The 144,179-nt window shown below is 42.8% G+C and overlaps 1 protein-coding gene, 1 long non-coding RNA gene and 1 pseudogene across 11 annotated transcripts; 2 read left to right on the top strand and 1 right to left on the bottom strand.

The window, feature by feature from the left end:
• Positions 1-2,255: 2,255 nt before the first annotated feature.
• On the top strand, positions 2,256-43,020 carry LOC128781061 (uncharacterized). Its single transcript, XR_008426946.1, has 3 exons — positions 2,256-2,394; positions 27,653-27,734; positions 42,789-43,020. It is a non-coding gene; the product is annotated as an uncharacterized lncRNA (long non-coding RNA).
• LOC128781060 (large ribosomal subunit protein uL23 pseudogene) lies at positions 13,146-13,636 on the top strand (annotated as a pseudogene).
• A 21,398-nt stretch (positions 43,021-64,418) lies between the features above and the next one.
• On the bottom strand, positions 64,419-131,382 carry SOCS5 (suppressor of cytokine signaling 5). Of its 10 annotated transcripts, none has more exons than XR_008426853.2 (5): positions 130,892-131,073; positions 114,845-115,044; positions 106,962-107,066; positions 71,359-75,172; positions 64,419-65,164 (listed from the first exon to the last, which is right to left on the bottom strand). XR_008426853.2 is itself a non-coding variant. In XM_053924238.1 (5 exons), exon 5 carries the CDS (start codon positions 75,158-75,160, stop codon positions 73,550-73,552), a length of 1,611 nt encoding a protein of 536 aa, XP_053780213.1. In that variant the 5' UTR covers positions 75,161-75,172; positions 106,962-107,066; positions 114,845-115,044; positions 117,069-117,174; positions 131,207-131,273; the 3' UTR covers positions 71,062-73,549. The 10 variants fall into 10 exon arrangements, 9 of the variants coding, with proteins under 9 accessions (XP_053780213.1, XP_053780212.1, XP_053780214.1 ...); XM_053924238.1 differs by lacking the exons at positions 64,419-65,164; positions 130,892-131,073 and adding exons at positions 117,069-117,174; positions 131,207-131,273 and having other exon boundaries at positions 71,062-75,172; XM_053924237.1 differs by lacking the exon at positions 64,419-65,164 and adding an exon at positions 117,069-117,174 and having other exon boundaries at positions 71,062-75,172.
• Between the last annotated feature and the right edge of the window lie 12,797 nt (positions 131,383-144,179).

The following is a 144,179-nucleotide window of genomic DNA, read 5'->3' as shown; positions in this document are numbered from 1 at the left end:
TTTCGTTTCCCAGATCTTAGGGACGCAGAAGTAGCCTCTGTACAGTGTTTTCGGTCACCTGTCTCTGCAGAAAGTGTTGACTCCCTGGAGTTACTCTGAGCAGATGGATGTGGGTGGTGCTTGTCCAGGCCCAAGGTGCTCGGGAGCATCATGGAGAGGGGCTCACAGAGACCAGAAAAGCTCTCTGTCAACCTTGGAGCTCTTCGGTGAGCGAACAGTTGCCCGGCCTGTCACACGCAAAGCCTACATTAAAGGAATTATGACAGGAACAGCTCTGCCACCGAGCATTCTAATAGCTGCCACTCACTTCACAGGGGTTTCAATCTGAATTCCTACAGCCTGTGTAACAAGGCCGATGAGGACAGTTACTCTTGATGTCGAACCTAATGGGGAAGACTTTCCCGAAGTTGGGGCCATGGAACACCAGTCACAGGGCGTCCCCCCGAACAGAGTGCCAAGTAGTCAAGAACGTTTGGAAAATACTCTCCCCACCTCCAGTGCATGTAGGAAAGTGTCAGCATCAGGCCATAAAGAAAGATTACTTTTTAAACTCTAATATTTCCCAAACTGTCTAGACCATTTAAAAAAAAAAAACAACATAATACCAATTAACGTCTCAGAAAACTTGAGGTTCACGGATTAGACTTTAGGGAACATTGCCAAAAGGCCCCAGAGGCTTTTCTGAGTAAAAATAAAAGGGAGAGCGATCCCGGACGGTCACTGCTCTATAACCCTCCGGTAATTGCTGACACAAACTTGAGGGTGAACTAGAGCGCTGGGTTCCCGAGGCCACCCCCATCCTTTGACCAGGCTGACCCTCTACAGAGCAGCAGAGGAGAAAACACAAATCAGGTTAAAGAAGTTTGAGGGAAGGTCTTGAGTGACAGGTTGCATTTTCACAACTACAGCCACAAAGAAGTTAGGGATATTTGGGACTGTTATGAATCTTTTGAGGAAAAATTAACATGGAAAAGATTCCTAGTCTTCTCCTAGGCTGTTCCTTACTACTTTTCTTGTAGGTGGGATCCTGAGCTGGCAGATGAGTCTATGTCTCCAGTTTCCTACTTAACCAGCAGCCTGGCCCTGTCACGGTCAGGCGGTGCAGGGACAGCAGGGGTACAGATATCTGGGCTCAGGCCCATCTTTCCAGTTCTTTTTAGAACAGACATATGAAGTGGGTGGTCCTAATTCTGTGCCATTTTACTGCCTGTGTTGCCTGGGATGGTATTCCCTGGTGCCAAACAGGACACTGCAGGGTGGTGATCATCAACTGTGACTTCCCTCTCTCCCTGTCCCCTAGCCCAGTCCCAGCCTTCCCCCAAGGGCAGGGCAGATCCCAGGGAGAGAGACTGGTGGGAGGAATCAAGCTGTATGTCGCTGCCCAGGAGTTCTCACCAAAACCCGGCTGGAGCAGCAGCAAGGAAGGTGTAACTGCCCCCAGAGAGGTGGGGGAAAGGGGCAGGGAGTGGGTGAGACCTGAGGTGGGAAAATAAAGGGTCAAAAAGATCATTGTGTCTGATCTGGGCACCCACTTCTGCATTTCCAGTGAGGCCAGCTGAATAAGACACAAAGCTGGGCTTTCTCAGCCACCGCTTCCCACTACACTGACGATCAGCTGTTGGATGAAAAAGCTGCCTGGCAGTGGGGGCTTGGGGACAGGTTTTTGAGTCGCCCAGTGGGACTCCTCACCCATGAGACTGACTAGTGCATGTGAGGTTCCTTGTGAAGCTGTCCACTTGGGTGCGGGAAGTCGCCAGGATGTGCAGCTGTCCCTGGCTCATGCTTCCCAGTGAGAGACAGGACAGCAGCGGCCCCAAAGAGGAGCATTGCAGAGAAGTAAGAGGAGGGGAGAAGATGCTCACAGCCACCTCGGACCATGTAGAGGGCCAGGGCCACGTGGCTAATGGAGAGGGGACAGGGACAGGGGACAATACCCTCGATCTGGTAGTATTATTAAAAGAACCTAATAATAATAATAATAATAATAATAATACCACCAACAACAACAATAAACACCAACAACAATGATAATGAGAACAGCAACAACAAAAATTAATAGCTCATGCCTTATTCATTCAACTAATACTCACTGAATCATTCCTAAGGTGCCAGGCACGTGCTAGGCGCCCAGCAAATGAGTAAACAAGATCTTTGCCCTCGTGGCCTTTACAGTCCAAGGTAGAATCAAATGAGTTTGCAAATACACAACCACATACCGTGATCACGGCGACAGTTCTGGGAGAGCTCACCAGGCACAGCATGGTGTCCTGTGCAGGTACTGCCTCCTTCGATCCTCACAACAGATCTGCACGGCTCATGCTTTTACTGCCCCGTTTCACAGAAGGAGAAATGGAGGCTCAGAAGGATGAAATCCCACGCCCTCAGACAAAGATGGTATGTAATTGACCGTGGAGAGGGAGGGGCCCAGACTTATCTACCAGCAGTGCCACGTGTCAAGCAGCCACATGCAGAATGCCAGCCCCAGGCTCTGGGAATCTGTAGATGAGGCTTGTGGGATAGATTGTATTCAGGTGCTTTCTTCCTTGTTGCCCCAGCTTAGAGCCAAGGACTTGTTCTCTATACTTGCAAGAGTGTATGTAGGTCAGCGGGTCCCCACTGGGCTGTGGGCTGTGGGCTGACAAAGGAATTTCCTGCCAGGGACATTTGCTTACCATGGGAGATGCACGAAGACCTTGTACATCTGCCAGGCCAAAGGACTTCTGGATATAAGAGTGGCCAAGGCATCTGGGGGAGGAAGGGACAGCTGGTGGGGAAAGGTGCATATGCATCAGGGAGAGGAACATTGTGGGTAGGTTGGGCTTGCCTTTAAGTGCCAGCATGCAGCCTGTGAGTTTATCCCATGTTCAAGGGAGCCATTGGTGGTTTAGGCAGGGTTGACTTGGCAGAGGAGAGGTGGTGTAGGCGGCCTGCAGGCCTGGGACCCCAGGCCTGCAATGAGACGTCTGGGCCTACCCAGAGCCTGTCTGTAGGAGAGTCGATGGCCCTGGCCTCTGAGATGCCTGCTGGCTCCTAAAGGCTGGCCCACCTGCCCCCAGCTGCCCGCTTGTCAGCTCTTTGGCGCTACCAATCTTCCCTGTGGGGGAAGTGCTTTCTTTTGTTTTTTTTGCAACATGACTGAGAAGGGGGGAGCTCTCAAGTGCTTGTATTTGGTTGTATTTGGAATTCAAGGGAATGGCTAATGACCCCCTGAGAGTCAGGGAGGTATCAACAACTGGAATTAACTACCTGGTGTAAAATGGCCCCAGACCCCGCAGCCAGCAGCATCTCCTTGTGAGCTGCACATTGCAATCACGGGGAAACCTAAACAATTCTGATGCCTGGGCCTGGTCTCCAGAGGTTGTGATTTAGTCCGTCTGGGGTGTGATGTAAGCACCAATATTTGAAAAAGCTCCTCCGAGGATTCTAGCACTCGGTCAGAGCTGAGTCCAATGCCTGGCGGCACTCTGCAGCTTTTTAGTGAGCACGCACGATGGAGCTGCTCAAACCTCCCCAGATCAAAGCTCATCCCAGAAACTCCAGAGGGGGATTCTAGAGGTGATTGTCACCCTGAGTTTCCTGAAGTGCCCTGAAGTCCTGAGACGAGAGTTCTCTTCTCTGCCTGATTCTCTGACGGCTGAAAGAGGCTTGTCCTTGATAGCCCCCTCCTGTCCATCACAACTATTCCTTCTTGCCCTGGCAGGATGCTAGCTCCAATCTGCTTCTCGAGCCAATTATTTTTTTTTCTTTTTGACAACCATTAAAGATAAAAATTTAAAAATCATCTAAGAAGACATGTGTAACCCATTGGAAATTTCAAAGCAATGAGTCATCGCACTTCTGGGCCCCCTCAGATTCTTATGTAAGGTTGAGTCACTTTTTGTGAGGTCCATGCATAGCGCAAGAAATTGGAAGGCTCTCAAGCTGTGTGCGTGTGTGTGCGTGAAAGAGAGAGGTGTCATCTGCAGCTTTAAGAGACTGATGGTAACTCTGAATTAATTTCAGAGATTCCTCATTCACTATACTTGTTCTCCATTTCTCCACACTTTGTTTTCCATCCACAGTGACTTACTGCTCCTGAATGCAGGCATGTGGGTTCCGTCACCCCGCTGCTCGGCCTCAAGCGCTACTGTCCCCTGGTCCCAAGGGCAGGCAGGGTGCTCCCCACCTGCACATTCTGGGCAGGGGCTGTGCACCTATTACCAGCAGGCCTGAGAGCCCAAGGGGTGGTGGATAAGAGATGTCTGGGCCTGGCTTCCAGGTCTGGATCCTGTTTATTTCTGGTCTTCTCAAAAAAAAAAAACCCAGAGGCCAAGAAGCAGTGTCTGGGAGAATAAAGAATTGCAGGCATTTTGAGGGAGCAAAACGAGGAAATCTGTTTGCCGGGGAATGAGGTTTCTCTGAGAGTTTGACCGTAAAACAGACACTAAGTCATCTAAGCACACAGAGCAAAGTCATCCTAAAAAGAAAAAATGGGCCCCGGGCTGGCAAGACAAATGTTGGTGCAGAGGAAAAGGAGACTGTGGGTGGGAACGGGCCGGGTCTGCCAGGGAGGTGCAGAAAAGAGCCAGGTCCCTGCACGTGGCCACACCCAGGTCACACCGCCCATGAGAGGAAGAGGAAGTCTGGCTGTGTCCACCTGCTTATAGGTGGGTCTGCTGGGAGGTAGATGCCTCATGCTGCAGCTCCCTGAGGTTTTCAGTCACCCACACTGAGGAAGGACTGTCCTGGTTCTGCATCCAGGCTTCCTAGGACTAGCTCCCTAAGAACTGAGCCTCAGGGAAGGGTGGGATGCATGGACAGGTGGGAAAACAACCAAGTGTTGATCATTTGCTTGGGAGTGAACAACTCTACATTCTGGTTTGATATAGCAGTGCTATGAGCTGGCCTCATGCGACTCCCTTCCCCCACCATGGAGAGGCACAGCTGAAAGACAGTCAGGAAAGACGGTGGAGGTGGTGAAGCCATCAGTAAATTCCATACCCTGCAACCCAACGACATCCCTAAGGGACTCCCCAGTGTTGCCACAGGCCTCAGCCCTCTTCCTTCTTGAGCTGTGCTGTGGATAAGGCAACCGCTGGCCACACGTGGCTGTGGAGCCTTGAAAGGCAGCCAGCTTGCAGACAGGTGCTGCCGGGGTCAAATGCACGTGGGATATGGGAGACTTAGTCTGAGAAAAAGAATGTAAAATAACTTACTGACACTTTTCTATCTTGATTACATGTTGAAATGACATATTTTAGATATAGTAGGTTAAATCAAATGAACTAAAACTAACCTTACATGTTTCTTTTTTATCTTGGGTTCAGCCCCAAGCACCCCTACAATGAAAGTAAAGGGACAGTTAACAGAACAGACAGAAGCGACAGAAATTTGAGCACCAACAATGAGATGGGCCTTACAGATCAGATAAAGTTGAGTCTGACATTGTACTGGGTTGAATGGTGTACCCCTAAAATTCATGCCAACCTGGAACCTCAGAATGTGGCCTTGTTTGGAAATAGCGTCTTTGCAGATATAACTGGTTGAGTTAAAATGAGATTTATACTGGAGAAAGGTAAGTCCTAAGCCCAGACAAGTATTCATATATGAAGGCCTTGTGAAGCCACAGAGTCACAGAAGGAAGAGGGCTGTGTGGTGAGGGCGACAGAGACCAGAGTGAGGTGGCCATGGGCCACAGAAGGCCAAGGGTTGCTGGCAACCAGTGGAGCTGGAAGAGGCACAGAGAGATTGTTCCCCGGAGCCTCGAAAGGCCATGTGGCCCTGCCGACACCTTGGTTTTGGACTTCTAAGCTCCAGAACTGTAAGCAGATACATTTCTATCATTTTAAGCCACAGGTTTGTTATGGCAGCCCTAGGAAATGAATGCATTTAGCATGAAAAAAAATAATAAAATATCTCATCAATAATTTTTTATGTTAACTAAAGTTTGCAATGGTAATATTCATTTGGGTTAATATAAATATGTTGGGTTAAATAAAACACATCATTGGAATGAATTTCACATGTTCCTTTTGTAAAAATGTGGCTACTAGAAAATATTAAATTACATAGACACCTCTCATTTATGGTTTGCATTTTATTTCTACTGGACAACACTGTTGTACAGTGAACAAAACACTTTGTGAGACCCTGGGCTTCTTCCTGTGGAGCAGAGAAAGCGGCGAAACTTTTGACCCAGAAGCCACAAAAGGCAGGAAAGGTTTTTTTTCACAAAGCCAGGACATGACAACATGTCAGCAAGAGGTTAGGCCTGAAGGAGAATGGAAGATGTCAAGAGAGGTCAGGAAATACCTTCCTTTAAAACCTGTAGAATAGGAAGCCTGTGCTGCTTCCAGCAGGGGTCAGGTGCCAGGGGTCAGGGGTCAAGGGCCAGGGGGTGGGCTCCTCCTCTGAGGATAATCACTCTTCCCCAAAGGGATCCCTGTCCAGGGAAAGCGGGACGGTCAAGGTGGGCTGGCCTGCAGCAGCCGGAGCCCCACATCTCTCACACTTTCAGAGGCCAGTGACCAATAGCCAGGCCAAGGTTCTGGAATCCTGCTGGAATGCACAGGCTGGCTGTAGGCAGTGTGGGAGTGGGGTCCTGGGGTTACCCAAACAGCTCACTGGCTCCAGAGGGTGGGGATGGGGGGAAAGGAAGGTAGGGAGAAAGAAGCCACCTGGCTTAGACAGACCGAACTCATGTTTTCCTTGGCCGGAGCTGGGATTCCTCTCAAGGTTTCTGCCCAGAGACAGCAGCTGAGCTGAGTGCGGCCGGACGCTGTATTTCACTCTGTTCGTCCAGGCTGAGAGGGGAACCGAGATCATCCGCAGAATGTATGCAAGCGATCCCAGCAGAGGCTGTTTCATTGCCTGGATGTGGGGGTTCAGGGGGGTAAGGATTCAATAAGAGTCCACGTAGAATCCCAAACAGCCCCAGTTTTCAGGGGTTCCTGGGCTGCAGGGAAGCAGGGTGGACTGCTCTGGTTATTCTTCAGGGTCCAAGAAGGCCCAGGGGTGATCTTGAAATGACTCTGTCAGAAGAGCCTCCCCCTAGCCTCTGCACACTGTGGCACCCACTATTATCACTGTTGTTATTGTTGGGTGACTTCCTTAAAAATACCCCAGACAGGTCAAGGGCACAGGTCATCCCAATTCCCACACGCAGCCCATCTGCACCTAACCAAGTGCCTCTGTATTGGTTTCTAAGGACACTAGGTTGTCTTTTCTGCCTCTGAAATTCACCCCTGGGGAAACTGTCCCAGCTGAAATACCAGCTCACTCCAGGAGGAGTAATCCAGCAAGTCACTCTCTCCTCAAATATTTACTGAGCTCCACGAGGCCGGATGCCAGACCTCATCCAGCACTGGGGCCCAGAGCATCCCTAAACCCAGCTCTTCCATCCCCTTCTCCGAAGGCCCGGGCATGGCCAGGGGAGCGCGGGGTCTGACCAGTGCTCAGGCTCCAGTCGTTGTGTTGGGAGCGCTTGGCACAGTCTGCGAGCACAGGCGAAAGCCCGCCTCCGACTCCTAGGCCTCTCCTCCCATCTGCTTCTTATCTCTGTCTCCAGCGTTTAGAAGATGTCATCTTGTGTGGCTAGCACTGTGAGTTGCTGTGGAAAGAGGAAGAGGTTGGCTGTGGGCAATGGGGGTCCCCCAGGGCCTGGATCCAGAGCTCAGAGCTTGTCAGAGTTGGAGAGGCCACCAGAGACCAGACACTGTGGCCAGACCCCCGCTTCCTGGCCCCACCATCCCACCTCTACCTGCGGGAAATCGAGATTTGTAGTTTTGATAGAGGAGGACAGAATGAGATGCTTTTCCTGCCCCACAACTTTCCCCACCAGCACATTTTAAAACAGGACATTGAGGGACACCCACTCTGATTTTCTTGATCGGAACAAGACCAGAAGACTGATTCCCTCCACTTAGGAAGGTGGCCTCCTGCCAGCTCTCTCAGGAGAGCAGAGCAGTCTGCAGGTCAGAGGATACTCCTGCAGGACAAAGGGACAGGAAGGCCTGGGGGCAACCCTGGCTCAATGCTTGTTCTCTTTTGGGACAGTACAGGTTTTAAGGACTGAGTGCCCTGGGGTGACAGGGACCCCAACTGCTTTCCTTCAGATTCTAGAAGGACCCAAACCACTGTCTCTTCTAGTTTCTTAGCCATCTCCCAGTTCCCACGAGGACAGAAGGGAGGAAATGGACTTTAACTCCAGCAGTGGGGATGGGAATAGATGAGGTGGGGGTTATCTTGAGATTGGGGGCCTCCAGGCCGCTGATGGAGCCCCTCAGTAGGTTGTTCATAGACCAGCCCCTCCCCACGGGCTTCGGTGTGTACCTTGTGGAGGTGGAGGCTTTCTCCGTATCCTTCCAGCCTTACAGTTTTTATAATTAGACCTGGAAAAACATCTTTCCTTTCTTCATTTCTTTGGAAAAAGCAAGACTGGCTTAAACACAAAGTGATCACTTGGGTCTTTTGAAAGTAAAAAAAAGAAAAGAGAGGACCTTTTGAAATAACATCTCCACCCCAACCCCCTGTCTCAGTCGGGAAAGTGCCCCTGCTGAGGCTGTGACTCCTGCAGCGACCATTCTCCCCAAGGGCCCAACTGCTCACAAAGCCTCTGAGAAAAACTTGGCCAACCTCCTGGCCCAGCTGCTGGCCTCAAAACCAGGCTGCCTGGCCTGGCCAGGACGCCCATAAATCCCGGAGTCGGCAAGGAGCTGCGCTCTGGCCTTGCCCCTTTGCTCTGACGCCTGGCTGCAGGCCCTGGGCAGCCCTCAGCTGGTCTAGAAGCCCTGTAAATAAGCACATTTATCTGCGGCAGATCTCATTTTCTGAGGAATTGTATCCCCTCAGGGGCATCAGAAGTCAGCCCATTGTTCCCTTGCCCTTCCCCACCTGACAGGGATATTTAACGTCCTCCGAAGGTTTTAGCAAATCACCAGTAAATGTTAGTAGAGTTCTGGCAACATGTTAACTCTTTTGCCCTCAAGGCAGAGAGTGGTGGTTCTCCTAATATCTATTTAAACCTGTTATAAGCCCCCCAAAGGTTAGATGCACATATATCAGGTCAAAAATTCAAGCGTGCTGCCCTCTCTGAGGCCAGAACCAAGCACTGCTTGCAGATGGGATTACCCGGGAGTTGAGGCAAGCTGAGAGGGGTGGGTTACTCAGTACTGCTTCAACTCTGAGAGAAAAGAAGGAACCTCTGTTTCTGGGGTGGAAAAACTGGGGACAAATTTGTCTAGATGCCTCAAGGATGTGAGATGTCGATGTCAGAGGGGCACAGTTAGCAGCCAGGGCGGGATTTAGGACCCAGCAGGGCGGTGCAGCAGGCGTGGGGCAGAGGAAGTCAGACAGCTCATGAGGTGCATCTTCAGACTCTGGCACAGCGGTGGCAGGAGGAGCCAGGAGGGTCCTAGACATGGTCTGGGCTGCCCGTGCAGCTCAGTAGTGCCCGGAGGGGGCTGTTGGCCTGTCCGGCTGCCCGGAGCCTGTGTGCTAGCCCTCCCTGGCTCCTCGGTGCCCACCCAGCTTCGGGCCAGTCCCTTCATCTCCGTGCCTCAGTTTCCTTGTCGGTAGCAGGGGATGGTGATACTGAAGGAGACGATAAAAACACAAAGGGTGTGAAGAATGCTTGGACAAGGAAGGAGCCAGCTGAGGAGGGGGACTGCTTTGGGGTCCACTGGCCAAGTCTTGCCAGCTGAATTCCATCTTGGGCCCGGGAGCCAGCAGGGTTTATAACCACAAATGATCCTGAGGTGGCCGTTGAACCACAGTGCCTAACAGTCGGGCAGCCCTGGTCCCCTGTCGGGCACAGAGTTTGCTCTCTGTTGTGGGGGGGTGGGGAGGGCGTGGGGAGCATCTGTCTCTGGGGTGGGGGATCTCTCAGTGGACCGACATTACCCTGGGAGATCCTGGCGGGCCCTCTCCCTCTCACCCTGCTCCTTCCTGCCTGTGTGTTTGGGATTAACATGTATCCCTTGAATCTTTTCATTTTTCTACCGAGATGGAAACTTGGCCAGTGACCAGGTCTGGACGTGCTCGCGGTGTGGCTGGGCTCCAGCCAAGTGCACGGTAATTGTAATCACATGTGCGGTGCTCACTGGCTCAATGGGCACTTGGGCGGGGCAGGGAGGCGGGGGAGACACAGGGCTGCCAGAGGGAAGGGCACCAGGCTGGGCGTCTGGAATCTGGGTGAGTGTGCAGACAGCGTGGCCGTGGGCTCCTGCCCTCACATCTCGGACCCTCAGTTTCCTCATTGATAAAATGAAGGCTTATTTTAAAATGATGTGCTTATAGGACCTCCAAGGGCCCTGCCTTTGCTCTGGGAATCTGGGATATCATGAGATAGGGACTCTCGGGTGTCCCTTTGGTTTTCCCATGCCTGGCCTGGCCTTCCATGTTCACAGGGAGGGACCACGGCCTGGTGGTGGCAGGAGGGCTCCAGGAAGGCCTGCCTCTGCCCTGCCTCATCTACCCAGATGCTCTCTCCCAGGACACAGAGCACAGAGGGACTCCCTGAGCAAGGTGGGGCTGAGACTGTCACTACCCCATGAAAGTAAGCCCAAGGGCAGCTGGGAGTGTAAGACATCGGGGTGGGATTGAGGGTGCCTAGAGAAGGGTCTGAAAGGACAGGCAGAAGATTGATTATTCAAGACGATTTTCACCAGCTACCTGGTGCAAAGGCAAGCCTGATTCCCAACCTGCATTAGCCCAGGGGCTGGGGCTACCCCTTTGCTTGATTTAATCCACTCTCTGGTGTAACATTATTCGGAGCACTGATGGGACCACCCAAAAAGGTCCTCGCTCAGTGGATTGTTGTGGTTTTTTCCCATTCACATTGGCGTCTCAGAAAGCCTGATGTGGGAGAAAAGGGGCCACATACTAAAACCGACAGGCTCAGGGGAGGCCTCACAAACTCAGAGACTGAAAGTAACCACAAAGGGTGGTCTGAAAGTAACCCGCACTAAGCAGTTCTCGGCGGGTAGTCACATCCTAGACCAGTATCTTTCCCTGACAAAGGTCAGTCTGTACCTCAACCAGGCTGTCTGTTGTCTTTTTGCATGTCAAGATAATTCCCTTTTTCCATACCCCGCAGGCACAGTCTCCCCCTAGGGCAGAGACCAGGAGCCCCTCACTGTTGCTTTCCTGCACACCATCTCTCTGTGCTGAAAATGTTCATTGTTTCTGTGGTGTACCCTGCAATGTAAAAGAAGTATGTTGTCTCTGGTTGACTTTTTATCCAATCCCAGACATTTCCCTGCTTTGCTCTCTCCCCCCTCCCTAATGTACCAACAATGGATTTCATGTAACCTCCTTATGTCTGCTCCTTTGTAATATATAAAATAAGGTGTTACACTGCCATTCTCTGGAGCATTTCTCAATCCATTGAGACGTTGCTTCCCAGCAGTTGTCTTCAGTTTTGCTCAAATAGACTCACAAAAAATTCTCCATAGGTTTGAATGCTTCATATGTTGACCCAGAATAAGCAGCAGTGAAGAGCTGTGAACAGTGGCTCATTGGAATGGCCGAGAGCAGAGCTAACGTTCCACAGCACACCATCTGAGTAGGGAGGGCTGCTGGCGAGTCTCTCCAGCTTTGCAGAGCCCCTGGGGTTTCTGTCCCCTCTCCCCTTTCTACTTGCACATGTCTCTCCACACGTCTTCTTTTGTCAGTCTCTCTCATTTCTGCCACCTGCTGCTTTTCTCTTTCCCTCTTGTTCTTCTGTCCTCCTTTCTAGGAAGAGAGCAGAATGACGTAGTAGAAAATGGCTTGGGAGCAGGCAGCTTTGACCTCTGTGAGCCTTGGGCTTCTAATCTATGGAAATGAGGGCATAATATCCTAACCTTGGCATCAATGGCAAGATTAAATAGGATGATATATAAAAAGCTTCAGGCAGTACATAGAAATGTATCAGTAAAAAGCAGCAAATGCTATTATTTACCCAAAATATCAACTGAAATTTGTCTTAAAAGATTAGTTGGACTTAATTAACATTTGTTCCCATTCTCTACAAAAACAAGGGTAATTTAAACCTTTTCCTTCCTTGTCCCCATAAAGTCAGAATGCCCACACTCAGACAGGCTGCTCTGTATTTCCTCGTGGCTTCCGGTTCTTGCCCTGTGTGCCCACAGCCCGCCAGGGAGGGGGGCTCCCACCTCTGTGGCCCTGTTGCCCATGGCTTTCTGGGATCTCTGTTGTGATGATGGGTAAGGGTGTGGCAGAGGGGCTTTCCTTTCTGGAACACTCACTCAGAGCGAGGCAGGAGGGAGGAAACTCTGGAGGCACCCTCCGGCTAAGACAAAGGACGTCAGTATAGGACAGTGACCCTGTTCTAAGACCGATTGTCCCTGCTTTCTGGAAAAGCACTGAATCACGGTGAATCATGACTGCACCTGCGCAGAAGATGATACTTGACCCCTGCTTCATTATAACAGCATTATAATGAATTAGCATTGTGGGAACCCCTCCCCCCCAGTCGCCGATCAAGGACAATCATGGGGGAACACATGCACAGTAGCTTAAAAGTAATGTAACTACTTGTACATGCCCTATAAAAGCCCACCAAAACCAGCCAGGCAATATCTGCCTATAAGAATGGAATCCCTCCAGCCACTGAGGGTCAATCTCTTCTCAGAGTTGGCCCACTCCCATGTTCTGGGGAGTGTGCTATTGCTTAATAAATTTGCTCTCTTCTGCTCTCTCTCTTTCTACTATAAACTCTCTGTGTGTTCGGTTCAATTCATTGTTCATGATCATCGAGACCCTGGTTACCTGTGCCCACCTGTGACAAGAGGACAGCTTCGATGTTCACCTCATGGTTCTGAGGCCACACACCACAGATGGCTCCTAGCAAACAATGGTTGGAGGGCCAGGTTGTCACTTTGTATAAAAACTTTCACTTTCTAGGAGGAAACTTTTACATTTCAGAAGGGTTTCTCCCCCACAACATTTTACATTGCTTCTTCATCGGTGTCCATTAGGGTCTGGTCATAGAAAAACAGGCGATACTCTAGGTATCCCAAATATGCAGGATTTTAACACAGGATTTAGAGGCTCATTTAACCGACAGGAGGGCTGGATGAAAGCAGGTCAGGAAAGCCACCATCAAACCCCACAGACTCAGGAAGTGCCAGAGTCTTGGAGAAGATGCTGATGTCAGCCTTTTCATGAAGATGGTGCCAAAAGTCAAGAAAGAAGTCCCAGCCTTTCTCAAAGCCAAAGCCAAAGCCAAAGCAAAGGCTTTGAAGGCAAAGGAAGCAGTGCTGAAAGGGGTCCACAGCCAGGAAAAAAAAAGAAGAAGAAGAAGATTGGCATGTTTCCCAACTTCCAATGGGGCGAAGATGCTGCGGCTCTGAAGGCAGCCCCAATATCCTAGGAAGAGCCCCAGGGGAAACAAGCTTGACCACTATTCCATCAGCAAGTTCCCCCAAGTACTGAGTCAGCCGGGAAGAAGATAGAAGACAACAGCACACTAATGTGCATTGTGGATGTCAAGGCCAACAAGCACCAGATCAAACAGGCTGTGAAGAAGCTCTGTGACATTGACATGGCCAAGGTCAACCTCCTGATCAGGCCTGATGGAGAGAAGAAGGCCTGTGTTCAACTGGCTCCCAACTAGGATGCTCTGGATGTTGCCAACAAAATTGGAATCATCTAAACTGGCTAATTCTAAATATTAAAGTGTTTCACTGTAAAAACAAAATAAAAAAGATGTTCAGATCATCTCAGTCTCTAGTGGCACCAAAGTGGGCAACTCGAAAGCGCTCTCCTGGAGGATGTGGTAAAGCTCACGCCCGTCATGCCAATTCAGAAAAGAAGGGCTTCTCTTGTCTTTGGCCTCCCAAGTCTTGTGCAAGTGACTCTATTTCCAGAATCTGACTTAAAACCATGCTGACATGGAATGCAGGGACCTGAAGAAAGACTCCAGGGTTCTCTGCTGGAGGCCAAAGAGCGTGCAGGGTTCAGCAAGGTGCTGCGGTCCTGGCCAGCACCGCTTCTAGGGCGTTTTCTCCCGTCTGCCCAGCTGAGCGGCCTCCCCCATTCCCTCAGCTGCACTTGTCAGGAATAAGGGTTCATAAGCCACTGTATCCAGGAAACAGGGAGAGGGCACAGGAATAGAGGAAAAGGAGAAGAGATATTTTACATGCATAGAGACATGAATGAGGCAGTTTTAAAAAACAGTTGTCTTTGCCAAAGGCACACTGACATCCTGGACACAGGGGAAGAAGAGGGGTTTGGATGCTGGGAGCAAACTGCTGTAGGTAAGTCACTCCTCTCTTTTCTTGCTCTGCTTCTTCACCCATAAAGTGATGGGCAAAACACCAAGGTCCCTTTCAGTGCTAACCTCCATGACTCTGGTGTGCGTGAGCAGAAGTTACGGTGCGCTGGGCTTCAAGGGCGTGACTCTGCGTGTCTCTTCTCGTTCTTCCTTTGCTCTTCCCTCAGCCTGTAAAACGATACTCAGGACTCTGCATCCTTCAGAGAGACAAGCAGCCAAACCAAACACTCCCTGTGAGCTGATAATCCTCTTTTAAACTACTTACCCATCTTGGTCCTTCCTTTTACCCTTGAGACTTCTTGAAAGCTTCCTGCGTATTAATGCTGAGGAGTAAGACACCGGGATTCAAGTCTTCTTACATTGCAGGTCTCAGGAAATAGCAGAAGGGCCCACCCACTGGTGGGGGAATAAGGTCTGTGCCTATGTGGCCAATGGGCTGCATAGCCTTCTCGGGGAAATCGCCTTACCGGTGGGTCCTGCTGCCCAGGAGGCTGTATTTTGAGCAATGTGCTTATATTAGTTTCCTAGGGCTGCTATAACAAATCACCACAAACTTGAGGGCTTGAAATAACATAAATTTATTCTCTCACTGTTCTGGAGGCAAGAGGTCTGAAATTAAGGGCTTGTCAGGGCCCCACTCCCTCCAGAGGCTCTGGGAAGGATCCTTCCTTGAGTCTTCTAGCTTCTGGGGGTTCCAGGTGTTCCTTGGCTTCTGTCTGCATCACTCCAGTCTCTGCCTCTACCCTCACACGGCCTTCTCCCCTGTGTCTGTCTTCTCCTCTGCCTGACTCTTACAAGGGCACTAATTACTGGATTCAGGGTCCACCTGAATATAAACCAAGATGATTTCATCTGAAGATCCTTAGTCACATCTGCAAGGACCCTTTTTCCTAAGAAGGTCACATTGACAGGTTCTGAGGATTAGGACATGGGCATATCTTTTGGGGGGTTACCATTAACCCACAACAGTGCTTCACCTCCGCAGGTGACTGGATGAGATGTGAAAGTCCCAGCCTCAACATTGCCAACTGCTGGACATGTGAGTGCAGACACCTCAGACAGCCATCCCTAATCAAACTACCAGATGATGACAGCTGCATGGCTGACCCCAGCAGCAGAGCCATCAACAGAACCCAGCCAAACCGCTGACCTACAGAATCATGAGCCAAGAAGAGCTGCTGCTTTAAGCCACTAAGTTTTGGGGGGTAGCTATAGATGGCAGATACCTGATATAGTCCCCATGTAGCCAAGGCTCTGGCACCCCCAATATAGAGTCAGGGTCAGGAGGCAGCTCCTGGTGGCTCCCAGCAGTGTATGGAAGACTCTATGAAGTCCCATGAACCATCCTGTCCTGACATCCACCCAACTAGTGGCTCTGTTTTCCGGTCTTCATGGCAACCAAATGTGAACAACGTTTTTTACCAGTGGAATGGAATGAAAGGACGTGTGCAACTTCTCTGCTACTTCTTTGGAAAGAACTTGCTGGGCCTACACTTCCTCTTTTTCCCCTTCCTGCAGGCTGGAATGCAAAACTGCAGCCCACAAGGGTTGACAATACCCCCTAGGGCAGGGCTGCTCCAAATGTGGGGGCAGGAAGATGTGAGGCTGGAGACCACAACCTGCCGCAGATTGGCCAGTGGGGAGTCCCCAGCTGGCTGTAATTTAAAGAGGAGAATCTGGCTGCTGTGTGGAGGATGGAAACGGGACAAGGTGGAGGCATGGAGGCCAGTGAGGAGGCTGTTGGAGCCTTCAAGCAACACTGACGTTGGCCTGCAAAGTAAGGTGGTGCAGAGGACAAGTACGTTCCAGAAACATTTAGGAAGAAAAATGGACCGGAGTTTTGGATGAGTTTGTGGTGGGAGGTATGGGAAAGGGAGGAATCCAAGATGTCTCGTGGGGTGGCCAATGCCATTCCCTAGGACGGGGACAAAGGTAGAGAAGTGGCGCGAGGAAGGCAAAGCTGGCGGGCCAGTGCGTGTGTGATAGGAGGGCTGCAAAAAGAGCCCCCCCCGTCACTTTGGAAAGAATTTATGGAAACAAGAATATGGTAACATGAGGATTCTGGGAAAATGGAAGTGACATCAGTGACAGTAGCATGTACTGTCATTTTGGGTTTTTTTACAACTTTATTGAGAAATAATTCATATACCATATCATGCACCCGTGTAAGGTTTACAATTCAATGGTTTTTGGTATGTTCACAGAGTTCTGCAATCATCACCACAAGTTTAAAACATTTTTGTCACCCCCCACCCCTGTCCCACCCTGTAACTGCTATGCTAGTTTCTATCCCTATATATTTGCCTAATCAATATTGGGTCCTTTGTGACTGGCTACTTGCACGTAGCATAATGTTTTCAAAGTTCATCCACATTGTAACATGTATCAGTACCTCATTCCCTTTTATTGATGAATGATACTCCATTTTACAGGTGTACCGCTTTTTATTAATCCATTCACCAGACGATGGACATTTGGAATGTTTCCACGTCTGGGCTGTTATGAATATTGCAGTTACAAACTTCATATACAAATTCTTGTGGGGACATGTGTTTCATTTTTCTTTCTTTCTTTTTTTTAAAAAAAAAGTTCTTTTTTTAAAGATTTTATTTATTCATTTTTAGGAAGAGGGGAAGAGAGGGAGAAAGAAAGGGAGAGAAACATCAATGTGTCATTGCCTCTCGATTGCCCCATACTGGGGACCTGGCCTGCAACCCAGGCATGTGCCCTGACTGGGAATTGAACTGATGACCCTTTGGTTCGCAGTCTGCACTCAGTCCACTGAGCCGCACCAGCCAGGGCTCATTTTTCTTGAGTACACACTGAAGTGGTACTTGCTGGTTTGTATGGGAACTGTATGTTTAACTTCGAGGCTCTGCCAAACTGTCCTCTAAAGTGAAGACACCATTTTACATTCCCTCCAGCTCTACATGAGGGTCGAGGGGTCCACATCCTTGCTAGCACTTATTTATCCTTTTTTTTATTGTACTCGTCCTAGTGAGTATGAGGCGGCATCTCATGTGGTTTTATGGCTTAGATTTGCACTTTCCTAGTGCTTCGTAACCGAACGTCTGTGTACGTACGCATCATTCATCTGCATATCTTCTTGGAAGAAATGTCTGTTTTGATCCTTTGTCCATTTTTACATTGAGTTATTTATTTTTGAATTGTAAGAGTTCTTTTATATATTCTGGATACAACTTCCTTATCAGATACATAATTTGCAAACATTTTATCCCATTCTGTATATTTGCAGTACAATTTTTAAAATTTAGCATATTTAAAAAAACAGCTTTATTGAGATATAATTTATTTATATTTCACCCATTTAAAATATGCATTTTAATCAATGGTTTTTAAGTAAGTTTACAGAGTTGTGCATCACCATTACCATCATCACAGTCTAGTTTTAGAACATTTCTATCACCCTCTCCAAAAGCTCTTGTGGCCATTTGCAGTCAATTCCTGTCACACTGCCAGCCCCAGCCAGCCACTACGGAGTTGTCTTAAAAATGGAATTGTGTCATATGTGGTCTTTTGTATCTGGCTTTTCTCCCTTAGCATAATGGTTTTGAGGTTTATTCATATTACAACATGTATCAGTAGTTAATTCCTTTTTTTAAATCCTCAATTGAAGATACGGTTTTTACTGATTTTAGAGAGAGGAAGGGAGACAGAGAGAGAGAAACATCGATGTGAGAAACATTGATTGGTTGCCTCCCATACGTACCCCAGCCGGGGAGTAACAAGGGATTGATTGAACATGCAACTTGGGTATGTGCCCTGCCTGGTGATCGAACCCACAACCTTTTTGATGTATGGGTCGACACTCCAACTGAGCCACCTGGCCAAGACTGTAGTTCATTCCTTTTTAACTATTGACTAGTATTCCATTGCTTATCCATTCATGAGCCGATGGACATCTGAGTTATCTAGTTTGGAGCTTTTACAAATAATGCTGCTGTGATTCAATGCAATTGTCTTAGATAGCTCAGGATGCTACAGCAAAAGACTGTAGACTAGGTGGCTTGAACAGATTGGTATTTTTCACAGTTCTGGTGGCTGGGAAGTTCCAGATCCAGATGCTGGCAGATTCCTGGTAAGAACTCTCCTCCTGGCTTGTAGATGGCTGCCTTCCCCGAGTCCTCACGTGGCAGAGAAAGCGACTTGGTCTTCCTCTTCTTATAAGGGCACGAATCCCATAGTAGGGGCCCCACCCTCATTTCCTCATCTACACCTCCTTTCTCCCAAAGGCCACATCTCCAAATACTGTCACCTTGGGGGTTAGGGCTTCAACATGTGAATATGGGAGGGACACAAATGTTCAGCCCATCATAGCGATTATTGATATGATTGGATTACCATTTTGTTATTTGTTTTTGACATATCTCATGACTGTTTCCCCCTCTGGTTCTCCTTTACTGCCTTCTTTTGTGTTAAGTAGATATGCTTCCAGCACATCGTTTTAATTCCTCAGTTCATTTTTAACTGTACTTGTTATCTTCTTCATGGTCACTCTAGGGATTACAATACACAGCTTAACTTATCACAAGGTAGGAGGACCTTTGACATTTTATTTTACAATGTTTGCTTGAATTAATTAACAATTTAATATGTAATAAATAATTTCAAGTATTGAATGTCATTATATTTAGTTTATGTTAATTTGAATGATGATTTTTAAATCAATTTAATACCTATTCAATAAATAATACTTTTAAAGTATTTAATATTTAGGCATTTGGTGTGTGGTCTCTATCTGTAGCCCTGGCCCAGGCCCTGCACAGGTTGGGGGCACACTGTTGTGCGGGTGCATTGTTTACAAGGCTGGATTCATACCATATACATTATATAACACTAATTATATGTCCTGCTTCCTAAACTTAACGTTTTGTTCTTGCCATTTTGCATTTGTATTTGCCATAGGTCTTTGTGAACTTCTTAGCTGCAATGTATTTTGTTGAGTGGCTAGGGCAAACTTGAGTTTACCATTTCTTTGTTTTTGGACACTTAGGCCATTTTCAGTTTTCAGCTATTTGTTTGGTTTTTTTTTAATGCTGCAATGAGCATCTTTGTGCACCTAACTCTTTTCACCTTTTAGAATCTTTGGCATAAATCCCCAGTGGTAAGATTACTCTGTCGAAGGGAACCAATATTTTCCTTGCTCTTGGTACCTTCTTGCCATGTTATCTTCCCTAAGAATTGCAAGGTGTAATTGCTATGATACCTACATGAGCACTGCGTGTCATTCGAAACATTGTTTTTTCCTGTTTAACTTTGCATTTCTTTGGTGATTAGTTGGGTTGGACATTTTTCTGAAAATCCATTTACCAGTTATAATTTGTTTTATGTCAGTCATTTCTTTCTTACATAGAATGCCCGCTGGCTATTTATATAGAAGCCTTTTTGCTTTTAAACTATCAGTGTGTATGAGCTTTTATGTAATATTCCCTCCTCAAAACTTTTAAGAAAGGAGGCAGAGTATAAATAAATAAAAACAGACCATCTTTCCGCTCCCTTCTGCGCTGTTGGTATTTCTCCCCACTTGTCCTCTCCAGACATTTTTCAATGCAGAAAATCTATGTTTTTCTGTAGTCATACCTGCTAATCCTTCCTTTGTGATTTCATTGGTGATTTCCATGTTTAATAAAAGACATTCTCCCTCCAGAGATTTGATGAATGTTTACATCTCTCTTCTTCTAGTTTCCCTAGGTTTTTAAAAAGTGTGTAACTCTTTAATCTCTGTAATATTTCTCTGTAAAAACTCCTTTTGGTCTGAGGAAAGGGATTTCAAATAAGTTTCTCAGACTCAGAGATGCCCTGCCCTGGCTTTCTTGGTTGCATCAGCACCTGGGGTCCCAGCCTGCCCAACCCCCGCAGGACAGCTGTCTGGATGAAGGGGATTACAGAGACAGAACTTGAGCCAAACCCATATCCGAGGGGGCAGTACAAGGTGGTGGAACCTAAGTTTGGCTTCTGGCTGTGTGTAGACTCTCAGCCTTCCGTTCTCCCTCTCCAAAATGAGCCAAAGATCCTTGACTGACAGGGCTGCTATAAAGATGATAGAAGATGAAGTACAGAAAATTCTAGAATACCACCTGGTCCATCATGGATCTCTTAGGGCTGGCTACGCCTTTGCATTAACTTGGGCCCTGGGTCCCATCTCGTGCCCAAAGGTGTCCCTGAGCCTCTCTCACCATGGAGCATGGGCAGACTACCAGAGCCATTAAGAGTTTACTTTTGTAAGCGAAGAGTTTGAGTCTTAGGTTAAGTGGCAGAGTAGCAGACGCTCTCGACTGCTCTGATAGACTGTCCTCCGGTATCACCACCTCACAGCACCTCAGCTCCTCTGCTTCCTCAAATGCGAAGTGGAGTCAATTGTCCTCATGGCCTCTCCTGCCCGGGATTATTTGGTGATCCAATGAAGGGCTCTGAAAAAGGCCATGGAAAAATCCAGAGGCAAGGTAGAGTCCCCAGGGGCCACTCTGTCCACGCCTCCCTCAGCCTGAACACAGACGATGCCTTGTGTTAGCTCTGCGAGGCTCCCCACCCCTGCTCCCCAGGAAAACCACGCAAAGACTCTGTGAAGGCCCCTTGTGCCTGGGTCTCACCAGGCAGGAAGCCCAGGGCTTGGCTGAGTCCCCAGGAAGCAGAGCCTGGAGGTGAGCTGCACCTAGGCCCAGCTGGGCTCAGCTTGGAGCAGCTTCTGAAGACTCAGAGGGTCCAGGGTGAGGAGGAACTTTGAGGTTACCCAGGTCACCCCCATTTCACAGTTGTGGAAGTTCAGGCCCAGGGTGGGGAGCCAGTTAGTGGCAGTGTCAGAAAGAACCTGGGCCGGGGATCCTGGCTCCCAACTCCAGCACACTTTCATGGCCTCTGCTGCCACAGTGATCTCCATGGGAAGGGTGTCTCTGACCCTTCTGAAACATTGTTTGCCATGTGAGCAAAACTGCACAATGTTAGAGTACCACAGCGCTTTGACATGGAAGCACTGAGAGCCTGATGCCCCACAGTCTGGAGGGAATTACCTGGGAATAGACTTTTCCGGGAAGGCAAAGAAACACTGAGCAGGAGCTTGGCTTTACTGGCGTGGCTGGAAGAATGTGGGGGCAGTGGCTGTAGGCAGGCAAAGCTGGGGCAGAAATCTGGTCTCACCACCCCGTCCTGGCAGGTAGCTAGGGAAGGGAAGGGGCTGTAATTTTTAATTAAGTTCATGGGCTATTGTGTGGGACTGGATATTCTAAGTACCTTAATTAAAACAGTGTTTTACCAGTCTGATTGATCTAAAAGTGAACAGAAAAAATACTGAATAAAGGCAAAAATAAAGGTGCCTTATCATTTCACTGGTGAGTTGTGTATGCTCAGTGTAACTGTGCCTTCTGAAGCAAGAGTGGCGGGAGGGGCCTGCTACCAGCAAAGATGTGGTTCCCAGGGGTCACACACAGGCACACTGATGCTCATAGGATTCAAGACTATGACTGGGAGAATGGGGGAAGGTAGCCCTGCACTGTCCCTAGTGCCAGTTTCCCCTCCTCTTTCACCCAAGAAGCACAGTGGGTCAGTGTCCTAGGCCTTCCAGGGACCAGTCCTGGGACCTCTGAGCCAAGTGAAGTCCAGCCAGTGAGGTTCCCAGCCCTGGGGCCAGAGGCCTCCTTCACATTCTCGTGGGAGGTCCTATGGCAGAAACCAGCGGCTGCAGAAGCTCTGGGTGAGGGCATAGAGCACAGAGTGAGGTCAGCCTTCTGCAGGTCAGGCTCTCTTCCTGACCTGCTGGACAGCTGCCTCCTTGCTGTGTCGTCACTTGGCAGAAGGAAAAAGCTCAGGTCTCTTGGTGTAAGGACACTAATCCCACCGCAGGGCCCCACCCTCATGACATCATCTAGATCGAATTACCTCCCAAAGGCCCCACCTCCAAATACTGTTGCACTAGGAGTTGGGGTATTAATATATGAATTTGCGGGGAACACAAACATTCAGTCCATAATAAACACCTAATTCCACTTGGAAGCATGCCCTGGCCCCTGTGGGGTCCTGCTCTGTCCCCATGCTTGGTGTGTTTCTGGAAGCAGGCAGGACCTGGCTGGGGGCCAAGCCTGGAGGCTGCAGTGAGGAGGTGGGCAGGCCCTGCAGCCTCATTGCAAGGCCACCAGGGTTTCATTACCCTAATGAAAACCAAATGGTTCCTTTTCTTTCCCTCTTTTATTTTTTCGTGAGATGCCTGCAAAGTGGGGTACACAGCCCATGGTGGCGAGTGCAGAGAGGAGGGCCATGGAGAGAAAGGGGAGTCAGAGAAATGGTCAGAGAGAGGCAGGATGGGACAGAGAGATGCGCCAACAGGGTCAGAGACACAGAATGGGAGAGAAAGCAGAGATGGGGACAGTCAAAGACACAGGGGAAGTGGGATCCAGAGACAGAAATCAGAGGACAAGGTGTCAAAGATCTAGAGAGATGGGGTCCCTTAAAAGATACAGAGTACCTTCTAAGTAAGGCCTGTGTGCTGGGATAGGGAGGAAGGCCTGAGAGAGGGGGACGCAAAGGACATGGAGGCCTCAGTTCTTTTCAGGGGATCACTTCCCCACCCCAAAACCAACCCCAGGAAGCAAGGTAACCACACCCTCCAGCGCTGTGCAGCTCACTGGGCATCAGGGTCACCCCCTCAGTCTGAGCTGGCTGCCCTCTCTCCTCTAGTCCAACCCCTCACCTGCAGGTGAGGAGGACAGGGCCTAGAGAGAAGGGTGGCAGGGCCCGAGGCCCTAGCTGACAGGGTGGCTGTTCTGATGGGTGCAGTGTGGCCAGGCCTAGAGCCACGGGTGGGGAGGATGCGCTCAGAGGCCTCTCTCAGCCACATAGGCGACTGGACAGCAGTGGGGGGTCATCTGACACTGTATGCTGCTCCTTTCACAGTAACTGTGTTGGTGTCGGCAGGGAGAAGAAATCAAAACCAGAGACCGGAGGGAGAGAGAGGAAGAAAACCACACACTCAGAACATCAGTTTCGAGTTGCCAGATGGTTGTGAATCATGGCCAGACCCTTGCCTCAGAGAAAATGCCATCTGACCCTGGCAGTGGGCAAGGAGGCAGCTTTCCAAGAAAGCATTGTCTTCTCCTGGCACCCACTGGGGAGCCTCAGAGCATAGGAGTTTGGTTCAGGACCCAAGTTCAGCCCAGCCAGAGGGACCAGCTAGGACAGCTTATGTGTCCCTAGGGTGGGGGAGAGATGGCTGTCAGGGACCAGAGAGTCTAGAGCAGGAAAATCCACTAGAGAGCCAGAGAGCGTCCAAAGCAACAGCCCACTCTCAGGACCCACCTCCCTCCTCCTGCCCTGGGCTCCCCGCACCCACCAGGTTCTCAGAAAGGCCAAGCAGGTTCTCAAGCAGGGCCCTTGGCAGCGGCTCCGAGCCGTCATGAGGAACAATGCAGAAACTGTTGGCAGCATCTCCTCAGAAAGGATGCCTTAAGGAGACAAAAGATAACAGCCTCGTTCTTCTTAAATGAAGATGGCGATGAGAGAGGCCCAGCTGCATTTGCAATTGGCTGATCAGCCCTCTCAGGGCACAGAGAGGGGCAGCAACTTTCCCAAGGCCACACAGCCAGACCTAGCTTTTGACACCCTGTTCTCTCACAGTGTCCTACGTCTGACTTCCCTGTATCTTTCCAGTTTTTTATCTCAATGGGGCCACAACAGCCCTGAGATGTAGGTAAGATTTTCCCATTTTACCAGTAGGAAAACTGAGGGCCTGTGGGTGACTTCCTCAAGGTCGCAGGACTCCTCAGAGGCGGGGCTGGGGCTAGAACTGAGAGCGACTTGGATTCTCAGCTCAGGGCTCTTTCCACCTCTACTCTGATGAGGCAGCTCATTTTCTGCAGGGGGCGGGAGCAGAGGGGTGTGCCTTATGCTGTGCTGACCACCAGGCTCCCTCCCCACCTTCTGGCCCTGGGCAAGCCCTTCCTGTGTTGGTGGAGAAGCTGATCACCTCTGAGTGGAGCCCCACTCTGCTGCATCCCTGACTGGACTGGTCGAAGGGATGCGTTTCTTCGGCGGAGTGCGGTTTTCTAGGTGAGGCTCTTCAACCTATGCCCCTTCCTCACCCTCTCCTCAAGCCACCTCATTCCTCAATGTGGGTGTGGGTGTCCTTCCGGGCAGGAGGCTTCGGTATAGTTACAGCACAGTGACACGTGGTCTGATGTGGGATGAGAATATTTTAAATCTGAGTTATCCTTCAGAGACTGGAACATGTGTTTTCCAGAAGCACAAGGGCACCGCTTCCCTGAAGAGGAGGAGGGGAAGCGAGGCGAAACTGTTGAAAGGGAGGGCAAGGTGGGTGGGGTGGGAGCAAGGCCAACTTAGCACAAGTCCCAAGGCACTTAGGGCTGGCCGGGGAAGGACACTGTTGGCCGACAAGTGTGGGCCAATCCCTCCTGGTCCCTGAAGGCTTCTGCCCTGCTGCCTTCTCGGGACCCCTGATCCTAGCACATTTCTTGCAGCATCAGCAACAAATTGCTATTTTTGCCCAGTCTCCTGGTGCAGCTCACTCCATCCACCCAACTGGGCCTGGGTGCCAAATGCCTCCCCTCTCTCTGTCAAGAGATACTCTGTGTGAGGGAAGGCAGTCACATTTTCCTCATCCCTTATGACCCAGGCAGGGGGAGGCCAGGGAGGTAGGACGGCAGGGCTCTGAACTCATCAACTGATTGCAAGTGTGCCCCTCAGGGTTTGGGCATGCAGGCCATTCCCTGAATGTGGCCAGCTGGGCCAGGAGCCAGGCACAGGGAGCAACTCCCCAACCCCGCCCGACTTTAGAAGGAGGGGCCACCCAGAGGAATGGTCACAGAGCGGCCAGTGAGCAGCCAGAGAGGGAGAGAGTAACTGGCCATCTTTTCCTGTGACGCAGGCTTTTGAGTGTGTGTGGAAGAGACATGTGGAGACACCTTCGGTTCTGGGGCATGGGAAGGTGGAAGGGGGCTTCCAGACTGGGCGGGGGAACCTGAATAGAACTCAGTGGCCTTCAGGATGACACTTCTGTGGCATTGACTTTCTTCTCAAGAAGCTATCTGATTGGCCAGCCAGCCACCATCCCACAGAGAGCATCATATTGGGCAGAATCCATCAGAAGAGGCTAGCCTCCCTCCCCGCAGCTGGGCCCCAACCCCTGCTCTCATCTGCTGGAGCAGGCGAACAAGGTGGTTTCTCAGACCACACAGCAGCAGCCATAACCATGCATGCAGAAAGGACTCTTTGGGGCCACTTTCCCTCAAGGCGCTCTGGGAGAGGCAGGTACTGGGAGCAGCCTAAGTGACACCAGCCACCTGGGCCTCGAGGCAGCGTTCCTTCATTCATTCACTAGACATTAATTGAGTACCCCAGTCTCTGCTGGGTTGGGGACGTAGAGTGCCAACCTTCACGGTGCTTCAAGGCAGGTGGGGAAGCACGGGAGTGCGCCATGAACACAGCCAGGTGTGGCACCTCTGTTAACAGGGGGAGACGGTGTTCTGGGTACTCACTGGGGTCCCACTCAGTAGTGGGGGTCAGGGAAGCTCCTCAAAGAGCAAGGACACCTAGGATGATGCCTGATGATATTAGTCAAGTGAAGCGGGGATAGGGAAGAGCTTCCAGGTGGACAGCAGGTTGAGCAATGAGGTTACTTTCTGGAAATGACGCCCAGAGCGGGAGGCACAGAGACAAGCAAGAGCCACTCACAAAGGGCCTTGCACTGCTGTGTTTTGATACCTGCCTTGAGTCTTCAGCCAGAACTTTTCTCAGCCTCCTACTCCAGCAGGAAACCCAGTGGGAAATAGTTACTTCCTGCCCTCAGAGAGAAGAAAACAAAACCCCAGCAGTTTCTGCCTCACCCCAGGATGTCCAGGGTGACTCACGCTGGTTGAGGATGGGAGGCTTTCTTTTTAAAAAACAGTGCGTAATTATTGCTTTTCGATTTGTGAAGGTGATACGTGCTCTACGTAGAAAAGTACAGAGAGGAACATGAAATCGCATATAATCACTTTATATGGAGATCATTGACGTTAACACTTTGTTTTTTCCTTCCAATATTTTTTTTTGTCACACAGTTGAGGTAAAACTATATATACAATTTTATTACCTGCCTTTCCCTTAACATAAGTATGTTCCTATGTTATTAAAAAGTCTTCATTTTTAAAAATTGATTTTAGGGAGACTGGAAAGGAGAGAGAAATGTCGATTTGTTGTTCCCCTTCTTTATGCACTCATTGGTTGGTTCCTGTACGAGCCCTGACTGGGGATGGAACCTGCAACCTTGGTGTTTTGAGATGGTGCTCTAACCAACTGAGCTACCAGCCAGGGCAGAAAAAAGTCTCCATTTTTACGGGTGGATCATGTTGGCTGTCTTGGGTTCCCCATAACCTGCTGACTCCAGGCCTTTGCAGCTGTGAGAATGGAGGTGCCCAAGAAAGCTGATCATGAGGACCACCTGGGGACCCCTGGGACCACCCAGGCCTCTGCAGCAGATGTGGCACTGGAGCATCTGCATTTTTAAAAAGCTCCCCAGGACACTCTGAAGCCATTTGGGACGAGCGCTGGGGCAGGGGCTGTGTAGCACCTGCATAGTTCCTTCTAGGAACTCAGTGTGGCAACGTCTCATTTAAAACCCAACAAAATAATATCTATCTTGCAGAACTGTTGGAAAAGAGAGATCTTGCTCATGGAACGCAGGGTTGGATGTTCAAGAAAAAGTAACTGCTGTTGTTCAAGTCCCTTTGCTCTTATTTCCTGACAGATGGACATTGTTTCCAGTCCTTACTGCGCCCAGCCCCCCACCCCGGGGAGGTGATTGCTGCCTCAGCAGGCAGTTCTCATTCTCCTTTGCATTGAATACAGAACTTCAGTTCATCCCTTCAGGAACTTATCTATTGTATGGCAGTCATTAAAAAGCCAGAACACATTGCCATGAGAAACTATGTATAATGAGGACTGTCACAGAAAAACTGACGTATGATGGCCATGGGTGACCAGGGAAGACCTGGGAGCTCTAAACACGTGGCGAGGGGTTATCAGGAGCCCTCTTCCCGGTCAGCCAAGGCGGTGAGACTGCAGGAGGAAGAAGAGGGAAATCAGCCTTCACTGTCTGTCTGCTCCAAGTGCAGTGTGGCTGTAAACAACGGACAAATCATTTGTCACCGGCTGCTGATGAGATAAACCTAGAAATTGTGAATAAACACAAATTTTTAGAGCCATTTGATATTGCTACAGTATCTAAATGTATGATTATTTTTTCTAGTAATTCATTTTTGTTGTATTTTACAAAAGCATTGGTCAGTGACTGATTGGATATAGCATATGTACATATATACACACACACATATATATATGTATGTATATATTTAAATCCTCACCCAAAGGTATGTTTTCTATTGGTTTTAGAAGAAAGAAATGGAGAGAGAGAGAAACATTGACCAGTTGCCTCCAATACACACCCTGACCAAGGATAGAACCGGCAACCCAGGTATGTGCCCTGCCTGGGGATCGAACTTACTACCTTTTGGTGTATGGGACGACACTCCAATCAACTCAACCACCTGGCTGGGACCTGATCGGATATTTTTATTTTTTAAGTATATTTTATTGATTATGTTATTACAGTTATCCCATTTCCCACCCTTTATTCCCCTCTGCCCTGCACTCCCCCTCCCACCAGCATTCCCCTCACCTTCATTCATGTCCATGGGTCAGACATGTAAGTTCTTTGACTTTTCCATTTCCTATACTATTTTTAGCCCCCCTGTCTATTTTGTACCTACCAATTATGCTTTTTATTTCCTGTACCTTTTCTTCCATTCTCCCCACTCCCACTTCCATCTGATAACCCTCCATGTGATCTCCATTTCTGTGAATCTGTTCCTGTTCTAGTTGTTTGCTTAGTTTGTTTTCATTTTTGTTTTTGTTTTTAGGTTCAGTTGTTGATAGTTGTGTGTCTGTTGTCATTTTACTGTTCATAGTTTTGATCTTCTTCTTTTTCTTAGATAAATCCCCTTAACATTTCATATAATAAGGGCTTGGGGAGGATGAACTCCTTTAACTTGACCTTATCTGGGAAGCACTTTATCTGCCCTTCCATTTGAAAGGATAGCTTTGTCGGATGGAGTAATCTTGGATGTAAGTCCTTGCCTTTCATGACTTCAAATACTTCTTTCTAGCCCGTTTTTGCCTACAGGATTTCTTTGGAGAAATCAGCTGATAGTCTTATGGGCACTCCTTTGTAGGTAACTATCTCCTTTCATCTTGCTGCTGTTAAGATTCTCTTATTGCCTTTAATCTTGGGTAACTTAATGATGATGTGCCTTGGTGTATGCTTGTTTGGGTCCAACTTTTTTGGGACTCTCTGAGCTTTCTGGACTTCCTGGAAGTCTATTTCCTTTGCCAGATTGGGGAAGTTCTCCTTCATTATTTGTTCAAATAAGTTTTCAATTTCTTGCTATTCCTCTTCTCCTTCTGGTACCCCTATGATTCAGATGTTTGAACATTTCAAGTTGTCCCAGAGGTTCCTAAGTCTCTCCTCATTTTTTTGAATTCTTGTTTCTTCATTCTGTTTGGTTGAATGTTTCTTTCTTCCTTCTGGTCCACACTGTTGATTTGAGTCCCCGTTTCCTTCCTGTCACTGTTGGTTCCCTGCATATTTTTCTTTGTTTAGCTTTGCATAGCCTTCATTTCTTCCTCTATTTTGTGACCATACTCAACCATTTCTGTGAGCATCCTGATTACCAGTGTTTTGAACTGTGCATCTGATAGGTTGGCTATCTCTTCATGGCTTAGTTCTATTTTTGGTTTGATTTGATTTGTTCTTTCATTTGGGCCATATTTCTTTGTCTCGGTGAGCCTGTTACGTAGTAAGGGGCGGATTCTTAGGTGTTCACCAGGGCAGGGCAATCCATGTCACTGCGTTGTGGTGCTATATGTGGGGGAGGGGTCTGAAAAGGAACAATGCCACTTACTCGGCTCTCAGCTGGCTTTCAGTCACTTCCCCTGCTACCCACAAGCAAATTGGGCCCTTCTGGTGTTGATTCCTGGGTGGATGGGCTTGTGTATGTTCTAGGACCCTGTGGGTCTCTCGAAGAAGCTCTCCTGTGAGGCTGGGAGTCTCTCTCACCACTGCAACCCCCATTGGTTTTTACAGCCAGAGGTTTTGCAGCTTTCTTTTCCCATGCTGGAACCCTGGGTTGTGCGGTCTGTCTCACTCCCCAGTTGTTCTTCCTGGTTTATCTGCATGCAAATGTGGGAACACCAATCACTGTCTTGCCTGCCCAGTCCTCCAGCCGCTGCCTTGCTGCACGTCCTCTCCACCTTGGCTGCCCATCTCCACCCCTCCTACCAGTCTGGGAGAATGTTTCTTCTTTAACTCCTTGGTTGTCAGACTCCCATACAGTTCAACTTTCTGTCAAATCTGGTTGTTTTTTATTTTTAAATTCGTTGTTGTCCTTATTTTGGTTGTGCAGAGAGGCAAAGTATATCTACCTACACCTCCATCTTGGCCGGAAGTCCTGATTGGATATTTTTAAATTGGTCCTTCACAGAAAGGTTCAAAAGAACTGTTCTAGAGACTGATGTATGATGCCTTATAATCCTCACATAGGCTCTGCAGGGCCTTGAATTAGGGGTGCTTTCTCCTCCCCTCATGACCCCAAGGAAGCAGAACCCATCCCAGTGTTGCTAAGCTTCAGCCAGAGGAAGATGGCTTTGCTCCTGGGCCCCCTATTCTACCTCAACCATGAGGCAGAGCCCAGACTCCCAAGGAAGACCCCAGAGAGAGTCTGGGGGCTCCAATTTCCCCAGGAGATGGGGCCATGAGACCCTCAGGGCGGACTGACATGGAGCCTCACAGGAAGGAAATTCCCCAGAAAGACTCTGACATTCATTTGAAGTGACCTTTCCATGTCAGGGAGACCTACCCTCCTGTCCTATCCCAGTCCCTGCTGCTGTAGCTGCTGTCCTGAGCTTGCAATCAACTAATAGTCTAACCCCTGCCATATACTGAGATGGGTACTAGCTGCCCTGGGGACACAGCAAACGAAGATATTTTCGGTAAGCACTTATTCTGATTAACTCATTCATTTTCATGATGACCTCATGAGATAGGTCCTATTTTTTACCTTCATTACACAGGAGAATCTCAAGGAGGTTAAAGGACAGGCTTAAAAATCACACAGCTCATGGCAGGGCTGGAGGTCACCTCCAGCCTGCCCTACTCCAGGCCCTAAGCTCTTAACCACAGTTTGACATTGTGGACCTGCCCTCCAGGGGATTGTAGTCTAGCTGGGTCTGCGGGACCTTTGAAGCATCCCAGATAGTCAGATACTCCTGACTGTAAGGCCCAGGAACCCAGACAAGGGAGGATACTGGGGCGGAGCCTTAGGGAACTTCGAAAAGGAGGCAGCTGCTTTCAAGGCCCTGCTCCTTGGCCTTACTGTGCCTCCTGGGAGCACACTCACATCCTGTGTCCCTGCCCCACTCTCCCCAGACATGATCTCACTCCTCCTCATCCCCAAGGCCCCAGAGAAGAGGCTATTGTTTCCTCCCACACTCCAGAGCTCAGAGACTGCACAAGACCCTTTCCTGATGTCAGGGCAGCTCAGGCTCCCCCAGTGACAGGATTGGGTGGCTGCCGCTACCCCATGCTCCTCAGCCCCTGGCACAACCCCCACTTCCCCAATTTACCCCACAATTTCTCAGCCTCCAAACTGCCTCTTTTGTGCTTTTTCTTCTTTTGAGAAGAATATGCACTAGGAATCCGAGAGGGAATAGCCTTGTGGGGAGTCATCCCGCCTTCCTGTTTTCCTCAGTTTCCCCATGCCCACCTCTGGTATTCTCTGCTCTTTGAAGGGGGCAGAGTGAGACCAGGCAGTGGGCATCAGGAACTCCATGTTAGTACTTGGCTGCCTTAATATTTCAGTGGCAAGTCATTTAAACTCTCAGCCTCCTCATCCTATAAAGTTGGGGGGGGGGTATGAGGATCAAATGGGAAAGGGCCGTGGGAGCTCTTTGCCAGCTCTGAGTGGCTCTGTCTAATCTGGTTCCCTCCCCCTCTTGGCTTATTTGGGTCTTGCCCAGCCTTCAAAGCTCAGCTAAAGCCCACTGCTTCCAGGAAGACCTCCCTGCCTACACCAGTATGGACCAAGTCTTCAGCCTGGAGAGGATACCATCTACATTTGTTGACCCGTATGTTGTGTGTTCTGCAGCCCTAGAGAGCCATGTGTACTCATGCTATGACCATGAGTTGGAATCCGCTGTGCTGCCTCCACCGCCCCAGACCAAGGAGGAGTTCAAGCTTGATCCATTTGTAACTTCCATGCCTTAAGTCTTCTTGTTTTCCAAGTGCTTTTATAGGAATGGCCAGATTTGAGGGATATCTTAACAACACAGGGAGATGGTTTGGGGAGACATTTTTGTTATTCCCACTATATTGCTGAGGAAAGTGAGGCTGAGAAAGCCCAAGAGATTGGCCAAGATTACAGGACTGGGTAGTTGATTGCAAAGTCAGAATTCAAGTCCAAGTTCGGATGCTCTTAATAATCCCCAGGTGTCCACATTTGCTTAGGGCCTGAAGAAAGCCAAGAAACCTCCCCAAGCATGTGAACTTGGATTCATATGATCTCTTTTTTTCTTCTTTTTTAAAATATATTTTATTGATTATGCTATTACAGTTGTCCCATTCTCCCCCCTTTATTCCCCTCTGCCTTGCACACCCCCTCCCACCCACATTCTCCCCCTTTAGTTCATGTCTATGGGTTGTACATATAAGTTCTTTGGCTTCTACATTTTCTGTACTATTTTTAACCTCCTCCTGTCTATTTTCTACCTACCATTTATGCTACTTATTCTCTGTACCTTCCCCCCCTCCCCCTCCCACACCCTCGCTGATAACCCTCCATGTGATCTCCATTTCTGTGGTTCTGTTCCTGTTCTAGTTGTTTGCCTAGTTTGTTTTTGTTTTAGGTGTGGTTGTTAATAACTGTGAGTTTGTTATCATTTTACTGTTCATATTTTTATCTTATTTTTCTTAGATAAGTCCCCTTAACATTTCATATAATAAGGGCTTGGGGAGGATGAACTCCTTTAACTTGACCTTATCTGGGAAGCACTTTATCTGCCTTTCCACTCCAAATGAAAGCTTTGCTGGATAGAGTAATCTTAGATGTAAGTCCTTGCCTTTCATGACTTCAAATACTTCTTTCTAGCCCCTTCTTCCGTGCAAGGTTTCTTTGGAGAAATCAGCTGACAGTCTTAAGGGAACTCCTTTGTAGGTAACTGTGTCCTTTTCTCTTGCTGCTTTTAAGATTCTCTCCTTGTCTTTAATCTTGGGTAACTTAATGATGATGTGCCTTGGTATGTTCCTCCTTGAGTTCAACTTCTTTGGGACTCTCTGAGCTTCCTGGACTTCCTGGAAGTCTATTTCCTTTGCCAGATTGGGGAAGTTCTCCTTCATTATTTGTTCAAATAAGTTTTCAATTTCTTGCTCTTCCTCTTCTCCTTCTGGAAGCCCTATGATTCATATGTTTGAACATTTCAAGTTGTCCCAGAGGTTCCTAAGCCTCTCCTCATTTTTTTGAATTCTTGTTTCTTCATTCTGTTTGGTTGAATGTTTCTTTCTTTATTCTGGTCCACACTGTTGATTTGAGTCCTGGTTTCCTTCCCGTCACTGTTGGTTCCTTGTACATTTTCCTTTATTTCACTTAGCATAGCCTTCATTTCTTCATCTAATTTGCAACCATATTCAACCATTTTTGTGAGCATCCTGATTACCAGTGTTTTGAACTGTGCATCTGATAGGTTGGCTATTTCTTCGTCATTTAGTTGTATTTTTTCTGGAGCTTTTATCTGTTTGTTCATTTGGGTCATTATTTTTTTGTCTCCATGTGCCAGTCATGTAGTAAGGGGTGGATCCTTAGGTATTCATCAGGGCAGGGCTATCCACTTCGATGTGTTGTGACACTGTATGTGGGGGAGGGATACGAGAGGGAACTGCGCTGCTTGCTCCAGTCTTTGCAGGTTTTCAGTCACTTCCCCTGCTACATACAATCAAATTGGGCCCTTCTGGTGCTGATTCCTGGGTGGGGGGGTTGTGTATGTTCTAAGACCCTGTGGGTCTCTCCAGCAACCTCTTGTGTGAGGCTGGGAGTTTTTCCCACTGTTTCCTCAACCCCCACAGGTGTTTTCAGTCAGAGGCTTGAGGCTTTATTTCCCTGCTGGAATCCTGGGTTGCCAGGTCTGTCTTGCTCCCCAGTTGTTCCTCCCGGTTTATCTAAAGGCAAATGCAGGACCACCCAGCCCGCAACCCACTGCCTTGCCGAGTCCACCCGCCGCCACCTTGCTTGCCAGCTGCAGCTTTGCCTGCCCTGGTCCTACAGCCACCACCTTGCCTTAAGTCCTCTCCGCCCAGCTGCCCATCTCTGCCCCTCCTACCAGTCTGGATGAATGTTTCTTCTTTAACTCCTTGGTTGTTGGACTTCCATACAGTTCCATTTTCTGGCAGTTCTGGTTGTTTTTTGTTTTTAAATTTGTTGTTGTCCTTGTTTTAGTTGTGTGAGGAGGCACAGTGTGTCTACCTACACCTCCATCTCTGACAGAAGTCCATATGACCTCTTAAGTGGGCATTTGCCTTTGCAGCTTCCCCCTGCTCCCTCCACCTGGCATCCCTGAACTCCCCCAGAAGCCAGTCCTCACCTGGCAGAGACAGCCGCAACATGGACTGACACGAGGGTGAATGGGCTAGGCGGCACAGGGATGCTTGCATAGAGCTGGATCCCGGACGCAGCAGGCGGGGCTTTGTGTTGGTAGGACAAACAGTCCCAAGGGCCTCCCAGGCCAGGATAGGGTTTTCAATAGCCAATGACAGGTAGATTGAGAGGCCCAGTTTAAATTAGTTGTCAGTACTCGATTGAAGCAGGTTTAATTGTTCGGTGGTGCTGAAATGATGAATGAGGTATGGCTTTAAATAGAAACCATAAGTGTTTCAACCTCACCCTGGGTGGGAACTGCAAGTGCAGATTTGGTCTCTTATTCGAAGGGTTCCCTGGAGGTGGAGGTTGGGGTGGCAGACAGGGTGCACTGAGCTAGGCTGGCCTGTTCCCCCATGGTTTGTTATTTCAGGAGAGTGATCCAAGAGGAGCCCGAAGGGTACTCGGGAAGATGAGGGCTCAATGGCTCCATCAACCAATCAATCGGGCGATCATCAGTCACTTTCTCACTGTCCTGTGACGCCACTGGCTTATTCCCATCTGCACCTTTGCGGCTGCACCCAGACCAATCTTCGCAGAGCCGACAGAGGAAGAGGGGGCACAGCAGAGAGGGAAAGTTCACTGTGCTTGGGATCCAGAGGTCCTGTGGTCGAGCCTCACTCTGTCCCTCATTAACTGTGTGGTCTTGGGAAGCCATATGAGCTCTATGAGCCTCAGTTTCCACATCTGTAAACTAAGATGAAGCTTGCCCTATCCACCTCCTTCATCAAGCTGTTGAGGGACCTAGGGGGCTAGTGAGAAGAGGCTCAGAAAGCTGTCATCCATGCAATTACTGCTGGTGGGTCAGTGTCTCCCCTTCCTGGCCCTGGGCAAGCTGGGATGTGGGAGGTTGGAGGCGAGAGGGAACCCCCAGTATGACCTCAGTGTCCTCAGTGTTGCTGGACATTTCTGGCTCTTTGGGTTAGGGCGGGAGTCCCCATTCATCCTTCTCACTTGGGGCCTGCCTGCTAGGCTCACCCGGCTGTATCTTGCATGACTATCTTTCCTTCACCCACGCCCAGAGTCAAGGAGGGCAGTGGGAAGGGAGGGCCAGAGGGGCAGCCACATGTATGTACGCACCAGTTCTGGGGCCGGGACAGGGGTGGTCAAGGGTCATCTGGGTCAACTTCCCATGTCTGAAGGTCCTGTATGGCCAAGGGTAGAGATTTAAATTCCCTCTTTTTCCCTGGAGTTAGTTTTAGGACATCTGGGACCCATGAGAGAAGGTGACATAGAGGCAGGTTTCAGCTTGACCCTAACAAACATTTCAGGTGAAGCTTCTTCAGGGGACAGCAGAGGAACTCAGGCAAAGCCTGGCCGAGCCTCCCCTTGAGAGTGGTGCAGAGGGACACCTCCTGGCCTGGGACAGACAGAGCTGGTGTCAGAGCTGGAAGACGACACCCTGGTTCCACTGCTGACCTACTCAGTTCTCATGACCTTGAGCTACCTGCTTCACCTCCCTGAGCCACAGGCTCTGAGTTTGGAAAAACAGGAAAATAAGGTCTTTCTAAAAAAAGGGTGTGAGGATTCCCAAACATGGACCAACAGATGCAAAAGCACTTCTTGCCAGCCCCAGAACTGGCCCTAAAAATGCTGGCTGGCTGTGAACCTAAGTCAGGTGGGGGCTTGGACCAGAGGACAGTGACAATCCTCTAAGATGCTGAGGGTGTCTGACTTTAATCAGCACAGTGGCCACAGGTAGCCGAATCCCTGGCATGTAGATGCCACCAGACAAAGTGCCCCCAGGGTTGAGATGGGACCTGCTAAGAGCTGCACGTGTCCTCAGCTTGACTTCTCTTGGGAGGGGGAGTGTGAGGGGGCAGGCACATCTTATGATCCCTCTGAAGTGGAAAGAAAGCTCTTATCTCATTCCCTTCCCCCAGCTGAGTGTGATGGAGACGGCTGTGGCGTGAACGTGCTGTGCCGGGAGTAATGGGAACTGACAGGCCTGGGCCACATTCCCCAGGTCCTCTTCCCACAGAGGCATCCAGAGGGGGGAATCAGGCCCGATCTGCAGTGCCAAAATAAACTCGCATTGTTTCCAGCAACATAGAGTCCTTGAGCGAGGCCAGCTTTTGCCAAACCCTATAAGGAAGGAAGGCTGGGGGAGGGGAGAAAGGTCTAGAGCGAGAGATATACCCCACCCCCCTCAGCTTTCTCCTGACTTCCAGAAACCCCCATGTAGGCAAGCCCTAAAGCAAATCTCAGAGGGCACTGTGGGAATCTGGGCTTTTGGGGAAAAAAGAAGGGACTAGAACTTCCATTTGTTGCTTGTCTATGTGGTAGGGACTTTGCTCATGGGGAGGGTGTGTGTGAGTGGGCTGGGGCTGCATGCAGGCCTGGGTTCAGATTCTGACCCTGGCATTTGCTCACTCAGTGGTCTGGCCAAGCATAGATAACACCTTTGCACTCCTGCGTTCTCATTTTCTCAGGTGCAATGGAGCTCATCGAAGGTTAGCTAAGGTAATGTAATCAAGGGCTTAGCAGGTAAAACGCACTCAATACCTGTGAGTTGTCATTGCTATTAAAGATCTGCTATTAGGTTTTCTTTAAGATTTTATTTATTTATATTTAGGCAGAGGGTAAGGGAGGAATATAGAGAAGGAGAGAAGCATCAATGTGTGGTTGCTCCTCATGCACCCCCTACTGTGGACCTGGCCCGCAGCCTAGACATGTGCCCTGACTGGGAATTGAACCAGTGACCCTTTGGTTCACTGGCCGATGCTCAATCCACTGAGCCACACCAGCCAGGGCTGTTATTAGTATTAATAATAATAACTTTCATGGCAAGGCTGAGAGGTAGATATTGTTCTGTACCTATTGCAGGTGTGGAAACTGGGGCTCAAGAGTGAGTGAGGCACTTTTTCAGAGGCTGACGGTTAATGAGCAGTGGGCTCAGGATACAAACTCAGGTCCTCCTGGCCCCAAGGCCCACACTTGCAGCACACACACCTGACAGAGGCTTGACTGGGTTTCCTGATACAGATGCTGACCTACTCCAAGGCTGGGAAGTTGGAAAGCAGTGCAAACACGGCCTACCGGGCACCATGTCTGTGGCCCCACTGTCCCCTAGGCTTCATCTGCTTGGCCACCGTCCAGCGCGGCCTGGCTGACCAGCAGGGCCCAGTGTTCCCCTTGCCAGGCCCTGGGGCTCCTCTGTCTCTGGAGCATCCAGCTGGAGTGTGTGTCTGTACAACTGGCCCCGGGCTCTACACCGTCGGCCTCCAGGTCCTGCACGGACAGCTTCTGACGCTGAGCCAAAGCAGCCAGGGGGTTAAACACTGACTCTGTCATTCACTGGCTGGGTGACTTTGGGCTTGTTGCTTGCCCTCTCCGAACCTCTGTTTTCTCATCTCCACCACTGGAGTAATGATACCTAGCTTTCTGTGTCCCTGTGAGAATTACATGAGATAATGAACATGACAGCGTGTCTGGAAGGTGCTGCTCCACCTCCCCATTCCTGCGTCTTGAGACAAGTGCTCCCCAGGACCAAGGGGCTCCAGGCTGGGACCTATTTTTCATCCTTATATATGGGCTCTCTGCATGTCATCCTTAACGAAAAATGAATAACTCGTGTTCATTTCATTAAGTGCTGCCCCCACAAAAGTGTGGGCTTATGCAATTCTCCAAAGGCTGTCGACTGGAAGATATCTCAGAGTTCCTCATAAATCAAAGGTTTCATTTTGCTGCCAAGGCAGTCAGCTTTCTCTGCCTTGAGTCAGGCGGAGGGTGGTGCTGGGCTGGGACAGGAATCAGGAGACCTGTCTGCTGCTCTGAACTCTGCCAATTACCAACGCGGAGGAGCAAATTGCCTCTTGTTTCTGAGGCCTCTGTTTCCTCCTCTGAAAAATGGGTGGTGTGTGTGCGGGGGGTGGCGGGATGGGTAGCGCTACTGGATGATCCTCTAGCTCCTCCAGTTCTAAAATTTGGGAACTTGATCCCTCCTTCTCTGATTCTCTCTACCCTCCGGGCTTTGCCACTTCAGACTCCTTCCCACCCTCTCCTTCTCTTCCTGTAATCTCCACCTCTCCCTTCAATCGGGCCAGAGCAGCCCAGGGCAGGGACTGTGGAGAAAACGTCCGTGCATTCCTGGCAGACGACAGTCTTCCAATGCCCCTTATTGCAAAAGCAGTCCTTCCTTGGGGTGAAGAGAAGGGCAGCCAAAATGTGTGTTTCTATTATGGGGTCCAGGAAGGGGGGCGGGCATTGCTCATGGGGCTAAGGATGAATACCATTAGAAGTAACAAATGGCCCCTTCTCTGGCTGCGGCTTTGGGAAGGGGGGCCAGCTCAAGGGGGCTTCGTGGTCCCCTGGTGGTGCAGGTTCTAGGTCACCCAGAGATGTCCGTACTGCAGGGGGGAATGGGGGTGGGGAGAGCACATGGGGTGAAGGGCCCGGAGAGAATTCAGCCTCCTAAAAACCACAGTCAGAGCTAGTCTCCCGGGGAGGGAATGGGAAGATGGCTAAAATGTTAGTGTTTCTCACCACTGTGCCATCTGACTGACAGTAGGAGGCATAAACAGCGGAGTGGAGATTGACAAGTGCAGGGGCTAGAAAACTAGAAAGAGGAAGAGAGGTACAAGGACAGAGTGGGAGAGAGGCAGAGGGGACAAAGAGTGAAGCAAAGAAGGAAAAGGGGAAGAGAGGGGAAAAAGAGTGAGAAGAAGGGGAGGGGCGGGGGTGGGGAGAGAGAAAAGCAGGCAAGAGGAAGGAAATGGGGTGAAGAAGGACAATGTATTCCCAAACTGTGTCATCTGAGTACCCACACTCCATGACTGAGGGGCGGGGAGGGCATATCAGGAAGCAGCCTGCACACGGGGTGACTTCCCGACACCCCTTTCCTGGGTCATCACTGTGCCCCAACAAAGGCAGGTTCTGGATCTCTTCATTGCAGGACTCTGGGAAAACTATTTACCTAAAATGCAAAGTGAGCCGTGCCCTGGAGCTGTGTAGGGGAGCAGCAGGCCCTGGGTGGCTGGCAAGAACCAGAAGCAAATCCTAGTGGCATAATTAGATGGAGACGTAGCTGAATATGCAAAACATGGCATGTGTTGTTCCAGTCACTAAAATCCTTGAATATGCTTTCCAATCTCTTCACTAGTTCGGAAAATAAAATGCCTTTTTTACTGAGGATTTGCAACCATTGAGGTCTCTAGCCATCCCTCTACCCTTCCATCCATTCATCTACAGTCTACCCTTTTAGCCGACTTCCAGGGGAGCATCTACAGTGCGCCCAGCACTCTGCTTTCCTGGTCAACCACAGAAACTCCTCAATCCTTGCCCTCAGGGGCTCAGCCTCTATTGGGGAAGCACCCAGAAATAATTTATAGTAACGCATCATTATAAGCGGAATAATAAAAGCGTTACCAACTGTTATCTGGGGAAAACAAAACAAAATCTCCTGTGGCAGGCAACTCTTTCAGGGACTCTATAACGTGGGTCCCCGTGGCTTCCAGCAGGAGGGGCCCTGCTGTCCCGTTCTCTGACACGCAACTGCAGAAAGAAAATGTGGTTAGCCTGACCTGAGTTCAGAATTAGCATGTGCATTTTTCTTACTTAAAAAAATCATTTAAAAATGCATAAAACTTATTCATGGTTTAAAAAGGACTATAAAGCAAATATATTTGTAACCACTCAAAAGATCAAGAAACAGACTAGAAGATCTCCAGTACCTGCAGAGGTCCCTGCCCCGCCACTGCCCCGGACAAAACTCCGCCCCTCTCCCCAGAGGTAATGATAGCCTGACTTTCTGCTCATTATTACCTTGCTTTCCTTTATGGTTTTACCATTTATGTATGCACCCTAAACAATATTAGGGTGAACAGTAGCCATTTTGGGGAAACAAAATGGTTGAATATCAGCAATTTTATATAAGTTAAACTAGGAGCTTAGTATATTTTTAGGTGTGGTAAATAAGTATTATACCTTCTACCTTCTGCATTCTTTTTTTTTTTTTAAACTTGAGATATAACAAACTGTGTGGCCTGCCTCTCCTAGGGCCTGTGAGCGCAACAGACCCCTTCACTCCCTGCGCTTCTCTGAGTGAAGCTTCCATAGGTCTGGTTGTGGGGGGGACCTTTAAAGGCCCTACCAGGGGGCTTGCTTCCTGGGTTACATTTCCCCATAGCTCTTTTCCCCCAGCATTTGCTTTTTAAATGTGTCCTTCCCCACCACCTTGTAATCATGTCTCTATCATATACCAAGTATCTGTGTGTGTGTGGATCTGTCCATGGGCTCTCTGTTCTGTTTTAGGGACCAGTTTCTCGACGCCTGTGCCCCTGCCACACTGGCTTTATAAAAGTCACCATACCCGGTAGGACAATTCCTGCACCTTGTTTTTCTTATGTACTTTCATATACATTTTACAACAACTTTACCAAATTCTACATGCAAAACTTTGTTGATTTTGATTGGGATGCATTGAATCTATATATAAATTTTGGGGACAATGACACCTTTACAAGGCTGACACACGCATCCACAAATGTAGTACACCTTTGCACTTCTTACAGCATTCTTTAAAGTCTCTCAATGAAGTTTAATTTTCTTATAGAAGTGCAGCATAAATTTTGTTGCACTCATTCATAAGTACTTCATTTTTGTTGTAAGTGTAAACAATCACTTTTAAAATATTACATTTCACAGTGGTTTTTGTTCATGTATTGAAATAAGCTCATTTTTGTACATTAATCTTATACCAAGCAATCTTGCTAAACTCTCTTACCAGGTCTAATAATATTTAGTATTATCTGTACATATTTAAAGTTTTGTTTCTTTTTTCACAGTCTTTTCCTTTACATTTTTTTCTTTCTTCATTGAAATGGGTAGGACTTCCAGTAAAATGTCAATAGAAGTAGTGACAATAACCATTCTTGTCTTGTTCTCCATCCTCAAGGGCAGCAGTTGGACTAAATAATCTTTTGCGACGTGAAGGTCTTGATTTTCCTTACCATCATATTCTTAGTCACAGCCTCCTCATCCTTCTGGTCCAAGAGAAAGACTCATGATTTGTATTCAAACCTCTAAGAGTTGCCTATCTCTGGCCTAAATCTAGAAGATCCTGGAATCTGCTTTCTTGTTCTCCAGCAGTTTGTACTTATTGAGTCATTTCCTCTGAAACTCAGTTCCTCCCCAAACTCCAAACCATTCATAGTTCACATTTTGAATCACGACCAATCTTCAGAAAAACTGTGGTGGCTGAGAGGTTGACTGTGCCCACCCCCCCTTTCTGAAATGCTCCGCGACCTCCTGTAGAGCGGGAGGCATGGGTGTTTAAACCCTGCCCAAGAGAACCGAGGTGTGCTCGCTCTGCTGTTTTCTCTGGCTATCTAAGTGGCGTTCAGGTGTAAGAACACCAGGAACAGCACAATGATATCAGCCCATCAGCCCCCTTTCACTGGAGAAATGCCCAGTGCTCTAACCTATGGTATTGAGGACGGATAGAACAGTATTGGAAGTTTCCCGAACAGGTATAGAAGATAGAGTTCACCATGCTGGTCGATGTTCCTGGTGTAAGGACCCACAAAATACTTTTTTTGGGGGGGGGGATTTAATATCGGCATAGATGGTCTTTCCTGCTGAATAAATATGTTTCTGCCATGAAGTAATTAGTGGAGTTATTTTTGGAATATTTTTAGATGAGTTTTCATATCCTTTAAATCTTACTGTGCTGGGGTTTCTTGTCTATTGAAGCAATGTTTGGGGCAGGAGGTAAGAGGAAGGCAGATGGATACCAGCTCAACACATGCAGATTAGAGTTCATCTGGGTCTCACTCTCAGATGGAAAGATTCTCAAAGGGAAAGATTCTCAGATGGAAAGCTAGTCATTGTTAAAAGAAAAGATTTCTAAAATTTTTTGAACTCTTTATTTAACATATCAAGAGTCAGGTCCGCCTGACCTGGTCTTAGAGAATGAAGAGGGGAGGGAAAGCCTGTCCCTTCTGCACAGAGAGATTGTGAGAAGGGGAAGAGGTGGTCCGGCACCAGGCTTTTCTCTGCCACCGCCATTGTCACCTCTACCACCTTCCTCAGCGATATGTCAGGGCACGACCTGGCATGTCTGGAGCTTGGAAGCACCCAGGGAAGCATGAAGGAGACAGTGAGTGTCTGGGCAAGGAGTGCCCTCACCCAGCCAGGTGAGGGTGAAAGACAAGCCCAGGAGAAGCACCCACATCATGGCATGGGAGTTTGGCAGGTAGTGGTAGGTAGGGGAGCCCAAGACAGCACCTGAGCAGGTGCTGAGAGAGCCAGCAAAGTGGCAGAGCATAGGCCTGGCAATGGGACCCAGTAGTTCCCCAGTTCTGGCACAGCACCCCGGAAAGCAAGATGGGGCCCCGCTCACCACAGGGGCCATCTGCTCCGGGGAGCTGGCTAGTTCCACCCTTGGCAGTGAAGAGCAGTGAGGATCCGGGTCAGGCCACAGGAATCCAAGGCCCTTCTCCCCGGCTGCCAGGAGGCTCCGGTCAGAATCCCTCACCCCTTCGGGTTCTGCAGGCAGAGAAAGCAGTTTCCCGAAGGTTGAGATTCACCTGAAGCATGCAAGTTACCGGTAGCTGGAATGACAATTTTGGTTAGCGGATCAGATTGGAAGTTTACCAAACCGGACCAAATTTAGACTTTCTCCCACCCCTTCCTGATACCTCGTGGAACTGACGAGGAAAAGTAGATTAGTTATAAAGTAAATAGGAAAGTTACATTCTTCCACATGCACATTATAAAGTCAGTACGTGTGCCCAACCACGCGTTGTTTTTATGAAACTGAGCAACATCTCATCATAGTCTCTTTCCAGTTCCAGAACCGACTTGCACGGTGTGCTCAGTGACAGCGGACACTCTTGCCTCGGCGTGGAAGCAGCGCAGGCAGGTGGGGTGTGTGACCCTGGGCTGCATTTCCACTTTGAGGGTCCTGGGTCCTTTTACATGTGTGAGCCCTTCCTCCATTAAAACACTTGTAAAACTATATTTTGTGATTATGTTGGTATAAATAAGAGTATAATAACATTGTATATTAAAACATTTCCTCCAACCTAAATGTCCTTTATTTTGTCTTCTAATTTTAAAAGAAACTGCAAAACATTTTCCTGGGTTCCCAAAAGTATCTTGGGCCCCAGGCCCCATGCCTGCCGAGCCCAACAGGAGGTTTCCTTGCGCCCCGGCCCTTGTACCTGTGCTTGCCCTGGCTCACTTCTTGGCTCTTGCCTGTCTCATCTGTGAACTGGGGGTGTTGGATTAAAGGACGGAATGCACTCAAGAACTGGGAGCACGGTGATAATAAGTGTTGGCTTCTTTTGCCCAATTCCATGGATTTGATTTTTCTATTTCAGTGATCTTGCTGTGTATGTGGTTTTCATCGTGAGTCACCTTCAAAATCTCTTTGGAAGTAGGTGGGTATAACTTATAAATAAAAATTCCTTTTTACTTCCTCAGCCCTTAGCACAATGCCTTGCTTTATATTCTCAGCCCTTGTCGGCCGATGGTGCCGGTAAACAGCTCCCTCCCTTTTCAGCTTCCACCCACCACCCCATCCCACCCAGGCCTGACAGACTCTAGAAGCATCCTTCCTTCCTTTCTTTTCCCTCTGCTGTCTCCTTCAAAATTCTTCTTTTCTTCAGCGGCCTGTGCTCACTGGGCTGTTAGAGGGAGGAAGGCACCCACTAAATGTCAGACCCTGAATTGGGGGATCTCCCCATAGCTTTATTGAGGAGGAGACTGTAAGGAATTTGCTCTGTGACTCGTGGGACCAAGATTTGAACTGGGGCCCGTCTGGTCATGCCCTGGTGTGGTGTGTTAAGTCTCCATGATCTATAGTTTACAGGAATGCGTTTTCCTGTGGCAAGGGAGATGCTTTTAGATGACTTGGGGGAATTTCTGGATGCTGCTCAAATCAAACCCTGTAGGAAAACATCAAATCTCTCTAGGTGTTTGCTCAGCTTTGTCATTGTCACCTGGGCCTTGCCATTCACCAAGGTGAAAGTTTGTGCCAAAAACCCCTTCCTAAATGTTAGTGGGGAGTGACACCAGAGGTTAAGAGGCAACAGTAAGGAGCCACGGGGGTCAAGTTGGGGGTTTACAATGATGTGTCTGTTAAGAGGGTAGAAACTGAACACATCTCCTGTATTAGCTAGGCATTTGAGTGCTCATTATCCGCTAGGCATGGGGGTATGAGAGCATTCAAAGAAATAGTGCCTGTGAGGTGCTGAGAACAACCTTGGGCATAAAGCTTGCCTTGAACAGAACCAGGTGCACCAAGACTCACTGAGCACCTACTGTCTGTGTGCCAGGGAGAGGCACGTGAATAAAACATCTTCCCTCTGATTCAGGAGAAGACAAAGCAAAATTGCCTCGTGATGGGATAAAATCTGAAATTGAATAAGAGACGCATGTGCAAGTTTATTCACGTCCTATTACACAAGCTCCTCCATTCTCTACGTCCACCCCCACCGCCTCGATCTGTCACATTCAGGGATCTGAGCACGAAAATGAATTAACCATATTCAATGACGTGTCAGCTTTGGAAGGAGGGTAAAAGGAGAAGGTGGAAGAATGAGAAGGAGGGATAAATTAAAAAGAGACTGGATATTGGAAGTCAATGCATGAATCTCCTGGAGAAGAGATTGGGGGTCAGACAGAGATCTGGAATGTTCCAGCTGGAATAATCCTGTCCTTAGTGACAGTGAGGAAGGCTCATGTGTACTGAGCGTGCCCAGTGCCAGGCACTGTTCTAAGCCCGTCACACACATTAGCACATTGTACCCTCCTGTGCCCTGTGAGGCATCTTCAATCACGAACTTGGTGTAACTGGTGAGAAACCAGGGACTCAGAGAGGGGCGGTGACTTGACCCATGGTTCTGCCACCAGGAGGCAGCCTCCCACCCTGTCCACACTTATCTGCGTCACTTGCTCAGGTGCCTGTGACATGGTGGGACAGGTGAGGACAGGGTGGGTTGTGCAATATGATTACAGACTAGTGGGGTTCAGAGAAGAAACTGGAGTGGGGCTACTGGGGTGCATATCCTGGCTCACCATTTATAACTCTGTGGCCTCGGACAACTTTTTGCCCTTTCTGCATCTCTGGCTCCTTGCACGTTAAATGAGGATGGGTGGTGATGATGACAACTGCGATGCCTCACAGAGTAGCTGTAAGGATTTAACACGATCCTGCATGTAAAGGGTTTGGCACAGAGGCCTGGCCCAGCGAGTGCTTGATAAATGGCAGCTTTCCTGAGACTGCGGTTTTCTTCCTGGGATGGGATAGCCCCCGCCACCCCCTTGGGGGCTTCGTGGATGCCCTGTGGACTGCGCTGACCCAGCACCAGTAGCCAGCCTTCAGCACTCACACGTGTAGGAATGGAGGCCAGGGGAGGAGGCCAGCACACGACACGCGGTGGGAACGACAGAGGCAGAATGCTGATGAGAAGGCCCGGCCCATGGAGCCAGGACCTAAACTGACGGCCAGGTGGGGAAATGAGGATGGCTGTGCCAGGCCTGTGGGAACAGCTCAGACATGGGCAGCCTGTGACTGGCCACAGGGATGCTGGAGGACAGGGCTGGTCTCGACCCCCAAGTGGAGTCAAAAGATTTTCCTACACGAACCAATTAGTGGGTCAGGCAGGATCTCCCTGAGCCCCTGGCAGTCCTGGAGGGCAGAGAGTACGTGTAGGCAGAGCAGCAGGGAGCAGGCCAAGGAGTCGAGTAAGGAAAGGGGACGCAGCTCAGCCACCCAAGGGTGAGTTTCAGGTCTTTCCTCCCCACCTTCCATTGGATCTTCGTGCTTTTGACCAGGTCTGTATGATTCTCTCTCTCTTTTTCTTCCTTTTGGCGAGGGGTCACTCTGGCCACAGCTGAGGCACAGCCAAGGCCCTGGTCCTTCTTTCCAGAGCTGCTGGACTGGGCTGACTATGCAGTTTGAATGTGCAGGGCTCATTCTGCAGGATGCCAGCACATGTGCCAATAAAAAAGAAGACCTTTGGAGACGTGCTCACGCAGCTGATTCTGTCTCACCTGCCGGAGAGAGAGGCACGGCAACCATCTGTCAGATTCCTTATTTCCCCCCCTCCCCATACATTTTTAACCACAGATTTTCACAGTTTGCAGTACTTATTTAAATCTGTTATATAAAAAGACACATGTATTGCTTAGTAAGGAGATGCAGCTTTTGCCCATTGAAGCCTGTTCTTTCCATTCTCTGTAGGTGGCTATGGCCCCACAGGAGACCATCGGGTGCATTCCTGGGTGTCCCTTGACCAGGATGGATTTAGGACCAAGTCCACCCTGGACTACCCACTAGCTGGATTTCAGATTTAGGACCTGATGCTCTGTCCTTGAGTGGATGGAGGGGGTTACAAAGCCAGAATTCCAGCCTTGGGGCTTCCTTGTTGACGCTCCTTGTCACTTACTGTGAAATGTAAAGTGACATGCCTTTAAGGCTAACTAACATAAGCCTTCAGTTTCTTGATCTCTTCTATGGAGGATGTTGAGGCCACTTTAACCCGGGGACGATACTGTATATGGGAACACAATGCCCTTCAAGTCACGCTGCGCAGTCAGACCATTGGCTCAGTTCTTCAGAACCTGCTCTGTGCCAGAGACTGAGTGCCAGACACCAGGGACACCTCAGGCTGAAAAGCGAAGTCCCCACCCCCATGCAACTGACACTTTGGAGGGAGAGACAAACAAGAAACACCAAGAAGGACAAATTGTGTGAGAGGAACAGACTGAGCGCCATGACAGAGGAAGGACAATGGCCAGGAGGACCTGCAGGCAAGGACGGCCCCTGGGGAGTGGCAGGGAAGCTGGGATCTGCAGGATTCCAGCACTAACCACACTCTACACAGAGGGAAGATCCGCGCAGTCGTGGAGATGAGTTCTGCATATTGAAGAGCAGGACACCGCCCTGGCCCTGGGCCTCCTTCCCACCTCCCTTCTGCAAGACCCTGGGTCCCCTCCTGGCCCTCTCTGTCTTTGGAGCTTCTCAAGAATGGAAAGGACCAGACCCTGTGCTTCTGCCCATCCCCAGCAGAGCTCCCTGGAGGGCCCAGAGTCCCTGCTCACCGATGGTTCCAGACACCACCTGTGCCTGCAACTGGCAGAGTCCCAGAGGAGTTCTGAAAGCTCCTCCCCACAATGCACACTCACGTGTTGCCCCGCCCCACCCTCACCAGCCCTGCTGCCACCTCTAGTGTCTCTGATCATCCCTCTCCCCTGCAGCCCATTCTCCCCGCTTTTCTGTGCTGTAGCCACAAGGCACCATTCACTGCTACCGTCCACACCTTCAGCCTTCAGCCCGCTGTCAGGATTGGGCTACTGCCTATCCACCTTTCTTCCTGGTGACATCTGATGTCTTCTTCAAGGTCTCTTCAAGGGGTACTCCCTTCCACAGCCCCAGACACTTTCCCCTTCTTCCTTATGTTCCTGGCACTTTGCTATAACACTTACCTCATTGTTCGTATTGGAGTCTCTCTCCCGTCTTGCCAGGGACAGGCTCTGAAGTGCTTTTATATTTGCACATTCAGTACCTGATGCAGAGCAGATTTTCAATAATGGTTTGCTGCATGAATCCCTCAAGAGCCCCTTAGAGAAGTACGCTCCTTCATTTACTCAGCATTTACCAAACCTCTTTCAAAACTCTGTCCCATTTTATGCTCACAACACTCTATATGAGTAGGTGACGACTCACCGCACAGGGAGGGACAGGGAGAAAGGCTATGTGACTTACTCTGGATCACACAAAAATCAGCGGCGGGGCTGGGACACAGCCCAGATGTCTAACTCCTAGTCCAGAGCTCCCAACATCCTCAGCGCTCTCGGGGCCTGGAGCCGGAGGAAACCCAGATTTCTCAGTAACAAACGTTAAGTTATGAGTTGAATATACACACCTGTTATGACACAAACTTTTATAAAGTGCATCTTTAGATATGGGGTAATAGAGCCTTTCAGTCATTTAATCAAGCAGCGTGTATTGAGCACCTGTCGTGTCCAGGGCTGGGAACTCTGGGAGACACTAGAGAATTACAAGTTCCTCCTTCATAGCATTCACAGTTATTCAGGGGAGAAAACCTGGAATAACACAACAAGCGGAGAACTGAAGTCAGCGTAAGAAACGTAGGAGCAGGTAAGCGCACATACCCTGAGCGGCACAGGGTTACTCCAGAAGGCCCTTGGGGAAGGCTCTAGGAAGTCGTTCCCATGGGGAAGAGGAGCGAGAGCAGAGAGGAAGCGTGGGAAAGAGGAGCAGGGGCGGAAAGCCCAGTGGAAATGGAGGCGGCTGGGGGAGGGGCTGCAGGGAGGAGCTTCATGGGGGGACGCGGGGGTTGCTATGGGAGTGCTGCTTCTGGGGACCAGAGAGAACCTTGAGAAGATTGCCCTGGATGTTTTGTCCACAAGTAAAGAAAGCACTTTTCTTCCTGAGTTGCCAGGAGCAGTTTAGAGGAGAACAAACTCAACTGCAGCACAGAAAGGGCGCCTCATTCAGGGTAGGATCTGTCTTCTCAGCTCAGCTCAGCTCAGCTCAGCTCAGCTCAGCTCAGCTCGAGTCAGTTCAGCTCAGATGAGAGCCAGGCCTCAGGGCTGCGCGGGCACTAGGTAGGGCTCTCCTTCTTTTCACTCTGTCACTGGGCAGCACGAGCGCATTGCAGCAGCTCTTTAACCTCAGGGCCCTGTGGGTCACTGTGGAGCAGATCACACTCACAACGTATCTGGCTGAGCCCACAGCCTTCTCACAATGTCCTTGAGCTGTTCCTGGCTGGTAGAGGCTGTCAAGTAAAAGGTCATATAGTCCCAGATTGACCTCATGAGTCAACACAGGAGCCAGTCATGGATGAAAGCATCTATTGTACCCTAACAGATTTCCTGGGAGAAGGTGCCCCATTCTTTTCATAACTACTCCCTGCGTTTGACATTTCTCGTTCAGCTTTAACCTGAATCTAATCTTTTACTATAACACAAGCCAGTTCTTTTGGTCTGATCCTCAGAGATAGCCCATTAAGAGAGAGATTCCAGGCCATTATACTGGGAGTAGGGGAGTGGCAGGGGGGTAGGGGCGGGGGGAGACAAAAGAAGAGGAGAAACTCCTACAGACATTTTTAAACTGTTAGGCAGAATTTTGATAGATGCTGCGACAACCGCGATAGCTCCCATCCAGTGAGCACCTGCTCTGTCTGAGGCGCCCTTCGTGGACTTCACAGCCATCTCATCTGGTCACCACAGAGAGCCTCGTTACCTAGTTTTCGGATGGGGAGACTGGAGCTCAGCGGTGAAGTCACTTGTCAGGGGCCATAGCAGCGGAGGGCAAAGCAAAGCTCATATCCAAGCACAGTCTTAAGATTTCAACCTTATGATATTCATCTATTCAAAAACATTTGTGGAGAATCTACTATATGCCAGGCACTGTGTGTGGCACTGAGAACATGGACACATCCAAACACACAGACAAACATCTCCGCCTGGCTCATTTCACAGACATTCACAGAAGCAAAGCTGCAACAGGCGAGGAGTTGCGCACAGGTTAGTGAGAGAGGCCCCAGGACACTGAGTGGGAGGCGTGCTCTTGGCCAGTCCAAAAATCTAAAGACCGAACCAGGTGTCCTGACTCTTGGTACTTCCTTGCTATTCCTCCCATCTTTGGAAGTGAACCTTTACTAGACAGTTAAAAGAACCTCTCATTTTCTGGATTCCCTAGCCAGGGAGTTCTCCTCACTGCTTTGGAGGGGATTTCCTAGTCGAAGACCACCAGGCTCAAGGTGTGAGGACGCTGGCATGACAGCCTCCGGTAGGCAGAGCTGTCAGCGTGCCTGCTACTGGCGCAGCGCTCTGTTCCTCGTCCTAGACCTTCATCTTCTGGAAGCGTATGAATCCACGGCATTACTTTTTTTTAATGCATGGTATTTCTGAGTTTTTTCCCTCCCGAGCTTTACCACGTTCCGAAATGTGACAAGGCAAGCAGGACGGACGCGCTTTTAGATCAGTAAGTACAACCAGGTGTGCGGATGGGGCTGAAGACACACATCAAGCTTTTGTGAGGGTTGTAGAGCCTTAGATGCAGCCTGTTTCTCTCCTCTCTGGGAACATGAGTTCACGACTGGCAAAAAGCCACGGGTCTAGGTGTTCTCTGGACAGCCAGCTCCATGCACCCTCCGCCGGGCTGAGGGTCTGGTTCTGAACCCAGTCACCCAGCTCTCAAGGACAGCAGATGCTAGCCAGGCCCTGGACACACTTCTCTCTCATCTCGCTCCAACAATCACACCCATGACACTGATGAGGAAACTGAGGTTCAGTTTGGCTAAGGAAATTGGTGAGAGTCACCAATTGGTGAGAGCAGCAGCAGGGTTGAGATTCGGACCAGGGTGGTGGGGCTCCGGAGTCCATTTTCCTTCAGGGCACCACATTCTCTTCAGCCCAGTCCCTCCCCCCACCCCCCGCTGCCCCAACTCGCTGGCCAGGGGAGGAGACCTTTGGGGCTTCATTCCAGATAACAGACAAGGAGGAACACCTCCTGGCAGCGTTGGAGCAGGTAGTGACAAGGTTATAGAGGGGAGAAAGTAGTACTCATCTTGAGGAATTCAAAACCAAAGGTGAGGCAAGACACAGGTGCACCCATAAATTGTGAATGACACAGGTCAGTATGCAACCCACGTCTGAATCCAGGGAAGCAGGTGGTAAGCGCTTTACGATTCCAAACTGTACCCTGGAGTAACCTGGAAAACATGCAGGCAGAGGCATTGAAGTTGTACCTTGAAGGATGGGTGGAATTTGGAGAGGCAGAGGGGCTGAGAGTGTGTAAGAAGAGCATGGTGCAGAGGGAAGTTAAAGAGGTGGGGTTGGAGAGATGAGAAATAATATTTATTAAGTGCCTGTTGTGTATCATGAATGCTGCTGGGAGCTTGTATATATTATTTCATTTATTTAAATCAATTCTATTTAGTTTTCACTTGCATATAAGAAAATTCACACCCTTGAAGTGCACAGTATAGCCTTGGTGACCTGTGTGATAATATCGAGTGGCCTAGTGCTCATGAAGTTGGAGCCCCAGAAAGAAGAGAGGGGGGAACAGAAACCGTGTCGGAAGAAGTTATGGCCATTTTTTCTCCATATCTGATGAAAACTATAAATCTGCCGCTCCAAATGTCTTAGGCCGTGCCCCAATCTGATCAGGTTTCTGAGAAACAGTGACAGAGAGAATATCTTTACAGCGTCCAGAGAAAAAAGGCACGTTTCGTACAGAGGAACAAAGATAAAACTTGCCGCAGAATTATTGTTAGAAACGACGCAATCCAGAAGGCAGTGAAATGCATCTAAAGTGTTGAAAGAAAAAAAAAGTCAACCCAGAATTCTAAATCTAACAAAAATATTATTCAAAGATGAAGGTGAAATGACTTTTTCAGACAGACTAAAGATGAGAGAGAGCATTTGTTGCCAGTAGGCCTGAACCTAAAAAATATTAAAGTTCTTCAGGCCGTAGGAAAATGATACCAGATGGAAACTTGGATGGACACGACAACTAGAGAGATCAGAAAATGGTAAATAGGTGGGTAAAAAGAAAAGCCCTTTGTTTTTTCATTTAAAAATTAAAAAAATAATGATTTCATGGAAAAGAATGTATTACGGTGCTAATAACACACGCAGCTGTAACGCGTAAGACACAGCAGCACAAAATACCGGCGGGGGATGGAAGGGCGCTGTCGGAAGGTCTTCATGCTACCGGGGAGGCAGTGCGGTGTTATACGAAGGCAGGCTGCGACACGTCACTTATGCACACCTGAAGCCCCAGGGCAGCTCCTAAAAAATTAAAACAAGGTGATGTAGTTAGCAAGTCAATAGTGCAGCTAAAATGGAATACTAAAAAAAATACACAATTCCTGCAAAAAAAGACAAAAGGAATGACAAGGGAACACAGAACAGTTGAGACAAATGGAAAATAATGACATTAAATGTAAATGACCTAAACACCTTCCTTTGATGAGAAGATGTGTTTCAGAAGCAGAGGCCCCCCTTCTCCCCTTGAGAAGGGAAGGGGGGCTCATGCAGGGATCTATGTGGAAGGAATGGTGACTTCCAGAACTGGAGCCTGACCCAGGTGGCTCTCACAGGAGCCAGGACAGAGACGGGAAAGCCATCCCAAGCTAAGGCCACGCTCCCCATCTTTCCAGAAACCCACGGCCTCTAGTTGTAGCTGCTGTCTAAGTATCTGCGCTCCAGTCTCCTACCGCTGCCTCTCTCTCCTTCCTGTCTCCTGCCTGCCTGTGGCCATCATAGTGGTCACCTGCTCCTCCCCACTGCAGTGCCACCACCCTCTGCTTAGGCTCCCATTTCCACATGTCAACAGTTCTTGGTTTCCTGCACTGATGTCCTGAAGGAAGAAGCTTATTGGCCCAGATCGTATGTTTCACCAGGTCACAGCGCAGTGGCCTTGGGAGGGGTGTCCTAGAACAGAGGCCCGCCTGGTCTAGTTAGTTGTACATGAGGTGGGAGGAGGTTCTCTGGGCGTGGGCACAGGAGGGTGAAGCTAATTTGGCCTCTTATCTGACACCGTTGCCCTTAATGGGAACAGAGGAGACAAAGCCATTCTTTTGAGGATTTAGCAATGGCTTTCTCACAATACTCTCCAAAGAGGAGACCAGTGTCATCAATAAGGTCAGGGGAATTCTGGGACAACTGGAATGTTTGAGGATTCACAGAGAAAAAGTCTGTGCAGCAACAGCTAGACTTAGACTGTGAAGGGCTGGAAAGGAGCTAAGAGAACAGGAGTTATCATTGCCTTCTTGGAGAATGAAGCATAACAGCACTACATTTATCATTGACTCTCTTATTAAAGATCCTCCTTTCTGTCTGATTCCAGCAGGGGAGTTCCACTATTTGCCTTGTCAAATCCTCATTTTTGTGGAAGAAAACTGAGAAGGTTAGAGTAAAATGCTGGTCAGGATAGGCTGTAATTTCCTGAACGTGTTGGACATGACAGACAGGCAGGGGGTCCAGTACAAAGGGCGTTGACTGACACACGGCCCCTTTGTCTCCTCCCCCCACCCCCACTCCACCCAAGCAGGAGACCTAAGCCACTTCTGGGATTCTGAGTTCTCCCATCCAGGAGGAGGCCCCATTCCATGTGGCTTTGTCATCAGTGGGGGTGGGGCGGGGCCCTCACTTCCGGCTCCACAGCCAGCCCTGCCAGGAAGGGTTGGAGCTGATCCCTGGCCCCAGACCACCCCTGGGAATCAACAGGCTAACAGCTCTGAGCCAGGGCATCAAAACTGCTGGAAGGGTCACAGGATTCTGCCAGAGCCAGAGCCGACAGGGCCGCAGAGCTGCCCACCTCACCCGAGGTCGGGAGAGCAGGAAGCCCAGTGCTGCTCACGCAGCCTCTGAGAGCCCACACTTTATTATTACTGCTTGCACCATATCAACACGAGGAATAACAAGCACTTTCAACATCCAAAATCACATATTTGGAAGCCACAGGAGGTCATAAAAATACAAAACCTACAAAGAGTTGGCCACTTGTCTGGGCTTTAAGAGGTTCAGATGGTCTTGAGACGTGTCACACTTGATCCTGAGCTTGATCCCATGTCAGCAGGTTGTCCTGCCTCAGCAAGGCCAGAGAGACACAATATGATCAAGTTCCAATGCTCCATTCAAATAGCGTCACCTCTAGAACTGCTTGCAAGAACTAGAACTTGGAAATCTGCTTGATAAAGAGAGCTTTCTGTTAGAAAGGCCAGCTGCAGTGGGGGCCTGAGAGGGCAGGTGCCGAGGAGTCAGGGTGAGCAGGACTGGCCCAGGACCCACAGCTCTGCGTCCAGGACCTGGTGTTTGGCCCCCAGGGGCCAGCCCTGCCCACTATGGCCACAGTGCTGACTGGCTCCATGTGGGGGGCCAAGGGGGTTGTCATACACCAGGCTCTGGGAGGCCCCACCCATGCCTGTGGAGTGCTCCACTTATACCTGGGGATGGTTCTCAGAAGCACGGAGAGGGAGTGAGGGAAAGAGACAAAGAGGGGAGAGATGCTGAGGGGTACACAAGTGAGCTCTGGGTCACCGAGAGTCCATGCTGCCGAAGACTCACTGAGGGTCAGCGCAGACCGTGCCTGGGAGCTACCTCTCTGAGGGCTCACTCACGAAAAAGAGGCTGGAGCAGCAAGGAACCTTGGGTATTTCTATCTACTCTGGTCCCCTGTAGACTTAGGAGTGCCCCTGATAGCTAGTGACTCCCCAAAGTTTCAGTCCGACCTACCGGAGGACAGACCATGCACCTGGGATCAGGAAGGCCTTCAGGTGAACTCTCAGGTGATTGGGTGGGAGGTCATCTGTATGCATATATAGAAACAGTCCTCTGAGCCTGCAGGTGACCTCTGGTGGGCCACGGGTATGTGCATGGGACACAGACCATGCCACACCGCCCAAAGTCCCCAGGCTGACTCTCCATGAAGGTGCTGATGTCATGTGCGCTGCCCCAGGAAGCTGGCTCTGCAGCCAGGGCCACCCCTGAGCAGCGTCTTTACCTCTAAGACTCATTTCCCTCTTCGGTTGAAATGGTGGGGGGCAGGGTACTCACACTTGCTCCCACAAAAATATCGCCAGCCTGGAAGGGGGAAGTGAATATAACTGCTGGAGCAGGCTCTGGAACCAGAACGATCACGGAGAACAAGCAAGTCCCCAACACCTGAAGTAAACAGCGGGATGTGCGCCGCCCTTCCATGCCATCCCCATACCCCAGCTCTGAACGCCGCTGCCCAAGCCAGAAAAAATATTCTGAAATGGCGTTGCTGTGTAGTTTTTGAGATAAATGACGCGTGCCCAAATCTGTATTCTTCGGTTCATTTAGCGCATGCTGCACGCAGTTACCGTCACGCTGCTGACCAACCATCATGGAAGTTGCAATATTAATAAGAACCGGGTGGCTATACTGGTGCCTTCCTGCTGCTTAGCTACTTGCCTACATCTTTCGTGCCTGATCCCGAATGTTCTCCTGGCCTGGGCTCCCTCTCTCCCTTCTCTTCTCTCTTTCTTACCAGCTCCCGAAAAACAAGAAGTCTCTAAGTGCAGTTTCACCCTAGTGCTTGCCTGCTGAAAAGTCAAGAGGGCTTTCTCCCTTCTCCTCTTATTGTACTGGACACCTAATGAGACATTCAAATAAGCAAACAAAACAAGACAAAATGATTCTTCCAGTAGGGTTGGGGAGGGGGTGCAGGGAAGCCATCTGTTCAGCTTGCCACATGCAGCACTTCCTGAGGCTGACCACGTGCCGGGCTGTGCCAGTGCCAGGGGTGCAAAGGTGGCTAAGATGTTCTCCAGGCATCCACAACCACGTGAAAAATAAAGGGGCTCCAATGCAAAACAACGCCCCCAACAAACCCCAGTGATAATGGAGGTGTGAACAGAATATTCAGAATCCAGAGGAGGTGGAAGGTGTCACAGAAAAGAACAGAGAGGAGACAACAGGGCCTGGGGTTGAGCAGGGCTCTGTCAGGGAGGTGGGGTGGGGTGGACAGAGGGAAGGGCAGGCGGTCTAAGCAGAAAGAACAGTGGGCGCAGAGGCAGGGAGCTGAGAGAGGGACTGGTGTGCCCAGGACTGCGAGAATTCCACAGCGGCTGGAGCACAGAGTGCACGGGTGGGGGAGTGGCTAGAGGGCGGCTGGGAAGCTGGTCAGTGGTCAGACCACAGAGGCCCTTGTGTGGGATCAGCCTGAGGGATCTGGGTTGCGCTCGTGGCCCTGGGGAGTCAGTGGGGCAGTGATCCGCAGAAGGGATGCTGGGGAGCTGTGGTGAGAGGGACAGGCCGGAGTAGCCAGGGCGAGGTGAAGACGGCCCCTGCTTGCCTCACAGTCAGGCCCAGGGATGCTGGCTGCACTGCCCCCACACACCCGCCCGCCCACCTAGGTTTCATGAAAGGAACGTTTGTTTCCCTTGAAGAATTTCAAGCATGTCACATTTGCTTGTTGTTTTATACAAAAGCCTTGCCTAAAATGAAACATAAAAGCCATCATTCAATAATCTACTTCTCAGGACCCCAAATAACCTATGTGGCAACACAGCACAGACCTGGGACCTGAGATGTCAGAATAAGAAGGGGTCTTAGGGATCCTCTAGTCCAACTCTTTATTTGATGGCAGGTCTTCCAGAAAAATCTCCACCTTGCTCGAGTTTCCTGCAAACAGATCTGTGCAGTGAGCCGAGGCTGAAACACTAATGCTGGGAGCAGGGACCTGAGTGGACTATCGGTCTTGGAAGCCCTGCTCTAAGTGAGCATTATCCCACCTTCCAGGCTGCTTTCAAGAGCCTGCTGCCCATGTTCCTCGCTGGTCATATGTAAGGTGCCTCGAAGCCCACGATGACCAGTAAATCAGCTGATTGTATCTGTTTGTGTCTTGCCCTATTGTTCTGAACAAATGATGTGTATTTAGGATCTTAGTAACTCAAAAATGGGCAAAAATTACATTGGGATTAGTGGGAAAAGTAAATTATTTTGCCATTATAAAGTTTTTTGGCAACAAAGATTTTTATTAGAGGAACATAATAGCTATATTTAGAATAAATAAGCCAACACATTGAAAATACAGTTTGCTGATAGTTGGCAGACAGTGTGATATTGAATAGAAGAAAGTAAGTAATAAATATAGGCTATATAAACATAAATATAAACACATACATGTATATTATACATAACATATATGTAAATAGGTATTCAGCTTGGGGTGAGAGAATGGTCACACGTTAGATTTTCTGCAATCAGAAACTAAGGCAGAATTTCAGGTGCAAGATATTATTTTTTTTTAAGATTTTATTTATTTATTTTTAGAGAGAGGGGAAGGGAAGGAGAAGTGAGGGAGAGAAACATCAATGTGTGGTTGCCCCTCATGTGCCCCAAATTGGGGACCTGCCCCACAACCCAGGCATGTGTCCTGACTGGGAATCGAAGCCGCTACCCTTTTGTTTGCAGGCCGGCTCTCAATCCACTGAGCTACACCAGCCAGGGCTGGGGTGCGAGATAGTCTTAAGGATCAGCACCTGCGAGGAAAAAAGAAAGTCAGGTGGGAGAAAGGGAGCCTCTGAATTGCAATGAGGCCTCGGTCAGCCCAGCAGGGAGCTCTGCAGTTGTCTAAAAGAGCAGAGCTTTTGCATCTCTAGCTCTCTGTTCCTAGTTGCAAACTGCTCAGGAGAGTGTCACCTTGAGCAAGGCAGCGCTTTGGATCGAGGTGGCTCTTTGCAACCCAGGCCACCCCTGATGGAGCTGACAGCTGGAGACTGACTACTGCCCAGGCTTCCTGCTCCCCGCTGACAGGGCACAGGGACAGGGATCTGGGCGGTGCCCCTCCACATCCACCACGGACAATGGTGCCCGATCCTCTCGATATTTTATTCCCACGACAACACTCTCTTCTGCCTGACTATACGTCACTCCGTAATTTCCCCCCCACCTCCTTCTGCGGCCTCACCCATTTCTCTTGGTTTCACTTTTATCCTACTTTAACAAGCCAAAAGCAAATTGAGGCTAGGAGGATGAAGAAGAAAAGAACGATTCCAGACCTCCACCTCTCCAACTCAGGAAGTCTATGATGTCAAAACTATTTTATAATAATTCACTTTTTTCACTTTCATTCTATTACTAGTATACAGTGGAATTTTCTGGAGGCCCCATGGCATATGACATCATCGCTCTGGCAATTAATGGGATGCATGTTTTGTGACTTCTTGTGTTTTCAAGAATTTTCTAAGGTGATAGGTTTAAGGTATAAATATGTGCATTTTTAGAGATCAACTCAGTTCTTAATGCTTTATGCTCCTACTCTACTTTATTATACTTACTGTAATTCCTGTAACTTCATTATTGTCCAATGTATTGTTTTAAAATCCCCAAGTTTTCCTTGCATCTGTTTGGGAACTCAACAAGAAATAGGTATCCTTTGTTGCTTTTGGAATAATATTTAAAAAATTTTAAAACACTTTTCAAATTTTGAAAAGTTTATCTAAAACTGTTATTAGTTTAGAATTCATTATTTTATTCTAAAGTAAAGAGAAAATTATTTAGAGGATATTTTTCATATCTTTAAGGACAGATTACTGGCTTAAATACAAGAGAAAAGAAACTTCACTTTCTTTAGCCATACGTGTAGCCTCTGCATCCAAGGATGCTGAAGATGAAACAAAGTTCTCTGACTCGTGGAACAAACGACCAACTTAAAAGAAATCGGATGAAGCTATTAATAAGAAATGAAAATGCAGGGAAAGCCACCTTCTCCTCACCTTTGTGGATGCTAATAATTCACCATCATACGTCTTATGCAACACAACAACTTCAAGTTGTCGCTTTGAAGAGTCCGGAGAAAAGGGCATAGTTTAAATGCAGGCATGATACGTCCTTTAAAAGCTAAAAAGCATTTTAGGTTTTCAACCTGGAGCTGGAAAGGAGACTGAACCGTCTCACGGGGCGAGTTGTCATGTTGCAGGGGCTGGAGAAGCACACACAACAGCTGAGAGAAAAATAAAGCCTTAGAGAGCCGGACGAAAAGTCAGGGAAGGAACCAGTACCCCCTCCCAAGGACACAATTACTTGTCACACTACAGACTTCACTGCGGACACGAAGACTAAATCACTGTGTCAGCTGCAGAACTGCGCTTGTGCCTTGAAGATGCGCAGAACTGCGCTTCTGCCTTGAAGATGCACAGACCTGCAGACATGGCTGGACTTGCTGTTTTGTCCACGTTAGCCCCAGTGAATCACGGGAGATCTCTTATTATATGAATGCTTGGAAACAAACACGAGCTAAAGTAGTCAAAGCTTTTGAATCTCAGGTTTATCTTACACAACTGTATCAAAATTTGCATTGACGGTGCAAAAGCCATGGTGGGTGATGAGGTGCCTTCACATCAGTCCAGGCTCCGATCTGCACTGGGAGTTACTGAATCCTTTACCACCATGCACTGGGGTGGGGGTGGGGGGAGGGAAGTCAGCTTCAGCTCAGAATGTCATTGATGAAATAATACAAATGATTAGTTTTATTAAATTTCAATTCCTTGACTGACAAAGTTGGAAGTGCACCCAAACTTTCCGCTGCACCCTGAAACGGTTGTCTCCAAGAAAAGCACCTGTGCGACTTGGGAGTTTCAAGCTGAAGTAGCCGCCGCTTAACGGAACAGCATTTTTCCTCGACTGACAGACACACTCCGCTTATTCAGGTTTGAGTCTGTGGCAGTAAAATGTGAGCTCTCAAGCAAAAATTAGAGTTCCGGAGTACTTGTATCCAGTATTATGAGCTGGCCAGTACTTAAAGATGACATCAGGGGTGCTATTACCAAATGTGTTTTTTTCGATACTGTATGTTGAAATGAGTAAACATTTGGAAGAGCTGCATAACTTGGTGAACTAATACTTTCCAAATGACCAGTGCGTGGTGCTTCAAATTCAGAGTGCCGAGGAACCACTGGGTTTTAATGTAATGATTGTACAAGTTCACCGGCAGTGGTTCAGATTTTACTTTGCAACGAGCCTTTATGAAATCTCTGTTTGCTGAGTTTTGCTCTAGTATCATTGAAGAGTATCCACAATTATTTGAAAAGTCTATTGAAATACTCCTCTACTTTTACAGCTACAAAGCTATGTGAGGCCAGGTTTTCTTCATATTCTTTAGCCAGAGCAACATATTGCCACAGGCTGAATCCAGAGGCAGATAAGGATAGCCAGATGTCTTCTATTAAGCCAGATAGTAAAGAAACTTTCAAAAATTAAAATGATGTTGCTCTGCTCACTGAATTTTATTTTTCAAAATATATCTTTTTCAAAAAGTGTTTTTTATGTTAATGTATAATGGGTTATGTAAATGAGAATGGGTTATTATCTTAAAAAGAAATATACATTTGAATTTCAGTTTTAATTTCTAATATGGTAAATATTGATAAATAAAGCAACAAAAGCTTTGGGGGGGTCATCAAAAGTTTTATAGAGTGTAATAGAGTTTTGAGACCAAAAAGCCTGAGAATCACTGTCCTAAATTGATGGGAACCCAGGATGTGTTGGGAACTAGACTCCAGTGGCCTAAGGCAACTAATTCAGAAATAGACAAGGGCACACGGACCCAGGTGAAAGGCCACACGACCGCCGTGCTTGACTGTCTGGTGGGCTGGAGCACAGCCTGGTAGGGCTGGGCCATGTCCTTTCTTGCAGGAGTCATTGATTGGGCACAGAGAGTTCCTGGGATGGGAATATTCTTTTTCTAAGATATGAGGTTGGGACATTACAGATGGTTATTATTATTTTTAACCGCATATCTGACATAAAATTATTTTTATTCAGTAACAGAATAAAATAACCATAGGATCAAAAATTGTAAATCTTTTAAACCTAAAAGAACTAGAATCATCCAAACAACAGATCAGCGGTGAATTGGGGTCAAAACTATGCTCTCCTCAAAATTTTTCTAGTTTATGGAAAAAAACAAAACAAACAAACAAAAAGCCCCATGGTGATAGCTTTCTTGAGCTTAAAGGATAATAAAATAATTTAAAGTAGAGTTGGGCTTCAGTTCCAAGCATATGGCCGGAGTAGTTTGTTTTGGAATTCCCTTCATTCACCTTGACCTTCCTTCCCACACTGCCAGACTTGGGGGAAATGTGGGCCTCTGCATTGAAGAGCACACACACTATTACTCAAACCGGACCCAAGGACAAGACATGCCCTTAAGGTCACAGACCATTAAAATCAAAATACCACTTTCTTTGGCTTGATCTATATATTGTAGTGTTCAGCTACAACCCTTAAAAGGGCAATACAGTTTTCAGAATGTTGTTAGGAACCGCTCCAGCGCAGGTCCCAAGGACAAGATCCTCAACACTTTGTCTTAGAGAACAAAAGCACCACCCTGGTATCCATCGGCATAAATAAATGCGCTCAGGAGGGACAGCTCTGTGGACTTTTACCTATGTCCCACTGTCTCTTGTCTCTTTCACAGAAAAAACTTTATGCTAATCAGGCAGAAGCACTTTCCTCCTTTAAGTGATGCACCACAGGTCTCCTGAGCCTCACTTCTCAGTGAATGGCAGGCCTTCAACTTCAAAGCCAAATTGACATCCTCTAAACCCCCAGCAGTCCTAGAATCAGATGTGAATGGTCTCTTTATGGTTTAAAGGTTAGGGCATATAATCAGCAGAATGATGTAACAGGCCTGAAACTGTTGAGTCTCAATTTGAAAATTAATAAAGTTAGAAATTTTGACTATAAGGCCGTCAGCTAATTGAGTCATAGGGTTATAATAAAGCACAGTGACTTTCTATTAAAGCTTTTGACATAAGGCAAGATAAAACTAGCAATTACACAACGCTCTCTTTCTTCTTCAATTCTTCCAAATTGAAGAGGTTTGGGTTTTAGGTCAAAAGACCATGTTTTATGCGTTTTAAATATATGCTTAATAGATATTTAATTACTTTATTTTTGAAAATTAATTCATTCTTTCATCCACTTACCGAGTGCCTGCCGTGAGCTAAGCGCTGGGCTGGGCACCACCAGGCAGCTGGGACTGTAATGGCAGGTCTCCGCCCAGGGAGGCCCACGGTGACCACTTAGCAATGGTTTCGGGCATGAAACGGCGAGTGGCGAACCAATATGATGAAAAGGGATGCAGGGAGATTTTTCCCGAAGTCTCAATCATGAAAGGAGTCCCACTGGTTTCAAAGTCTCAGCCAGCAGTTGATAACAGTGTGGACTTCCCACAGGGTGACACAGCTGCAGTCATTTGTATCGGTGGCACAAGACGGCTACACACAGGTCTTAACTTGTATGTGTGTACACATGTGCACAACCGTGTGTGTGTGCGTGCACACGTGTGCACCAGTCCTATGGTCGTAGCCAAGGTTATAAAACAGAAGGGTGCATTTAGAGAAAAATAATTAAACTTCAATAAAGCTTTTTTTGTGGATTGCCACATTTCTACCAGGATGGAAAAACATGAACTAAATTTATAATAACTATACATCTATTGATTCCAGAGATAAATTCTTTCACTTTATGGGAAAACTAAAACCTTTTATGAGCATTGAAGTAAAAATTTGAATAGAGTTATGGTTGGCTTTATCCTGCTTCCAAGTAATTTCTGAGCAAGAAGTTTTATAGATTTATTCCTCATGAAGATTTAGAGATAATGTTTCAACATTTTGACTATGTCCTTCAATCAAACCCCACATTAAACCAACAGTATATATGGCTGAATTTACTACATTTTAGTCAAGCCCTCAGCAGAACAAAGGAAGACCAATTGTCATCAGCAGCTCTAGATTTCAGTTCCGCATTTCTACTAATGGAATAATATGTAGGATGGATGTAAGGATAACGAAAACAGTAACAACCTGTACTGAGCACCTACTATGTGCCAGGCACTGTGCTATGCACTTCTCAAGGATTATGCAATATGGTCCTTGCACACCACCGTGAGGCGGGTAGATGAAGAGGATGAGAAGAGTTAAGAAACTTACTGGTTAATAGGCAGCTGAGCTGAGGGGCACCCCAGGCGGTCTACCAATAGCTACGCTGCTATGAAATTAGAGTTTAGCAAAAGAAAAATGTTATGTAAAGAACAACTTTCTTAGCTTAAAAATTATTTTAAGTAAATCTCGGTCTTAACTCGTATGCACAAATTACAGAATGTTCATTTTTCTAAATGCCACAGAGTTCTGAAGGTGATCGGTGCTATGTCTGCCGTTTCTTCTCCGAGATGATTTTCAAAGCATGATTCTGTGAGACAGGCAGATATTTTCTTTTTGACAAGAAGAAACATAAGCCAAGGGGTCACTGTGATTTGACCAGAATGGCATGAGCGGTGGCCAAATCTTCTAACCTGAAGCCGGGTTTGCTACTTGCCCCACACCCCAACTCCCTAAAATCTCATACAATGTTTCTTTCAGGTTATTGTTTTCCGCTAAAAAAAACGCTTTTAGGGCCCTACAACTTAGGAGCTGTATGTAGTTTCACAATACAGTTACCTCCAAGGACACAAGACGGGCCGTTGCCAGGGTGTTTCCTCAGGCACTCATTTGTTCTGGGTACTGTCCGTGGGTTTTCCCATTCACCGCGGGAAGGCCATCATATTAGTCGCGTCCTTGTCTTTTTTAAAAGCTACCTGGTGGCTTTGTGCCCACACCACTGGAGACAACATTTGGTCCGTTTGGTCCGTTCAAACATGATCGCGAGTCCCCTTGGGTCTCTTCCCTCCTTGAGTAAGAACGAGGAAGAAACAGTAATCCTGCACCTGCCCACGAGAGGCGCACTTCAGTGCACTGAGGCTCTAATGACAACGCGTTTGGAAACGCGATACCGTTTGCGAGTGTTCCTCCATTTCCAAAGCAGCTTTTTTTCGTGGCTGTACTAAAGGTTCTAAATACCTTACGATGTTAGTATAAAAGCAATTACTTCTATCTATCTAGTCATCTATCTATCCACCCACCCATCTATCATCATTGTGTTGGAACTCACTAAAATCTACCCAAAAAACTTTGGAAAAAATATGCAGGTTTAAAAAAATATCAACATATAAAGAAGATAGATGATTTGAACACTGAGTATAAAAGCAAAATTGGGGAAACAGATGAAGGGGTGGGGGGAGTAGAGATGTGTTCATTTGATTTTATCACACTAGGTGCCCTGGATTATGGGTATTCAGGCAGAAAACACAATTTATATTTTGTGTAAGAAATCTACTCTGAAACAACTTTCAAACATCTCAGATATGGCATATTTCCAATTTCTGCTTTTAATAAAAGATATAACTGCATTCTCTCAAATACAGGTGTTTTCAAAAGTCCACATCACGCACGCCTCTTTGCTTTTGTGAAAGACCCACATTAGTACCTGGTTTTCCTTACTGAAATCAATCCAAAGACGATTTTTGCTTTTATGATAAAAGACAAAAAGTGAACAGATCACTCAGTGTTTGTTTTGCAGTGAGCCATCATAGAGGTAGCGCACCTGGAGCGGTGAGCGCAGCGCCCCCAAGCTCCTTCCCCAGGAACAACAGTCAGCACGTTGGTGTCAAGCAGCCAGAGCTTTGAACTGGGTCCGTGAGCACCTGTGCTTTATCCCCATTTACTTTGTGTGTCCGTTAGCAAGACACATGTTAAGGTAATTGCTTCTTCACTTTCTTCCATTTTGGCTTATGAAAGGTTTCATAAGAACCCTGTCCTTTCAGACAGCAGGGAAACCTGTATCTAGGTGTACTTTTATCATCTACAACGGTGTATTTCATTTAAAGTGCAAGTTGTTCAAGAGGAACTATGTTAGTGACCTGTTTTTGCTACGCAGCTGTGGCACATTTGCAGATGCTGATCCAAATGCAATGACAAGGATAACTGATCTTACTACCAACAAAAGTACTTTGATTTAAACGTACAAGGTTGGTTATGTTTGAGATAAGTAGATGATGGGTAAAGAGACAGTCAAGGAAGGGTATAATGGTTTATTTGTTTGTTACATACATTAACTCACTTATTATAGGCTAGCAATGTTTCAAATCGTGGAGCTCCTACTGGTCTTTCAAGTCCTTCAGTCTTCTGATGGCAGACTTGACCGTGACGGTGGACGCCAGCCACTGTTTTCCTGCAGGAACCACAGTGCCAGATCCGCACAGCTTGTCTCTTCATCTAGTTTTGCCACAGAAGGGTCAAGTGTACTTGGTGTGCAGGCTGATCTCAATTTTCTCCACCATTTTCCTGAGGGAGGGGCCATAATGGGTCCTGGAGTTACCAACGATTCGGACTTTTGGTGAGTTTAGCCATATCAAGGCACACTTGGTCAGAACCCAAGAGGCAATGGTATAATGTTAATGGGTGTTGGGAAAACTCAGCTACCCAATTCCTGTTACATTTCTACCTTTTCTGAAAGAGGCAGAACAAATGCTGACAAGAAGGAGTCAGTGGTCCAAATGGGTGAAAAGATTCTAGAAAAAAGACAGCTGCTATCAATATCCTGGCCTAGATTAGTGTTTTCCAGAGAACGAAGCCTCCAGTGAGGGTCTCTGAAGGCCGAGTCACCAGAGGTGTCGAGTCCTATCTTCAAAGGGGAAGGCAAGTGGTTCCACACACTGCAGGCCGATGAACTTGGGATAACTTTGCACCACATTCTGGGGTGGATCAGTAAGGGCAGAGCTTGTGAGAAATAGAAAGGAAAGTGGCAATCTTCAGGAACCACGATGGGTAACCTAGTGGGACATGCAATAAGGTTGTCATATTTTTGTCTGTAAATGGAGAAATAAATACAAGTGGATTATTAATTCATTCATTTATAACAAACAAGCAGCACTGCTCTGTGTTAAGCACCTTACTAGGCACTAAGGATAAAACAGCAAACAAGACAGATATGATCTCTTCTCAGAGAGTTTCTGAAGGGAGAGTCAAAACCCAAAACTCAAATAAATATTTGCAAGTTTTTGTAATAAAAACTATGAAGAAAAGGCAGGGGGCAAAGGTAGAGAGTAATAAAGGGGAAATCTCCTTTAGATGGCATAACCGGGTCCCTCTGAGCTGACATTTAAGCCTAGCTACGAAGACTGAGAAGAGTCTATCCTGCTATGTGAACCAATGGGAAGCTGAGAATTTCGGGAGGGAGCAAGTGTGCAAACGCCCTGAGGTGGGAAAGATACGGAGGTGTTGGAGCCATTGAAAGAAGGCCAGTGCGACAGGAGAGTGGTGTGCAAGGGGAGAGAAGTGCTAGGGAAAGTTGGAGAAATGGCAGAGGCACTCCCAGATGGCGGGAGGATATGCATCAAGGAGACTCTAGTGGCCTGTTCTTTTCAACACTTGCATCAACAGTTTAGAATCTATTTTCATCGGTTATTTACAATCTGTTGTCATCTGGAGATAAAAAAAGGACAGAGTGTCAAAAGAAGTATTAATTTGGCTGACAAAATTAGGATCCAACAAGTACAGCGGGCTGGGGCTTAGGTTCTGCCTCAGATCTGTGTTTGAATTCTGGCATTCACTTTCTCTGTGACCTTGGACAAATCACTTAACCCCTCTAAGAAACGCATCAAAGACAAGTAGAGGATTAGACACAGGCAGCTCAGGTAACCCTTCCGGATGACACGGGTGTCCATCGCCCCGTCAGGACGTACATGGTTTGTTTGCTGGGCCAGGAAGCCATTATTTCCGGCACGCCACCCAGCCTCTGACAGAACTGTTATGGATCAAATGCAGGCCCTTATAGACATTGTGCTCATGTCGCCAATAAACTACAGTCTCTCAGCTTCTCTGTTTGAAGCATAGCCAAATTGTAGCAATTAACTTTGACTTTCTAATCCTATTATCTTTAGGAAAGAAATGGCTAAAAGTTAGGACAATATTTTAAAGATAACAATTTACAAATTTACATCATTCATAGTGTTGGAACTACTATATAAAAATATTTCTCTATTCTCCTAATGGTATTAAAGTTCAACCTCTATTACACCCAAGGGCACCTAAAATATTCATAACATTGGGTGGCAAAGCTTTAAATTATTCCGGTTTGATTTTTAAATGTATCTTAAAGGGTTTAAGAAAAGTACTATAAATTTAATGTCATTCATCCTAAAAAACAGAAGTAAAAAGTGGAATGAAATGCATAATTGTATGTATTTAAAGACAGATAAGATTAAACAATTCAGTGTTGTGGTTGATTTACATTGTTTAAAAAAATATCCTAAAATTTTAGGCTTCTATTTAGAAAGGGATGCTTAGTAAACGACTCGAGAAAGGATAGTATCAGGCATAATGCCCTACATTTCCAAGTGTAACATCGGCTACTCAATAAAAATTCAATGCAGTTTTCACTTACTAAATTTAAGAAACGAGAAAACTACAGCAGGTCCTCGAGTAACATTGCTTTTTTTATGATGCTGAGATGCCGTAGAACCTTAACTCTTATTTACATTAATTAGCCCATGGTCAAATTGGTTTCCTTACAGGTGACAACTTGCGGTACATCAGTCACAATAGGTCTGGGGGGATAAAATTCAAGAACTCCCTCTTAAAGCTTATTTTGCCACCTTTTCTCAGTTTTTTGTCAAGTAAATTTTTTGACATTTAAGTTTTACCTAATCTTCCTATTTTCTCTATGTAGGTATTGTTAGAAGTGATGTTTTCCTTATTTGATCAAATATTAGTTTTTCTTGCGTTAAAAACAAGATATGTATTCATATTAAAAGGGAGATATTAATTTGGCTTTCTCATGATTTGCTTAAATTTGAAGAAACTATGATGTGTTCAACAAAAACTCTCTTAGGCAAGCAAATTGCTTGCTTTTCCTTCCCCTGAATTGTGCTATTTTTCTTTTGCAGCGTCTCTCAGATCTACTCCGCAGTTCCATTCCAGGGCCATCAGTCTGGTCTAGGCGAATTTCACAGCGCTCCCCGCCTCCAGCTGCTGCTGGTCAGAATCCATGCTGCAGCTTTTGTTATAATTTCTAGTTCTAGCTTGCTTAAGAATCTAGATGAGGCCAGACTCTTGCCTTGTGTTCAAATGTGACAAGCAATGGAAACCCTGCCCGACTTCTGTTGCTATTTACCAGTATATTTCCCCACCATCTTCCAGGTCAGAGTTTTAGACATTTTTGTAATGAAACAAATCCAAGATACCAAATCGCCCTGCCTCCACGTCCGTCATGTTTCAGGTTTTCCTTATCGGCCAGGCAGGCAGTTTTTGATTAATTGCCTTTTGCTTGGTCTATTTCCATATGTTTGCATCATTATACTTTTATGCATTTGCCCGTGTCCTTACTAGTTTATAAATTCTGTGAGGTGAGGGTTCTCATCTTCTACTGAAATTTTATTTCAGGAAACCATCGGCAATCAGGCCTTTGCAGTCTCAGTTATTCTACCCACTGAAAGACCTGCCTCAAAGTCTGAAGTGACCAAAGGGGCCAAGGTCCGCACTGAATCAGGTGAAGAGCAGAAATTTGGAGTACATCTGAGTATACTCGCTAAAAGTGATCCAAGCCCTGGCTGGTGTGGTGGCTCGGTGGATTGAGTACTGGCCCGCGAACCAAAGGGTTGTCCATTTGATTCCCAGTCAGGGCACATGCTGGGATGTGGACCAGTCCCCATTTGGGCGTGCACAAGAGGCAACCACACACTGATGTTCCTCTCCCCCATTCCTCCCTCAATAAATAAAATCTTTAAAAAAATAAAAGTGATTAGAAGCCTAAGACCCTCCCCATCTCTGTATGTTATTAACTGTTAAAATGCATGGACAAATAATGGAAGGGAATAAATGTTAGAATAAATGTTAACAGCAGTCACCGCTGGAAGATTACCAGACGGGAGCTGGGAGGCAGAAGCTAGAGTGGGTGACAGTAGCGAAAGTGATAGTATGGACTAGGTTTTTTCTTTTTTTTTTGGTCCCGATTCTTTATAATTTTTAGTAGTTTCTAAATATTTCATAATGAACTTGCATTTTTCATATAAAAATTTGTACTAAAAATACACAAGTATACTTGACGTGGAAGGCAAGACGAAATTTGACATGGATAAAGTTTTAAAATTGAGTGCAAGATTTATGATCCCAGTATTTTAAAACTCTTTGAAAGGCAAGTCTCCCATTAAGTAGTTGGCTTAAAAAAAAACCTTATTGATGTAGAATCTTGAATTTACAAGATAAATGTTGTCATAATTACTTCCCCCAAAGAAATGCGTTACTCCATGCAAAGTCCCTAGCTGCTGCCATCCTGCCCTATGGTTTTAAATATTATCCATATAGTGACTCCCCATATTTCACTTTTTCCCTTTACATTCACACCTCCAATTGCCTACTCAACGTCTCCATTGTGATAATTAATAGAAACCTCGGAACTCAACATATCGAAGGCAGGATTCATATTGACCCCTCCGATTTGCTCCTCCCCTGGGTTTCTGAAATCTTAGCTAATGGCATGACCACCCTTGCTCAGGTCAAAAATTGGTGGCTTTGATTTCTTCTTCACATCTAACCCATCACCAAATCCTTTTGCGTTACCACCAGGAAGACATCCTGACCCTGCCTTCTCCCTACGACTACCACCCGTCCAGGCTCCCACATTTCTCACTTGTTCGCCAAGTCCCACTTCAGTAGCTGTACAAGTAGCCATGAGAATCGTGCTCCTTCACTCGTCTCACCATCTGGAGCAAGGTTCAAGTGTAGCTGCCCCACAGCCTGTTTCGAGCAAGGTATCCTCGTGGAACGTGAACTCGGGGTCAACTGGGCGGGAGGGGGGGGTGGCTAAGTGGCCCCTTGGCCTTCACTTGATCAGTTCAAGAGCTGTGCGATAGCTTCCCAAGTACCTGAGTGTGTGTGACTTACTGGGTAGCCGCACCTGGCAAGGTTGTCAGGATGACTGAGTCTTTTAAATGTTAAAAGATATGTTTTGAAAATAGTTTCCCTTATTTCATCCCACTATAGCTTGTTTTCCCTTTAACAGAGGAATAGAAAGCAGACCCCATCACTCCCGTACTTAAATTCTCCAATGGTTTACCAACTATTCAGAGTAAAACCAAAACTCCTTCCTATGGATTCGTAGTCCTCAGTGGACTGGCCCTTGTGCTTCTCTACAACCTTAGAACCTACCATTCCCGCCCCATCTCCCTGCCCTCACTGGGTTCCAGGCTAAGGGGCATTTTCTTTCTCAGCATATATGCTCATTCTTGCCCAGAGACTTGTTTTATCGTTCATCAAAATGTTCTTTGATCTTGGTCATTCTCTTCTCACCCCTCAAGGTTAGTATTCCCTAATGACCTTATAACTTTGTCTTATAGCCTAATGTAGACCCATCATCAAAAATGGTGACTGGCACATGCGTCTTCCATGAGTATTTGTTGAATGAATGGCTGAAAAAAGTCTATTCAATCAAACATCTGGGGCACCAAAACAATTGTGATCCATACTTTGCGGTGGCAAGCAACCCCTTCACAAACCACCCCCCAAACCAACCAACCACCTCCCACAAAAACCCCACCCCAAACCTCCTTAGACCATACCATTTAGAAAGTCTGTTCCGTACCAGCTGCTGCAAAAATCACGAAACAAAACCTGGCCTCATTGGTATGTAGTTCTTATGCATCCAACCAAGTGGTATTGCCCCCCTGGGAAACCCTTCTCACCTTCAAGTCAGCCCTTTGTGTGTGTTTTTAAATCGAACTTCATCTAGTAAAACTGTGTGTGTTGGGGTACAGAGCAAACGAACACACTCGTAAAGCTGCTGTGTTAACACACTCCCAGAGATAGGTAGAGTCTCTATCTTTCCTAGGAGAGTTCTGACCCACGCATAGCCTCCTTCCCTCCACCAGAAAGCCATTTTATAGCTGTCTTTGCTACCAAAATAAGTGGTCTAAGACCAAGCTCAATAAAACTTACCAAACTACTGTTTAGTGCCAAGGAGCAAAGGCAGGTTGGGATAAAAATGAATAGCAACCAGATCAAAAAGTCAAATAAAATGGTTCAGAAACTTTCAATTTGTCAAAATGTTCAGAAGTTATCAATTTGTATGGCTCAAGCCATTATAAATCTTATATAAACCTTCTAATAGACCTTAAGAAAACAGATTGGTTGTGTGGTATAATTATTGTACTTGGGCAAAATTTTTGTCTAAGATACATCAATTTAATTATGACTCTTAATAACTATATGAACCAAGCTGTTTCTTCTTCAAATACTTTTTTACTATGGTTAGCCAGAAAATACTGATGAATGCGTTCTCTTGTAAGGTGGCTGTGTTACAAACAAGACTAAACCTTAGGTGCAGATAATCAAATCTGAATGGTACAAAGATGAATATACATAGAATAAGGCTTCTAAATGATTTCAAATCAGACGGTAATATCATCATAAATGTATGTATGTCTGCGTACATATATGCACATGTAGAGAGGATGAATGAGTGAGTGAGTGGGTGAAAGAATGAGAATGTACTCGTGCATGAATCAGAGCAACCTGTCTTTGGGTCAATTACTTCCCCCGGAAGATGGGTCCAAACGTATAAAGAATTTCCTGGTGTGTATTAAAATGCACTTCCAAGAGACCATGAAAACACAAGTTTAGTTGACAGACTACAGTGGGATTTAGAAAAAGACACAGTGACTATAGACTAGGGTGCAATTTCATGCTGGTGATCTTTCTTTTTTAAAAGGTAAGCCACTAATTTTGTAAGAAAAAATTTTAAACCAAAAGTTGCATATTAATATTACACAGACTGAGACAGAAGTGACTTTCGGCACACTGTATACATGCTTAAACTCAAATACGCACACATTTAAAACGATTTCCATACAACATGTGAAAGTTCTGAAACACATAAAAGAATTAATATTCTCTATAAAAACTACAATTAGAACATCAATTTGCTATAAGCATATAAAACATCAAGTGCTTTCTTGGAGTCTCAAGTTACCTCTTTAAAACAAGATCTTGCCTGCATATATACCGTCTGTCTCCAAAAAGCAGTGTGGACTCTTCATTGTCAAGAGGTTTATTTTCCAGGTACATTATAAGCTCAAGAAAACAAACCCAACAATTATGCAATATAATTATGTCATAACAACTTAATTGCACATAATGCTTTAAAGTAGGTTTGGATGAAGTTCTCAAACACTTTGGTATATGTTCTTCAGGGACTTCTATTAGAAATAACAGGAATTATGAGTCCCTTCAATCCCCATTTTGCTTTAAAAATGGATAAATCTTTGGTTAAAGTTCTACATTTTGGGCATTTTTGAAATTAAAATGGTCCCCAAACCAATAAATGGCGCTGATATACAAGACTTCATTTAATCTGTTTCTGGTGCAGTAGGAAGCTATAGACACTCATTTACTATGACATGTCATTGATGGTTTCAATTTTTCACTTATAAGCAGAGAAATCAATCACTTTAGTCAGTATTTCTCTGTTTATTTTCTGTTATAATCTAAACTGTACAGTAATTTGCAGGAACTATATATACTGTTGCACAGTATATGTGATTATGATTGGAAAGATGTATAGCATTAAATTTAGAGTTAGCTTACTCAGAATAAGTCAGTATTAGACTGTACAGTGGGTTGCATTGACTATAGTAGGCTGTCGGGTAAAGCATCATTAAAAAACCCAAACCATTCCATTTACGAGAGAAATTGTTGCAAATGTATAAAACAGCAGATCTACAAGGAGAACACCAAACATACTTTATTAGCACAAAAAAGCAGCCATAACAAGGCACAGCAAGCAGAAACATACATTAGCAGTCAAAGGGTTAGTGTTGCATACAAATATAGCTTTTCTTTTCTGTAGCCTTGGCAATGGCCATCAGGATGTAAAATAACTTTCTGTAGCAGCAGGTAAGGAAACTAAGGAGCACTCACCAGTGGTACAGAGCACATTAACAAAAAGACACAAGAATGGACTCGACTACTTTAGTGCAAAATGTCTAGGACAGAACTGTAACTTCAGTTCAATACTAAGAAGCAAACACTAGAACTTGGTATTACTTCCAAAATAGCCCACTCAAGTAGTATTGCATACTATTCTAAGTGACAAAAAGGTGCTAAGTAAGTTATTTACAGATACAATGGTTGTACAGTACCTTTTAAATCTGCAATTTAGGTTTCAGATTTTCCATTAAAAATTAACTGCACTGAAATTCTACAAATTGTACTTAAGCAATTCAGCGATGAGCATTTACAACAAAGCGATAAATACTGCCATCCAAATTATTACAGTTTAACAATAATATCAACACCAGCAACCACTGCAGTTATTATTTCTGACTTGTTTGGGCATCTTCTCGTCTCACGGTCTTCACGGTTCACAGACTCGTCGTGGGCATAGGGAAAGATCCAACAGTGACAGACCAACAAGTAGACTGCACGTGCCAACTCTGAAAACCACACGCAGGACTACGCCGCAGCAGCTATTCCCAATGTGTTTTAAGTTAAAGCACTCATTAAAACAAAATTAACACCTAAGGCCTTTAAATAAAATTCTCCTACCAACTTTAGAAGTCTGAAATTTTAGGAACTACTATTTAGAAAAACTGGTTTACTTAACAGTACCTTTTGCAGAAGAGAAAAGGAGCCTGACTATAAACTATATCAACACTTAAGTGAACTGCACTATGCCCTTGTGGCCAGAAAATTGCATTTATTTTTTCTAAAAGGAAGGCAGTCTTTATTTTTTGGACTTGCAAAGCTTGATTTATAATAACTACAAACATCACTACTTTGGAAGGGTATAGAAAAATTCTTAGAAAAAATAATTTCAAACATTAGTCACACTGTTGAAATACTCATCCAATAGTAACGATTTGTTCTTCAGTAAGAAATAGAATTCTTCATAGCAAATGCCCCAGAACTGCCTCACTCGACTACTACAGCCATTAAAACCAACCAGCTAAAGCGGCCCGATGCTTCTGTAGCCTCACTGAACACCTGTAGTTCTATCCTGTTGTATCAATAGGCACCCCGTTTTTCTGAGTAACAGCAGATTGCATCTGACGGACACTAACACTAAGCTCACATACTTTACTGGGAAAAACTAACACTGATACGTGTGCTTGCTGTGGGTGCACTGTCTGATGCGCATAAAAGCACATCTAGGACAGGAGAGTTCACTTTGCCTTGACTGGTTCTCGTTCTAACCAGCGAACTCTAACTTTTTGTTTATAATGATACTCTTTTAAAAAATCCTGTAACATTGATGGTAAAGGGAGGCCATCAATTCCATCATAGGTAGTGCACCTGCAGATTACCGCACGGCAGATGTATTGCAAGCTAAAAGGAAAAGTCCTGTTTAGTGAGATAGTAAGCAATGGTTCAAAAAACATGCAAGAACTGGGATCTTTATAATGTTCCAGAAGTCCTGTTACAGTGGAGGAGTGAAATACACACGGGTCGTGAGCATCAAAACTGAAGTTGTGATTCCACTGTTCAATTCGGGCATGCAGGGATCTGTTGTAGCGACGGAAGCTCACAGAGAAGAGGTAGTCCTCTTGTGCGGAGTCCCTGAGCAAAAACGTGCCTTCGGGTTTCCCTTCAAGAAGGGCTTCTGCTTCATAACGGTCCATCACTCCCCAGTAGCAGGGGTTCCCTGTAATCTGAAGCAAATCGGGCACGAGGCAGTGAATGTAATCAATCTGTGTGTGGACTTTCCAAGCTCCCTGTCTGCTAACGTGGGCATGGCTGTCTCCAGAGACCTGACGCTGCTTCTGCCTACGTGACTGCAAGCACAGTGTGGTTGTGTCCTCTTCGGAATCACAATTAGCTTGTGGAATTGCAGAAGTGTCCCCACTTATTTCAGTCATTCCAGGAGCTAACTTTGGTCCCAGTTTATATAACGGATTAACCTGTGCAGTGGCTTCAAATGTATGTATTTGTGCATTGGGAGGGGGGTCAACCCCTTCTTCAATACTAAGACGCCTTCTCTCTCTAAGCCTATCTTCTTCATCTTCTGTAGAAACCAATGATGGATCAAATGTATCAAAAAACGTTGAATGCGGGCTCACAGGGGCTGTATGCTGTTTAATCAAATGCCATTTTTGGGCTAAATCGGAGCCAGCAGGAAAAGGGCATTTCTCAAGCATTAATTCAGAAAGGTGTATTTTTCGTTTATTAGAAAAAAGAGGCTTTGACTGCTTGTTGTAAGTTCTCATTGGAAAACACAAGCCCACAGTATCCTGCAACCTCTGCCGCAGAGAGCGACTTCCTACAGTTCTGCTGGAAACGCTGTCCATGTCGTGTACAGAGCTTACGCCGTACCGCCTCTCTCTCCTTTGAAGTCCACTTCGAGTTCTACCAAACTTTTTATCAGTGTCCAGTGAACTCTGGGTCTTTGTAGAACAGGAATGTTTCTTCTTCCCACCCCACGGAGCATGTCGCGAGTAGGAATCTCTTCTTGCAAGTCTTGTTCCTGGGGTGACACACGAATCATCATCCTTTTCAATGCTGATTTCCACAATCTGAGGAATTTCAGTGGCACAATTTGGGTTTCTCCTTGAAGAATTCTTTGAAGGGCTTAACCCCAGTTGTAAGGCAACATTTTCTCTTAAGGGACTGCTTTGTTGCTGAGGAGCTAGGTCTCCTACACTGACGTTTTTCTCTCTGATAGACAAACATCTGCTGGAGTTCGCGTCCACATTTTCAGTACGGCTTCCTCCCTCATGATTGAAGAGATTCTGACACCTGTATTTGAAATTATTCCACATTTTCCCCACTTTATCCATTGATTATAAGATCTAAAGACAAAAGAGGAGAAGAAGAAAAATAAGTTAAAGTGGTATGCAAAAACAGAAAAGGCAGAACCCGACCCCCTTCTCTCTGGAACTTTCAGCAACACTGGTCAGGAATTTGCCTTGCATTGTAAAGGGATGGGGCAAACCTTCTGTCCGGTGTCTGTAAGGCCACCAGGCCCTCCTGTGGCACTGCATCATTATCCAAGCTAGTCCTCACTTCCCGCTTCCTTTCAGATACAATACTCAGAACTCAGGGGAAAGAAAATAAGCCGTCTCGATTAAACTCTGGTTTCTTTTTCCCATGTATTAATCTAATTTCACTATGCAACTGATTGTCTCCTTACTTTGAGTAATTTAGGTACTTGCCTCAGGTATGAAAAGGGAAAATATATCGTATATTGTTGAAACATATCGGTATTCAACTTCTCAAAAGTTAGAAGCAGGACCACATTTGTGTAACACATTAAAATTAGCTCAAAAGCCTTAGGAGCAATCTTCCCAATTTCACTTACCAACTGCTATTCCACTCATCTAGCAATCTAAGCTTACAGGTTAATCACTTGTAAAGAATCCCTAATCCTATAATGTATCAAATTTTATCCATAATTTTGAAGAAGCAGTTTGAGTAGAAAGAAAAATAGGAGGAAAAAAAGACAGTATTTGGGTTTAAATGGAAAGGTGTCTTTAAGCTTCCCAATTCTTAATCTTGGAAGAGCTTAGAAGAAATAGAGCAATAGAAAGAGTTATGATATTGTAATAATTAAATTAAAAACAATAATACATGCAGTTCAGCATCTTTTTTCCTACTCCTTTAAAAAAAATCGCAAGCAGTTTATGGCACTTTACAAACGAATTATTTTAAGACGACACTGACAGGCGCACCGTCGCATTCAGTAACCTAAAAGTCAATGTCCAAAGAAATGGAAAAACTTGAACTAGTTGATAAAATTCTAGGTTGGAAATATTTTACCATCAGAATTTTGAGGGCATTACTCCACTGTTCTAGCAGCTTCTAGTGTGGCTGTTGAAAAGCCCAATATCATAACTCCCAATCTTCTTAGGTGACCTAGTTTGTTTCATGGAAAACCACGGCTTCTCTGTATCCTTAGCGTGGACGTTCATCGTGCTGGGCCCTTTCGATGTCCTTCCCACTGCCCCCTCCTCCTCTCCCGGAAGTCCTTTTTATTAGATACTAGACCTCTTAGATTCATCTTTTGATTATCATATATTTTCTTTTCAATACTGTATTTCTTTTCTTTTTCTACTGTCTGATGAATTTCTCTGGCATCACTTTCCAACACGTCTAATTCAGTTGCAATTTTTTCTATCACACTTTTAATTTCCAAGACCACTTTCTTTTTCTCTGAATGTTCTTTTTAATAACACCCTCTTGTAACTTCTTGGATGTAGTATCTTATTCTGCTAAGGATACAAAAATTCTCATTATTTTCTTCCTTGTAACATTTTAAATATTCTTATATATTTTTCCCAGTACCTTTTTCTCTTTAAGTCTTTAGTTCTCTATTTTTTATTTCAGAGGTCTTCCACAAATGTCTGATGGTGCCTGGCTATCCATCAGCACTAACATGCTAATCGGAAACTCTGTCTGCTTTGTGGAGGTTGTTTGTTAACTAGCTGGCTTTACTACAGGTGATGTGGCAATGAGTTAAGTTTTTTATTGGGAATCCCCCAAAGCAGTATCTGTTAAGTCTGTCCTCATCCCAGAGAGAAACGTTCCAATCTCCTCTCTGGGGCATACAGGGGTGGGCAAAAATAGGTTAATGTCAATATACTAATTCATAAATAAATAATATATATAATACAGGATAAACTCTGTGTTTTGCATACTCACAACTATAAGCCTACTTTGCTCACCCCTGTATATACCTGATGGCTGTGTTCTGAGAGCAGGGCAAGGGACAGTGGGTTTCAATATTCAGACTTTAGCTTAAGTCCACGTTTTTCAAAAGGTGTCCTCATTTGTAAAAGATATCCCAACTCCAGCTATGACTAAACCTCTCAGATTAAACTTCTCCAAGCTCTAACTTCTAGTTTCATCCACGGCAAAGGAACAGTAGTTGCCTTGAAGGGGAGGACTCGTGGGAGTCTGATACATGCAGACTTTCAAGCACTCCTGTTTTCGGCTCCAAGCTTCACCCTCACCCTCTGAGGTGCCTGGTCCCTCTAGCTTAGCTGGCAGGGCACACTGGTTTGCTTCCAGCACGCTCGTTTGCAGGCACTTAGACCACCTCTCCCAGCGCTGTTCACTTCTAGCTACCTTCCTTTACCAAGAACTTGACCAATCAGGACTGTTTCTGTCTTCTCTCATTTGTTTTCTACTTCTGAGTTTGTGCCTTATGACTTTTTTAGTCCTTTTGTTTTAGTGGGTTCCAGAAGAGAGTAAAGATAAAAATGCCAATGTTCACTCAACCTGACGCCCTTTCCACTGGTAAAGGAATAAATGGTACCCACAGAAAACCCCACCCAGGTTAGAGTCTTTCTAGATGAAGAACAGCTTTCTGAGATGAGGGGTCCACACACCAACACTGGCTGCATAATATAATCACCTGGAAACTGCATGACGCACAGGTCCCTCCCAAGAGATTCTGATTTAACTGGTCTGGAGTTGAGCATGAACACTGCTGGGTTCTGTACAAGCTTTGGGTGATGCTCCAATGGTAGCTCCAAAAGACACAAGTGAAAGGACACTGCTCTGTATTGGGCGTGTGAATAATACTAGATAAACTATGTGCCACAACCTCATCACCATTTCTCATCTTTTTACTTGTGCCATACATGCCAGAGGCCTACAGAAGCTCAGGAGAGACTGTCTAGAACAGCGACTCTTAAACTATCTATAGTGAACAGCCACACACTTATTCTTTAATTTCAGACTTATTCTTTTGTAAGATAGAAGAAGAATAAATTACTGGAATAAAATATAAAAAAGGGCATGAAATGCAAGTGCATTATTAGACTGAACAGGCATAAAATAACTGTCAAATCGCTATCAAATATTTTAAGTACTTACTTTTAATTTCTATACCTAACTTGAAACAGACTGGCAATGAACTGCAGACCGGCCCCAACTCATGGACCATACTTTGAACAGCTCTGGTCTCCAGCTTGTGCTGTCCAATTCATGTGGTGACTGAGCCCCTGAAATTTGGCTAGTGCAACCTACTGAAGTGATAGTAGTGTGGGTAGAATTGGTTAAGTATTATTAAAATTAATTTCATCCACCCCTATTTCAATGTGGTTACTAAAATATTTAAAATTACATATATGATTCAAATTATATTTCTTTCACAGGGGTCAGCAAACTAGCCTGAGGACCAAATACAGCCAGTGGACTATTTCTGGATGGATCCTAGCTAAGAATGGTTTTTACATTTTTAAAGAGATTTAACCCCCCCTCCCCTCCCAAAGAACACTGACAGAGACCACATGTAGCCTGCAAAGCCTAAAATATTTTCCATCTGGCCCTTTGCAGAAAGTTTGCTGACCCCGGTCAGCAGTGTGTAACATTGTAAACCACACCATGGTAGACATTAGAAGAGCAATATTCAAGGGTTCCAGAGTCTCTCTCCATGTTTACAACAAAACCTTTGTAGCTATCTAAAAACATTTGACAAGCAAATCACACCCGAAAAATGACTGTTTAGAGAGCAACCAAACTTAAAACCACTCACCCCCTTAGAGAGTTGTTTGTACATTGAATAAACTGAATAAATAAGTGGGACGTGTAGAAAACAACTGTACTTGTCAGGTTACAAAAGGAAGTTTCTGACACTTTGTTTCAGTTTTATAAAAAGCATAAAATTTAATGATTTCTCTATTTCTAATATGAATACTGTTAATAGATTGCATTGTGACAAAATATTCTAATTTAAAGGAAGACAATTATTCTTCCACACCCATTGGAGATACAGAACAGAATTTTTCTTGATGTGGGAAATGCTATGTGGGCAGCTGTAATACTGGGAATAAAAAAAATTCTGATAATGATTCATAGAAGAGTTCATGTAAGAATCAGGAAGGCATTTCAACTATCTTAATGTTTACAATGTCAATTTTGAGGTTCTTTTGTTTTGTTGTTAAATTTTAGGAAATACATTTAGCTGAAACCCTTTGAGACCTAAATTACGATTCTATTACTTTATGTACAGGTACACATGGCTTAAAAAGCGTTAAATTTCAATTGTACTGATTCCAGAATAAAAGGTACTCATCCATTACAATCTTTCATATTTCCATACCTGCATAGCTATCCTGAAACTAGCCAAAACAAATTTCTAAAAACTCCTTCCTCCAGGGACAATCATAATTTAAAACTGGTTTTCTAAAGTCATTGTAAGTTAAATAGCTTTTGTTGAAAATTGACATTTAAAAGGATAAGTTATAAACCAGAATTATGAAAAATTAGAGGTCAAATTCCATTACCCAAAAATGTACATACATAAAAATATTAAAGACTACATACAGTCAATGGCCCTCTTAATGCCAAGTTGTATCTATTACAAAATTTCCACAAAACAAAATAATTGAAATAGTTTCCAGGAGTTCATTTCAATGGGACTTAAACCACACTTTATTAGAAATAAATTAATTCAACAAGTTTTAAGACTACATGGCACGCCATAGCGGCTGAAGAGGAAGAATATGACTCAACTCAAATTCCTCCTCTCCTGTTTAGTCTATCTAGACCACTTAGTCATGGTAACACCTTCCGGACAGAAAGTCCTTCAGTCACAGTAACAAAACTTGGGACACAGACTGAGGAAAGTAGTTCTGTGCCAAATTCAGGTTACAAGAGGCAGCTGAGGGGATTCAACTTTTGACTGCTATTTTGGTGGCATTTCAACAAGTTTCAGAAAAAGATAATGCTGTGTCAAATACTTCTGACCCAGAAACCCAGGGATACATACATGGCTGTCATTGCTACGTCCCTTCAAAAAACCAAGAACTAGTTGGGTTGTTTAAAAAAATATTTTTTAAATCATTATTTACACACTTTACTGTGCCTATCCAACTGGATGTCTATTTATTTCTATGCTGTCATTCAGTATTATGTTCAACCATGTAAAATTACCGTTTTGTGGGTAATAAGCAGTCATATAACTCAACCTCAGAACTCTCTTACAATATACATGGCATTTATACAGTAGGCCTGCTATTTTCAACTGGTGTGCCTCAAGAATTGTTAAAACATGCAGTACCTGACTAGTTAGTCAGGGGCACTGACCTCTTTTCTCATAGATTGTCGAACTGAAAAGTGACAATAGCCAACACAACAATAGCTGTCTGGTGTGAATAAGTCAAAATGATACCTATTTTGTCAGATGGGCAAAAAGGATACTTTTTGATGTGAAGAATTTTAGCATTAGTTTATGTATGCTATGAGATGACAAATGTTGAAAATCATTGCAGTACACCATGTATTAGGTTGGCCATGAAGTTCCTTTGGTTTTTTCCCAGAACATGGCTCTACTAGCATTTAGTTTGTCTTTAACTTCATTTGAACAATCTTTGTTAGATTGTATTGTGACAGCTGTCATATCAGGGCACATTTGAAAATAATCAAAATTGGTGAACTTTTGTGTAGTCATTTTAATATTGAAGGTGGAAGAAATTAAGCAACATTTATGACATATTATGGCTTATTATTTCAAGAGAGGTAAAAATGCAACTGAAATGCAAGAAAAGAACTGCGCAGTGTATGAGGAAGGTGCTGTGACTGAACGTGTCAGAAGTGGTTTGCGAAGTTGCATGTCGGAGAGTTCTCGCTGGACGATGGATGCTCCATGGTTGGGTGGACCAGTTGAAGTTGATAGCGATCAAATCAAGACTTCAGTTGAAAACAGTCAACATTATACCATGTGGGAGATAGCCGGGCATACTCAAAATATCCAAATCAGTAAGTTATTGGTGAAAATGAAAAATGTGCCTTTTATTTTGTGGAAAACACTAAATGGACTTTTTGGCCAACCCAATCCATGTATGTACGCACTCAAAATATGTGGAGCCCACTGACTCAGTATGCCCCAGTACTTCCGTTCCCACTGGATGAGTTATATTTTTACTGAGTTAGTTATATTAGCTTCCAAACCTGTCATGTCACTTATACTTATTGTAATTATGTGCCTTAATTAAGTGTTCATTAACCAAATGAAACGTGGGAGAGTGGGAAAGACTGAGTTCAATGACTTTGAAATACTTAATAAAAGCAACTTATGCTACTGAATTAGGTATAAGAAAGAATTAGTAAAAATACTAGGAAAAGTATTGCAAAGATCTATAAGAATTCTAAACCCAGAATGCATCAGAATAGTCTATAAATTCTTGTTCTACTTAAAACACTCAAACTGGCCCTGGCTGGTGTGGCTCAGTGCATTAAGTGCCAGCCTGTGAACCAAAGGGTCGCCAGTTCGATTCCCAGTCAGAACACATGCCTGGGTTGCAGGCCAGGTCCCCAGCAGGGGGCATACAAGAGACAACCACGTGTTGTTGTATCTCTCCCTCTCTTTTTCCTTCCCTTCCCCTCTCCCTAAAAACAAATAAATAAAATCTTTTAAAAAGTAAAAATAAAAAACTCAAACTGGAAATCTTAGATCATACATTATGGGTATGGTTTCTGCAAGATAAACAATATGATACTGCAACAGGTGGATCTACGCTCCGAGAAAAGACTTTGGCCCCTTAATCAAGAGACTGACAAATGAACATGCAGTTTTATTTTTAGAATAAAATATTTAAGGTGTGTATCCTTTTTCTGATTTCTTGCCTTATTAGACTTTGTAGACTGCTGGTCCTGATTGAATCAGATAAGAGGTTGTCCTCAATTACCATTTAACTAAAGTTTATAGTGGTGCCAGAGGGAGCAGTATATACAAAGTCCTATCGGTAACAGGGAGACATGATCTAATTTAAGGGGCAGTAAGCAAGAACCACTTCTCTGTGAGGTAGTATTTCAAAATTTTGTCCTGAAGGATATTAAAAATGAATTAGGGAAGAGCATTTGCAAAGGTTAGAGGCAGGAATGAGCATGGCATGAATAATGGCCGATGTTAATAACACAGACTAGTGTGTGACGGGAAGAGTACCAAGATGAAGTTGAAGAGGCAGGCCTTGTAACCCATGATGAGAGAACAGGAAAGGGTATCGACACCATGGCGGAGACTACTGCAGGGATGCAGGTAGAAGCTGGACAAGGCTGGTGATAGTAGGGATGAATTCGAAATGTTAAGAAGTCAAATCATAGGATTAATAATTGATTGGTAATGAAAAAAAGTAGGTATCAAAAACAAATGTCAAGTTTCCAACTGGAGAAAACAGATGGCTAGAGATGCTATTTCGGAGACAGGAAACACAATAGAGCAGATTTGGCAACTGACGTACTGGAGAGAGTTAATAAATTCAATTTAGAAAATGCTGCAGTTGAGACTGTCACTGAGACATCTAAGTGAAGCCTCATTAGTCCCTCAGTGTACATTCATATAACGGGTTACTATACAGCAAGGATGATAAGCTTCAGGTAGTGGCATCTATGCACATGAATCTCAAAAACATAATGCTTAGAGAAATAAATCATACAGATGATATATACATTATGAATTCATTTACCTTTTAAACAGGCAACCCCCAAAATATATTGTTTAAGTACACATACATATAAAATAAAAATATAGAAAGGAAATGGTTACCTATTTGGAGGATGGACGTAATTAGGGAGGGGCACTCAGGAAGCTTCTAAAACACTGGTGATTTTCTGTTTCTTAGCCTGGGTACTGGGGACATGGTTTTTACTTATAAACTATTCTTTAGACTGCACTTATATTTTATACACTTGCTCCTGTACATGATACATTGCATAATAAAATTTTAAATTATACAGACCACATTTTGACCACAGTGGGAATTAATAACCAAGTATTATACAAAAAAAGCCACTAGGAAAATAAAAAGCTCTCATAAATTGTAGGTAAAAGAGAAATCCAAAACTTAAAATTATAGACTATTTAGAAAATAACAAATTAATATATTGCAATTTTTTTCGTGCATGGCAATTTGGCATTATTTATCAAAATGCTTGTATTCTTTAACTTGGCAATCATTTATTCTAGACTAGATAGTTACCCTAAAGCAGGCAAAGTTAAAAAAAAAAAGAAAGAAACAACCAGAAAAAGACATCACACTAAACTGGTTTCTCTAATGCAGTACAGAGGTCAGCAAACTTATTCTGAAAAGGGTCACAGTTAAGTAAACATCTGAGGCTTCGCACGCCGTACGTTCTCTGGGGAAATTACTGAACTCCGCCCTTGTGACTTGGATGCAACCGCAGAGAATATGTAAATGAGTAAGCATAAATGTATGTCAGTAAAACTTCACTTATGGTCAATGAAATTCAAATTTCATATAATTTCCACTTGTCACAAAGTATTCTCCTGATTTTTTCCCAACCATTTAAAAGTGTAAAATCCATTCTTAGCTTAGAGGCTGTACAAAAACAAGTAGCAGACCAGATTTGGCCTATGGGCCATAATTTGCCAACCTCTGATAAAGTACGTCATAAAACCTTTGATATTACATTTACTAAAATGAATGTTCTTTCTAGGGTACAATTTGGGGAAACAATACTCTAAGAAGTAAAGCTACGTAAACATACCAAATAAAAATCTAATCCTCACCTGAAATCCCACCACCCTGAGTTAACTATGTTACTATTTGGGTGAACATCTCTCCATAATTTCTCTTTTGCGCAAAAACCTGTATATAATCTTCCTTTATAATTAAAAAAATCTTCATGTATGTGATTATACCCCTTCTCATTTCTTGAATGGTATTTTTTTCTTATTTTTTTTAGTTAGCTCTGTCAGAGATGGGATCAGACTAGTAAAAGAGAAAAACCTCTGACAGCCATATTTTTTAAATTGATAAATAAACCCAAGAGTATTTGGAGTAAGCGATAAAACAGACAAGCCTCGGGAAGCTGAAAAAGGGAGTAATGATGGTAATGCTGGCTGTGATGACAATTGATACCACTGAATGCTAACTGTGTGCCAGGGACTGGTATAAGCATTATACTTCTCCCAACAACTCTGAGTAAAAATTATCTCAATTTTGACGGAGAAACTGATACAACTAAAGATTAATAGTAACCTGGACTTAAGTTTCTTGCATTATGAGTCTATTCAGGTTTGCTACCTCCTCTTGAATCAGTTTTGGAACTGTATGTTAACAACTCTAAGTCTGAGTAGTGTCATTAATAAGCTCTTTAAAACCTCAAGGAACACACCATTGCTATATATTTTCACTACTGCAGAGCAAAAAAGCTGATGAAATTATATTAAAATTTGAAAAGGTAGCACATGCACGCTCAAAAGAATATTATTGTTCCATTTTATTATAATGTGTGACAATACTTTGACCAAGAGTCCACAGTAAAAGCTATATTCACAGCCTACTGTGAATATTTTGATGTCTACACTCTATCTATTATGAAAGTCACCCTTTGTACAGACTTGTATACCACTCAGAAATGTTCTGATATTGTTACAACTAATGGATCTATAAAACTAAGCTTTGTATCTTTACTTCAATACTACTTTTAACAACATGGTCGGTTAAGAATGTGTTTGAAGCCTTATGCTTAATTCAAGGAATAAAGCTCAAGAAGTTCTTATATTTTTTCTGCATATTAAGAAAAATAGAGTAGTCCATTTTTAAAAAAAGAAGAGAGGACATAAAATCAAACTAAGAGTCACAGTGTTATATAGATCCTCCGTTAACACCTCCCAAAAATGACAATTTAAGGGTGATTTCTTTTTCTAACAAAAATAAGCATCTAAAATTTATGTTTCCATTTCTTCAGTTTTACTTACACAGTTCTAACTTCCAGTGTCATATAGGAAGGCACTACAGGCCATCAAAATCCCATTCTTAAGACTAATCCACTTACATCATCCGAGCTTTGCTTAAGGCATAAGCGTAATAAGATAGTCCATGGTGGGGGAGGAGGCTGAATTCCAGCTTTAACCACTTAAGAATACCGTGAACTTGAATGTCTTCCTCCATATTTCTGAGCCTAACTTTGTCTCTCTTTTTTTTTTTTTCTAACTTTGTCTCTTGGTAAAATAAAGATAATATCTACCCTCACAGGTTGGATATGAGAATGAGAAAAGGTATCCATAAAGCCTTTGGCTCATAGGAAATACTCAAGACAGTGGCTTTAGAACTGTTATCTATACTATCTAGTATAAAGCTTTAAGCTTTTCTTCCCTTTAAAAATAACTCTCCCTTTCATTTCTCATGGGTCACCCCAAATGCCAATATTGTCCTATGCATACTATCTGCCACGTTGCAAGTCCTATTAATCATCTGAATTTCTATGTTATTTTCTAGAAGTACTATGGGGGTTTCAGTGTTCCTTGGCAGTTGAAGCTACAGCTGATCTACAATCTAAACTAAGCATAGCTCATCTGTAGAGTACTGGGAAAGGTCCAGGAACATAATCCTCATTCTTATTTTTTTTATTCAAAATTCCTTTTTAGTCTATTAAAAAAAACAACACTGCCACAATTTAAATTGTACCATATAGTTAGTTATTGCACACCAGTGAAGCATAAAACCTAGTAAGTTATGCTTCCTTTTCTGTGGAGAAAGTATCTTATGAATATACTAACAAATATACTAGTCATTGAAATGTTTCTTATATGGCCAGTACTATTGACAGACTGGGATGGAACATAAGGAACATGTGCATTAGCTTCTGAGGGCCCTAAAAATCAAATCCAAACACTCACTAGCTGTGTGAAATCTAAGTCTCAGTCTTACCATGTAAAAACAGGAAAAATTACCCCTTTTTTTATAAAAGTGTTTAAGAGGATAGTATGACATTAGGTAAGAACAGCTTAGTGTATAATAGGGGCTCAAAAATTTAGCTTCTCTTATACAACCAATCCAAGGCAGAAGGTACATGTTGGTGCTAGCAGCAAAAAATCAAAGCTGTTTTATGTCTAGGGAGAGCTTATTGGTGAGCCAGTCCTGCCTTTATCCTCCACCTCAAGGGAGGCCACGGTTAGGCAAATCAAGCAACTGCACTAAGCATCGCAATTGCAGGTGATTAGTGCTGCAGGCACTGCCCCTATGGACCATGCTCTCTACAGCACAGTGCATCACACCTTCCCACAAATCTCAAACACACACACACACACCGACAAGGGCAAAACAACTCTCAGTTGAGGAATTTAGTGCATCAAGATACTACACTGGCTAGCCTTAATCCAGAAAAAAATCTCTAATTTGGGGAAATGCTTAACAGTGAGCTCATTGTGATCCTGCTATTAATTTATAGAGTATTCAGTTACCAGTGGTAGGTAGGCAATTATAACCAGGACCATTTCCTTCTCTGTGGATGGCCATTTTATACACTCGGCAGTCTCACAGCACAGGACATAAAGACTCCGTGGGCTAAAATACAATAATTTTTTGTAACAATACTTTCCCCATTTACCTTTTATCTAAAACTACTTAGAATACATTTATCATCCTTTTACAAACTAAAGGATACTACTCTCTTCTATGTTAAATTTTAGGCCTGAAGAAAACTAAGGGTCTTTAAACAATTTGGCAGCTTGTAGTGAATCCAAGAAAGAAGGGAATAAAGAAAACATAATCAGGACAACTTCCCTTTTTTTAACCTAGGTTTTCTACCAGTATAACAAAAAAAGAAAATTAAGTATTTCAAAATTAGTCTATTCTTCAGAAAGATATTTTGGAAAGGTACTGGAAGAAGTAAGGGCAAATAAGGATACCTTTTAACCATTTTTAAAGAACTAATGCCAAGAGAACCATTTTGACCAAAATTATAGACTAGGAACTCCAAGTAATACACTCCAGTTTTGTGTTATATATTACAATATAACATAATTTTATTTTTTAAAAATTAGAAAAATGAAAAAACCTTGAACTTATTAACTGAATAAAACCTCACCTATAAAAAGCTGAGAAACAAGTAAGCTGAAAAGATAATAAAGTTTATTCATTTTAACATTTACTTATGCCACATGTGTAGGACATTATAATAAAGTTCAAGTTCTCAGATGATAATACTTAAAGCCCTTACACTACGCATATTTACTCTCAACTGACTCATAGTTTAAGCAAACTTTATTCTCTGGACACCAACTGCATAGCAGTTTAGAAACTGCAAATTAGAAAAGGTGAGGTTGGGGCACAATTTGAGAAGAAAGGAATGCTAGGAGCAAGTACACTGACCAAAAACAAGAAAAGACCAAAAACCTTAGAAAGCAGAATGGCACAAACTACATTGACGTAAAGTCTAAGATACAAAAAAGGGAAGAAATAGAGATACATAAAACAGATTTAAAAGATAAGAAACCATATGAACTTTACACCAATAAATATAAAAAACTTCAAACAATGGCTAGGTTTTTAGAAAAATATAAATTTCCAAAACTGACTCAAGAAGAAATAAAAAATCAATAGCTCACAACTCTTAAAGACTTTGAATCAATAATTTAAAATCTTTGCACAAGAAAAGCACCAATCCAGGCAAGTGTTCCAGGCAGAAGTCTATTTGTCTTAATGACTATGATTTCTTATTATTGGTGGCCACAGCAAGAGTCTGGTAAAAAGAGAAGCAAAAGCGAGCACAACAAGGCAAGAAAAAGAAATACATACTGCCCTGGCTGGTGTAGTTCAATAGATTGAGCACGGGCCTGAGAACCAAAGGGTCGCTGGTTCGATTCCCAGTCAGAACACATGCCTGGGTTGCAGGGCAAGTCCCCAGTAGGGGATGCATAAGAGGCAACCACACATTGATGTTTCTCTCCCTCTCTTTCTCCCTCCCCTTCCCTTATCTCTAAAAATAAATAAATAAAATCTGAAAAAAAATGCATAGTAGTCAGAAAGGAAGAAATAAACTGATGGCAGATGACATGATTATCTACATAGAAATCTTGAAGAAATCTTAAAAAAATTAAAAAGGCAAGAAAATCCTAGAATTAGTAAGTTCAGCAGAGTCGTAAAATACAAGATCAATAAAAAAATCAAACCATATCTATGTGGAATAAAACATGTGGAAACTGAAATTAAAAGAGATACAATAAAGAATATGACCTTAAAGGGCCAGGAAACAGACTAATAGGATACTTCTTTAAAATAATTCCTTTAGCAAAAGTACTAAATTCCGTATGCTCAAGAAGGATGAGATTCAGATGGGGGTATGCACTATAAGAGTGTGGTCCACAGTCTACTCCATAGCCATATCAGGTCCATCTCTCCTCTCTAATTCCACAGCCCCTCTCCCAGGTTCAGTCTTCATCATCAGGTGCATGTACAAGTTATTTTAACAGCTGCCTCAAAAATCCATCTTCCTCCACTCTCCTTCCCCGCTAGAACATCTTCCATAATACTGATCTCCGGGTTTCAAGCTAAGAAAGTCAAGAGACTCTGAGTTTGACTACTTCCTTCACTTTAAGAACTTGGCATGAAAGGAGCAACAAATTCTCAGTATTGTAATTTAGGAATATAAAGATAACATGCCTGAAATTATGTCACCTAGAGAAAAAAAGGGCGACCAAATGGTTGTTTGTGTGTATATAGAGTCTCTAAAAAGGATAATTCTAGACTTCCGGTCAAGATGGTGGCACAGGCAGACCTGGCTCACCTCTTTGCACAACAATGTCAAAATTACAACTAAAATATAGAACAGCCATCACTCACAACAGACAGAAATCTAACTGCATGGAAGTCTGACAACTACGAAATTAAAGAAACCATGCCCATTCAGACTGGTAGGAGGAATGCAGACGTGGAACAGGCTGGTCCCTCAACCATGTGCGGTGGATAAAAATTTGAGAGCAAGGAGTCCCATCCCACACCAGGCTCCCCAGCCCAGGGTTCCAGTGCCAGGAAGATCAGTTCCCATAACTTCTGGCCACAAAAACCAACAGGGCTTTAGTCGGTAGAAGAAACTGCTAGAGCCCCAAGAAGTTCCTCTTAAAAGAACCCACACATGGACTCACCTACCTCTGAGCTCCAGTACCTGGGTAGCAGCTTGAAAAGCACCAGTGGTATATAGGGAGAAACTGAATCATCTGGCATCAAGGCAAGCAGAGGCCTTGTCTCTTTTCTAAACACCAGCCCCACCCCTCGCCCCACCACAGACCTGGCAAGCTGGTACCATATCTGAGACTCCATCAACCTCGTTAACACTGACCCACCTTGAAGATCCCCAGAGACTCAGCCCCACCCAACTTATGGGCCTACCCAAGCTGCTTTTCCATATGAATGGCTGGCCTTGGCTCACGCTTCACAACTTCCTAAATCCCATCAAACAAGCAACAGCAGGCCTCAGTGAGCCCCAGGCCCAGCACTAGCAATAGCCAGACTAGATTCACAGCTTGGCTTCAGCTGGGATGTCCAAAGCCAGCGCAAATAGCAGCCATCTCAGATTGCTTTACAGCTCAGGCAGAGTGGCCCTGGGCAAAACACAGGTGGGAGCTGACCTTGGCCTACACCTCTTGGGAAACCCTAGGGCCAGCTCATCCAGTGGACAGCTATAGACCACAAGGAGCACCACCACCCTGCCCCGCACAGCTGATCCTCCACAGAGGGCAGAGGTTGGTGTTAAGTAGTTACAGCCAATCCTTGCAACTGACTGGCCTAGGTAAATCCCTCCCATTGATCTGCCAACAGCAACCAAGGGTCAACTACAAGAGTAGGGTGTACTCAGCCCACACAAATGGTGCACCTCAAGTACCCAGCATGGGTGATGGGGAGGCTGTGCCACCGGATCCTACAGGACACCTACTATATTAGGCCACACTACCAAGACACAGAGTCAATGCAGCTCTACCTAATACACAGAAACAAACACGGGAAGGCTGCCAAAATGAGGAGACAAAGAAACATGGCCCAAATGAAAGAACAGATCAAAACTCCACAAAAAGAGCTAAATGAAATAGAGATAAGCAATCTATCAGCTAGAGAGTTCCAAACACTGGTTATAAGGATGCTCAAGAAACTAAGTGAGGACCTCAACAGCATAAAAAAGATCCAGTCAGAAATGAAGGATACACTAATTGAAATAAAGAACAATTTACAGGGAAACAACAGTAGAGTGGATGAAGCCAAGAATCTAATCAATGATTTGGAACATAAGGAAGCAAAAAAACCAACCAATCAGAACAAGAAGAAGAAAAAGAATTAAAAAAAATGAGGATAGTATAAGCAGCATCTGGGACAACTTCAAGAGGTCCAACACTCGCATCATAGGGGTGCCAGAAGGAGAAGAGAAAGAGCAAGAAATTGGAAATCTATTTGAAAACACAGTGAAAGAAAACTTCCCAATTTGGTGAAGGAAATAGACATGGAAGTCCAGGAAGCACTGAGAGCCCCAAACAAGATGGATGCAAAGAGGCCCACTCTAAGATACATCATAATTAAAATGCCAAAGGTTAAAGATAAAAAGAGAATCTTAAAAGCAGCAAGAGGAAAGCAGTTAGTGACCTACAGGGCAGTTCCCATAAGACTGTCCGATGATTTCTCGAAAGAAACTTGCAGGCTAGAAGGGATTGGCAAGAAATATTCAAAGTCATGAAAAGCAGAGACCTACAGCCAAGACTGCTCTACCCAGCAAAGCTATCATTGAGAATCTAAGGGCAGATAAAGGGCTTCCCAGACAAGAAAAAACTAAAGGAGTTCATCATCACCAAACCAGTATTATATGAAATGTTAAAGTGACTTATTTAAGAAAAAGATTAAAACCATGAACAATAAAATGGCAAAAAATAAAAATCAACAATTCAATCTAAAAAACCAACTCAGCAAACAGAAACAGAATCATGGATAAAGAGAGCGTTTTGATGGCTGTCAGATGGGAGGGGGTTGTAGGAGAATGGGTGAAGAGGTGAGGGGATTAAGAAGTTCCAATAGGTAGTTACAGAATAGCCATGTGGATGTAAAGTACAGTATAGGAAATGGAGTAGCCAAAGAACTTACACACATGACCATGGACATGAATGATGTTGGGGGGATTGCCTGAGGGAATGGGAGGTGCTGAGTGGGGGGGGCGTCAAAGGGGGAAAAATCAGGACAACTGTAATAGCATAATCAATAAAATTTAAAAAATAATAGAAATAAAAAGGATAATTCTGACTGGCCACTCATCAATCCTTCTGAATACCCCCCAAAAAATCTTAGAAAAAAAATTAGTATTTTTAAATAGTTAAAAATGTAAATAAACAACCATAAGAGATCCGCAAGGAGCCTTTCATGGAAGACGTTAAAGAGGATAAGTAACCCTCTGTCTCTACCCAGCCCGGGTACTTTTTCCTCTGTAAGAAACTGAATTAACTAACCTCAAAGATCTGTGATTTTAAAAAAATATATTAGAACTTTTAAAAACAGGCATATCATTTTACAAACAGACACAAGTCATTTAAAGGTCTAGCAGTTACAACTCGGATGATTCCTAACCACACTACTGTCTAATTAAACTAAAATATAATTGTAAGGTCCAACACACTGATCTAAATAGTCTGATATTTTATACTCTGTAGTCATGTTTCAGTCAGGTGGTAACTTAATGTTCAATCTAAACACTACAAGTTTAGTGCCAGCTGCAAAAATATTAATAAAAGCAACACTGTTCTATCAACACAAACTTTCCCCTTCCTGTCTCCCCCTAAAAAAACTTCCTACACAGTTTAAGTATAGTTACTTCCCATAAACACAGCTTTAAAATGAGGATTCTTTTACAGATGAAGAAAAGTAAGTTTAAATACTTTCAAAGATTAATGGCGTAGTTTAAAGCACAGTTAATTCTCAATATTCTTAGATATGAAGAAAGCAGTGCTTCATGAAAACTCAAAAAATTCTCAGACATTCTGTCAGATTTACTATTTACCTAAACAGTTCACATTTCAATTGCTTGAAATGTGCAGTAGGTAAAAATAGTCTGTTATTGCTTGCAGGTCATCCTGGGAACTCACTTATATGAGATAATTCTCCACCTTGTCAAATAACAATAGGCTCTAGTTTTCAAGAACAAAATGTTGAACTTTCCAGTCAAACACTTGGATCTAATGTGGATAAACCCTCCACAATTGCTATTTCTAACTAGATATCATAAACACGTATAAATCAAAATATGATTTTGAAAATTTTTTATTATTGTGTTGAAAGGTAGTTTTAGGAATAGCTAACCATCCACAAAAGACATTCTATGCTCTGTCCCTTATCAAATTACTCCACTAGAAAGATACATATGTGGTTTGTATTATTATGACTCCCTACAGATATACTATACCAGAATTACATCTTAATATTCTGCCCTTAACTTTTATTGAATTTATGAAATGAATTATTTCATTTCATAAAAAATGGTATCAAAAACATCATTCCTCATGTACAGACCCACATAAAAAATTCCTATCTGACTTTACTGCTAAGATTTCTCTCTTAAAAAAATGATATACTTTAAGCAGACAATTAAGAAACATAATTCATTGTGTTCCTCTTCTTTTTTGCTATTACCAACAGGAAATCCAAATGGAAGGTCTTAGTTTATAAATTTCTGATAGACTAGAAGATACCCATCTTTTTTCTTCTTCTCTTTGGAAATAGATGGAAATAAAAATTAACAGTTAAATTTTCTGAAACTTGAAAACTCTCTATTTTTGAGCCTAAAATCAATCTCAAATATCCTATAGAGAAATGGGTGAGAATTTCAACGGATTGTAAATCAGATAAACCCACCATTAAAAAGTCATATATGTTATATGAAACAATATGACCTCCCAAAGAGGAAAAGGGAAAGCCTATTTAAGAAAATGCTGAAGAAAGAAACCAAAAGGAAATCAAAATACATATGAGTCCTGGTCACTGTGGCTTAGTTGGTTGGCACCTCGTGCACTGGCAGGTTGCAGGTTCATTTCCTGGTCAGGGCACATACTTGGGTTGTGGGTCTGATCCTTGGTCAGGGCATGGACAGGCGGCAACCAATCGATCTTTTCCTCTCGCATCAATTTTTCTTTGTCTTTCTCTCTCTCTCCCTCTGCCCCACCTCCTTTCCTCTCTTTCTAAAATCAATAAATGTATCCTCGGGCAAAGATAAAAAAAATACCTATATGACATAAAATTTTAAAGTGTTGCATGTCAAAAATATGACACAAATTTAAATGGCAACTAATAAGCCAGATAAAACATGCTTGATATATAACAAAGTGTTAATATATTTATAAGAAAAAGAGAAAATGCAATACAACAGAAAACAGGAAAAGACATGCCCAGAAAAGTCAAAAATCAGATATATACTTGGCCAACAAATATATAAAAAAAGGTCATTCCTGTAATATATGAAAGATATCCAAATTAAAATGTGATATACGATTTGTCACTTATCAACTTGGCAATGTTTATCTTTTTCTTTTACATTTTAAAGGTAATATCTAAGCACAGGTATTGTGAAACTAGCATTTTCACAGATTAGTGTGAGAACATAAATCCATGTGGCATTTCAGGAAGAAACTTTATATTATGTACCAAAGCCTTAAAAAGATGTATTTTTGAGCCCAGATTTCACAATTAGAAATTTATTCCAAAAAATAGATGACACAAAGATTTATATACAAGAGATATTCATCATAGTTATATTAGCAAAAAGTTGGCAATAACTGTATTGTTCAGTTAATAGAGGATTGGTTAAATAAATTGTGGTACTTTCATATGCTGGAATAATGAATGGAAAGACATTAAAAACCATGCTTCTGGAAGCACTTAATTTTCTGGAAATGTTCATGATATTAAATGAATATGGTTTTAAAACAGTATGTACTTGACCTCAACACACATACACATACAAACATATACTTTAATAAAAATATTATGGGTAGGAAACACCACTGTGGTTATCCTGGGTGGGTTTTGATTATTATAATTACATTTTCTTCTTCTCTGTATTTTCCAAAACATTACATTCAAATATATTAATTTCCTAGTTGGGAGAAAATGCTAGTTAAAGAGGAAGACCTTGAAAAAGACCAATGTATTTTCTTATTATAAACCCAAAATTATGTATAAAGTGCAGCAGAAATAAATAATGAAGTATTTAAAAAAAACTCTTTAAGAAAAGGTAGGAGAACACTGAGGAAGGAAAAGACACCCCCAAAAAGAGGGTTTAGAGGGGATGATGAACACAATCATTGGCAAAAGGAATAACAAATACAGAGATCTCCACTAAAGCCAGCCCTATTTTCCCAAACAGTAGTGGGGATAAGCAGTACATAACATTAGATTGGGAAGTAAGAAACACCCTTTCCAAAAGAATACATACAAATAGTAAAAAAATGTGCATTCTATTGCATATGGAGATACTATTTATAGGATATTAAAACTTCTAGTACAGCTAAGCTTAGATTAGTTTCCAAAATGCAATAAAAAGAAAAGGGAAAAAGCAGTGGCAGGAACGTGGGTATTCATTCCATTGTTATAAAATGTTTTCTACTTGTTAATCAAAAAGTAGCTCTGATATGAATTCAACTCTTCCTGAATGTATCAGTCTCTTCTTGTTGCTGGGTACTGACCCTCAGGTTGGCAAATGTAGTTGTGTGTGGTGGGGGAGAAGTACTGGTTATAAGTATGAATACGATAAGGGAAGTAAGGAATCTCACTGAAATTCAAGAACAAAATCAGTAATACGCGAGGGCTTAGTCAGGCCTCAAGGATACTGCAAATGAGAGCCTGGTCAGGTCCCAAGGCTGCTGGGACCAAACAGTAGGAATTGGTGGGTCCCGTTCTAGTGCTCCTGCCATTATTGTGACTCAGCAACTTGGTCACAGCTGGTCTCTCTGCTCCTACACTCTACTCTTTCTACCTCACAGCTGCCACTTTGTCACACCTTTGGCTAATTCTCAGTTCTCACAGGCCTCTCCCATCTCTTTCTCCTAACTTTTAAAAGTCTGCTTCCTTCCACTGCTTAACTGCCAAATCTTTGTTTCTTTTTGTGAGTTTTGTGGTCCATACCATCATGGACTGTATATCCTTATAGTAACTATCACTCCCCCTTGTCAATCCTGAATACGCACAGACAGAAGATTAAAAGCAAGAGCTCTATTTCTTTAACCAGCCAATGAAATCTGTGAGAACTTGATTGGTTCAGCTGTTCCCAATTTGACAAAACATTTTGTGCTGGTGCACCTGGTTGGCTAGTGACTGACCTATGACTGGCATCTTTGATGTGGACAGCCACGCCCTTCCAGCCACCTATGGCCAAGTAAGGGAAGGTCATTCACAATGTGGAGCGCAGGTGCCTTGGTTTACTCCCTCAGCAAATGTTCCCTTTAGACATGACTGGGAAAGCAGGAGCTGAAATTACTCTGGGACAACATGTAATAATAAAGAGATGTTTAATGCTTTAGTCCTACTCTGGCGGTTCATAAATCACGCTCCCTGGAATTCTAGCATGCTATAAGATATTAATGGGTATTCTACAAATAAAGTTTTCAGTTCAAATAAGTTAATGCCTTGGCTCTCTAAAAAGGATATCCTCCTCAGCATTATTTCTCAACATTCCTTGACAATGGCAACCTTTTTAAGATTTCACAGGACACTAATGCTCTGTGGGTCAGTTTGGAAACATCTGGTCTATTGTGCTTCAAGGTTCCCCATAATCCAGAATCTACTACAATGTTAGTTTCAAGAAAGGAGGGACTTTGTTTTATGTCATGCTTGGTACACATTACACGCTCAGTATGTGAATTAGATGCTCAATACAGCAATGTTTGTGACGCTAATCCATTAACGTGGAGGCTGAAGAAAAAATGGTAAATAGAAGTGGGGGAAAAAATCAAGAGGACTACCATTTCTGGTAATGACAGACTAGGATTTTTTAGACTAATCTCCTTGCTGAAAACAAAAATCCTTAGATCAAAAAAAAACCCCAAACACCTTAAAATAAAAAGCTGACAAGATGGTAGGAAACAGCCAGACCAAATTAGAGGGACAACTGGGAACCCAGAGAGGCAACAAGAACCCTCTAAAGACAATGACCTTGACCCTGAGAGCACTTGCACAGAGAGTTCAACAAATTAGGTCTTTGGTTTCAATAGCCTCTCAGGATTAGGGGCACAAATGTCAACATACAGATTCTTCAAAAGGTGGAGGGCCCAAGGGAACTTCTTCCCACATTAAACTGGGATCCCATGGGCTATGACTTCAGGTAAAGGCAAAACCTAAATTCTAATCCCACCCCCAGGAGAGTACACATGTTGTTTTAGCCAAGACAGAAGTGAGAGTAAAAAGAATGGTGGGCAGAGCATCAAGGATATATTACAGATTCCTAAGAAGTCTGAGCAGCCTAGGTAGGGTTTGCAGTCTGGGTTTGCGTGGACTCCTTAATCCAGGGAACTTCAAACTGTGAAATTCTTTTGAAATATTCCTGGGTTAATGATACCTTCACATATTTTACAAGAAGGAAAGATTAAACCCTCGCTGAAGGAAGACGACATCATCCTAGGACTTAGAGAATACCCACAAGTGATTGTAAAGACAATGAGCAGTAGGCACAGTCAAATAGAAGCACATGGAAGACAGGAGTGAAAACAAGAGAGTCTACAGGAGATAAAAGTATCAATAGCCAAATTTTTCCCAAAAAGAAAATCCTGGGCCTAGACAGCTTCATTGGTGAATTCTATCAATATGTAAGGAAAAACAAAAAGTTCCAATTTTAAACAAGCTCTTTCAAAGACCAGATATGAGAAACATTCCCCAACTTATATTAAGCTAATATAAACCTTATGCCAAGGCCTAACAAGGGCACTATGAGAAAAAAGGTTACAGGCCAACCTCAGTCATGAATATAGACAGAAGTTTTTTAAACAAAATAATAGCAAACTGAATCCAACACTATATAAAAATGGTCAAGTTACATATAGTTTAGGAATACAAGGTTGCATTAACATTAGAAAATCAATTAGTATAATTTATCACACTGATAGTTACAGAATAAAAAATGTATCTTACTATATGTAGAAAAAAGCATTCCATAAAATTCAACCTCTATTTGTGGAGAAAATTTTAGCAAACTAAGTGAGAAATAAACATTACCTAATTTGATAAAGAGCATTTCCAAAAAACGACAGCTAACCTCATCCTTGATGAAATGTTGAGTCTGGAGTAAGACAGGATGCTTATTATCACCACTTCTATTCTACACTGTGATAGGGGCAAAGGGAAGAAATAAAAGGCACTGATTAACTTTTATCTCTGTAGCTTTGAAAGGAACAGTTATTATTCTTGGATAAAACAACTGTACATTTTAAAAATCCAAAATGATCTACAAAAAATGATTAGAATTAGTAAGAATTTGGAAAGGCTGGTAGATACAAATTAGTATATAAAATATCTATTGTGGTCCTATATGCCAGCAACAAAGAGAAAATGAAATGTAAAAAATGTATACCATTTGCAACAACATCAATGCTATTAAGTACCTATTAAATTTCTAAATCTAAGAAAAAAATCTACAAATCTCTACCAGAACATTAAAAAAAAAACATGATCTGTAAGAGAAAAGATTGATGAATTATATTACATTAAAATTAGGAACTACTCTATTCATCAAGAACACAGGGTAGGAAACAAAATTCTCAACATACAAAATTGATTAAGAGACTAAAAGACTAATAATATACAGAAAACATAAAGAACTCCTTAAAAATGAGTAAAAAAAGACCAGATAACCAAGTAGAAAAAAGGGTGAAGGACTTTGATAGGCACTTCACAAGAAATGCAAATATAAAAATGGGCTCATCCTCTTCAGTAAAACCAAAAGAGACACCACCTTCTTGCCCAAAATATCTAAGTGTGTCAATACTAAGTGATGGGGTGAATGTGAAACAACGGAGTGTTCATATTCTGTTGGGTGAGAATAAATTGGTATAACCACTTCAGAAAACGGTTTGGCATTATCCACTGAATTAGAAGATAGAAATTTACTATGGTCCAGCATTTCCACTCCTAAATAAAGACCCTGAGATACTGGTACCCACGCACACCAAGAAAAATACACAGGAATGGCCATAGCTGAGTTTTTCATATTACAAACCAAAGCAGAACACACATACTATGGCGTATCCATATGGTGAGACAGTATGTGCACAATGGACTCGCAGGGGAGTCCAACCCGTGGCCCACATGCGGCGATGGCTGGGAATGGGGCCCAACACAAAACTGTAAATTTGCTGAAAACATTATGAGATTTTTTTTTGTGCTCATGTGTCACAATGTATTTAATGTGTGGCCTAAGACAACTCTTCTTCTTCCAGTGTGGCCCAGAGATGCCAAAAGTTTGGACACCCCTGGTAGAGAAATGAAAATGTTATACACATACACCACATGAATGAAATAACAAAAATAAGACACAAAAGACTGTATGTTGACATACATACATATGTCTGTATATATACGTATAAAAGAGGCAAAAGCAAACTGCATTTTTAGGGATGCACACGTAAGTGGTAAACTTTAGAGAGAAGGAAAAATGATTGTCACTAAAGTTAAGAATACAGTTACTTCTGGGGAATGAATAGGGTAGAGATGGGGGCGGGGGAGGGGGGTTTGACTGGGAAGGACACATCGCACACTTGTGGTATACTGGCAATGTTCTGTTTCTTAATATGGGTGGTAAATATGTCTTACAACTACCCCTTATGACATGCTTATTGATTTTAGAGAATGGAGAAGGAAGGGACAGAAACATCAATTGGTTGCCTCTTTCACGTGCCTGACCAGGGACCGAACCCGCCACCCTTCGGTCTATAGGACGACGCTCTAATCAACTGAGCCACACCAGTCAGGGCTGTACCTTTATATTTTACTCACTGTTCTATACATGTTAGATTTCATCATATAAAGGGGAAATAAAGAGAAAAAAAGTACACACAAGGGAGAGAACAAAGGAAGTAGAAAGCAGTACTTGTTGTAGGCAGTAGCAAAGTGCTACTTAACAACCACTTCAGGTGCCTTCAGTGAAACCCTTACACTGAAACGGTCCATCTCTATCCTAGATTATTATTTATTTCATTGTATTACCATTATCATTACTGTAACATTATATCTGAAGACAATTTCTAATCTAATTTTAAGAGAAATACTCCTTTGCCAAGTTTTTTCCCTACTTGACTCCATATGGTTGCTATATACACAAAGAGTCATTCCAAGAGAGAAAGCTATAAACAGTTGGCACAGCAGATTCAACTAAATGTTCCACTAAAAATGACCCATAAAATATTCAATTACATAGTGGCAGATTTACTTTAAATGTTATGAAGTTAAACTGCATGTTAAGTAGTTAATTCAATAACATTTACATTATTTAAGAACATAATTCTCCTTCATGATATTTTCCTGCCACAATTTCTATTCAAATGTGTTCTTTATGAGAGAATCTAAGTTTCTGCCCCATTCTGAAACTTCCTAGCCAATGTAAGGCAATTTGGACTCCACTTTCTTATTAGAATGTGAGAACTTCAGTTTCCTGGACGTAATTTTATGAATTTCATCTATCTAACACATCTAGTCCCGTCAGCTGAAATGAAGCTAACGGGGGTAAAAATTTTTGATTTTTAAGAGTTTTTACATATATCTAGAAACTATGAGAACATACGGTCTTGCTTTTACAGTTATAATCAGGTATTTTCTCGAACCAATTGTTGCCTGGATGTGTATAGGAAGCACACTTATAGTCCACAATTCCACCAATTTTTCCGTCCACTAATAGCCTAAAAAATCTATCTCATTTTGGCTGTTCCTCATTGCACCTTATATTCACTATACCTAAAATTAACTTAAGATTTTTTTTCCCCAAACTGGAATAGCAGTACTATGTTTCTATGGAATGTCTTAGAATTTTATTTTACTCCTTTTCCACTTAACACCATTATATTTAATGTTACCTAGTTCAACAGTTTCTTTGTCCAGAATGGCTCTCAAATTTACCCTTTCTCTGCACTTTCACTGCCAGTAACCTTGTCCAGATTTCTGCTGCCACATTCCTAGATTATCTCCACAACACCTTAGTCTCTCCTCTCTTCCTAGACTCCTGACATAACCAGCTCACTGCCTTTTGGCAACATCCGACAGGTGCACACATCTTGTGCCTGCCTTTCCCTGCCTGCTCTCCATAACCAGTCCCCATTTTACCCCAACTTCATTTTCTTTACTCTGAACACTTCTTTTAATCCATTCTACTAATCTATTCCACTAATCTATTTTTAATGTCTACATCAAGTTCTAATTTCTCTAAAAGGGTTTACTACTAACACCACGATTTGTTCTTTTCTTCTTAGATCATTTCAGGCCTGTCAAGTTTATCTTTAAAGCAGTACTCCTAGGGGAGAGATGGAAATGTACATCCAGATTTCTTAGGAAAAGACAAAAAGGTATCAGAGCCAAGGTGCTCTGTTCTATTCTGGTCCTTGGGTCTCGGCTCACGTAACTAAGTAAATCAATATCTGGTCTGTGAGTTGGCTACTGAAGTATGACTCATCATGCTGCCAAATGGACTAAACAATTAGCTGCAATGGGAAAGTGTATATGAGATTCTGTTTAAACCACCAGGCATGTATTCTATGTAAATAATTATTTTAAAGCTTGGTCAGAGAACTATAGTAAAAGAATCTGACTGCTAATTTAGATGTGCCCAGTGGGATAGAGGCCAAAACTCAGAGTTTACTAGGCAATGAAACATTCAATAATTATTGTCACTAAACTAACATCCATCTGGTAACAAAAGCGGTCAAGTGATAGGAATGGGTCGAATTTTCCCTGCTCCACTCATTCTTCATCCTTTTTCCTTCAATGTTAGAGAAATTTTATAAAAACAAACCCCCCCATCTACAACTATAATAATGTCTTTCTCATTGTCCAGCCACAGTAAAATCTCCGTATTTCAAGGATAGGCATTCACAGGCTGTACTCTCTTGTGTCTTCACCATATAATCAAGCCATTCTCCATTCAGGCAAAACTAACCTCTCCTTGCAAAAGGCCACCATATCTTCTTCTAATTCCTCTCTTGTACCTATTTCCCAGATTTGACACAAAGATGTTTTTCATAACTTAATTTTTATTTTTTAACTTATACTTCAGAAACTAATGATTGGGAAAAGGTATGGATTACTTCCCATAAAAATAAGTTCCTAATATAGATGTTTGTTTTTATTATCTTTGCACTTTTCATAAAGTTTCTTATAAAAAGGTATGTAATTAAATGGCTTCTGTTTGGGGGTAGTGGTAGCGAAATTACAATAGAATAGGACATTATTTGTATTGAAAATACTTGTAGAAAACAAAGTAACACAGCAACCGAAGCATCTAGTGACAGATGAAAGGATAAATAAAATGTGATGCATATATATATATAATGAAATATATTCAGCTTTAAAAAGAACCTTGAGTATATTATGCTACATGAAAGAAGCCAGTCACAAACAGACAAATATTGTCTGACTCCTCGTATATGAGATTCCTAGCGCAGTCTCATTTGGAGAAGGAAGTAGAAGGGCGGCTGCCAGGAGGGAATGAGGAGTTACTGGTTCACGGGTGCAGTTTCAGTGAGGAAGAGAAAAAAAAGTTCTGCTGATGGGTGGTGATAACCAGTGAACAATAATGTGAACGTACTGAATGCCAAAGAGAGATATACATAAAAATGGTTAAAATGGTAATTTTCATGTACATTTTACCACAACAAAAAAGCTAGTACAACACAGGAAGAATATACCACCTTTTAAATAACTTGTGTCACATGTGTATGATCAATCAATTTTGAGGCATTATTGAAAAGGAGAAGCTACGCCCTCTATTACTGGCAGTGTCCATTTCTCCCTATGTAATAGAGAAAAAAAATTAAGTCTAGAAATCAACATCTACATAAGCAATTACCCTTGTTCACATGGTATTGAAGTATCATTCATTACCTGGGAGTTTCGGCCAAGATGGAAGCAGGTAGAAACCCTTCACTTCCTGGTACAACCAAAAGGAGGATAACAACCAATCTAAAATCAATAAACAACCAGAAGTGTCAGAAAATCAAACTGCATGAAAATCCCACAACCAAGGAATTAAAGAAACAGTCAACCAGAACAACCAGACTGGTAAGAACCATCAGCGAAGCGGCGCACTGCATGGGCCAGGCTGGCGGAGAAAAACCGAGGGAGGCGGTGCACCTCCAGGGCCGCGTGGGCAGGCTCAGAGAACCCCCTGGTGCTGCGGCAGACATGCGGGCAGGGCTGGCTGAAGGTGAAACTGAGACTCAGAGCTGACTGTGGACTAGAGCAGATCCGCGGTGGGAGAAACTCCCAGTCTCAGGAGAGTTCACTGGGAAGTGCACTAGAGCTGGGCAGGCCGGCCAAACTGTTCCCTCTCTGGCCCCTCCCACAGGCAGCGCTGCAGCGCAGCAAGGACGGTTGCTGCCCTGCTAGGATGAATACCCAAGGCCCCGCCCCCTTACAACTTATCAGGTGTGTTGAGAGAGGAAATATGGCCCAAATGAAAGAACATAGCAAAACTTTAGAAAGAGAACTCAGTGATGAGGAGATAGCCAACCTATCTGATGGAGAATTTAAAACTCTGGTAATCAAAATGCTCACAGAACTGATTGAGCCTGGATGAAAAATGAAAAAACAAATGAAAGATACCCAAAATGAAATAAAGCAAAATATTCAGGGAACCAACAGTGACAGGAAGGAAACCAGGACTCAAAGCAACGATTTGGGGGAAAATAAATATCCCACTGGAACAGAATGAAGAAACAAGAATTCAAAAAAATGAAGAGAGACTTACAAACCTCTGGGACAACCTGAACCTGAAATGTTCCAATATCTGAATTATAGGGGTGACAGAAGGAGAACAACAGCAAGAAATTGAAACCTTATTTGAACAAATAATGAAGGAAAACTTCCCCAATCTGGTGAAGGAAACAGACTTCCAGGAAATCCAGGAAGCTCAGAGTCCCAAAGAAGCTGGACCCAAAGAAGAACATACCAAGGCACATCATCATTAAGTTACCCAAGAGTAAAGACAAAGAGAGAATCCTAAAAGCAGCAAGAGGAAGGGAGACAGTTACATACAAAGGAGTGCCCATAAGCCTATCAGCTGATTTCTCAAAAGAAACCTTGCAGGCAAGAAGGGCTGTAAAGAAGTATTTGAAGTCATGAAAGGCAAGGACCTACATCCAAGATTACTCTATCTAACAAAGCTATCATTTAGAACGGAAGGGTAGATAAAGTGCTTCTCAGATAAGGTCAAGTTAAAGGAGTTCATCATCACCAAGTTTAACATTTCATTAGTATATGAAATGTTAAAGGGACTTATCGAAGAAAAAGATAAAAAATATGAACAATAAAATGACAACAAACTCACAACCATCAACTAATGAACCTAGAAGAAAAACAATGAAAACAAAAATTAAGCAAACAACTAGAACAGGAACGGAATCAGAGAAATGGACATCACACGGAGGGATTTCAGTGGGGAGGGGGAAGGGAGGAATAGGGGGAAAAAGGCACAGGGAAAAGGAAGCATAATTAGTAGGCATAAAATAGATGGGGAGAAATAAAAAATGGTATAGGAAACAGAGAACTCAAAGAACTTGTATGTACAGCCCATGGACATGAACTAAGGGGGTGGGGGAAGCTGGAGGGCTGGAGGTACAGGGCGGCAGGGGGATAAAGAGGGAAAAATTGGGAAAACTGTAATGGCATAATCAATAAAAAATACTTAAAAAAATCATTACCTGCTTGTGTCTCTGATAATTTTGCTGCGATCTTCTTGAATGACTTTATCCATTCACTCAACACTTTATGACCACAGACTAGGTGATAAACTTTATGTAAGGTACTGGAGATATTTAAAAAAAAAAAAAAAAGCCCACAATCTGGTAGAAAAGGCAAAAAGATTACAACACAACCTAAATGCTAATTAATTAGAGTGCTACAGGAACACAATGCACAAAGCAACTACCTCTATCTGGGAAAGTGCTAGTTACACCCCTACGTGTTCTCCCTTTCTGCCATAATACAATAAGCTGGCACTGAGTCACCACGAATAAAGACGTATTCCTCAGCCTTCCTTCAGGTCAATGAGATGCAAGCAGAAATTTAGTGTGGAAGCTTTAGGGAAACTTCAAGGGATAGCTTGCATATGACCTCAATGCCTTTTTTTGTTCCTTCGTACTCATGCTGCTTAAAACAAAGATACCTTAATTGTGGACTGACAGGATGAAGGTCTGAGAGAGATGAGAGATTCTGAAGTAGTGAGCTGGAAATTACTTCCCTAGTGAGTTTCTGAATTAGGGCTGTCATTTCAGCCTCACAGTGCAAATTCCAAATGTTTATAGAAGAAAAATAAATTCTCTCTTGTTTTTAGGTCACTGTTATTTTGGTGGTTCAGTTACTTGTCACTGTACACAATCCTACCAAATGCAAGGGTCAGGACCGGCCTCACAGAAAAGATGATTTTGAGCTAGGTTTTGAAGAATGAATAGGTACCTACCACGTGGAGAAAGGCATTTCAGGCAGAGATAATGCAACAGCACAGACTCAGGAAAGGGTCTGGCTTTTCAAAGCACGAGGAGTGGTTAAGATGGCTGAAGTAGGACAAAACCAAGGGGGAGGGTGGAGGTGGGGGAGGGAGGTGGGTTCGGCTGGGGTGGGTGGAGGGATGGGGACAAAAGGCAGACAACTGTAATTGAATAATAAAAAAAAAAAAAGATGGCTGAAGTATAAAGCAGGTGGAGTGAAGTAAAAGAGAGAGCACCGGGAAAGTTGGGAAAAATAGGCCCTAAAGGCTCTCCTTCTGTGCCACGCTAAAAAAGATGCGTTTACTCCTGTGCTTGGTCATATTAAATGACTATGAATTCACTGATGATCGTCTGAATAGTTTAGAAGAGCCAAATGCCTCAGTCCGAAAACAAAGTATGGATAAAAGTATGGCAAGGCAGAAAAAGAAAAGCTTATTTCTATAGGAGAAAGGCACACTAATACTTCTGTAAATGCGGAAGACTAGAAAAAAATAACGTGTGGTAAAAAGAAAAGATTAGTACTCTTGAGATAGTTACAGGAGAGGAATCTGGACAACAAAGCAAAGAAAGAGCATACATGCAATCTGGCCATGTCCGGCTGAGGTAAACATTAGAATACCTGCCTTTTAAAGTGAACTGAGATCCATGAAACAGTGTCACCATGAGCATCTAATTACAATACATTTCAATCATATGCCTACACCCAAGGCTTCCTTTCACAAGCAGCTGTCATAGCTGAACAGCATGTAGTCAATGGTGGGAACCTGGAATTTGATGATTAAATACTTTTTCCTATCAAAGAAAAGCTGAAAATACGAGTGAGGGAGGAAAACAAAATCAGTGCTCCTTAAGGTTCAGTTTTAATTTTTACTCAAGCAAATAGTAATCTTTTATTTTTCTGCAAAAATCATGTATTACTTGTCAATTTATAGCTTTATAATTTAAAAAATGACCTATGCTCCATCAGAAAAATTAAAAATGGCAGCAACTATTACCTCATAGAAGTATCAGAGATGAATTACTGAGCATTTATGGCCTCTGTGCGTCTATCATCCATTAATTATACTCTCCAAAATTTTAAAGGTCATAAAGTTCTTAAAAAGCCTCAAAATGTTTCCATTATTTTTATCTCTAGCCCTTCCTAAATTTAAATACAATGTTTTAGCCTTTTAGCAAGTATTTGTAACATGCTGATCATATCCTAAATAATGTGTGGGATAATGGAGTTTATTACTAGAAAATTGCAGGACATGATTTTTTATGTTTTATCCTAATATTCATTTTCAATTAGTTTTAGAAAGTGACTTTGGTATCCTGAACCAGATTATGAGTTTTATTAGTACCCTACTCTATTAATAGGCATCCAAACACTTCCTAAAGAATACTAAGGAGAGATTAGTTTTTTAAAGGGTGGGATAGTTTTCTTAATTGAGACTTGTTATTCAAATAATCTAATGTAACTTTTGTTTGAAAAATTGTAATTACATCATTTTTTAAATCCCTGAATCTTGACCTGATGTTTATCCCTTACAATGGTTATTCTGCACTCTAATGGACATAGGAATCCATGAGCAGAGACCTTTGACCCACATAATTACTTCTCAATGAATGCACATTACAATAATAAAACCTCCAATTATGATTCACCACATCATTTTCAGACATTGTAAAAATGAAGCTAACAGTAAAACCAACTACTGTGAAAGCTGGTTATAAATTCGCCTGGCCCCCACCATGTAGAAGACTAACTCTCAGGGCCCTGGTCCTCAAAATCAAGAAACAGGATTACACTGATTTCTAGGAACACAGAAAGGAAATGGTTGCTCTTAAGCACCTACACCTCTATAATACTCTCAAAGGGGTCAACAAGCCTATGAAAGATCCACACTAGTCCCCTTACTAGATTCCCAGACTCCAGTTTGGTCTCCTTCAATCTAATCTATCCTCCACATGATCACCAGGAAGCGCCATATAAGTCAGTGTTAGAAACTATACTTCTCTGTTCAAAATTTTTAAAAAAAATTTTTCAGTGATCTCTACACCCTGAGGGATTAAAATGTAAATTCTTTCAAGTGGCATGGAAGGCTACACCAGGTTTACCTCTGCGTGCTTTTGCACAGTGCTACGGTTCCTGCTACCTGGAACGCTCTCCTCCTACTCAGTCTATACCTGGCAAAGTCCACACTCACTCGTCAGGTCTCTCAGTTCAGCGGCCACCTCTTCTGTCAAGCTCTCCAAGACTCCTCCAGACAACAGAAGAGCTCCTTCTTCAGGGGTGTGTTGGTAAACTAGCTCTGAGGGGGATCAAAAAGCCCCAATATAGTCAGTGCTGCTGTAACATTTGTTTTGAAACCTCAAATTTGTTTCAGTGTGCTTGTTACATTAGGGAACCACATGAGTACAACATAATCCCACTTGCTTATGTGCCATTAAATGCTAGATGAATACGGAAAACTGCCCCCAGCTGCACTGAGCTGTGAGCACAGGAATAAACAGCACACACAGACCTCAAACATCCCCCAGCCACCTCGGTTCACCTCCCAAGTCGGGAGCCACGCCCATCCCTCAGACTTCAGACACCCTCCTTCCACCACTTCACAGCAACTCACAAGAGGCAACCTTTCCCATGCAAACTTCGAGTCTTTTTCAAGGCAAAACACCATATTTATTATAACATTTATGTTTTAACCATTTTAACATGTAAACTGTGATACCACTTTTATTAGGTTTCTACCTTAAAAAAATGTGTTTCTGAATAAATTTCTGAGTGTTGTGTCCAATCCCATTTTCCCTTAAGCCTAGTGATTTTTAGGAATGTACAAGTCCCATTATAGCAGAACTGACTGGAACTATGTAGCATTTGCTGATTTCTGTGGTGTACATACCACCACGGATGATTTGAAATACTAATACTTGGGCTCTTTGGTCTGGCCTGGCTCTAACACCACCACATTCATAGCATTCTGACAGGCTGGTATTTAAACACAGGCATTTCTGACCCCAGGGTATGGTCCCGGGACCACCATCATCAGAATCACGTGAGAACTTGTTAGAAATGCAAAATCTCCGGGCCTACCTCAGACCTACTAAATCAGGACTCTGGGACTGGGGCCCAGTAACTTACATTGATAAACTTCTGTTCTCCTGATACATGCTAAATTTGGACGTTACTTCTCAATGCTATAAGACCTCACAAGCACTAGGTATGACTTATCTTAGAAAAACTTTAACATAAGAAGCTGAAGTAATTTCTCATCATTGTTTGAGACACCTGGGAGTAAGCTGAATTAAGAACAATTTTTTTAATGAGGTTGCTAACATATACCTTTAAAGTTACACTTTTCTATAATCAATATAACAGTAATTAAAATATAAATACTATGAATTAAAATAATTTAAGTTTGTGTATAATATATATATATATTACATACAGGGGCTGTCCAAAAAGTCCAGCCATTGTTAATGTAATGAGAACAGTTTGCATGACATCAATATAACTTGGCAGCCAAGGAGAGTGGACTGGAATGTGCATGTGTGAACAATGACGACTTCACTGTACTAGTTAATGGCGGCGGTAGACACCACTGAGTACGTGTACTGTGTGGCAGCTGCATTCAAAATGACTGAGTAAGTACAGCAGCGAATATGCATCAAATTTTGCATTAAGCCTGAACATTCCTCTGCAGAAACAATTCGGATGATTCAGAAAGCCGCAGCCATGGGCAACTGGTGATTGGCAGCTTCATCACAACAATGTGCCCAGCTTATGTATCATGTCTTGTGTAGAATTTTCTGGCGAAATATCAAATCACCCACATGACTCAGCCCCCATACAGCCCAGATTTGACGCCCGGTGACTTCTGGCTTTTCCCCAAACTAAAACCACCTTTGAAAGGGAAGATATTTCAGATGAGATTCAGGAAAATACGATGGGGCAGCCACACATATAAGACAATAAAAAAAAAGGTGTAGGGTAAAGAGACATATACAGTGAAGATTTCTACATCCCATTTAAGTGTAAAAGTATTTATTCTAAGTAGACTATAAAAATTTAAATATGTATGTTATATCCCTGAGCAACCACACACAAAGACACTAGAATGAGATAAAGTTAAAAAAAAACACAATAGGTAAACTAAAATGGAATACTAAAAACAGTTCAAATAACTCAAAAGAAGGCAGGAAGGAGAAAAAGAGGAACAAAAACCCAAAAATAACAAAAAGCAAATAGCAAAATGGTAGCACTAAATCCAAACATATAAGTAGTTATACTAAATGTAAAACACCGAAACACACCAGCTGGAAGTGCAGCATAGGGAATACAGTCGATAATACTGTAATAACTACATATGGAGTCAAATGTGTACTAGACTTATCGGGACCATCGCTTCAGAAGTTACATAAATGTCTAATCACTATGTTGTACAGAGACTAACATAATATATATGGCATACATAACACTGCTTGTCAACTATAATTGAAAGATAAAACAATTATAAAAGTTTATCAGAATGAATTAACACAGAGGATCCAATTATATGTTACCTGAAGAAATTTATTTCAAATAAGATGATATAGATAGTTTAGCAGTAAGAGAATGGGAAAAGATATATCATGGAAATACTAACCAAAAGAAAGCTGGAGTGGCTATATTAATATCAAGCAAACTTCAAAGAAAAGAAATTACCAGGCATAAAAAAGGGTTTTATTTGATGATAAAAGGGTCAATTCACTTTCTTTTCAAGTATACAGACCATATGATGGGGGTCAAAAAATGAATCTTAACAAACTTAAAAGAACTAAAATAACAAAAATTATGTTCTCTGACCATTATGAACTTAAACCAGAAATCAGTAACAGAAAAATAACAGAGAAATCTCTTAAAATTTGAAAATGAAATGATGCACTTATAAATAATGCACAGGTCAAGGAAGTCTCAAGGGAAATTAGAAAATATATATTTTTAAAGATTTTTATTTATTTATTTTTAGAGAGAGGGGAAGAAGAAAGGGAGAGAAACATCAATCTATGGTTGTCTTTCATGTGCCCCCAACTGGGGACCGGGCCCACAACCCAGGCATGTACCCTGACTGGGAATTGAATCTTCAACCCTTTGGTTCACAGAACAGCACTCAATCCACTGAGCCACACCAGCCAGAGCTAGAAAATATTTTTAATTGAAAGAAAATAAAAATGCATCAAAATTTGTACAATGCAGCTAAGCAACAATCAGAGGAAAATCTACAGCATTAAATGCTTCTATGAGCAATGAAGAATATTCTCAAAAGAATAATCTAAATGTCCACCTTAAGAAGTTAAGGGTGGGGGAAGAGCAAAATAAACTCAGATCAAGTAAAACAAAGGGCATCCTTACAGCTAACATTATAATGGTAAAGGACTGAATATTTTCCTCCTCTACTTGCAACCACTTCTATTCAACATTGTACTTGAAGTCCTTGCCAGTGTGGGAAGAAAGGGGAAAAAAGCATACAGATAAGAAAGAGAAAAAGGCCTTACTTGCAGACAACATGATTGTCTACATAGAAATATCAAAAAATCTACACGGAATCTCCTACAACTAGTAAGTAAAACTACAAAGTCAACAAAAATCCATCATATTTTTGTATTAGCAAGTAATAATTAAAAACTAAAATTTAAAAATATCCTTACAATAGATCCCCCCAAAATTGAAATGAGGTATAAATTTACCAAAACATGTAAAAGAATTGCCGAAAACTGCACCACTATTAAAGAAATCAAAGATGACTGAAATAAATGGAAAGACATACCACATTTATCACATATCAACATATTAAAGATACAAATTCTACCCATTTGATTTATAGATTAATGAATTCTAGTCAAACCACCAGCCTCCAGGATATTTTTTGTAGATATAGACAAACTTACTCTAAAATCAAAAGCAAAAGAACTAAAATAGCCTAACAATTTTGGACAAGAATAAAACTGAAACAATCATGCTAATTTTAAAACTTACTCTAAAGCTACAGTAACTAAGACAGTGTGGTATCGGGGAAGGGAGAGACACATAAATCAATGGAATGAAGTGGAGATCCACACAAATACGGTCAACTGACTTGACAAAGATGCAAAGGCATTTCAGTGAAGAAAGGATAGTCTTTCATCAAAGATGCTATTGTAAAAACTGCACATCCATAGGCAAAAATATATGAACCTACACCTCACACCCTACACAAATATTAATTCAAAATGGATCATAGATCCAAATATAAAATACAACTTTTTAAACCTATAGGATAAAATTGTTATGACATGGGTTAGGCAAAAAAAATTTAGACATGACACTAAAAGCATAATCCATAAAAGGAAAAAAGTTATAAATTTGACTTCAAATGAAAAATTTTTGTTCAAGAGCTACAGACTGGGAGAAAACATTTACAAATGTGTATCTGACAGAGAATTTGTATACAGGATATGTAAAGAACTCTCAAAACTCAACAGTAATAAAGCATAGACCCCAATTTAAAAATGGGCAAAAGACTCGAACAAAGAGTTCACCAAGGAGAATAGATGGAAGGCAACTGACTACATGAATATTTTTAGCCATCAGGAAAATTCAAATTAAACAGCCAAAAAAAAAATTAAAAGTCGTTAACACCACATGCTGGAGAAGACGCAGAGCAACTGCAAATTTCATACATCGCTAGTCTGATGCAAACTGGGATAGCCATTCTAAAAAAGTTTGGCAGTTTCTTATAAAGTTAAATATACACTTACCATATGACCTGGCAATCCCACTCCTTGATATTTATACTAGAGAAATGAAAACTTGCGTTTACAGAAAAACTTGTACATACATGTTTTAACAGTTCTATTAATAATTGCCCTAAACTGGAAATAATCCAAATGTCTTTCAGCAGTTGACTAGATAAACGTATTGTAGCACAGTTTGTCAATGGAATACTATTGAGCAATAAAATAAATGAATTGTTGACACATGCAACGGCTTGGATGAATTTCAGAAGCTTTATGCTAGGTGAAAGAAGTCAGTCTTAACAGGTTACATAGGTATGATTCCATTTATATGGTGTCACTGGGTGTCAGAGGTTAAGACAGGATAGTCGGGGATTAGGGACTGACACGAAGGGATGGCATGAGGGGATACTGCAGGTGATGGAACTGTTGTGCAGCCTGGTTGGGGGGGTGGTTACACAGATCAATACTTGAGGTAAAATTTATAGAACTATATCCCCCCTCCAAAAGTCAATTTTACTGTATGTTAACTTAAAAGTTTTAAGCTTTTAAAAATATATAGCATAAACTATCTTAGAATTTTCTAATTCTTTATAAATTAAGGCTCAAAAGTAAATGCTTTGGGTATGTGTACATCAGTGGAATGAGAGCATGAAGACAGGTGGTAGACTTAAATTTTTAAAAATCACCTAAGAAGATATGTCATAGATATAAATTCTAAACTCAGAAACTATATCCTTCAACCAACCACAGAGGCCATTAATACCTAATATCAACAAATATTTAATATCACTATATAAAAAATTAAACAGACAATATGAGACAAAATAAATGTACATCAAATCAAAAGAAAGTCTAAATGAAGATTCCACATTCTTACTATTCATTTGGTCCCTCGAATAGAAATGACATTACTGTCCATTATCATTATGGTATATGCCGTGTTTTTTCTTTTTTTTCATATTTCTTCTTTTCAACATTTTTTATTGTTGTTCAAGTACAGTTATCTCCATTTTCCCCTCACCACTCCCCCCACCCCAGCCATCCCCAGTTTCCACCCTTGATCCTAACCCCCTCTGGTGTTGTCCATGTGTCCTTTACACATGTTCCTTGTTTTTTCTAATAGTAGTTACAGATTTACACAGTTTATCCGTATTTTCTCATCTGATCCTCCGTAGCACAAAACACACCATAAAGATACTGGCTGTGTGGATAAATAAAATGTTATATACAGGGTGATCAATTTGTAAGTTATATTAACTGTCTAATCACTATATTATACACCTGCAACAAATATAATATTGTATGTCAACTGTAACTAAAAAATAAAAACATATAAAACCAAAAAAAGAAAATTATATATAACATGGATACATAGTTAGATAACAGAGTATTATGCAGCCAGGAAAAGGGAAGCCCTGCCACTTACAACAATATGGATGAACCTGGAGGACATTAGGCTAGGCGAAATAAGCAAGATATGCAGGACAAGTACTGTAGGATCTCACTTTATATTCAGAATCTATAAAAGTCAAATTCACAGAAGCAGGGAGTAGAATGGTGGTTGCCAGGAGTTGGGAGGGGGTGAGGGAGGATAGGGAGATATTGGTCGAAGGGTATAAACTTTCACTTATAAGATGAATAATTTCTGAGGATCTAATATATGGCATTAGCTACAGTTAATATTACTATCTTGTATACTTGAAATTTGCTAAGAGCAGATCTTGAATGTTCTCACCAAAACAAGGGAATGAGGTGATGGCTATGTAAATTAGCTTGATTGCGGTAGTCACCTCACAATGTTTGTATGTATCAAATCATCACACCGTACACCTTAAGTGTATATAATTTTATTGCTCAATTATACCTCAATAAAGCAGGGCAGGAAATGCTGACCAGGACCAAGTACTAAGACTGCTTTTAATTGTACTACTTTGTAAACCATCCTAAGAAGGCATGAAATATTTCTTTTTTTTAACCCCAAGGAATAAACCAGTTCACCAAAAAACACAAAGAATTTGAGACAGCTACTCTCTATAACTATATATACTTTTGATGGCTGCCATAAAACTTAGTAGATCTTCGATTGTGAGTTTTAAGAAACAAAACACAACCAGATGACCAAAGCCATTTATTTAAGTAAGTAACCAACCAACCTCACCATTCCTTAATGTGTCCTAGTTTTTAGAGCATTAAACGTAAGGTATCTATGGGAGCACTCAATTCCTTTCAAATGACAACAGCACTCTCGCTTTTCAATCTTTAATCTTCTGAGGATATGTGCTTTAAGTAGCAAATCCAGCTCTTTCTAGAGCCGTAAGTATGTTAATATGTAAAGTTTGTGGCAATTAAAAAATTGACAACAAAAATTTACCAGCTGCTAAACAATTACTGAGTACTTAAATATTCCAAGTCCTAAGGGTCGTACAAAAGAGATGAAATATTGTACAGGTCCTTAAGGACTTAGCTGAGGAGACAATACTGACCCCCGGGATAGACACCAGAACTGTAGTAAGAAAAGTTATTATGGAGAACAGTTAGAGAATAACATCTAAATAGACATGAAAACATTCCTTAACAAGTTTCCCATATGTGTCAAATGGTAACTTGAGAAAATAATTTCATATGACGTAGAGAGGCACTGGGATACAGTGAATACAGAATACTGGAGTCGAGACCAGCCTCAGCTCTGCCATTAAAAACTCCTGGGTAAGTCCCATCTGCTCCACAGTGCACAGTTAGTAGACATGGTACCGGACACAAAAAGGACATCTGGTTCACTCACTGCTAATTTGGATTTGGCTAAACAAGGAAGGAGAGGCTTCTTCTAGAGGGGACTCACTCAGGATGTCTGCAACTCAGGACGATGGCAAGCTCGCTGCTTGAATTCACTACCTCCTTCTCACAACCATGTGAAAGAAAGGACTCCGACACCCAAAAGGAGGAGCTCTCCTTACCTCCTCCAGAGCACAGACTCTTCTATCAAGGGCCTCTCTGTCCTGGGCCCAGCTGCACTGGCACCTCCCAGTCCCAGGGAACCCCTCCCCACCCCACAGCACACACGCACTATGATGCATCAGCTGTCTGGCTTAGTTTCAGTCTGGTTGGCTTATCTGAAAGGGAATTGGATCAGGTCCTTTACAACATCACAATCTATGAATTTAAAAATTAGAAGTATTAACCATAGAACACAAGCCCTACTAAGTCGTCAGCTATGAGTAAAACAGCTTATTAAATTTGTTATCTGGACTTTGTTCTGCAAGAAATATTAAACGGTTTTAGAAATGCCGAATAGGAAAAGCAAACAGAACTGAATTCTTCAAAAGAACAATTTTACCTTTAGAGTGAGTTCCTGAAGAGTGCCAGGTCCATATGCTTAAGATGCCCGGGACAGAGACAGCAAATACAGTATTTTATTTAAAAAACTCAAGACTATAACTTCCGTTCTTTCTTTGACATAGGACATCCACATCTGCAAGGAGGTGGGCAGTAACAGTGGCTGAGAAACCAGGGCCAAAACGTCTCTGAAAAACCGCTCTGGAAAAAAGAGAAAAGAAGGCAATGTTAAATATCTTCAAGAGTACAAAGAAGTACCTGAGAGAAACCCACACTTTAAAACTATGAAACATGGGGCACTGGCTTGGTTTGGAACAAGTTTAGGAGATATATTACATATAGAGTGTAAGAACAAACGCCTCTCTTTAAATCTGCACTGATAAAGCTCAGGTTAGAATATCTGCAAAAATGGAAAAGAGGCATGGTTAAGATGAGAAAAACTAAAATCACTTAAATCCATCTTCCCGTATCTTCCCAATCGTTACTCATTTTATCAGAATTTTAAAAATCAGAGGAGTTGTTTTTTGGGTGACTATGAGCATTGTACATGTGTTTTGTAGAAAATGTGAAAAATATGATAGTATATAGGGTGGCGCAGAAGTAGGTTTACAGTTGTTTATGGTTGTGAGTACGCAAAACAGAGTTTACTCTTGTCTTATTATTAATAATTATTGTGTTACTTTCCATATGGACTACTGTAAACCTACTTTTGCCCCACCCTGTATGAGATGACTGAAAAATCTAATTACTCGAAGTTAGCATATCTTATTTTCTATCTTATCTTTTTAATAAATGTTTCCTTTATAAGAAACTCAAAAGTCTCATCTTTTTAAGTTTACTGTATTATAAACATTTTATTATATCATGTACTCTTAAGATCCTAAAGCTCATGATTTTTAGCAACTGCCAATTATTTTTATCAATAGTATACTAAACAAAAAATTTTAAGAACATAATTTTTAATGGTTTTGTAGTGGTTATATGATTGTAGCATAATTTAGTCATTTAAGAGGCTTCTAATTTTTTAACGTTATAAACAGCATTGTTATGAATAAGTAACACATGCACATATAAATTTGTATACCCCTCTTATTTCCTTTTAATAACCAAAAAATAGCATTTTGGACAAAGGGCATGAACATTCTTAAAGATTCTTAATATTTCCAAATTGCCATTGTAGTGGAATGCTTGTGTCCCTCTACAACTCGTATGTTGAAGTCTAATCCCCAATGTGCAGGTACATGGAAGTGGGCAAGAGTGGAGCTCTCATTAACGGGATCAGCGCCCTTATGAGAGGAGGCTAGAGCTAGCCAGCTCTCTCCCACCATGTGAGAATACGAGAAGTCTGTAGTCCACAGCCCTGAAGGGGGCCCTCATCAGAACCCAGCTGCGCTGGCACCCTGATCTCGGATTCTCGTCTCCAGAACCGTGAGAAATAAATTCTGTTGTCTATAAGCCACCTGTTGTTTATAATACCATGAATTTATGGTAATCTGTAATAGCAGCCAGAGCTAAGGTAGTTATTTAGAATGTTGTACCAATTTCAGCTCCCACCAACAGCAACTATTTGTCAACACTTGATTCCTTTTTACACGAGAGACCTATGCAGCATGTGGTCTGTAACATAATGGTTCTAGCTTTATAAGCTTTTTCCTTAATCTTATTTCATAAGCTTAGAGGAAAATCTTTTACGAAGTAATATTTCTTGAAGTAAATAAATATTTATCTGTGGTTGAGCAATTTCCAGTGTCGCTTTTACTTAATAAATGTACCTGTTAATTAAATTTAAATGCTTGCAATTAAAAATAGTAATTATTTACATATATCCATTTTAAAAGTAAAATTCTATGAATACATTTATCATAAAAGATGTCTGAAATGATGAAGATAACCATGGTAAATTTTGCGTTTTGGAATTTTGAGTTATTTTTCTTTCTCTTTTCCAAATTTTCTTCTTTGGATTTCTCTGTATGGCTTGAAAACTAAAATATTAGTTAGTACTATATTTTTTAATGAAACCATATTCTAAAAAGTTTTAAAAGAAGAAACATTAAAATCAAATTCTAGATTTCTGTTTCCAGTTATGATGGAGTAACTGATACTGAGCTAGAACTGTTGCTGTGGATGACCATGGAAGTGGGCATACACACAGAACACTCCTTTCAGGTGTCGGACAACAGGAGCGCAGCATGGTAATTCCTGAGACAAGGAAAACAAATACTCACTGATGCCTGGCTTTCTGCTTGTGCGGCAGGGAAGGGAAACCCCAAAGAGCACAGAGAGCTCACCGAGTTGCAAAAACAGAGATCAAAGTTTGAGGCTACAAAGTACCTATAATTTAAGGGACAGAATACAGTTAGGGAACTGTGGAGAAATATGGTTTCAGAAATCTGTAGAGAGATCTCCTAATTCTTTGCCTGGAGATTAAGCTGCATATGCACAAAGCGAGGCTCAATGAGACCAGTCAAAGAATAAATGCTGGGAAAGAACACCTATGAAATGTGAGCTGAACTAACTACCTGAGCTTGCAAAGGTCTGGGGGTCATTCAAATTCCTGGCAGCTAGAGTGGAGAGACCTCACTGAATATATGTAGTCAATAGAAACCCCGGAAAGGCATCAGGAACTCAACACAGTAACTCCATAAAAGATTACCAGACATAATAAAAAATAAGAAGTGGTAACCGCTAATCAAAATCCAGAACTGGCAGGGATAAACTGCCAGGGGTAAAGTCCTTTAATATAAGGACTTTAAAATAGCTACTAGAAAAGAATTTAAAGGCTTAAAGGAAAAGATGAATATATGAAAATAGAAAAAAATCTCAACAGAGAAGCAGAAATTATTTTTAAAAATACCAATGGTGATTCCAGAACTGAAAAGAAAAGACTATCTGATATTAAAAAAAAAAAAAAGCCTTACTGGATGGGCCTAACAGCATTATTAGATAAAGGAAATATTTTAAAATCAGTGAACTTGAAGACAGGGCAACAGAAACTTTTAAAAATAAAGGAAAAGAAAAAAAGAGAGAAAACTAGACAGGGCTTCAGTGATCTATGAGTTAATATTAAGTTGTCAAACATGTAACATTAGAATATGAGAAGAAAGAAAATACTTGGGGATTAAAAATTTTAAGATAGATAACTTAAATTTTACAAATATGATGAAGAAAATACACAGACCAAGGAGCTCAATAAACCCCAAGGATACACAGAAACAAAATCACATCAAGAGGCACCATCATAAAGTTGCTGAAAACAAGTAGTAGAAAAGTCTTGAAAGCAGCTAAAAGGAAAAAGCACTGATTACATACAGGGAAACACATAAGAATCACAGCAGGGTTCTGGTCACAAACTATGCAAGGAAGACAGTGGAATAAACTGTTAAGGTGCTAAAGTGGAGGGAATCCCTGAATTCTATGTACACTAATAATAACGTCCAAAACAGAAGACAAAATGGGGTGGGGGAGAGAGAGTTTCACTATAAGAAACATAAAAGGAAGTTTTTTCCAGCAAAAGATATATAACACCACACACAAGCTTGGATCTACACAAAGAAACGAAGGTCTGAAAAAAATGGTTAAAATGAAGATACATATTAATTTTTTTTATTTTGAATTGCTCTAAAAGGTAGCTGCCTGGGAAAAGCAGAAAGAATAGCAATATGGTTAAAGCACGCATAAAGTCAAAATGTGCGACAGTCACAAAAGATGGGAGGGGTTGGGAGCGCACTGTTATCCAAGATTCCTGCATTACACAGGAAGTGACGTAACTTTCAGGGCAGACTGTTACTAATTAATTACAAGGGGCAGCAGAAAAAATTTTTAAGAGATGTTATAAACCAATATGAAAAATAAAAATGGAATCAAAAAATAACCTATTTTCTCAAAAAGTTTGTTTCTTACTCAATAAGTCATATCAAGTAAAAAAAAATTTAAAAACCCATCCAAAAGCAGATAGAAATCAAAGGAAAAAGAATAGTAAGAAAGATGTGATACATTTACCCAACAGTATACTATGCAGCTATAAAAAAGAAGGAACTCTTAACCTTTGCAACAACCTGGAGATTATTATTATGCTAAGTGAAATAAACCAGTCAGAGAACGACAAATACTATATGATCTCAGCCATAGGTGGAATCTAATGAACAAAATAAACTAATGAACGAAATAAAACCAGAGGAATGGGTACATGGAACAGACTGACACATCTCATGGAAGAGATTAGCCAAAGAACACATACGTATATATGCATAGCCCATGGACACAGACAACAATGTCGTGAAGGTCAGGGGGTGGAGGGGCGCTGGGTGGAGGGAGGTAAAGGGGAGAAAATGAAGGACATCTGTAATTGTGTCAACAATAACAACATAAAAATATAACTGGTCTAAACTAGTGGTTGGCAACCCTTTTCTGTGAAGAGCCTGAAAATATGTCAGGCTTTGAGGACCATATGGTTTCTGTCCCAACTACCTAACCTTGCCACTATAGTACAAAAGCAGCCATAAACAATATGTAAATGAGGAGCACAACTGTGTTCCAATAAAATTTTATTTACATAAATAGGTGGTAGGTAGAGTTTGTTCTGCAGCCAAAGTCTGCCAACTCACCGTGTAAACACACCAAATTAAAAGAAATATTGTGAGACTGTATAAAAAGCAAGATCCAACTCTGTTCTCTACAATATACCCACTTTAAATATAATCCTATAAATAGATTAAAAGTAAAAGGATAGAAGAAGATACTCTATACAAATATTAATCAAAAGGAATTTCAGTACCAGTAACAGAGACTTCAGAACAAAAGAAGTGGCCAGGGATAAAAAGGGACACTTCATAAAGACAGAGGGGTCAATTCATCAACAAGACTTAACATTCTTAAATGTGTGCACATCCAAAATGCTGAAACAGTGCTAGAAATACGCAACAAAATCTGACAGAACTGGAAGGAAAAACAGACAAATCCACAACTGTCAGTGAAAACTCTGACTCACCTCTCTCAGTAACTGATAAAACAAGTCAATAGAAAATTAGTAAAAATATAAGAAGATATATGAAGACCAACGTAACCTGACATTTACAGAACGCTCCACCCAGCAACAGGAGAATACACATTCTTCTCAAGCACATACTGAACACTCACCAGCATATACCACATGCTGGGTCATAAAACAAGTAGAAAGCTTAAATGGATTGAAAATACAGGGTGGGGCAAAAGTAGGTTTACAGTTGTTCATATAGAAAATATCACAATAATTAAATAATGCAAGGAAAACTGTTTCACAAACTCACAACCATAAACCTACTTTTGCCCCACCCTAGATTAAGAATAAATTCTCTGACCAAAACAGCATTAAATGAAAGCACAATACAAAAGGATACCTGAAAAATCCCCAATATTTGACAATTATTTGACAACATTCTTCAGAACAATCCATGGATCAAAAAAATTGACAAGACAAATTAGAAAATACTTTGAATGGAATGCTAATGAAAATATTTAGCTTCAAATATTTATATTTTTAAAAACTAAATTTTAAAATCAATGATCTAGGCTTTTACCTTAAAAACTAGAAAAAGTAGAACAAATTAAACACAAAATAAGGAGGAAGGAAGCAATTAATAAGAGCTCAAATCACGAAACAGAAAACAGGTAAACCGCGGGTGGGAAAAAATCAACAAAACCCAAAGTTGGTTATTTTAAACAATTTATAAAATTGGTAACCCTAGCTAGACTACTCAAGGAGGAAAAGGAGAAAATGAGCCCAATATCAGGAATGGAAAAGGGAGCATCAATACAGATCCTACCAATATAAAAAGGAAATACTGTTTCATAAAATGTATGATTTATTTTCAAGCTAATAAATTTGACAAGTTAGATAAAATGGACAGATTCCTTGAAAGACACAAATTACCAAAACAGGCATTAAAAAAAAACCAAAAACAGAAGATCTGAATAGTCTTATATCCATTCTTTTAAAAATTGAACCCTTAATTAAGAACCTTTCCATAAAGAAAACTATAGCCCAGGTGTCTTCACTGATGAATTCTAGCAAACATTTAAGGAAGAACATCAATGGTATCCAAACTCTTGCGTAAGAGAAAGAATGAAGGGAAACTGCTGGTAGAAATGTAAAATGGTAGACCCACCTTAGAATTTGTTCTGTCAGTTTCTCACACTATTAAATATACACATATTCTACAACCAGAAATTCCTCTTCTAGGCATTCATCCGTGACAATACATGTCACAAAAAGCCTTGTACAAGACGTTCATAGCAACTTTAGTCTTAACAGTTGAAAACTGGAAACAACCCTTTCTGCAGTAATAACAAATTATAGTATATCCATACAATTAAATACTTGTCAGCAACTAAAAGGAAGTTAACATGTGACATGGATGAATGTATATTTTAAACAAGAGCTTCATATAATTTTTATGCCCAGGAAAGTTTGAGAATCATGGTTATGGAAGTACATAGGAAAACAAAGAGAAAACATAAGGGATTTAGGTAGTTTAAATTACATATAATAGTTGTCATTTTCCATAAGTGTTTAATTGCCATTTAAATCATGTTATACAATACTCCTCTGTTCATGTTCAATTTTCTACTTATGTGCTTCAAGGAGTTCCAATTCCAAATTTTAGTCTTGAACCAACTACCCAAAATTCTCATTAATACCAACCCATACTGTGCATTTTAGATAAGGAATCCTGTTCACCAGTTCCTTTGCTTTTTCTTCCTTAATGCTCCACTTCCTTGGTACTGTTTTCCCCACCTCTTTAATAGTGTTATTCTTACTCTTCGCTGCACAGACTTGCCTGTCTACCTCCTTGAAAACTGAACCAAAAAGTCATCTTTTCCACTAAGTGCTAAACCACCTCAGATATTTTCCAAATTCTCTCAGCACTTAAAGATCTTGGTCCTAATATATGTATTTGTTTTACAGAATTTGGACATCTCTTCTATTGTAATGGACCCACGAAGTCCATACCCTCTGGCTTAGGGAGTATAACCTTTGGGTTCAATGAATTAAAAACATTACAGTCCTCTTCAAGGTTCATTCTCTTTTGCTGTTTTTACTTCTCTGTCTGGAATTCTATTTGCAAGAGGCTTAAACTCTATAGCTCTGGATCAGAAGAACAGAAAGGCAAAGAGACGGTTGATTAGGGCTGCTCTGGACCAGATTTTAAAGGTGAAAAAAGCCTTTAGGCTTCAGTATCTGTTCAGACTACCTCACCAGCCCCAGGAAGCAAAAAGGATTCCAAAAAGAGACTTTAGGTGAGGAATAAGGAAGTTATGTTTGTGTATGAATTCCCTGTGTTGTACTGGATGGCCAGACAGAACGCAGTACACTGTTTCAAGGACACTAAAATATTTCTGGCTTCCTGGCAGCAAATTAATTTCTATGGGTTCTTTATGAGGTTGGGGGGGTAGAGGTTCGACTGGAGGTATACGAAAGGTAAATATTAAAAAATGTCTCTACTCTCAAACTAAGTGCCAATACTTCTTGTTCTGCATACATTACTTAAGAACTACTCATCTAATTCTACAACTTTCAACTAGGAAGTATGCCTTCCAAATCGTACCTATAAACCTGACCACGCTCCTCAGCTAGACCCCTATTTCCTACGGATATCTTCATCATGTTATTACTTACCTAAAGAACATATCTAGTCATCTGAAAGCAAACTCCGTGACTCCCCTCTCTCAAACTTACACATACTCTCACCGCCAAGTCAGGAACCTCGGACTCATTCTCAGCTTCCTCTGTCTCCTGCAAACACTAACCAAGTCTGAAAGACTTAAACTCCTAAATATCTCTGAAATCAGTGCTCTTGTTTCTATCCCCACTATAAATTCCTTAATTCAGACCATCACTATCTCTTTCCTGAACTAGGGCAGAACCTTAAATGACATCCTTGACTGGGATCTACCTACCAGAGGCCAGAGAGCCTGCCTCAGTCAGTCACCCGGCCATAGTATTACTTGATGAAATACTTCCAACCTCTGCTCCCCCAGACTGTTCTCTTTATTACTGCTTTAATCAGTTTTATAAAACACCAAATATTTGTGTCATTGCCCCACCTATAAAACAAAATAAAAATCCAAACTCCTAGTACAGCATATAAAACTGTTCATAATTTGTTCCCATTTTACCTTGGTTCTAGTCTTACTTTCTAATTTTTTTCTGCACTTGTTTCAGCAGGTCAAACTTTACCCTTTTCCTTAAACACACTATGCCCCTTCTTTTTAATAATCCAGAATAAATAGTAACTCAGTCCTGCTTATTTTATTTTTATGAGCACCCTTACACTATTTAAAGCCATTAGCTAAACCTGTAGAGCAGTAATGCCTGAAGAAACAATCAGATGATACAGCCAACCCTCACTTATTTATTAACATGGTCAGTATAGACTAAATGGACAAGTGAATGTTTCAACTACCTGCTGAGCTTCTGTAAATTAATGTTAAAAGTCTTCAGTTACAGGCTTATTGCCCTCCTTCTGATTCACAGGCACAAAGAGAACCATACGTAATTCCATTTTCTTTATGTCTATCCATTTCCTTTCTTTCATCTTTAGCACCTCTTCCCCACTTGTTTCTCCTCTTGCACTTTCCTCCTCCAGCTAAGTTTTTGTTGCATCCTCTTTGTCCACCCTTCACAAGCACATCAGTACTATTCTTCTATCATTTTTAATAGCAAAGCATTTAAAAATTCACAAAGCACTTTCACATCTACTTACCCACTTGGTTCTTACAGCCTCATTTTTTGGGATTCCAAAGTCAACAAACACAAAATATGTGTGCACATATATAATATTAAATACAGCAGATGCTGCCCTTGTAAGTAAAATGTAAGATACTTTTCTTACATTTTAACTCAAATTTGAGGAACTGCAGTTCAAAAAGTTCAGTGATTCATCTAACATACTGCTATTCCTTCTGCTTAGAACTCCAGAATGCCTCTTCACCTGCTCCTCTCTTAAGACATAGCCCCAGCCTTCCCCTCCTCCCAGAGGAAAAACGCTATGCCAGTTTCAAAGCTATTAGAATGTTTCCTACCACTATTTCATACCACTGAGCAATACAGGTCTCTGAACTCCTGTTCTGGGTTTTTTTTTCTACCAAACAGTATTTTCCTTATTAACTTGTGTTACTTTTATTAATGCCCATTAATTATCCAGCATTTTATAAATTCAAAAGGAGAAACATTTTATGGGCAGCCAGCATTAATTTACTAATCTCAAAGGTAAAACTGTATATCAAAACATCCCTAGCTTTCCTTAAAAATCAGGAATTTAAGGAATGTCTCTAAACCCTCTGAAAATACTTAGATACTATCTCTTATGGTAATGACATCCAAAGCTGCCACAGCAAAGGAGTAAAAGAGCACTTCATGAACCCTAGGTTAAACTATTACGTGTTGTAAGAGATGCCTCTTAATATCCTCAGAAATATTTAGGATAAACAATCAGAAGACCAGGCCACAGTCTCAACTCCACCACACATTTGGCTGGCTTGGGAAAGTCATTTAACCATCCTGAGTCAAACTTCTACTTTGATAAAATTGGATAATGCCATCTACCTTTCATAATTATTAAGAGAATTAAATGAAAGAATAACTGCAAATCACTTAGCCTAGAACATAATGTCAAAAAATGGTAACCCTTTTATGATTATTTTTATATACATCATTTCTGTTTTCAGAACCACGCACAAAAACCCTTAATATGTTCTTGGACTTTGTGGCCCAGCAGCAACAATACATGCCTTCAAGGAAATTATTTCCACCACTTCTGGATCCCCTTCTTGGGTTGTAACTCAGGTTCTAGAAATCAATTTGACATATATCCTCGCAAATGCATTACCTTGTTCTCTGCCACAGGAAAACTCATCAAAAGATGTTCCTGTATCTTCTCCTTGTTGGCCTAACTTTTAACTACCCGGAACAGCACACAGAGGCAGCTACAAATCTGGCAACTTTTACTGCCAGTCTTTTTTTTTAATCACTTGTTAAAAAATGTTAAATCAAGTTGGTCTCAGCACTGATCACCTGAAGGTTAATGAGGCTGGACTGGTATTTTATGTTAATAATCAAAGTGAAAGACTAAATAAATAATTAGATAAATCAACTCCCCTTTGGCCACAGGCATATTTTAACCCTTAAGAAATCACTTGGACTTCTCCCAACAGATCATACGTAATGTTTAGTAAATTGATACTTTAGCTTTAGAATATACTTCAGCAGTTCCCCTGAAAGAAAGACATGCTAATCTATGGAACCCAGGATCTATGCCAGGGCTAAACACCCACAAAATCCTTATTTTCCTCAACATTTTTCTCTATCCATCCTCCAATTCCTTCCTTAGCTCCCCTTCCTCTGACTACCCACCATATGCGTAGGCTTAAAGTTCAGCTCTCAAATCATCTCCATTCTGTCTTTCATATTCTAGTTTAAGTATACATAGTGTTTCAATAAGCTTCTATCGTTTTCAATTCTTTGGAATACAACATATCATATACTTGATTACCACTTCTAACTGAAGAATCTTGCTCAGAATAAAAAGACTGGATAGTAGTCCTGTTCCAGTAGTCTTCAAATTAAAAAAAAGAGAGAGTCCTAATGTGCACAGCAGATAAGCCCACTTCAAAAATAACTTTTTCAAAATTATCTTCATCACTGCTTCTTCTTACTAATTTTGATAAAAGATTACTGTATATTTTATCAAAGTAAGGTAAATTTATTTTGGTGTTAGAGAGTATATAAGTAAAATGCTTATGAACTATTAGAGAACCCGTGGAAATATATTCTCACTACACTGTATTTGGCAATGGCGTAACTGTGGTCTCTCTCAAGTCATTCCTTAGAATTTGTCACCTACATGTAGAATAAAGCCAGGCAAGTAATTTTCAGTTAAAGCACTCAGATATAAATTTACTTAACGTTAACATGAATCAACAGCTCATTTACCCTTCAAGATTACTTTTCTTCCAACCAGATTCAAAAAGCCCTTCGCCCCTTAAGAGGAGGAGAGTTGGCTACCTCAGCTGAGGAATGTATTAGGTCAGGCAAGGTAAATGATTCATATTTTCCTCCTGTTATTCTCTAACATCTACATTGAAGCTAAGAAAGTAGAATAACGTACATGGTCCATATCTACCCAGATCACATATGCATGAATTCTGAACATGAGTACCAGGCAATTCGCAATGCCATAATTATTTTTAAATATATTAAGAAAAGTCCAACTTAATGAAAAAGTGATCAATGGTTGTATTTTATTATAACATGGTATTTCGGATGTCTTTTGAAACCAAACTTAACTAATATTTTTATTCACATAATTAGATAAAATAACAGACTTGAACAAAAGATCTGTATGTCTAAATTCTATAAAATTTCTAAAAGCATGTCATGAGTCCAAAAAGTACAATAAATTGTAATAATTTCATAATATTTATAATAGTTAATCAAAATAAGATTAGGAGTTGGTCACTCTCATACATTAAAACTTTGTTATCAGTTAAAAAATAATACAACTTTGGAAACTTTGGATGGCTCCATGTAACTCTCTTAGTCCTGCCAGCACCAGCATTATTTCAGACTAAAGAGATGACTCGTGTATTTATCATCTGAAGTACCACCAAGAGAACGCCTGCCTGAGATCTAAAACAATATAGCAAGAATCTACTACTGCCATAATGAGTAGGCTTTTGAGGTATAACTTGTTTCTGATTTTAATCTCTAACCATAAAATAAATTCAATTTAATAAACTCTAAAAATAAGAGCAATTAAAAAATATTATGTGACTTACACTTAAAAATAATTGAAATTAACATTTAAAAGGCATAAAAATAAGCTCACATGTTGACAGATGGTTAAGAAGTTACGTGTTGTTACAGGAAGTAAAGACGTTGTGAGAAGGAAAGACTGCAAAGATGCTTGAGAATCAAAGACGACTATAAACAGAAGAGCTGATATAAAAGCAATAGAACTTCCGAAGGCAGAACCAAAGAATATCCAAAAGAAATCTACCATTGTCATCACAAAAAGCATTTGCTAAACCACAGGTTTGTGACAGTAATTAAACCAAAGAACAAAATGTTACAAAATTGGAGTCACACAAATTTTATCACTAAAACCTAACAGTTTAATGAATGAAGTCATCAAAATATTCACTTAATAGAAAGCAAGTTTCAATGATCTCATGGTTCCACTGGCAGAGAGGGGTTGCAATGAATAACAGACCTTATAAATTCCTGGTTTCCCTAGCTGAGCTTACCCTAGATAAGAACTAGAACCTCAGGGCCTCTAGAACTCAGCAGAATACCTGCAAATCAATTTTTACGTTTTGGTTCTATAATAATGAAACTGTAAACAAGGGTCTCCCGATGCCATTCAGAAAAACAGACACATTCAGCCTACCTTGAATGTGCACATCTAATTAAAGGTCCAAGGTGAACAGAGGAAGGAGGAAAAAAAAAGACAGCATCATTTGCACTAACTGCCCTTAAGGCTGATTATTATTTGATCATGCATTTACCTAGGAATTTTTTTTGTAGCCTCAAGGCAACTTCATTAACAGCAAGGAAACAAGTGGGCCTGTATATACCAACTGAACCATAAAGAATAAAGTCTAATACGTGTTGTACCCTCACCATGTGATAAGGAAGCACTTGTAATCCTCACTAATAGCCTATGAGATAGGTTCTTTCATTACCCTCACTTTACAGATGAGGAAACCTAGTTACACAGTGGTTAAATCACTTGCCAGAGATTATAATGTTACTTAGTGACTGAAAAACATATCCGATTTTTTTGTTACAAGTAGAATAGGAATTATGTTTTCATAATTATCATGTAATTCTACTACTGCTCTTTTCCAAAGGATACTAGAATCCATTTTAACATAACAAAACCCCCACACTTACTGAAAAATTTTAAATATATAATTTATCTTGAAAATGAGCCTTTCGAATCTGAAAAAATTTTAAGCAATTTTTAGCATAAAAATTATAGAACACTGGCCTACTCTAAGAAGTTTATCTAAAACTTTAAACTTAGATTACAGTTTGTCTCTTCCCAATAAGAGAGAAATATCAACACTTCCACTAACAATGCAGCATATCGTTTTAAAATTTTCAGTAAAACTCATCCAGTTTTACATCATTTCGTGTATAAAAGTCGTCAACTCAAACTTCCCCATCTTTAGAAGAGAATGTCACAAATAATACAAAAACCACTTATAGTTAGCATTAGAATGCTTTAGACATAACACTTTGCTTTTCCGCCATCTTCCCCTGCCGCCATAATGAGGCGCGTGAATGTGCTGGCAAATGATCTCAAGAGCATCAACAATGCTGAAAAGAGAGGCAAACTCCAAGTTTTTTTTTTGTTTTATTTTTATTTTCTGATTTGAGAGAGAGAGGGAGGAAGGAAATGGGAGAAAGAGAAACACTGATTCGTCATCCCACTTATTTATGCATTCAATGGATGCTTCTTGTATGCGCCCTGGCCGGCAACCTTGGCTATCAGGGCGACACTCTAATCAACCAAGTCACCGGGTGGGCCCCGAACTCCAGGTTCTTACTAGGCTGTGCTCCAAAGTCATCGTCTGGTTTCTAATTGTGATGATGAAGCATGGCTACACTGGTGAATCTGAAGTCACTGACGATCACAGAGCTGGGGAAATCGTTGTGAACCTCGTGGGCAGGTTAAACAAGTGTGGAGTGATCAGCCCCAGAATGATGCGCAAAGACCTAGAAAATGTAAGATCGACCTGCTCTGGTCCTGTCAGTTTGGTTTCCCTGTACTGCCAACCTCAGCGGGCTTCATGGACAGCGAAGAAAAGACAAAAACAGGAGGGAAAATCCTGGGATTCTTTTTCCAGGGCTGTAATACATTATGTGCAAATAAAATGTCTCAATGGGGAAAAAACGAACAAAATAAGCACTGAATATGATAAAATAGAAAAACCCTGGACTACAGTCCAGAGACCCGTCCACCAATCCTGGCTCCATCACTAACTAGCAATTCTGTTCCTTCCACAGCTCTGGGCCTTGGTTTCCAGATCTGCAAATTAATCATCTCCATGGTCTACTTTTCCAGCTCCAGAAGAAATGTGACTTATACACACATGCCTTTTGTCCAAGCTTCCCATTCTCCCTTAGTTTTACAAATGGAGAAAACAGCCCATTCTAAACACAGGTGATAGGGGATAGCCTTTCCCACCACTGGTTTGCTACAAATGAGTCTCAAGGTGAAAAATGTACAAGGTATTATAATGTTAAAAGGTGTTAGGTTTCAATATTTTAGGCTACTGTTTTGTGTGCCAGTACATTCTCCCTAAGGACGAATAGTAAAATCCAAGGACAATCAGGAGAAAAAATGTAATTATTCATTAATTATTCAAGAACTAAGGAGGTGCCAACTGAAAACATTAACTTTTTGTAGAAATGTTTTCTCTGACCGATGAATTGCATTAAAAGGCAAAATCTGATCTGTGAAATTTTCTCAAATATCTTTAAGTACTCCCTAAAAAACTTTTCATTTTATAAATTATGAGCAATTAGTTAAGATAACGTATATAATTAAGGAGATATTTACAAGATTAAAAATCTAGCTGTGCAGTTCTTAGCTGCTGCTTCTCAGTGACATGAAAAACCTCTATGGGCTGCCAGAGAGGTGGATTCTGTGGACCGCCACTGCCTAACCCTGGTATGCATTTTCTAGGTTCCTAACCCATTCTCAAGAGTGTTATGCAAACACAAGATTCTTAAAATTGAAGTAGGCAACTGTTAGAAAAACTCAACCTGATTTTAGTATTGGTTTCTGGACTGCTAGCTTACTAACACCTTCCCAGTTCAACACAAAGTTAAAATGTCTTAAAACTTCTACAGAATTTGAGGCTAAATTTTGCATGACCTTGTAAAGAAACAATTAAAAGCAAGGGAAAGAAAGTATGCGAAGTATTTATTAATTTTGTAGAGTAAGTCACTAGCATACTATAATAGTACAGTCCAGCCTAAATGTTAAATTGGGAAGAACAAAGCCACCACTATAAATGGAGAGAACTGAAGAAAGGATCTTCAGCAGATGGAGGGGCTGCTACAAGAATTTCAAGGTGCAGTTTCGAAAATTTCCGGCAAAACTAGTAACTGGTAAAACACCATCAAACACATACATACATTTAAAAATATACGATAACTGACAAGGTCTAGCTGTGAGCCACCTTTTGGTGGGAATGCCATAAGAAAATGTCAAAATCACCTCGTGACTCCAATCCCCCAGCCTTCAAAGTTGAGACTCAAGCCAAGGCGTATACTTAAACTGTTTCTTAGCATCCTTCTTTAAATGCAACTCCCTCTCCAGAAAGTCACTTAGCTTCAGCTACTTGAATGTTCAAATCCCAGCACCCAAGGATCTTAGGACCCCAAGCAGTTGCAGAGGGGTCTTCCAGCACCCGCCTGCGCATCCCTTTCCATCTCGAGTTAAAACCCCGGAGGTGGTACAGTCACTTGCCACATCCAAGCGCCCCAGTTTCCCCTCTCATCTCCCAGTGGACCTCTTCTCTTCGACCTTGAGGACCCCACCGGATCAGAGCCTTAGAGCCCCAAGCGAGCTGGCGGATGCCCCCTTCCCTGCAGCGCCCGCATTGCCCCACAGTCCCCGGTGGCCTCCCGCATCCACCTCGACCCGAATCCCCGAATCACGAACGCACTCCTACAAGACCCGGGCGACCCACTTCCCCTTAGGCGCCCCGCGTTCCTCCAGCCAGGAAATAATTCCACAGAAATGCATCGAGAGCCTACTAAGCACAAGCTGCCACTACGCGCGGCACGGTCGGCACAGGGGTCGCCGTCCCACTCCAGCTATCTCCTTCCCGGCCAGAGGGACGACGCTGCCTCCGCCCGGGTGTGGAAGCACCGGTCGGAGGCGGACTGCGCCGGGCGCGGACACCAGGGACCGTAGAGGCGGCCGCTAAGGGCGGCACGGGGGCCAGGTAGCGGGTGCCGGCTGGGCTGGGCGCGGGCCGCGGGGACACTCACCGGTCGGCCTCATCCAGGGGCACCTGCGGCCAGGCAGGATGGGCCCGGACGGCGCAGTCACCGAGAGGGCGAGTCCACCCGCCCACCGGTCCCGTCCCCTCCGACTGCCCGAGCGAGCGCAGACTCCCTCCCTCCGGACGGAGCGCGGATACCCTAGCTCCGCCGGATGCCCCCACCAGGCCCCCACCCCCTTCCCCGGCCACCTCCCCCTCTACACCCTTTTCCCCTCCCCCCTCCCCCCAACCCCCACCGGAATGGAAAATACCTCCCGGGGCGGGGGGCGGCGGGGGCACGCCTCTCTGAAGGGCAGCCTACCGTGACCAATAGCAGGCGGGGCTCTGGAGGGGCGGGATTTCCAGTGACCAATCCGGAGGCATATAGGTGAAGGCCGAAGGAGGGAGGCGAAGAGCGAGAGGAGGGTGGCCCGGGAGTCAGGGAGGTCCAGCCGTTCGGGTGCGCGCAGAGCGCGGCTGCCATTTTGGAGTCGGGCAGCTGCGACCGCGGCCCGGTCCGGCCCGAGGGGATAGGGAGGAGCCAGTCAGGTGAGAGAGAAGTGGTCACGTGAACTTGAGGGGCGGGGTGGAGCGGACTGCAGCTCGAGGGGGGTCGACAGTGGCGAGTCACGGGGACTGAGAATGGTCACGTGGTTGGAGTAGGGCTGACGGTGGGCTTGGGGGCGGAAGGTCAACCTGAAGTAAGGGAAGGAAGAAAGCGTGGCTTTGGTTTCAAAGCTGTTAAGGAGAAGGGAAAGAAAAATGAATGGATAGTGTGAGCGCCGGGTTGGAAAATGTGAATGAGTTTCCTAAGCTTCCAGCCTGGGCTTCCAAATCACTGCATTCTTCGATCTGCTGGAAACTGGGCACTTCATGTAATTCAAGTATTTCCATCCCAACTGTCAGCTGTCATAGACATGATTCACAGATCAGAGAGACAGGTATTTCTCTCCCACTTTTTGCCTGCACTAGAAATGGCTGAGAGAGTAGAAGCATCATAGTTGAGGAGTTGTGATGCTGCCAGGACTCTTTCCATCTGGCCTTCTAGAGCCCTGTCGTCATTCAGAAACTTAACGGCCACTTCTGTGTTAGGCATACTGTATCCTGTTATAACTCCTCCAAACATGAACTACAAAAACAAGCCAAAAACCCTTACTTAAGAGGTGCTGTCTAGCTCTCATCCTTATTTCAATTAATGCTTCAAATACAGGCTAAATTATAATCCCTACTAGTCCTCTGAAAGTGCTCCTCTTAAACCAGTGACATCTATGTAACCAAGTTCGAGGGCCACTTTTTAGTCCTTACTTGATCTCTATTGGCGTAGATTCTATGGACTATACACGTGAACCTTTTTCACCTCCCCAATGCACCCCTCACCCCAGTTTCCCTGAAACCATAAACCCTCAGGTTGTCTTTCTCTTTAGTTAACCTAAATCATCTCTGTTGGCTCTTTAAAAGAGTTCCAGCATCTGATCCTTAGCCTCAGTAGTACATAGTCATTCTGTTGTGTAGTAGGTGATCTAACCATTTTGACGGCTGGGTATACATTTAAAGAGGTCCTTATCTGCATATCGCCCGTGACCGTGGGACACCTCCCTACCCCTTCAATTTTTATCCTGTTGATTATAATTACTAAATGCCCTTCCCTCTCCATTTAGACAGCCACTGCCCGACCTGGGCCATTTATTCATTAGGCCAATATTTACTAAGCACTTTACTATGTACCAGGCATTGTTTGAGATGCTGAGGATGTAGTGATGAACAACAGTGACAAGTTCCTGAAAGGGGTGAGACACATACAAGAGTATATCAGTAAAGTAGCAAATAAATGAGATAATTCCGGGGGTGCTAAGTGCTATGAAGACAAAAATCAAACAAACCAACCACCACCACCACAAAAGACAGGGACACTTGCAAGACCCTCCTGAAGTTGTTGCCCAGCTCTTCACCTTAGTCTCCCCCCACACCCCCAGCACTCATCCTTTCTTCTTATCCTCAAAGAGAAGCCCCACACCCTTTCACCTGGAGTCTTGATTTCATTCTCTTTCATCTGCCAGCACTTTCCTCTGTCTTTATGTTACAGTTGCCTGAATACAAATCCCCCAACTAGAAAAGCTACTTTGAGAGCAGGGGTTATAACCTTAGCTTATACATCTTTGTGCCTCCTTGGCACCTTGGCTCAGATTAGGAGTTCACAAAATGAGTGTTGAATGAATTGGTGAATCCCCTGACACCTGAATCACACTGCCACAAAAGCATCTCCGGCCCAAATCGGAATGGAAGTTCAGTGAACTCACCTATGAGAGTGTAATGGCAGTGATGCCTCACGGCAGTGGTCAGAGTGCTAATGAATGAGGTCATCTGGGTTGGTTCCTTCCAGGCCTGGGATTCCATGATGCTGTGCCCCGTGTGTGGCAGTAGTTGCTTCATAAACGCTATTTACTTGACAGGGCCAAGTACAATACATGTGGACAATTTAAAAGTAATCTTTGTTTCCGAGGATGAGCTTCCAACCCAGAGCACTTCAGGGGAATTGCCAGGGCAGTCTCTGCAGGAGAAGGTGGCAGTTGCCACTTCACTTTGTATTCCAGGCCCTTGGGTATGGCACCTCAACAGGGAGGAGGGTGTTGCCAGTTCCGGCATAGTCATTGTAATTAAAGCCAAGATCTGGCAAAGGGCAGTATATAATTATGAAGTATTATTATGGTTTTATCATTATTGGACACCCAGCTGCCCAGCCCAGGAAACCACAGTAGTAAAACACTGAGAAGCCAAGCTCCTCTCCCAGCTGGCGTGATCCGCTATCAGATGCATGGGCTCACAGGCTCACAGCTCCACTCATCAAGGTGAGTCCTTCTGTGCCCTCTTTCTAGCAAGATAACATTTTAAATAAGTGGAAAGAGGAAATGTAAGGAAAGACCTTTGCCACCACCTCTGAATTGAGTTCCTTTTTTCCATCTCCCCAGAATGATCTCATCTATATATGTATGGTGTAAATCCTTTTCAACTTTATTCTTGATCTGCCAGCTTCCTGGACATCATTCCCTTATGTCTCCTGAGGATGTATTAGTTAGGGTGAGAGTACACAGTGCAGGTAAAGAGTGCTTTTACTTTCAAAAAACTTATGATACAGACTAAATAATTCAGAAAGTGTAGTCAGGCTTGACAAGACATCTTCCTTTCATTAAGTGCCTACTCAATGCCATACTCAGCATTTCACTTATGCTCTCTGACTGAATCCACACCCCCCACACCCCCGGCAAGGTAGGTTTTATTATCCTCGTTTTCTTCAAGGTCTCAAAGAATTAGTAAATGACAGAGCTGAGACGTGAACATCCTCGTAAAGATACAAATTTGATAATCGTATACTAATGGCAGGCGTGTCGACACTGGTGGATGAATATAGGTATCAGACTTCACCTCCTTCTGTCAAATTAAAAATGGGTTTTTGTACAAAGTAGATTTTAAGCTGAGCACTGAAAGGACAATTCAGAAGTGATGCTGAGGGAATGGTGCCATACAGGAGGCCAAATTGGCTTTCAGCCTAAAATCAATCAATAGGGAAAGATTTCTTGTTCAGCAATGAGTCATATATTCTTCAAGTACCTTTATTGTCTCAGCTCTTCCAAATACAGAAGTCAAACCGGGTGGTACAAGGTGGGCTGAGGATGGAGGAGGATGCTTTGGGGAAAGAATACAATTTTGGGTAGAGAATTCCCATATGGCCCTAAATGGGCTCAGCTAGCACTGGCTCCAGAACAACGGAAACATGGCAGCTTTCCGTGCAGCCAATCAGCAGTTTTTAACTGATGTGTGCAGAACAGTTTCCCATTCTCTTTTTTCCCCCCCAAAACCACAGATTAACCATTAAAAACTATTGATTTATCACTTACTATGTTGTACAAAGCAGTTCTCCTCGATTTTTAAGGATTTATAAGAGAAAATAAATCACACCCACTTATGTGTAGAGTTTGATCTGTTTTGAGACATGTATACCCTTGTAACCATGATCATAACCACGAAATAGAACATTTCCATCATGCCAAACGTTCCCTTGTGCCCCTTTTGCAATAGGAATTTTTATACAACTTGTAATTTGATGACTCCAAAAACTAGATCTCTAGCTTCAACATAGCTTCCAAGGTCTAGGCTCGTAATTTTAGCTACCTGCTTAACGTATCTAACTGGACTTTATAAACAGGCACCTCGAACCAAAAATGAGTAAAAGATAAATCTTAGCTACAAGAAAACCCCCATCTCCCTCCTCAAATCATTATTCTGTATTCTTTAAATTGTTTGAGATAATCATCATCTACCAAGTCATGTAAGCTAAAAAATGTTTAAAAAATAATCATTACTTTTCCCTCGTCACTTCCTAAAAAGTGATTCTAAATTAACACATTTTCTAATCTGTCCTTTCCCATTTCCACTATCCTCCCTCAGAACTTAGACTTGCTTCCATGATCACAAAGAAAAAAAAAAGACCTAACTTGTTTCTTCATGCTCCAATTCATCCACCAATCTGCCACTTTCATTTTCTTTTGAAAACCCAGATTTGACTGTTTCAATTCTCTGTATCCAGCCATTACCCAACTGCGTACAAAATGGCACCGAAAATCTTTCACAGTTTTGGCCCCAGCCTCTCCTTCTGGACTCCTCTGCTCCCGACCACATGGAGCATGCTCTACGTTTTCCTCTTTCTTTCCTTTTTATCAGATCTCTGTCTGAAACGTGCCTCCTTCTCCACCTGAAAACTCTTGTTCACCTTTCACAACTCCTTGTATTTAATTTTCCCTCAGTAAATCCTTCCCAGACCTCTCCAGAGAAAAGTCTCTTCATTATGCTTGACCTCCCATAGCAGGTTGCACGTACATTTATCACACCAAACAGACATAGTGGTGAAATAGAACAGGAGATAGTCAAAATATCTGGGTCTAACTTAAAAATCTCATTCATTACTTGCTGTGTCATCCAAAGCAAGTCACATAACCTCTCTGAGCCTCAGTTATTTAATATGTAAAATTGTAATAATAACAATTATAATAATACTCCACCTCATATGACTTTTGCGGTGATCAAATGGAGTAATTATAAATGTGAATGTGATTTGCATTCTGTAGTTATTAGACATTATAATTACAAAGTTATATTTTTGGATAGGTTTTTAACTTCTGGAGTCCAACACCAAATCTGGCCATCTTCATATCCCTCTACCCAACATAGTGCCTAGGCTTGCCTGTCGCCTAGAATGGTTTACGGCATAGGGTACCATTTTTTGTAGAATCACATTCTCACAATTAACTTTTAGCCTACTATCTACAATGTTTCTTCAAAAGCCAGTTATGACATCTTCATTTCTTTTTATAATTATTTATTGCCTTCATAATGAATAATTACAATAAAAGGTCTCTAAGGAAATGACATAAATATTCTATCCACAATTACTTTTAAATTCCTACATTTATTCAGCAAAACTTTTTAGAGCCATTATATGCCCAGCCGTGCTCTAGGCACTGGTCATACAAGAGACTCCATAGAACTTACATTATAGAGGGGACAATAAGCAGAAGCCACCAAATAAAGTTGTTAATATATGTAGTCAAAGGTGCTACAATTAGAACAACATTGAGTGCGAGGCTGATGTAACTGGCGTGGCCGGAGTGGCCTCCCTGAGGGAGTGGCCTCCCTGAGAAAGTGGCGTCTGAGCATCAGCGATGAGGAGGCAGCCATACAGAAAGAAGGGCAGGTGAAGAGCACAGACGGAGGCCCTGAGGCAGGAGCAGGCAAAGTGCATGTGAGGAACTGAAGGAGGCCTGTGTGGTGTGGAGGGAGTGAGGGGCAGAGGTAGGAGGTGAAGTCAAAGAAGCATACTGGGGCCAGATCAGATCGTGTAAGGCTTGGAAGTTCAGGGTGAAGAGTTTAAATTATATTCTTATTGTAATAAAAATCACCGAAGGGTTTTAAGCAGGAGTATCCTATGATTTGATTCATTTTTTTAAAAATTGCCCTAACTGCATATGGAGAATGCATTCTGGGGGCAGTGGGAGAAAGGAACAGAAGGCAAACTAGCTGTTTTGGTCCATACTAGAGATGTTGGTGGTCTGGATTGGGGTGGTAGTACTAAAATTGGCAAAGAGTAGAAGTTTTGGAGTGTGTTTGGCAGAAAGAACTGTAAGGTCTACGTGATAGGTTTAATGACAGAGAGGGAGGGAAAGACATTAAAGCTGACTCTTAGGACTATGGTCTAAGCAATTAGCTGGATGAAGTTTCAGCTTGCTGAGAACAGATTGACAGCTGTCAGAGGGAGGGAGGTTGCTGGACCAGGTTAAAAAGGTGAAGGGATTGAGAAAAAAAAAACCATCCCTGACCAGTGTGGCTCAGTTAGTTGGGCGTCACCCCACAAAGGGAAAAGTCACCAGTTCCATTCCCAGTCAGGACACATTTATCTCTCTCACATCGATGTTTCTCTCCTTCCCTTTCTCCCTCCCTTCCTCTCTCTCTAAAAAAAGTTAATAATTTAAAAAAAAAACACCTCACAGTCACAGACAAGAATATGGTGATTACAAGAGGGAAAATGGGGTAGGAGGAGGTAGAAGAGGGGATGGTGGGGAACAAATGGTTGTAGAAGGAGACTTGACTGGGGTGGTGAACACACAATACAATAAAGATGACTCTTAGGACTATGGTCTAGGCAACCAGGTGAATGACATTTCAGCTTACTGAGTTTACGCAGTGCTTATAGATAGAGGTGCTGTGCTAGGCTCTGATAATACAAAGCTCCATGAATGAGACACATTCCTTGTCCTCAAAAAGCTCAGTCTAGTGGGGAAAGACTGCACCCTACCCTGCCAGGGACATCCAACCTTTTGGCGTCTCTGGGCCACATCGGAAGAATTGTCTTGGGCCACACATTAAATATACAAACACTAACTAAAACAAACAAACAAAAAATCTCATAGTGTCTCAAGTAAATTTATGATTTTGGCTAGGGCCACATTCAGAGCCACCCTGGGCCGCAGGCAGCCTGGCAGCCACAGGTCAGACACCCCTGTAAGCGCAGTGACAGAGCTGTGCGTAGGTCACAACGAGAGCATCAAGAAGGACCCCCTGGCCCGGTCCAGCTAAGTGAACCAGGAGCCCCACTCTTTTGGGAACATAACCAAGAACTGTCTCAGCATTTGTGAATATGTGCAGAAATCCACATTCTAGATAAAATTTTAACTCTATGGATAAAGTATAATGGTGGTCAGCAGCATCTTCCAGGACCTCTGATCTGTTATTTCTTTTTAAGAGAATTGGAAAGAAGGATATGGAAAAAGAGCCAGGAGGCTAATGATATGGGACAGAGAGGAGGTGCTCAGCTAACAAGAATGGGCATCAGTATGGCCTGGACGTCTGTTGCAGCCCCAGCTCAAACCCTTCCAGTAGTGTGCCTTCCTTTGAGGTTGAATTCAGGCTTGTTTGAATTGCAAGTGTAGCTTTAATAAAATTACCATAGGATTCCTGAATGACTTCTCTCAAGCTTTTTTTCTTTCTGGAATTTATTTAATTATTTACCATATTTTTCAGACTATAAGATGCACTCCCCCCCCCCAAATTTGGGAGGAAAATGTTGGTGCGTCTTATAGTCCAAATGTAGCTTAACCTGGCAGTGCAGGCATGTTAGGAGAAGAAAGCCTGCGGTGCCCATATGTGCCTCTGTCACGTGACTGGTGTGCCCCCTACTAACATTAACATAGGCAAATTCCACTGCAGGGTCACCTGTCAATGTGGCCCTACAGCAGTTGCAAAACTATAACTCCCATCGTGCTTGGACAGGTTGGGATGATGGGAGCTGTAATTTGGCAACAGCTGCAGAGCCACACAGGTTGTGCAACACTCCTGTGGCCCTCCAGCAGCAGATCTCCCCATAGCAGTGCATCACCCACTGATGTTCTCAGCTACAGTGCCCCCATAACTATGAAGGGCACAGTGCTGATAGCTCTGTCATTACTATATTTTGTTGTAGAAAGACACTATAGCGTACCGTAGTCTCCTGCTGAATCTACCGTAATTGTGGAAAGATGTCAAAGCAGAAAAAGCTTTCTGCTTTAAAGGATGTTATTAAATATTTTACGACATTTTTTGCTTCAATTTTTTTTTCCTATTTTCCTCCTCTAAAACCTAGGCATGTCTTATGGTCTGGTGTGTCTTATAGTCCAAAAATGCGGTATATTTGACTAGCTGATACATTTGCATGTTTCAAAAATCAAGTCGAGAGGAAAAGGTATACAGTGAATAGTCTCTGCCCACCCTGCTCCTTCCACCCAGTTCTCCATGCTCACCCACCCTCGTAGGTAGAGATAACTCTCCACGTATGGGTTTTTCTATGTACCCTTCCAGTGTTTCTTCATGCAAGATGTGCATCTCGCCTTTCCCTTTCTTGGAGAGCTTTCATACCAGTACTAGGAGAACTTCTTCATTCTTTTGAACAGCTGCCTAGCGCCGCACTGCAGGACGTGCTGTAGTTTATCCAACCATTCGCTTATCGATGAACTCTTGGGATGTTTCCAAGCTTTGCTGTAATGAATAAGCTGGCACATATGTCTGCAGGTATATCATTAGGATAAATTCCCAGAAGTCTCCCAAACACTTAGTAACATCTTCCAAAGAGATGTTCTAATATAGTGTGACTAAGTTTCCAAATTAGCACCTCAGCTTTCCAAGGATTAACTCTCACAGTCCATTAAGAATAGCCCTCATTCTTTTGGCCTGTAAATTATGTCTGTATTTTTTACAATGAGGAAATTTTTTTTTTCGTATTTAATCTGTCACTCCTGAAAAATAGTTGGCATGATGTTTAAAAAAAAAAAAAGACAGAATAAAATTCAGTTTGATCACTGTCCCAGTGAATGAATTGCAAGCTCTAGAAAATACTTGAGTTTTCTTAATTCAATATATAGAAGCATCTCTAGAATTAAGTCTCAGATGGGGATGATGGGTTTGGAGTAAGGTGTACAGTGCCCCAAACAGCTTTAGTGCTCCCCTATCCCCGCGGCCAAATGCCCCTTGGCTACCTTTTGTAGCATCCCTTTTCATTTTCTTTAGTAATTCTTCATCGTCTCATAGTTGTTTTTGGAAAATAGGTTTAAGGGCTTGGTAAAATGTGCTTTATCACTGAGTCATGTAAAGTGAGTATTATATCTTTACACTAGCTGCCCCCAAGGACTTTTTCTTTTTAATAAATAAGATTCCGGATACATGAGACCATGATGGAAGAATCCCAAGGCAGTTAATTTGTGAGACATTTGGGATAACACACACGGATGCAGAAATATGTGCAAATGATGTGGCAGTGAGACCTGTCATTTAAAATACGTAACTCAACTATATTACTATTATTATTAGAAAATAAAATTATCTTTCCACATAGCACTTCTCTTTGGTTTTGTTCCATGTGTAGAGGTTTTTAAAAAATTAGAGCATGAGAGAAAGCATTTAAAAATAACCCATGAGGTTTACAAGGTGTGGCAAATAGCTATCCAGAAAGTTTCTCATAGCTCTAAAGTTTGTTCCTCAGGAATCACACCTACAAATCGCAGAACTGTCCAATCTCTCTGAAGAGTAGCTGCCCCAGCTCTAGTTGAAACTACCTTTCACTTTAAAATGTGTCATGGAATAGTCTCTCCTTTGGCCATTACCTTTTTTCCCCCCTCAGCAGGTAAGACTTGGACCTATCCTTAGGATATAGCCGGAATTTTTTCTTAAGATAAAAAACAATACTTGATGAAATTATTTGTGCGGCTGATCCCTGAGTATCTGTAGAGAACATTGTTTCTACTAAGCGCACTCTCATTTTGTTCTGGGGACTATGGTTCTCCCTTATCCTCCGTCCATGGGCTTGGGGAGGGGGACATGAGCCTCGGTGTGTCTCATTTGGTTTATCCTATTCCCAGTAATCTGTCCTAGATCTGCTAGTAGAAAAGTTGTCTCTGGATTTGACTCTAGAGGCAACGAGTGGTTTGCATCCATTTTGGCTCCACAAAGAGAGAGCTGGACCAAGACTGAAGTCAATATTGAAGATGCTGAATAGAGAAATGGAGAGAGAGAAATCAGGTCCTGGGTCACACTGTTTGAGCCCTGGATCAAGCTTCGCTTGAATCATAAACTCTAAATTATTCAGCTACATGAGTCAATAAATTTACCTTTTTGATTAAGGTAGTTGGATTACATTTTTCATCTCTGGCAAGCAACAGAGCTTTTGTTGATGCCATACCTTCAAACAAAATTAGGCGAATTAAATTCATTGTTTCCACGGTTTGGCAAATAGCAAGATTTCCCCAGATGATTCCCAGACTCCTCTCTTCTTGCACTTGGGATGACTTTACCATTGAAGCATACCCTGTGTGCACCAAGCCAGAGTTCCCTTCCCCCTCCCCCAAGGACTCCTCAGTTATATGTTTAACCCAGCCCACTGGTGATGTTAAAGAAGGAAAGGAACAGATGGCAACCTGATTCATATTCTTCTTACAGGGAATTAAGCCAATTTATTTTGGGGGTCAGTTCCAGTTCAGTTTCAGCAGTGAATGAAATTTGTTTGAATCCATTTCTGGTTCAGGCCTATGATCTTCTGCAGTAATACAAAGTCCTTCACATGGGAAAATATTTTGGGGGGTTAAAGTTTTGTTCCAGTTTGAGAAAAGTATGTGAAATGGAATCAAGTTGCACCTGTCTTATTAGGCCGTTTGTGCTAACAGAGGTAGCATATGGGCAGGGTAGGGAGGTGGTTAATGGTATACTTGATGCTAAAATAATCAGCCTAGCCTGCATCCATAGTAAGCAGTGTCATAAAATCCACCCTTGGACTTACTTTTAATGCTTCTAGTCCACAGGAGAGCACACTTTGAAATATCATGTCGTAGAGTATCAACCAAATTTCTAAAAGACAGGTCGAAACATCTTTTTGAAATGTTCACCTCTTTTAGAGAAACAAGTGTCTTATATTTATGGCCTCTGTTTGACAATTATTTCTAATTAGAGTAATATCCTGTCAATGTCTTAAGGCACTAAGACTTAGTAAGCAATTTTGAGACAGGATTACTCTCAGGAAAATGTCGTTAAAAACCTAGGCTCAGAATATCAACTGGACAATTTTTAAACTACTTCAGGTAATCTAATGGGTATGTTCTGATATGAAGTATCCTTTGTTTTATTGCTTCATATATGTGTGCATATATATGAAGCAATATATTTATTTTACATAAGATATATTACTTATAATTTAATGTATAAATATTATATAATATTTATATTATATATAAAAATAATTTTAACACACAAAATACCCAGCTTGTTTCAGGATATTCTGTTGTTAGTGGTGTGCAAACAAGAGCTAGAATGGCAGATGCCGTCTACATCCTTTACGAAAACACATCTTGTTTATTACGCGTGTGTGAGCAGGAAGTCGGTTTTGACAAGGCGTGAAGAGATGTCTTACAGATGGCCACGTGAGCAGGACAGGTCTCCCCAAACTGCTGAGGCTGTGAAAGCAGTTGTCATGGGTATGTGCGTGTCTGCCACACCTGCTCTGCAAAGAAATCCCCCCCTCGCAAACACGGGCCTTCAGAATTGGAACCCAGGGCCAGCCGAGCTTAGCTCAGTTTTCTATTGGTTCAAGAGCGACTATGACCACCAAAATGGATTACATATCTTTTTGTGACTCTTCTGAGACTTATAGGTGTCCCTTGGGTCTGTGTTATTTGAAGTTAAAGCTGAAAATTAAATTCCTTTTACTTGGTCCTTGATGACATAACCATAATTTATCTGATAGCATTAAATTCACTGGCAATGTGCTTTGGAAGGAATAAACTCATGTTCTGCAAAAGGGCTTGGATATACAGAATTTCAATGCTTCAAGTGATGTAATTTTCTATAATATTTAGCCTGCCATTTTTAGTTTGGTATTCGTATAATAGGAGATTTCGAAGAAAAAGCTAAAGAGGATAATTTGCTTGGTTGTGCTTCTGTTCTTTTGTTCTTTCAGAATCTAAAATTAACCAACATCTGCAGTGTCAACAAGGACTCCATATGGCATTCAAGTTCGTACTTTTCCTAAATAATGCATTTGAGGCAATGTAATCCGAGAAGAATTCTGAGGTGATAATGACTAGAATGCCTTATATTGTATAACACTTCGTAGTGCCAGAGTGATTTAACAATTAGGACCTTATTTGATCCTCACAACCACTTTAAGAGGCAAGGACATCAGGTATTTCTTTTTCTTTCTTTTTTTTTTTTGTCCACGTCAATGGAATTTATTGAGATCTGTCTTTTGAAACATAGTTTTAATTATATGCACAGAGAATTTCTCCAGTTAAACTTCCAGTTTTCATATGGTTATAGTAAAAAGCTCTAATACAAACCAGTTTTATTGCCTATTTCTAAACATTGATTTATTATGACTGTTTCTGTGCTTTTCTTATTCGCGTTGAAGAGAGGAGAAGATGGAGGTCCGGACTGCAGGAGAGAAAGACCGTCATCACACGCCGGGTGAGCAGCAGAGTGGCAGTGACACCCAGGCCCTGCGGGGCCTGGCCTCACGCCTCTTCTTCCCTACTGCCAGGATCAAGTTGTTGACCACCCACGGTAAAATAGCACACTTGCAAAATAATAGATTCCACACATCAGCCCTGTAGGAAAATAGAAAGAACTCAACACCAGAATCTGAATCATAAACATGCATGTTTGATTTTTAAAGATTAATGAATTTCATTTTCACAATCAATTGGCAGATGATTTCCATGGAGGCTCATCTAAACACTCTCGTGATTTCTTATTTTACCTGCAAAAAAAGGAGTTTTCACCCAAATTCTTTTTCTACTTGTGCAATCACACCTCATAAATCTTTATTTGTCATATCTAGAATATTTAGCAACTTCCCTGTAAGAGATATTGCAACTGTAATGTGTTCTTCACATTAATAAATTATAATTTATGTCTACCTGAGTTTGGAAACACTGCATTTCAACTCAAATTTCAGCATTGTAGTAATCATTCAGAAATTCTGGGACAAGAAAGAAAGTAGCTGGAAATTAAGCGATGTATTAGCTTGTGACTGATACATAGGCATACATTTAGAAGGACCTCATTTTTGAAATCATAAATAACAGTATTACCAATCCATATAATGTTACCATTTTCTACTTTAAGAGGCAGAGAAATTCAATTGCTTCTGTTTCTTGAGAGTTTGCGACAAACATCGTGAATGCTGGCATTCTCGAAGAGGAGCCTGTGTGTTTGTGATTTCAAAAAGGGAC

This window comes from Desmodus rotundus, chromosome 5 (genome assembly GCF_022682495.2).
Source record: "Desmodus rotundus isolate HL8 chromosome 5, HLdesRot8A.1, whole genome shotgun sequence".
In the NCBI taxonomy this organism is placed as follows: domain Eukaryota; kingdom Metazoa; phylum Chordata; class Mammalia; order Chiroptera; family Phyllostomidae; genus Desmodus; species Desmodus rotundus.
Note: the sequence above shows the minus strand (reverse complement) of the source record. Positions and strands in the feature narration are given on the sequence as shown.

What these genes read in the sequence shown, in the direction of transcription:
- SOCS5 (XM_053924240.1), bottom strand. Translation starts at nt 75,160, where the DNA reads ATGGATAAAGTGGGGAAAATGTGGAATAATTTCAAATACAGGTGTCAG.